This window comes from Zosterops lateralis (assembly GCF_965231275.1).
Source record: "Zosterops lateralis genome assembly, chromosome: 17".
Taxonomy (NCBI): domain Eukaryota; kingdom Metazoa; phylum Chordata; class Aves; order Passeriformes; family Zosteropidae; genus Zosterops; species Zosterops lateralis.
Window position 1 is genome coordinate 34,690 of NC_139777.1, and position 144,179 is coordinate 178,868.

The following is a 144,179-nucleotide window of genomic DNA, read 5'->3' on the forward strand; positions in this document are numbered from 1 at the left end:
ACACTGGCTTACCTTCTGCTGCTGCTGGGTATAAAGGTTTGTCCCTCGTGGCCTCCAGAAGTGACGCTCCAAACCCACGTGCTCCTGCCTTCACTCCAAGAGCCACAGCCATGACTTGAGCACTCACTGCTCTCAGCTCGATACCGAACTGAGCTGAGGCTCCCCCTCTTAAACCGCCCCCGGCTGGAACCGCCCCCTCGTTATCCATTACAACTCCCACCTGTGCCTGGTGTGTCCCCTCGTTATCCATTACAACTCCCACCTGTGCCTGGTGTGTCCCCTCGTTATCCATTACAGCTTCACCTGTGGGTGCCGGGGGATCGGGGCCGGGAGGAATCGGGGTCGATGCTGAGCGCGGGGCGGAGCCAGGGGCGGTTCCCGGGACCCGCTGTCCAATCAGCGCTGCCGATTCCTCAACGAGCCCGCCAATTGGGAGCCGGGCGGGGATTCAAATCGGTGCCGGAAAAAGCCGATGCTCCATGAGCTCGGTGTGGAACTCTCCGGTGGGGTCCGGGGTCCTGGCACCTGGGACCCGCCCCGCGCCCGTGGAGCCCCGCCCCCGGCCGCCTCTGGGCCCCGCCCCCGGCCGCCTCTGGGCCCCGCCCCCGGCACTGCCCGGCCCCGCCCCTGGCCGCCTCTGGGCCCCGCCCCCGGCACTGCCCGGCCCCGCCCCCGGCCGCCTCCTGGCCCCGCCCCACAGCGCCCCGGCTCCGCCCCGAGTCCGCCCAGCGCCCCGCCTTCTTCAAGTCCCATTTAACCAGAATGAATTTTTAGGGATAGGAGCACCCAAAGCCAGCAGAACTGACCTTAATCACTTTTGGGGGATCTCTCTTTTCTTCCTCACCAAACTCCCACTGTCAAACCCAGCCTGAGGCTCAGCTCCCCATCCCCTCAGCCCCTCCAAGGACCTCGGCTTGGATTTCCCAATCCAACAAGGCAGAAATGCTGCTCTCCTTAGTGTATATCCTAATTGCAGTAATTGCTTAAGAAATAACTAAAAGACATTAAAGGAATGAAGGGAATTTGAACAAGAGCTGCCAGCTCCAGGGGCCATCCCAAGGGTTGCAAAAACCCCTTACCATTTATTTTAATTAACCAACTCAGAGCAATTAACACCACACTGAGAGAGTATGATTCTTTTCAATTGAGTTATAGATTAATATTGCAGAATGTAAAAACCTTTCTAAACCCAGAAACTCTTTTAAGAGATAGACAGGGCACAGCTGCAGACAGAGTCTGGTGATTCAGGGGAAAAACCCCAAAGTTTTCAGTCTTTAGCATCTTCCACAATGTCACCGTTGACAGCAGACAAGGCTTCAGCCTCAGCAAGACAGACTCAGAGATTTTGCACATCCTGGTCTCGCCTCAGCCTTTCAGCAGGTCCAGCCTGCAAGGAGAGAGAAGAAAATGGGTCAGAATGGACAGCCTACCTCCAGAAAATCAGCATCATCCACAAAGCATTAACTAGAGCTGTAAGAACTTCCCAAAGGTCCATTTCCCTGCGGACTGAGGGCTCCAGGTTGAAGCACAGGCTGCACCTGCCAAGGGCAGACTTTGGGAACCCCAGAAGTAAAAGCTGCTCGATATTTCAATACAAAGTGACAGCAACAACATTAAGTCCATTTGCACAAAAGGCAGAGGAGACGTGACTCAGAGTTAAGTCAAGATCTGGAGAAGTGAATCAGAACTAACTAGAAACAACCTGTCAAATTTTTGAGACACAAATAGGAACCTGATGCTGAGCTGGATAAACACAAAATGCTAATTACCCTGAAAATTGAAGGAAAAGTTGCTGAAGATCTTCCATAACACAAGATAGCAATGACATGAAGCAGTGCAGTACGTGTTACAATGCACTGAAATGCTCGGGGTGAAATCATCTGTTCCATAGAAACTGCTGAAGGTTATTAAGGTTTCACAGAGATGATTAAACAAAATGATATCAGGTTAAATCTCACCCTTTGCAGCACCTCTTGCAAGACAGCTCGACTTTCAAGAGTTAATGGTTCCTCATGAATAAGAACTTGCTTTTCCAGGGTTCCTAGAATAGAGCCCAGATGCCACCGTTGAGATCCTGAAGCCAAAAATCCAAATACAGCGCTCCTTCAGGACCCTGAGGGACAGCCACGGATTCTGGGGCTACAGGAAACAGTGAAAAATGGCACCAAGAACAGTGCAGTGCTGGCTGGGAGAAGCAGCATTACTCTGTCTGAGAAAATGCCATTCTGCAGCCGGTTTAGTGCTCTAGAGTATTTTATTGCCATGGGAAAAAAAAAAAAAAAACCAAAAAAAAAAAACAAAAAAAAAAAAAAACAAAAAAAAAAAACCCACCCTATTATAGCTGGGGAATGAAGGAAAAAATCCCCAAACTGCTGTCCATAGTACGAGGGTGAACATCCACAACAACACAGCAAAATAAATGGCAGCTTCAGAAAATAACAGAGACATTAAATCCAGTTCAGATGAACAACCACCCTCCATGAGAACAATGCACTCACCAAAGAACTCTGGCATGGAGCCTTAATTCAGGATACAGTTACTCAGGAATATTTGAAGACCACTTTTAAGTGCTGTACACCAAACTAAACCCAACTCCACTTCCATTTTCTAGACAGATCCTCAGACTGCTGAGTGAGAGTCTCAAGCACACACTCAGTTGTCAGATTTGCCTTTGCCCACCTCAGCAAGGACAGAGCAGACGTGGCCAGTGCAGGTCAGACCCACCCCAAGCCCTGCCTGAGCCCCTCTGGCCACCCTTCCCCCTGCTAAGGCTGACCCCAACAGGCTCCAGCCAGGCCCTTTATGAGTTTGCTTTGTGCACTCTCCTGATCCAATGGGAGGGAATCCTCCTGTGCCCGGGGCCTGATGAGATTTTCCTGGACAAAATGCAATTTCTCATACAAAAGGCAGTTTTGTTTGGGTTTTTTTGTAGGATTTGCCTTACACAGGTGATGTTCCTCACAACTCAGCACTACGATGCCAACAGCAGCAATACAGAAAACCCCTCTGGGACAGAGCAGCAGAAAAACCCACCTCCAGACTCACCAGAGAGATGACAGGAGCGCCCTCCGTGCGATGCCTGCTGAGCCAAGTGGAGCTGGCAGGGTGACCCATGGACATTCTGTGTTCACCTTTCAACAGAGTCAATGCGGAAACAGAACAAATCTCTCTCGGTGTCGAGATGCCTTCAGGTGCACCTGGAGATGCTCTGGGGTGTCCTGCAGCAGCCAGAGCAGAACAGGGTTTCTACCGTGCTGTAAGTGAGAAATACAATTTAATCAGAAGAAAATAAAAGGAAGCACCTCTCCTTGTATTTTTATATTAAAAAAAAATCATGCATCAGATTTTTTTTAAGTGTTCATTCTTGCTTTTATGCAAGTGTAAGTTATGAGGACTCAACTTCCAGCCTGAAATTGCAACAGCTCCTCAGGCTGACTGACCTCGGCCAGAACACCAGAATCACTGAATTGTGGAAGGGAAAGCTCATCCCATTCCAGCCCCAGCCAGGGCACGGACACCTTCCACCAGATCCAGGGGCAGCCACAGCTTCTCTGGGGAACCTGTGCCAGGGCCCCGCCGCCCTCACAGGGAACAATTCCTTCCTGATATTTGATCTAAACCGGCCTCTGAGGCATAAACTGAAAAATCACAACTAATCCTTTATAGTAAATTAAAGACCATATACATTAGGTATATTAGTATAGTATAGTATATAGTATATTATACAGTATATAATATAGTATATGATATAGTATATTAGAATACATTCCAAGTAGTATTTTAAAATATATGATATATTTATTATTATATATTACATATATATAAGATTATATATATATTATTATATATATTAATACATTTAGTAACACTGTGCTTATTACTTTTTTGCATATATTTAAACATTACAAATAAGAAACCTTCAAATAATCAGACAATGAACTAGAAGAACTAACCTAAACAACAGAATAACAGCATTAAGAGCACAAATAAAGAAAAGAACACAGACTCTAAAATAATATGTTCTCTTAAAATTGTGCCAAAAAAGCCAAAGCACACAGGAGAAAGATAAAGGTGAAAAAATGAATAAAACAAGATCCCCCCCCACGGCCTGGAGACCACCACCACTAAAAACTGAGCTTGCCCAGAAAAGCATAAAGTAATTACTATTCCAAACAAAAATAACCAAGATCAAAAAATAAATATGTACGAAGAAAGTCTGTAAGACATTTTGCATATGTAAAACCTCAGAAAATAAGAAAAGGGGACAAATCCGGCCCGGAACTGCCCTGGGCTCGTTCGGTTCGGCTGAGGGGGCGACGTTCGGGGAGACTCGGCTGGGTTCGGCTGTTCGGCGATTTCCGTCAGCCGTCGGCTACTCTCGGCTGTTCGGGGAAACTCGGCGATTTCCGTCAGCCGTCGGCTCTTCTCGGCTGTTCGGCAACACTCGGTCATTTTCGTCACTCTCCGGCTCTTTACGGTGACGTCGCGCCTTACATCACTTTCGCCCCTCCCCGCCGCCATCTTTGGAAGGTCGAGCACTGCGAGCCGCGCCGCCATCTTGGTTGTGGCAAACTTAAGGACTTCATCGGTGTCTACAACAGGCGCCTGACTAAATTGCTTAAGCCGAACCCGGCTGCGGCGTGGCGGAGCCCACAGCCCATGTCCGTAAACCTGGACACGCAACAGAAAATTGTCCCCGAGCGGCGCCGTGGTCGGGATTTTTATGCAGGCAGTCAGATAAACACACATGGGGGTCCTCATTTTTCCCGCCCTGTTGGCCGCCATCTTTAGAAGGTCAAGCGCCCCGAGCCGCGCCGCCATCTTGGTTGTGGCATCCCCCCAAATGTCCCCCTCGGCTGCTCGCACAGGCGCCTGACCACATCGCCTGCCCGAACACTGCCGTGGCGCCGCTCAGCCACCATCCCTTGTCCGCGCACCTGCGTACGCCACGGAAAAATCGTTCCCGGGCGGCTCCGTGGTCCAGGTCGCGCGCAGGGAGCCGGCTGCCACGTGTCCGGGGTCTTTGCACTTTTTTCTCGCCTTTTTGGCCGTGATCTTTCGGTCCTCGGGCGGCAAAACTGCCCGTGAGCTCACAGCCTGGGGCTGCTACGGCGGAGAGCTGCAGTACCGCTTTTTATCCACGAGATGGCAGCATTGCCTTACAGATCACAGTCAGGGGGAGAACTGCAGTACCGCTCTATATCCACAGGATGGCAGCATTGCCTCACAGGTCACAGCCCGATGCCAGGCAGGGGGAGCTGCAGTACCGCTCTGTGTCCACACGGTGGCAGCACTGCCGCAGGGAAAGGAGGCAGAAAAGAACGTGGCCAAAATTCCCCTTCCAAACATCCCCGGAAATAAAGGCCCCAAAAGACCCCCAACCACAAATACTACGAAAATCCCACCATCAACCAAGCCAAAACCAAAAAAGCCTTCATTTTAGGCTATATTTAAATATTTCTTCTATTTCTTATTATGATATTTCTATTATATCATGTATTTATCTATGATAATTTATCTATTTATATTATCTGCCTATTTCTATTATTATAATTTACCTATTATATCATGTACATTATAGCAGGTATATTTTACAGATTATAATACATGCAACACATAATAAGAATATAGTGTATCTACTGATATTATTTTTCATATTTTACAGTTCCCTTTTTGTTACTTACATATTTTTGTACTTGTATTTTTTTTTTAATTTACTTCTTGATATTTTAAACAATATTTTAAACTATATGAATTCATTAACCTAAGAATTCAGAACCACACTTAATTAAAATTGAATGACCCTGGTTTCCTAAAGGGTAACTATTTAATCTTTATTAAAATAATAATTAATAATAAAAATATTCTAAAAATAATTTAATAATTAAAATTATTTTCTTGTGCTCCATCCTTTTGGGGAGGGGGTTGTTTGTTCAGGGTTTGTTTTGGGGTTTCTTTTTTTTTTGCTTAATTTTAGATTTCTTGGCTAATAAACAAGGAGGTGCAAAGAGTTACAAAATAAAATGTCTGAATTGTTTTATTGCTGCCTCTGAAATACACCTCGACATCAAGTTCCTGCTGGCTATACTGTGCATGGGGAGAATGAGACCTGAAAGGAAAAAAAGGCACCACAGTGTTCACAGCTTTCTCCGTTCAGGTTTTTTAATTCAGCAGAAAATACAGCGGTTTTTCCCTAACTGCACTCTCAATTATATCCAGACACCCAATGGACATGGAGGTCATTTTTCAACTTCTTTCTTGCCAACAGCCAAACTTCCACCTATTCAGGGTAAGAAAGAGAACGGAGAAAAAAAAAAAAAAAAAAAAAAAAAAAAAAAAAAAAAAAAAAAAAAAAAAAGAACAAAGAAAACATAAAAAATATGTGGAGGGAAAAATAGGATTAACAAGTTAAAGGTTTCTGTGTCCAAGTCCACCAGAAGGGTGGTCAGTGCTCAGAGAATGGGAGTCGCCTGGAAAACAGAGAATGCTTGGTCTTTTTTCATGTTATCCTTTATTCTTTTTATATTAAAGTGTGGCACAAATGAATTTAGTGTTCTTTGATGTCAGTCTTTTCCTGGTTTTTCTCTCCTTCAGGGTCAAACTTCCACGTACTCTGGGTAAGAAATAGTATTTAAAAAAGGAACAAAGAAAACATGAAAATATAAAAAATTAAAAAATTGAATAAAAATTAATAAAAAGTTTTTAAAAAATTAAAAACACAAAAAATAAAAACATGGAAATAAAAAATAAAAATAAAATAAAAATATAAAAGTAATATAAAATAAAAAACTAAAATAAAAATAATAAAGTAATATAAAATAAAAAGTAAAAAAAAACTAAAAGTAATATAAAATAAAGTTAAAACTAAATATAAAATCTTTTAAAGAACACACAACAACAGCTGGACTGGGATGAGGCCTTCCAGTGGCTTCGCTTCCTACCGGCTCCATCCTTTTTTGCCAACTACCTGCAAGAGGAAAAACAACAGGGATAAAGTTTCAAACAGGATCTCCTTGGTTGAGGCACTTCAAAATAAGATTTTTAACAAAAAAAAAGTTGGCCAAAAAAGAGAGTCTCAAAATCAGGATATAAGTCTCACAGATATTAAAAAAAAAAAAATAAAAAGCTGTCTCTGGTGTGTATAACCTGCCAGCCCCTCATGTTTTCAGTCCTTAAATTGATTTTTAGCAAGGAGAACTTGACAATTCCAGACACTTTGTGCCAATCCAGGAATACCCTCTACAGCCCAACTACACCCCACAGGACAAATTTCAACTCCCCAGGACTTGTCCCATTCCCCCCACACCCAGACTGAGCAACAAGGCAGAGCAGCTCTGAGCCAAACACACCAACACCCATGACACAGGACAGGACAAAAGGGGGGACACAACAGGGACAGAAATATCTCGGCAAGAAGAATGACCCTGAGGACAGAGAGAACTCGCAATGAGATGACCGAGGTAAGACCCATGGGGAGCTGACCAGGCTCAGAGAACCCTGCAGGAAGAAGATGCCAACGGGATCACTGATCCCAAGAAACGCAGGGATGGATGCCTGAGAATCCCAAGGTCAGAATCCTCCACTCGGCTGTGCACTTTTAGAAGACCTAATCTGCCAGAATGGATCACAGCAGTGCACAGCTGTGGATACAGCTCAGAACAAGACTTGGAAAGGCACCAGCCTGGATGGTTGTGAAGAGAGGTGGCTTCTGATGTGTGTCTGAGCACCTGAGTCAAAGTCACCTGGCTGAGAAATGCAGAGATCAGAAATGCTAAGATTGATGCCAGGGTTTTTGAAGGGCCCCTTGAAGGGCAAAGGGAAAAGACATGAAAGAGACGAGTTGCCAAAAGACACAGAGTGCACAACAGACAAGTGACATGACTTGCCCTGGGACTGCTCTGCCCTGCACACCTCAGCACTGGGATCAAAAATGAGACTTTTCCCTTTACACAGCCTAAGGGGTCACAGCTTGGACATCCCCATCTCCAAACCTGACCAAAAAATCCCTCCCGGTGACTCCCAACCCACACCCCACTTTCATCCCCTCTGTGGCTCCCAGCCCTCCACTTATCTCTTAGACATCTGGAGAAGCAAATCCATGTCAGGTACAAAAAAAGGCCGCCTCTCCCTCGGGGAAATTCCTGCTGTCACTGGGCTGGTGTCTCTCAGTCAGCTACAATAAAGGAAAACAAACGTGACCGTGTGATCTCAGCAGCACATTGGCCAAAAACCAGCAATTCTGCTACTCACCACCTCCTGAACACACCCAGGTCCTCGGGCCCTGTGCTCCAGCTCTGCTCAGACACCAACATTGGGGTGTGCCTGGGTTAAGAGCAGACAAGGTGATGTGGCACTGCTGAAACTTGAGCAGAGCCTCCCTCCTCCTCCCTGACACACCTCAACTCCTCGGCTGTTACCAAAGCCCACCTGGATGGCCCCTTCAAATGGAGAAGGTCAAGGCTTCACCACACAGTCCTGTAATGTTCCCAGGGTCCAGCTGGTGAGGGGAGCTCGGCATCGTGTGAATGGAACACCTAAAACACACAGCACTGGATGCTCAGAGTTCCACCAGCAAGTGAGGCTGGAGCAATAGTAACTGCTTCTGTCCACCCATCACTGCTCACCTCGTCCACTTCACCTTGACTGCAGAGACCCAGCTTTGCCTCCTAACATGGCCACCATTTACACTCCCCTGCAAACACAAACAGTGACTGACCTTCTCAGGGGAGCCCCCACACCCGGGATGGGGCACTCTGCCATGGATTTAATCCATCTGCATCTGAAACAAAGTCAGGACAAGAGTCAAAGTGCTGCAGTAGAACTCGACAGCTCCAGACACTTTGTGTCACTCTCACTGTTTTTACTCCAGAGGGGTCCATCCCACTGGGGCCCTCTCCTCTCTAAGGTAACTTTAAATTCCCTCCTGGAAATGAAAAAGTTTTTCTCCTTCACCCCAGCACCAACCCCAACAACTTAACTTTGGGATATGAGTGGAAAAAATCCATCCTGGGCAGAAATGAACGTGCTGGCTCCGTGGATTTGGAGACGTTCTCTCAGTGCTGCCCAATCCAAACTCCAGCTGTGCACCTCCTCACACTACCTGGGACCACAGAACAGAAAATGTGACTATTCCCCTCCAGAAGAGTCACCCCCAGGGCTCCTCTGCACCGCTGTCCCGACTCCCCCTCAGATCTTCCCCCACTCCAGAGGCTGCCCAGAGTGAACCCAGCAAAAGGAAAAGGGACACACTGAGCACAGCACTCACCTCTGGGCCACCTGCCCAAGTGCCAACTCACCCCCTCCCTCTATTCCTTGGCACACCTGGGGCAGCAGCAGCAGCACCTGCAAAGAAACAAAAAAGGAAAAATCATGGTGAGTTCCTGTGAAACAGCAACGTCCCCGCTCTGACTGAAGCACAGCACAAGTGAACCTTAATGTTGCACCCATCTACCCTCCTCTGGCATCCTGGGCCAGCACATCTGCAAAGGGGACCACTTAAAATAAATTAAAAAAAAAAAAAACCAGTGAATGCTTAGAGTTCCACCAGCAAGTGAGACTGGAGCAATAGTAACTGCTTCTGTCCACCCATCACTGCTCACCTCGTCCACTTCACCTTGACTGCAGAGACCCAGCTTGGCCTCCTAAAAATAAAGACAAAGAGCAGTGCTGTAACATGGCCACCATTTACATTCCCCTGCAAACACAAACAGTGACTGAGCTTCTCAGGAGAGCCCCCTCACCCGGGATGGGGCACCCTGCCATGGATTTAATCCATCTGCACCTGTAAGAAAGTCAGGACAAAAGTCAAAGTTTTTCCCATTTTTCTCCAAAGAAGTTCTTTCCCAAACCAATTTAAGAGAGACAATTTTAGTTACTCTCTAAAAAAAAAACCCATTCAAAAGTTTCCTCTCAGGTTTATCCTAAACCACAACAACAAACAATTCAATCCATAGAAATAAAAGTAGCACAAATATACTTAAATTAACAGCACCAAAAACAATTATTCCTAACTCAATGAACTCTTAATTCCTCAAAACCATCAAAACAAACAAACCACCTATAAATACACACAAAACCAAAAGATCCATTAGACTACAAACAATATCTCCTAAATTACGCAAAACTATAAAATGTATACTGTAGTCAAGCATGCTAAATAAACAAACCCCTATAACACAATAAAAAAATCATTTAATTGTAAATATTAAGAAACCCTAAAAAATGAACTACATCACACTGTCCCAAACCCACTAAAACAAACACTAGATGCTCCCTATGATAAAAACCACCACTAAATAAATAAAAGCCTCCCCTATACCTCACACCACAGCCAATTACACCACTGTAAACCTTAGACAATAAACCCTGGAAAAACACAATATCCCCCAAAAATAATTCACCAACAAAAATCAGTTCAAAAATACTCTGACCAATGGGAACTATGAAACCAAACATGAATTAAATACACCACATATCCCTCGTCACACCACCTACAAACAGAATAAAGCCACACAATAAATCACTAAAAACCACCAAACAGAAAAACCAGCTCTACCCAACCTGGATCCCTCCATACAACACACAAAACCCCAATAACACATTTCAGAAGTCTCTCAAAAAAGCTACTTAAATTAGTTCTACCTCAAATACAAACAAACCCACACATAAAGTTATCTTTGCTCAAAAACCAAATTATATATAACAAATAACACCAAAAAAAGTCACACAAAACACTACGCACCACCTCAGAACATCATATTGAATAAAAGCCACATAGAAGTGCCACTATTCCTTTAAATTCCAGGTGAAAAGAAAATCCCTCCACTTCAAACACAGACAGCAACAGAAAAAAAAGAAGTTTCTTCAATCAATTTAAACTCCTTTTGTCTCCATAACTCCTTTTTCGTCTGGGAGCACCGGGGAGGGTTTATTAAGATGAAGCTGAAAAGGAAAAAAAAGTCCCCTCTATAAACCCACACTGGTTTACCTTGTGCTGTTGCTCAGTGTAAAGGTTTGATCCCCATCGCCTCCCAAGTAACGCTCCAAACCCACGTGCTCCCTATGAACCACAGCCGGAACCTCAGCGTGAGCTCCTCACTCCCCACGGCTGGAGACCAAAATGAGCTGGGGCTTCCCTCTTAACCTGGAACCGCCCCATCATTATCCATCACAGCTCCACCCGTGCCTGCTCTGTCCCCCCTCACTGTTCCCAGCTCACACCCGGGGCTGCTCTCTCCCCTCCCCATCCTGTGCCATCTCTCACCTGCAGCTGCGGCCAATCCGAGGGTGAGGCAGAGGGGACTTGCTGTTCATTCCCGGGACGGTTCATGGTCTGCAGCTGACACGATGGGGCACCGGGCTTCCCTTGCTGTGGATAAGGACCCCTCTTTCTCCTGCAGGTGCCCGAGGCTGGAACGGGGATTCCACCCCCGAAAATCCATATGCCTGAGGTTCATAATTCCTAAGGAAATTCCCCAGAAATCGTTACCCTTCATTTACAAATATTCCTTTGGAATCACTCCTGACTTGTCCTTCTGTGGAAGCGTTTTAAACATTCATTGGAGAGCTCAGGAGCCCAGTTGGCTTGTTTATGACTTGGCTGACAAGCCCAGACAAAACCCAAACACCGAGAACGCCGGCTCCGCCCCTGGCTCCGCCCCTGGCTCCGCCCCTGGCTCCGCCCCTGGCTCCGCCCCTGGCTCCGCCCCTGGCTCCGCCCCTGGCTCCGCCCCTGGCTCCGCCCCTGGCTCCGCCCCTGGCTCCGCCCCTGGCTCCGCCCCTGGCTCCGCCCCTGGCTCCGCCCCTGGCTCCGCCCCTGGCTCCGCCCCTGGCTCCGCCCCTGGCTCCGCCCCTGGCTCCGCCCCTGGCTCCGCCCCTGGCTCCGCCCCTGGCTCCGCCCCTGGCTCCGCCCCTGGCTCCGCCCCTGGCTCCGCCCCTGGCTCCGCCCCTGGCTCCGCCCCTGGCTCCGCCCCTGGCTCCGCCCCTGGCTCCGCCCCTGGCTCCGCCCCTGGCTCCGCCCCTGGCTCCGCCCCTGGCTCCGCCCCTGGCTCCGCCCCTGGCTCCGCCCCTGGCTCCGCCCCTGGCTCCGCCCCTGGCTCCGCCCCTGGCTCCGCCCCTGGCTCCGCCCCTGGCTCCGCCCCTGGCTCCGCCCCTGGCTCCGCCCCTGGCTCCGCCCCTGGCTCCGCCCCTGGCTCCGCCCCTGGCTCCGCCCCTGGCTCCGCCCCTGGCTCCGCCCCTGGCTCCGCCCCTGGCTCCGCCCCTGGGCGCCGTGCCCGGCCTGGGATGGGGGCGGGACCAAACTTCCACATACTCGGGGAAAAAAAAAAGAATAAAAAAAAAAAAAAAGGAACAATGAAAAAAATATTATAAAATAAAATAAAACAAAATAAAAATTTTAAAAAAACCTCAAAAGTTATTAAAAATTAAAAAAAAAATAAAATCTAAAATAAATTTAAAATATAATTTAAAAATTTAAAATACAAAATAAATAACATGAATGTAAAAACTGAAATATTATCCATAAATTTTTAAAAAAATAAAAGTCATTAAGATTTTAAATAGTAATAAAGAAAAATTTGAAAATTTTAAAAATAAATAATAGACTAAAATATAAAAATTAAAGAAATAAACCAAAAGCATTTTAAAAAGACAAAACAAAAAATATATTAAAACATTAACCACAATACAATATTGAACATAAAATACAAAAATCAAAAATTAAAAAAAAAATAAACAATAAGTAAAATAAAATACGAAATTAAATAAACACACCCCTCCCCTCATGCCACTGCCTAACACAGGCCCCTGGAGTTTTCTTGATTAGGCAGGGATAGGCAAAACAAATCCAGTGCCTCCCAGAAAATAAGGTTTTCTAGACAATTCTTGGAAACAAATTCTGTTTTAGCACGAAGCTCACTTGGGATCAACACCCACATGTGCCAAGGCAGGAAAGAACAACCTCATTGTGTCCAAGGAACAGCAACTAGGCCAAGATTTAAGTTTTAATGGGACTTATGTAATTAAAAACACACTCAGTTGAACTTGAAAACGAGATGAATCAAGGCAATTAAACACTTTACAAGTTTTCCTGGGAATTCCCAGAATTCTGTGGATATGATGCTGACACATTCCTGATTTACCAACCTTAATTGGGGAAATTTCCTTGGAAATGTCCCCTAAGAAGTACCAAAATTCCAATTAGGATAGAAAATAGGAAAAAAAAATATATAGCCTTACAAAAATCAGAGAGAGGAAAAACATCAAATAAAAGGAAGGAATAATATCCAACTCCCAGCTTGCCTGGAAAACAAGCTCAGGAATTTCTAACATGGAAAACTTTTGGAAGAGCCAGGAAGTCGGTGGAAGTCCATGGAATGATGATTTCAAATCTGCTTCCTCTGCTCTGATTGTCAAGGGAAGAGGGAGTTAAACATGCCAATTTACTCCTATTCCAGAAGGATCTATAGTTTGTGGGAGTAACAATCCAAAGAAACTCCAATCTTACTTGGATTTGACAGATGAAACTCCCAGCAGAGATGGGAAGTTTCAGTGGAACCAAAGAGCCACAATTCCTGGAATAACAAAATTCCACTCAGCAAAAGTCAGGAATTCTATTGACAAATCCATGGAGGAGGAGGAGGAGGAGGATGACACCAGGGACACAAACCAGCTGAAAGCAACGATTTACTGGAAAGGGCAGGAAATCAAACTGACAGTCTCTGGTTATGCTCAGGCATTTCTCCAGGAGTCAGAGAGAAAAGTGGGAACCCTGCACTGGGATAAGGCCTTCCAGTGGCTCCACTTCCTACAGGCTCTCTCCCTTTTTGCCAAATACCTGCAAGACGAAAAACAGCAGGAATAAAGTTTCAAACAGGAGGTCCTTGGTTCAGGCAGACTGAAGTGCAGCTCCCAGGGAGCGAGTCCAGGCTGTGCCCAGGGGAGCTCTGGGAATCTGGGACTGCCCGTGGGATTAAAGGGCTGGAAAAGCAGGACCCACCTGCCGGGTTTAGTGCTGGGACACAGCAAGGCCTCGGCTCAGGGGCAGCAGTTAGAGCTGGGACTGCAGGAGAACACCCCAAAGCCGGGTCAAACATCCAGCATGACACGCAGCACGCTCCAGGAGAAACTCAGGTGGGAGAAGCCCTCGGATGCTCCGTGTTCCTTCTCCTCGGCATCTTTGCCAGGGCCTCCCTCAGAATACTGACCTCACCCTGCAGCTCCTACAAAATAGGAGAACTTATGGAAATCACCCAGCAATCCATGGATTTCCAGGTATTAAGAACCAAAGCAGCCACCTCTCAGTGGTGTCCCCAAGGCCCAGCAGTGCCCAGCACCTCTGACTGGAATTTGAGGGCTCCGAGCACAGCCCCAGAGCAGCAGAAAAACCCACCTCCAGACTCACCAGAGAGATGACAGGAGCGCCCTCCCTGCGATGCCTGCTGAGCCAAGTGGAGCTGGCAGGGTGACCCATGGACATTCTGCGTTCACCTTTCAACAGAGTCAATGCAGAAACAGAACAAATCTCTCTTGGTGTCGAGATCCCTTCAGGTGCACCTGGAGATGCTGCAGTGTCCTTCAGCAGCCAGAGCAGAACAGGGTTTCTACTGTGCTGTAAGTGAGAAATGCAATTGAATCAGAAGAAAATAAAAGGAAGCACCTCTCCCTCCATGCTTTTTATATTAAAAAAATCATGCATCAGAATTTTTTTAACCGTTCATTCTTGCTTTACACTGTGTAAATTACAAGCACTCAACTTCCAGCCTGAATTTGCAACAGCTCCTCAGGCTGACTGAGCTCAGCCAGACCACCAGAATCACTGAATTGTGGAAGGGAAAGCTCATCCCATTCCAGCCCCACCCAGAGCACGGACACCTTCCACCAGATCCAGGGGCAGTCACAGCTTCTCTGGGGAACCTGTGCCAGGGCCCCGCCGCCCTCCCAGGGAACAATTCCTTCCTGATATTTAATCCAAACCGGCCTCCCTTCATCCTGATGAAGCCGTTCCCCTTGTCCATCACTGCGTGTCCTTGTGAGAAATCCCTCTCCATTAGGGCATAAGCGGCTGGCACAGACCCCCCCAAATCAATGTTCCGGGGGCTCTCGGGGCCACACGAGCACTCCGGGCGTTTTACCGGCTTCTCCTGCCGCCTTCCCCGGGAGCCACGGCTCGGCTCCAGCTCCGGGCACAGCGCCAGCGTGTCCCGCCCGCCCGCCCGCCGGGGGATCGGCAGCGGCCCCGACACCGCCTTGAATGGCCCGCCGAGGAAGCGGCAGTGAGGGCGGACACCGGCCGGGAGCGCCCCGGAACTGCCCCCGGCTCCTTCGGTTCGCCTGAGGGGGGGCGACGTTCGGGGAAACTCGGCTGGGCGGGCGCGGCTCGTTCGGAGAAACTCGGCTGGGCTCGGCTGTTCGGGGAAACCTGGCGATTTCCGTCAGTAGTCGGCAATTCTCGGCTGTTCGGAGAAACTCGGCGATTTCCGTCAGCAGTCGGCTCTTTTCGGCTGTTCGGCAACTCTCGGTCATTTTCGTCACACCTCGCCTTTTTTGGTGGCAGAGAGCATTACGTCACTTTCGCCCCTCCCTGACGCCATCTTTAGAAGGTCAACAGCAGCGAGCCGAGCCGCCATCTTGGTTGTGGCGCCTCTTAAGGCCCCCCATAGGTGTCTAACACAGAAGCCTGACTAAAATGAGTAACCCGAACTCGCCTGCGGCGTGGCGGAACCCACAGCCCGTGTCCCTACACCTGGAAACGCCACAGAAAATTGTTCTCGGGCGGCGCCGTGGTCGGGATTTTTGCTCAGGCAGTCTGATAAACACACATGGGGGTCCTCATTTTTTCCCGCCCTTTTCGCCGCCATCTTTAGAAGGTCAAGCGCCCCGACTCGTGCCGCCATCTTGGTTGTGGCACTCCCCCCAAATGTCCCCCTCGGCTGCTCGCACAAGCGCCTGACAACATCGCCTGCCCAAACACTGCCGTGGCGCCACTCAGCCCCCATCCCGTGTCCACGAACCTGCGTATGCCGCGGAAAAACTGCTCCCGGGCCGCTCCCTGGTCCAAGTCGCGCGCAGGCAGCCGGCTGCCACGTGCCCTGGGTCCCCTCTTTTTTTTTCCCGTCTTCTTGGCCGTGATCTGTCGGTGCTCGGGCGGCAGCACTGCCCGTGAGCTCAGAGACCGGGGCTGCTGCTCACCTCGGGTACCGGCACGGGGGAGAACTGCAGTACCGCTGTATGTCCACACGATGGCAGCACTGCCGCACAGCTCTCGGGACGGGCGCGTGGGAGAGTTGCAGTACCGATCTTTATCCACAGGATGGCAGCATTGCCTTACAGATCGGCTCGGGGGGAGCTGCAGTACCGATCTTTATCCACAGGATGGCAGCATTGCCTTACAGATCGCCTGCCATCAACCAAACGGAATCCAAAAAAGCCTTCAGTTTAGGCTGCATTTCAAAATAACTTCTATTTCTTACTTTGATATATCTAATAACCATTACAAATTTATCTATTATATCATGTACATTATATTAAGTATATTTTACATATTATAATAAATGGAACAAGTAATAATATAGTGTATCAATAGTGTATCTATTCCTATTATCTTTCATATTTTATAGTTCTCATTCTGTTACTTATATTTTTATTTTCTTTGCCTTTGTAATTTTTTTCAATTTGTATTCACTTCTTTCCATTTTTACCGATATTTTAAACTATAGGAATTAATTGACCTAACGCATCAGAACCACAGTTAATTAGAATTGAATGAGCCTGGTTTTCTAAGAGATAAATATTTAATCTTAATTAAAATAATATGGGCATATTTTCTCTTTCTGTGTGCTTTTGGAGAGAGGGGGTTTGTTTTGGATTTCTTGGCTAATAAACAAGGAGGTTCAAAGAGCTACAAAATAAAATGTCCATATTATTTTATCTCTGCCTCTGAAATACACGTTGACATCAAGTTATTGCTGGTATTACTGTGCATGGGTAGAATGAGACCTGAAAGGAAAAAACAGACACCACGGTGTCCACAGCTTTCTCGGTTCAGGTTTATTAATTTAGTAGAAAATACAGAGGATTTTTAGTAACTGCACTCTCAATTATATCCAGACGTCCAGCAGACAGGGAGGTCATTTCTCAACTTCTTCCTTGCTGAGAGCCAACCTCCCACATACTCGGGGGAAAAAAAGAGGGTGGATTTTATCCATCTGCATCTGAAAGAAAGTCAGGACAAAAGTCAAAGTGCTGCAGGAGAACTTGACAGCTCCAGACACTTTGTGTCAATCCAGGAATACCCTCTACAGCCCAACTACACCCCACATGACAAATTTCAACACCCAAGACTTGTCCCATTCCCCCCACACCCAGACTGAGCAACAAGGCAGAGCAGCTCAGGCCAAACACACCAACACCCATGACACAGGACAGGACAAAAGGGGGGACACAACAGGGACAGAAATATCTGGGCAAGAAGAATGACCCTGAGGACCGAGAGAACTCGCAATGAGATGACCGAGGTAAGACCCATGGGGAGCTGACCAGGCTCAGAGAACCCTGCAGGAAGAAGATGCCAACGGGATCACTGATCCCAAGAAATGCAGAGACGGATGCCTGAGAATCCTACGGTCAGAATCCTGTACCTGTCTCTGCATTCTGACAAGACCTAATCCACCTGAATGGATCACAGCAGTGCACAGCTGTGGATACAGCTCAGAACAAGACCTGGAAAGGCATCAGCCTGGACACTTGTGAAGAGAGATGGATTCTGAGGAGCCTCTGAGCTCCCGAGTCAAGGGTTTGATGCCCGGCCTGGTATCAGCACCAGGAATAGGAAGATGTTAAGAACGATGCCTGGGGTCTCCAAAAGACCCCTTGAAGGATTAAGGCAAAAGACACACAAAACAAAACACACAACAGACACGGAGTGAACAACAGACAAGTGACAGGACATGCCCTGGGACTGCTCTGCCCTGCACACCTCAGCACTGGGATCAAAAATGAGACTTTCCCTTTACACATCCTAAGGGGTCACATCTTGAGCATCCCCATCTCCAAATCTGACTCAAAAACCCTCCCTGGTGACCCCTGACTCCACACCCCACTTTCATCCCCTCTGTGGCTCCCAGCCCTCCACTTATCTCTGGGACATCTGGGGATGCCAATCCATGTCAAAAGCCAAAGAAGGTGCCTCCCCCTCGGGGAAATTCCTGCTGTCACTGGGCTGGTGTCTCTCCGTCAGCTACAATAAAGAAAAGCAAACATGACCGTGTGATCTCAGCAGCACATTGGCCAAAAACCAGCAATTCTGCTACTCACCACCTCCTGAGCACACTCAGGTCCTCGGGCCCTGTGCTCCAGCTGTGCTCAGACACCAACATTGGGGTGTGCCTGGGTTAAGAGCAGACAAGGTGATGTGGCACTGCTGAAACTTGAGCAGAGCCTCGTTCCTCCTCCCTGACACACCTCAACTCCTCGGCTGTCACCAAAGCCCACCTGGACGGCCCCTTCAAATGGAGAAGGTCAAGGCTTCACCACACAGTCCTGTAATGTTCCCCAAGGGCTCATGAATGAGGCAGACTGGGACAGCAGTCCAGTTGGTGAGAGGGGAGTTCAGTGCAGTGCAAGTGGATTGCCTAAAACACACAATAAAGGAGGCTTAGGGTTGCACCAGCAAGTGAAACTCCAGCAGAAGCAACTGCTTCTGTCCACCCATCACTGCTCACCTCGTCCACTTCACCTTGACTGCAGAGATCCAGCTTTGCCTCCTAAAAACAAAGACAAAGAACAGTGCTGTAACATGGCCACCATTTACACTCCCCTGCAAACACAAACAGTGACTGACCTTCTCAGGGGAGCCCCCTCACACAGGATGGGGCACTCTGCCATGGATTTAATCCATCTGCATCTGAAACAAAGTCAGGACAAGAGTCAAAGTGGAGAACTCAACAGCTCCAGACACTTTGTGTCACCCTCTCTCTTTTTACTCCTGAGGGGTCCATCCCACTGGGGCCCTCTCCTCTAAGGTAACTTTAAATTGCCTCCTGGGACTGAAAAGGTTTTTCCCCTTCTCCCAACCACCAGCCCCAACATTCAGCTTTTGGAATACGAGCAGACAAAATCCCTCCTCGACAGAAATGAACGTGTTGGCTCCATGGATTTGGAGACGTTCTCTCAGTGCTGCCCAATCCAAACTCCAGCTGTGCACCTCCTCACACTACCTGGGACCACAGAACAGAAAATGTGACTATTCCCCTCCAGAAGAGTCACCCCCAGAGCTCCTCTGCACCCCTGTCCCGGCTCCCCCTCAGATCTCCCCCCACTCCAGTGACTGCCCAGAGTGAACCCAGCAAAAGGAAAAGGGACACACTGAGCACAGCACTCACCTCTGGGCCACCTGCCCAAGTGCCAACTCACCCCCTCCCTCTATTCCTTGGCACACCTGGGGCAGCAGCAGCACCTGCAAAGAAACAAAAAAGGAAAAATTATGCTGAGTTACTATGAAACAGCAACCTCCCTGCTCTGACTGAAGCACAGCACAAGTGAACCTTAATGTTGCACCCATCTACCCTCCTCTGGCATCCTGGGCCAGCACATCTGCCAAAGGGACCACCTAAAATAAAATAAAACAGACCAGTGAATGCTTAGAGTTGCACCAGCAAGTGAAACTCCAGCAGAAGCAACTGCTTCTATCCACCCATCACTACTCACCTCGTCCACTTCACCTTGACTGCAGAGATCCAGCCTTCCTTTCTAAAAACAAAGACAAAGAGCAGTGCTGTAACACGGCCACCATTTACACTCCCCTGCAAACACAAACAGTGACTGACCTTCTCAGGGGAGCCCCCTCACCCGGGATGGGGCACTCTGCCATGGATTTAATCCATCTGCACCTGAAACAAAGTCAGGACAAGAGTCAAAGTGCTGCAGGAGAACTCGACAGCTCCAGACACTTTGTGCCAATCCAGGGATACCCTCTACAGTCCAACTACACCCCACATGACAAATTTCAAGTCCTCAGGACTTGTCCCATTCCCCCTACACCCAGACTGAGCAACAAGGCAGAGCAGCTCCAGGCCAAACACAGCAACACCCGTGACACAGGACAGGACAAAAGGGGGGACACAACAGGGACAGAAATATCTCAGCAAGAAGAATGACCCTGAGGACCGAGAGAACTCGCAATGAGATGACCAAGGTAAGACCCATGGGGAGCTGACCAGGCTCAGAGAACCCTGCAGGAAGAAGATGCCAACGGGATGACTTGTTCCAAGAAACACAGGGATGGATGCCTGAGAATCCTATGGTCAGAATCCTGTACCTGTCTCTGCATTCTGACAAGACCTAATCCACCTGAATGGATCACAGCAGTGCACAGCTGTGGATACAGCTCAGAACAAGACCTGGAAAGGCATCAGCCTGGACACTTGTGAAGAGAGACGGATTCTGAGGAGCCTCTGAGCTCCCGAGTCAAGGGTTTGATGCCCGGCCTGGTATCAGCACCAGGAATAGGAAGATGTTAAGAACGATGCCTGGGGTCTCCAAAAGACCCCTTGAAGGGTTAAGGCAAAAGACACACAAAACAAAACACACAAAAGGCACGGAGTGAACAACAGACAAGTGACACGACGTGCCCTGAGGCTGCTCTGCCCTGCACACCTCAGCACTGTGACACCTTCCCTCTATGTGCCCTAAAGGGGTCACATCTTGGACATCCCCATCTCCAAACCTGACCCAAAAATCCCTCCTGGTGACTCCCAACCCATACCCCACTTTCACTTCCTCTGTGGCTTTTAGCCCTTCACTTATCTCTGGGATGTTCAGGGATGAGAATCCACATCAGGTGCCAAGGAAGGCTGTCTCTGCCTCTGGGAAATTCCTGCTGTCACCGGGCTGTTGTCTCCTAGTCAGGTACCATAAAGAAAACCAAACATCCACGGATGATCTCAGCAGGGCTGTTGGCTGGTCAGTGAGGACATCTCAGTGTGAGACAACTGGACCACCTGAAACACACAAACAATAATGGAGGCTTAGAGTTGCACCAGAAACACCACGACCCTGACCACACAAATATCAATTTTAGGAATTGCAAACAAAAGTCCAGCAAAAAAAAAAGCCAACTCTTATTACTCGTAGTCCATTTTCCAAATATAATAAAGATAACCCCATGTCCATTCCCCTCAAAAAACCTCCAAAATACACACCCAGAACCCCCCCAATTTAAAGACCTGCCTCTAACCAAGTAAGAACCATAAACCCCACGTCTTTTAAACTATAAATTCATTAAGCTAACACATCAAAACCACAGAATTTTAAATCCTTAGTCCACACTAATACACCAATCCCATCACTATATACAAAATCAAAACCTATTTTCTATTTCTACTAACAAAACAAGAAAGTCACAACTTTTAACTGCAATAAAACCTAAAAACACCTAATTAGAAGTAAAATTATCCCGTTATAACTAACTCAAAACCCCAAACACTCCAAAACAAGTACTTGAAGTGCCAAAAACCATCAAATAGTTAAAATAACTCCTTCAAAAATGCCTTCTGTACCTTTCAGATTGATTTGGAGAGCAAAGCAAGGAAAGAAAAAGCACACAGCTTGTTTTAAGAGAACAGTGGTCACTCCTCTGCATTCCCTCTCTCCAGTGTATTCAGCTGAGGCACAGACAGACTGCAGCACACAGATCTGATGGCTCTTTGTTAGTTGTTAGTTTTAGGGCAGAGAAGTTCCCTGCACTGATTTTTTTTCCCTTTTTCTCCAGGCTCATTAAACCTGCTGCAGACTGAAAAACCCAGAGAAGCACCGAGAGCTGCACCTGCAGCCCAGGGGGCCTGGACCTCAGCATTTTATCAATGCTGGAAGAGCTGACAAGAGACCAAAGGAGCTACAACCCACAGCAAGGACATTCTGAATTTACCATCTCGCCACAGAATAACAGAAAGTTTTATTATTTTATGTCATTCACTCTTTATGCTTGTGAGCACTTTGTTAAATAAATAGTTTTTCCGATTTTTCTCCAAAGAAGTTCTTTCCCAAACCAATTTAAAAGAAAGACCACTTTGGTTTACTCTCTAAAAAAAAAACCCATTCAAAAGTTTCCTCTCAGGTTTACCCGAAACCACAACAACAAACAATTCAATCCATAGAAATAAAAGTAGCACAAATATACTTAAATTAACAGCACCAAAAACAATTATTCCTAACTCAATGAACTCTTAATTCCTCAAAACCATCAAAACAAACAAACCACCTATAAATACACACAAAACCAAAAGATCCATTAGACTACAAACAATATCTCCTAAATTATCCAAAACTATAAAATGTATACTGTAGTCAAGCATGCTAAATAAACAAACCCCTATAACACAATAAAAAATCATTTAGTTGTAAATATTAAGAAACCCTAAAAAATTAACTACATCACACCGTCTCAAACCCACTAAAAGAAACACTAGATGCTCACCACGATAAAAGCCACCAGTAAATAAATAAAAACCTCCCCTATACCTCACACCACAGCCAATTACACCACTGTAAACCTTAGACAATAAACCCTGGAAAAACACAATATCTCCCCAAAAACAATTCACCAACAAAACACAGTTCAAAAATACTCTGACCAACGTGAACTATGAAACCAAACATGAAATAAATACACCACACATCGCTCATCACACCACCTACAAACAGAATAAAGCTACACAATAAATCACTAAAAACCACCAAACAGAAAAAACCAGCTCTACCCAACCTGAATCCCTCCATACAACACACAAAACCCCAATAACATTTCAGAAGTCTCTCAAAAAGAGCTACTTAAACTAGTTCTACCTCAAATACAAACAAACCCACCCATAAAGTTACCTTCACTCAAAAACCAAATTACTCACAATAAATAATACCAAAAAAGTCAGACAAAACACTACACACCACCTAAGAACCTCATATTGAAAAGAAGCCACATAGAAGGGCCACTATTAATTAAAATGTCAGCTGAAAAGAAAATCTCGCCACTTTAAACACGGATAACAACAGAAAAAAGGAGTTTCTTCCATCAATTTGAACTCCTTTTGTCTCCATAACTCCTTTTTCTTCTGGGAGCACCGGGGAGGGATTGGTGAGACGAAGTTGAAAAGGAAAAAAGTCCCCCCAATAAACCCGCACTGGGTTATTTACCTGTTTGGCACAAAGGTTTGTCCCTCGGTGCTTCCCAAGGAAATGCTCCAAATCCAAATGCTCTTGTAGTCTCTCCATGAATCACACCCAGAACCTCAGGATAAATTCCTCACTCCTCACAGCTCGATACTCAACTGAGCTGAGGCTCCCCTTTTAAACAGCCCCCGGCTGGAACCGCCCCATCGTTATCCATCACAGGTCCACCTGAGGCTGCTCTGTCCCCCCTCACTGTTCACAGCTCACACCCGGGGCTGCTCTCTCCCCTCCCCATCCTGTGGCATCTCTCACCTGCAGCTGCTGCCACTCCGAGGCTGAGGGCAGAGGGGACTTGCTGTTCATTCCCGGGACGGTTCATTGTCTGCACCTGACACGATGGGGCACCGGGCTTCCCTTGCTGTGGATAAGGACCCCTCTTCTCCTGCAGGTGCCCGAGGCTGGAACGGGAATTCCTCCTCCTAAATTCTGTACGTGTGAAGTACATAATTCCCAAGGAAATTCCCCAGAAATCGTTACCCTTCATTTACATATATTCCTTTGGAATCATTATTAACTTGTCCTTCTGTGGAAGTGTTTCAAACGTTCATTGGAGAGTTCAGGAGCCGAGTTGGCTTGTTTATGCCTTGGCTGACAAGCCCAGACAAAACCCAAACACCGAGAACCCCGGCCCTGCCCGGCCCGGCCCCGCCCCGAGCCCGCCCAGCGCCCGCCCTGCCCGAGATGGAGGCGGGACCATCGCCCGCGGCCCCGCCCTTCTCCCTGGGCCGGCCCCGCCCCTCACAGCTCAGCCGAGCCGGGTCCGAGGGGAGAGGAGAGATCCTGGTATCATTTCAAAACGCATTGGGAAAAATAAAGATACCGATTACATGAAGCAGTCCAGTATGTGTTACAATGCTCTGCAATGCTCTGGGTGAAATCATCTGTTCCGCAGAAACTGTTTAAGCATATTAAGGTTTCACAGAGATGATTACAAAAAAAAGATATCTCACCCTTTGCAGCACCTCTTGCAAGACAGCTCGACTGTCAAGAGTTAATGGGTCCTCACGAATAAGAACTTGCTTTTCCGGGGTTCCTAGAATAGAGCCCAGATGCCACAGTTCAGATCCTGAAGCCAAAAATCCAAATACAGCACTCCTTCAGAACCCTGAGGGACAGCCACGGATTCTGGGGCTACAGGAAACAGTGAAAAATTGCACCAAGAACAGTGCAGTGCTGGCTGGGAGAAGCAGCATTACTTTGTCTGAGAAAATGCCATTCTGCAGCCAGTTTAATGCTTTAGAGAATTTTACTGCCATGGGTAAAAAAACAGGGAAAAAAAAATTTGAACCAAAAATAGTGCATTGAAACAAGGAAAATAATGAAAAGATGCAATAAATATGAAAAACATAGTTACTTCTAATAAAAGCAAAATAAAATAACAAAAAATGCAAAAAACGCGGTTTTATTTCTGATCCTTTAAACGCTGCTTTAAATCCAGAAACTACAGAAGCGCTTCTCCCCTGCCCCTGGTAGCCACAGCCGGTCCTCCTGCACCGCACCAGGCCCCGCACCAGGCCTCCGGCCGCCCTGGGTACGGCTGGCGCCACTGCCCCAGGACAGCGCCGGCCCCCAGACACTGGCGCAGGCGGACGCGGGAGTCGCGTCCGTGCTCACCCTCGCTCCCCGGGCCGGCCGCTGCGGACATCCCGTCCCGGTGCAGCGGCGCTCCTCCCGGCCAACCGACCGCGCAGCTCCAAACGTAGCTCCCTGTCCCGCCGCCGGACTGACGCCCCCGGCCCCTCAGGGCGCTATTTATGCCCCAGGGCCGGCCAGCTCAGCGAATCACAAGCGGAGGCAGCGCCGGTCCCGCCAATCCCTGTTGAGGAAGCGCCGGCCAGGTGAGCCCAACCAATCACAAGCGGAGGCAGCGCCGGCCCCGCCAATCCCAGCTCGGCTCCGCGAGCACCCCACCCCCCCCGCTGTCCCCTCACGGCCCCGCTCCCGCCAGGGCCGGCGGATCGGGGCCGGGGGGTTCGGGGCCCGGGCTGAGGGCGGGGCGGCGTTGTGGTCGCGATCGGGACCGGGAGCGCTGCGGGCGGCAGGATCCGCTCCTGCTCCGCCCGCAGCCGGCGCTGAGGCGGCGTCCTGCCGGGGCTCCGGGCACGAGAGGACGGCGGCGGCGATTTCCTGGTGCCGGCAGGGCTGTTGGGTGAGAGGATCTCAGTGTGAGAGAAGTGACCACCTGAAACACACAAACAATAAGGGATGCTCAGAGTTGCACCAGAAACACCACTGCCCTGGCCACACAAATATCAATTGTAGAAAACACAAACAAATGTGCAGCAAAAAAGAGCCAACTCTTATTACTCCTAGTCCATTTTCCAAATATAATAAAAATAACCCCTTCTCCATTCCCCTCAAAAAACTTCCAAAATATACACCCAAAACCCCCCCAACTTAAAGACCTGCCTCTAACCAAACAAGCATAAACCCCACATCTTTTAAACTATATAAATTCACCAACCTAATGCATCAAAACCACAGAATTTTTAATCCTTAGTCAACACCATATACACCGATCCATCACTATATACAAAAACAAATCCTATTTTCTATTAATAAAATAACAAAAAAGTCTCAACTTTTAACTACAAAAAAAACCATAAAAACACCTAATTAAAAATAAAATAATGTCATTATAAGTAAGCAAAAACTTCAAACAAACTTCCTCCAAAATACATATTTTAAGCGCCAAAAAACCTCACATACTTAAAGTAACTCCTTCAGAAACGCCTTCAGTACCTTTCAGACTGATTTTGAGAGCAAAGCAAGGCAAGAAAAAGCACGCAGCCTGTTTTAAGAAAACAGTGTTTACTCCTGTGCATTCCCTGTCCAGTGTGTTCAGCCCAAGCACAGACAGACTGCAGCACACAGATCTCCTTTGCTCTTTGTTAGTTTTAGCCAGCTAAAGCAAAGACTTCTTTTTCCCTTTTTCTTCTGACTGTTTAAACCCGCTGCAGACTGGAAAACCCAGAGAAGCACAACAAACAAACAAATCAATCCACAAAAATAAAAACAGCACAAATATACTCAAATTAACAGCACCAAAACCAGTTATTCCTGACTCAATAAACCCATAATTCCTCAAAACCATCAAAACAAACAGACCACCTATAAATACACACAAAACCAAAAGATCCATTAGACTACAAACAATATCCCCTAAATTATCCAAAACTATAAAACATATACTGTAATCAAGCAGGCTAAAAAAACAAACCCCTACAACACCCCAAACAATAATGTCATTATAAATATTAAGAAACCCTAAAAAATGAACTACATCACACCGTCTCAAACCCACTAAAACAAACACTAGATGCTCACCATGATAAAAGCCACCAGTAAATAAATAAAAACCTCCCCTATACCTCACACCACAGCCAATTACACCACTGTAAACCTTAGAAAACAAACCCTGGAAAAACACAATATCCCCCAAAAACAATTCAACAACAAAACTCAGTTCAAAAATACTCTGACCATGTGAACTATGAAACCAAACACGAAATAAATACACCACATGTCTCATCACACCACCTACAAACAGAATAAAGCTACACAATAAATCATTAAAAACCACCACACAGAAAAAACCCAGCTCTACCCAACCTGAATCCCTCCACACAACACACAAAACCCCAATAACACATTTCAGAAGTCTCTCAAAAAGAGCTACTTAAATTAATTCTACCTCAAATACAAACAAACCCACCCATAAAGTTATCTTCACTCAAAAACCAAATTATATATAATAAATAATACCAAAAAAGTCAAACAAAACACTACACACCACCTAAGAACATAATATTGAATAAAAAGGTATGTGGAAGTACCACTATTCATTAAAACTCCAGGTGAAAAGAAAATTCCTCCAGTTTAAACACAGACAGCAACAGAAGAAGAGTTTCTTCAATCAATTTGAACTCCTTTTGTCTCCATAACTTCTTTTTCTTCTGCGAGCACCGGGGAGGGATTGGTGAGACGAAGCTGAAAAGAAAAAAAACATTCCCCCAATAAACCCAAAGTGGCTTATCTGTTTAGCATAGAAGTTTGTCCCTTGTCGTCCCCCGAGGAAATGCTCCAAATCCAAATGCTCCTGCAGTCTCTTCATGAACCACGGCCAGAACTCAGGATAAATTCCTCATTCTTCACAGCTCGATATCGAATTGAGCTGATGCTCCCCTTTTAAACCGCCCCCGGCTGGAACCGGCCCCTCGTTATCCATCCCAGCTGCACCTGTGCCTGCTCTGTCCCCTCTACATTAATTCTAATTTACCGGTTTCTCCTCGCTGCCTTCCCCGGGAGCGCCCGGCACGGCTCCAGCGGCGACAGCGAGTGCTGCAGCTCCGGGCACAGCGCCAGCGTGTCCCGCCCGCCCGCCGGCCGGGGGATCGGCAGCGGCCCCGACACCGCCTTGAATGGCCCGCCGAGGAAGCGGCAGTGACGGCGGACACCGGCCGGGAGCGCCCCGGAACTGGCCCCGGCTCGTTCGGTTCGGCTGAGGGGGGCGACGTTCGGGGAAAGCCGGCTGGGTTCAGCTGTTCGGGGAAACTCGGCTGGGTTCGGCTGTTCGGCGATTTCCGTCAGCCGTCGGCTCTTCTCGGCTGTTCGGGGAAAGTCGTCAATTTCCGTCAGCCGTCGGCTCTTCTCGGCTGTTCGGCAACACTCGGTCATTTTCGTCCCTCCCTGGCTCTGTTCGGTGACGCCGCGACTTACGTCACTTTCACCCCTCCCCGCCGCCATCTTTAGAAGGTCAGCCGCAGCGAACCGGGCCGCCATCTTGGTTGTGGCACACTTAAGGACCCCATCAGTGTCTACAACAGGCGCCTGACTAAAATGTCTACCCTGAACCCGCCCGCGGCGCGGCTGAACCCACAGCGCGTGTCCCTACACCTGGAAACGCCGCAGAAAATTGTCCCCGGGCGGCGCCGTGGTCGGCATTTTTATGCAGGCACTAAGATAGACACACCACAGGTCCTCTCTGTTTCCCGCCCTTTTGGCCGCCATCTTTAGAAGGTCAAGCGCCGCGAGTTGCGCCGCCATCTTGGTTGTGGCATCCCCCCAAAATGTCCCCCTCGGCTGCTCGCAAAGGCGCCTGACCACATCGCCTGCCCGAACACTGCCCTGGCGCCGCTCAGCCACCATCCCGTGCCCACGCACCTGCGTACGCCGCGGAAAAATCACTGTCGGGCGGCTCCGTGGTCCAGGTCGCGCGCAGGGAGCCGGCTGCCACGTGTCCGGGGGTCCTCGCATTTTTTCTCGCCTTTTTGGCCGTGATCTTTTGGTCCTCGGGCGGCAAAAGTGCCCGTGAGCTCACAGCCCAGGCTGTGAGCTACGGCGGAGAACTGCAGTACCGCTTTTTATCCACGAGATGGCAGCATTGCCTTACAGTTCACAGCCCGGGGCTGCTACGGGCACGGGGGAGAGCTGCAGTACCAAAATTTATCCACAGGATGGCAGCATTGCCTCACAGTTCAGAGCCCGGTGCCAGGGAGGGGGGGCTGCAGTACCGCTCTGTGTCCACACGGTGGCAGCGCTGCCGCAGGGAGAGGAGGCAGAAAAGAACGTGGCCAAAATTCCCCTTCCAAACATCCCCGAAAATAAAGGCCCCAAAAGACCCCCAACCACAACAACTACGAGAACCCTGCCATCAACCAAGCCAAAACAAAAATAGCCTTAATTTTATGCTATATTTCCATATTTCGTCTATTTCTTATTAAGATATTTCTATTATCTCATATATTTATCTAGTATAATTTATCTATTTATATAATCTACCTATTTATATTATTAAAATTTATTTATTATATCATGTTCATTTTTATTAGGTATATTTTACATACTATAATATATGGAACATGTAATAATAGTGTAACTAAAGATATTATTCTTAGATGTTATAGTTGTCTTTTTGTTATGTATATATTTATTTTTTTGTATTTTTATTTTTTTTGGTAGCATTTATTTCTTGATATTTTAAACTATATGACTTCATTAACCTAACAGATCAAAACCAGAGTTAATTAGAATTGAAAGACTGGTTTTCTAAGGGGTAAACACTTAATCTTTATTAAAATAAAAATACATTCTAATAAATAATATAAAAAAAATTTAAAAATAATAATATAAAATGAAATAATTTTCTCTTTCTGCGTGCTTTTGGGGGGATTGTTTGTGGGGGCTTTGTTTTGGGGGTTTTTTTGTTTGCTTAGTTTTAGATTTCTTGGGTAATAAACAAGGAGGTTCAGAGAGTTATAAAATAAAATGGCTACTTAGTTTTATTGCTATCCCCTAACCCCTAACCCTAACACCTAACCCGCTACCCTGACTCTTGACCCCCTGACCCCCTGACCCTTGACCCCCTGACCCCCTGACTCCTGACCCCTGGCCCCTGACCTTTGACCCCTGAACCTTGACCCCTGACCTATGGCCTCTTGACCTTTGACCTCTGACCTATGTACCTTGACCTTTGACCCTTGACATATGACCTTTGACCTATGACCTTTGACCTATGACCCCTGACCTTTGACCCTTGACCTATGACCTTTGACCCCTGACCTTTGACCTATGACCCCTGACCTTTGACCTTCGACCCTTGACCTATGAACTTTGACCCATGACCCTTGACCTTTGACCCTTGACCTATGACCTTTGACCTTTGACCCCTGACCTATGACCTTTGACCTATAACCCCTGACCTATGACCTTTGACCCCTGACCTTTGACCTATGACCTATGACCTTTGACCTTTGACCTTTGACCTATGACCTATGACCCCTGACCTATGACCTTTGACCTATGACCCTTGACCTATGACCTTTGACCTTTGACCTCTGACCTTTGACCTCTGACCTATGACCTTTGACCTTTGACCTCTGACCTATGACCTATGACCTTTGACCTATGACCTTTGACCTATGACCCTTAACCTTTGACCTATGACCCCTGACCTTTGACCTATGACCTTTGACCCTTGACCTATGACCTTTGACCCCTGACCTATGACCTTTGACCTATGACCTATGACCCTTGACCTTTGACCTATGACCCTTGACCTATGACCTTTGACCTATGACCCCTGACCTTTGACCCTTGACCCCTGACATATGACCTTTGAACTATAACCCCTGACTTACAACCTTTAACCTATGACCCCCTGACCCCCGGCCTTTGACCCTGACCCCCTGACCTTTGACCGTAATGCATTCTGAACCCTAAAATCAACCCCACATGTAACCCTATATGTAAATGTAACCCTGCATAATTAATTGGGTGGTTTGAATATTGAATTAGATCACCAGCATAATTAATTGAGTGATTTGCATATGTGTAGGTAATTAATTAGGTTATTTGCATAGGGTGATTAATTATTCAACTGGCTAATTGGGTCATTAGTGGTCCAGGTGGGAGTGGGGGGTGTGGTGATTAAGCAGTCATCTATAATCAGCTGCTCCCAGCTGGAGGACTAATTAGGGGGGCATACAGTATGTATAGCCTGTGTATAGGGGGGCTATACGGTGTATATATAAATTAAAAAGAATAAAAATAGTAAGTCTGGTGCAGTGGTAGGAATTTTCATGCGGCCAGGGACCAAATATTTTTATTTATTTAAAGTTTTTTTTAATATTTGTTCCCTGGCCGCATGAAAATTCCTACCACTGCACCAGAGTTAGAAATAAAGTTAAACTTTATTTCTAACTTTAAATTACAAAGGAAGAGAAAGAGAGAAACAGAGAAAAACAGAGAAAAACAGAGAGAGCGAAACAGACAGAGAAACAAAGCAAAAAAGAGTCAGAGCAACAGAGAAACACAGTGAGTTAGAGCGAAAGAGAGACTTGGAGAGAAACAGAGTTGTTAGAGTGGAAGTAAAAGAGAAACAGCATTAGAGTGAAACTGAGACAGAGTGAGCGTGAGAGAAACAGAGAAACAGACAGAGACTGAAAGAGAAACAGAGTTACACTGAAATAGAGTTCCAGCGAAACACAGGGAAAGAGAAACAGAGCTAGAGAGAAACACAGAATGAAAGCAAAAGACAAACAGCTAGAAATAGAACAACAGAGGAAAATAAAGAGTTAAGAGAGAAAGAAGCAGAGTGAGAGAGAAAAGGAAATAGCATGAAGATATAGAGAGGAAAATAAATAGACTTACCTGGAAGTAGGGAAATAGAGTGAAGGAAAGCAAGAAATAGAGTGAGAGAAAATGACTCAATGACACCAAATAAAGACAGGAGCCAAAGGGGGGCAGAGGGGGCGGGAGGGAATCTTAATTAAGGTGGATTCAACTACTATTGAATGAACATTTTTATTTACACTTCAGCAAAACACATGGAAACAACATATACAAATGCAAGTACAGATACAACCCGTAGACACGCTGATAAAAGTACAGCTTCGTACAGAGCGATACATGGAAACACGGCAGCAAATGCAAATACGGAACAATACAGGGAACCGCAAGCCAAATACACATTGAGACAATAGAACAGTTTTTCTGCTTCTGAAATATCCATTAGATCTCATTTTATTGGTACAGGAAATGCAAAACAAAAGCAGCACATGTAACATAGAACAGTCATCCACCACACGCACCTCCTTCAGCTTGCACACAAACCCACCCTCGCTCTCACCTCAAAGCACCTCCCAACAACCCCCAATCATCAACACACACTCGCAGCACTCCTCGGGAACGTGGTTCCCGGGAGCCTCGACACAAACCGGCCTGCCTGACGAAAACCCCGGTCCACAGGCCGTCGGCACCCAAACTTTGGCGATGAACATCGCCTCGCAGACCGGCCGGGACCGAGGAAAAAAAACCCAGCTGGGGGGGAAAATTAAAAAAAAAACCCCGAGCTGGGGATTTTTTATTCTAAATTTAAAATGTGTTGAAAAACCTGAAAGGCAAAAGTCACGCACACAAGGTTAGAACCAGTCAAACCAGTCAGCGCACACACACACACAGGCAAACACAAGCAAACACAGAGGACTCTCATACACACACAATCACTCTTCAGCATACATGGTAGATTCCAGGAAACTTGTAGCATCAGCAAGCACAGAGATGCTAATCCTCCTCAGGGACCTGGAAGACAACAAGAGGTGGTCAACAAGGGCTTATCTGACAGCAAGTTATCCCCACTCCAGGCCCATATCTCTTATGCCGAAAACTCCACAGAAAAGAGGTGAACGGTGAAGTTTTACAACTGTTCTACCTCACTAACACTATGTGCCAGGGCAGGGCAGCTCACACATAAGCGGCATAAGATAGCCTGATACAACATAGTCACATACAATAGGATACAGCATAAGCCAGCATAGTATGATACAGCATAGTCACATACAGTACAATACAACATAAGCCAGCATAGTCACATACAACATATTCAGATACAATGTAGGCACATACAATATGAACCAACATAGTGAGATGCAATAGACTCAGATACAATGTAGGCACACACAATATAAGCCGACACTGAGAGACGCAATATTGGCGCATTCAACGTTGGCACATACAACGTGAGCAGAGACAGGTAGAATACAAGTGCTGACTTCAGATAACTCTGAAAGATACTGCAGGCACGTGAGGGGAATCTAATACCCTCCCTATAAAAGTCCAAGAGAATGGCATCTGAAAAGGCGGCGCTACCCAAGCTGAGAATGAAAATAGATGAGAACGCTCGAGTGTCCGTGTGCCGGCCTCAAAAAGTCAAAACGTAACGAGGCCGGAATAAGGATGATCCGGGAAAGTACACGAGGAGAGTACGGCCAAAGGGGGCCGGAATGGTGCGGATAAAGTGTCTGGATGTAACAAAGGCCTATCACACAGAAGACAAGGGACACAAACAACACAATGCAGACGCAGACAACACAGCAGACACAACTTGAAACTGCCAGGCAGCTTCACCTTATGGACCCAAGACTCCTAGCACAAGATGAGCCACAGGCTGATGATGCCAAAGGAAAGAAAGCTTTAAGGCAATAGCACGTGATGACGAAACAGAACTCCTTACAAGAACTAGTGCCTAAGTTGTTAATAGGATGCTCGAGAAGCTGGGTAGGCCGAGAGAAAGAAGCGATGACTGCCGGGTGACCGTGGCGATAGCTCTGGACCTGAAGGCGACCTCCTCGGGTGAAAACGTCCACGAGGATGTTGAGACTCGAAGACGGACGACGGCGCAAAACACGCGAGGACGCGGAACTGCCCTGCCCGGCAAAGCCTCCGGTGAGGCCGAGGTGAAACCCTCTCCCGTTAGTTGCGAGGGGCCCGTCCCACTAGGGCTCTCTCCTCTAAGCTGACTTTGAATTGCCTCCTTTTGCAAAGCTTTTTCCCCTTCACCCAAACACCAGCCCAAACACTTATCTTTCAGAAGATGAGCGGACAAAAATCCATCTTCAATGGAAAAGAACACATCCACTTCAGTGCTGCCATATCCAGTCTTGGGCTCCGCACCTCACGGTACCTAGGACAACAAAACAGAAAATGTGACAATTGCCTGACAGAAAAAGTAATCCCCAGGCCTCCCCTGCACCGCTACCCCGGCTCACCTCAGATCATCATTTGACTCCTGAGGCTGCCCGGAGGGTACCTGCAAAAGGAAAAGGTACACATTTAGCGTGCTGTTACACACCGCTCACCTGAGTCATCCTGCCAAAATGTCAACTCACCTGCTTGCCTCTCTTCCCTGGTATGTGTAGGGCCGCAGCAGCTCCTACAAAGAAACAAAGCAAAAAGCAGGCTGAGTTACTGTGAAAACACAATTGCTCCAGTCTGACAGAACTCTGAAACATGTATATCTTAAACTTGTACCCACCAAGCTGCCGGGATCCAGGACTGGAACGCCTTGCAAGTAGACCACCTAAAAAAAACCCCAAAAAAACTCAACAGTGTATGCTTAGAGTTGCACCAGAAATTGAGGCCTGAGCAACAACTGCTTCCATCCACCAGTCAACACTCACCCTGTCTGCTTCACCTGGAGTGCCAATATCCCATGTTACCTCCTAAAAATAAAGACAAAGAACAATGAAGTACACCTCAACATCAAGTTACTGCTGGTAATACTGTGCATGGGGAGAATGAGACCTGTTAAGGGGTTGAAAGGAAAAAAAAAAGGCACCACAGTGTTCACAGCTTTCTCCATTCAGGTTTTTTAATGTTGCAGAAAATACAGAGGTTTTTCACTAACTGCACTCTCAATTATATCCAGACATCCAATGGACATGGAGGTCATTTTTCAACTTCTTTCTTGCCAACAGCCAAACTTCCACCTACTCAGGTTAAGAAAGAGAACGGAGGAAAAAAAAAAAAACAAACAACAAACACAAAAACAAACAAACAAACAAACAAAAAACCCAAAGAAAACATAAGTTAATGGTTTCTGTGTAGAAGTCCACCGGAAGGGTGGTCAGTGTGCAGAGAATGGGAGGCTCCTGGAAAACAGAGAATGCTTGGTCTTTTTTCATGCTATCCTTTATCTTTTTCATATTAAAGCATGGCACAAATGAATTTAGTGTTCTTTGATGTCAGTCTTTTCCTGGTTTTTCTTTCCTTTAGGGTCAAACTTCCACATACTCTGGGTAAGAAACAGTATTTAAAAAAGGAACAAAGAAAACATGAAAAAATAAAAATTTTTAAAAAAATTGAATAAAGTTAATAAAAAGTTTTTTAAAAATTAAAAATACAAAAAATAAAAACATGGAAATAAAATAAAAATCTAAAAAATCTAAAAGTAATATTAAAAAAAGTTAAAAATTAAAAATAAATATAAAATCTTTTAAAGAACACAAAACAACAGCTGGACTGGGATGAGGCCTTCCAGGGGCTTTGCTTCCTACTGGCTCCATCCTTTTTTACCAACTACCTGCAAGACGAAAAACAACTGGGATAAAGTTTCAAACAGGATGTCCTTGGTTGAGGCACTTCAAAATAAGATTTTTAACAAAAAGTCGGCCAAAAAAAGAGAGTCTGAAAATCAAGATATAAGCCTCGCAGCTATTTAAAAACAAAACAAAAAAGCTGTCTCTGGTGTGCATAACTTGCCAGCCCCTCATGGTTTGAAGTCCTTAGCATTTATTTTTACCAAGTTGACAACTAAAACCTTGTAGAAAGGTTAAAAAAAAAAATCCTGGACAAAGCCAGGCATTTTCCCAAGCCCCCTCAGTGTGGAGCTGTGTCAGCCCCAAGTGTTTGGTCCCCTAGCCCAGCCCAGAGCAGGCTCCAGCTGCTCCCCGGGGGGGGTTACCAAGGGACTCACTTGTTTGGAGCTGTAAATGCAGATGCCCTGCACTGGAGTGCCAATAAATGTGAAATATGTGACTCTCATCATCAACAGTGACTGACCTTCCCTGGGGAGCCCCCTCACTCGGGATGGGGCACTCTGCTATGGATTTAATCCATCTGCATCTGAAAGGAAGTCAGGACAAAAGTCAAAGTGCTGCAAGATAACTTGACAGCTCCAGACAATTTGTGTCAATCTAGGGATACCCTCTACAGGCCAACTACACCCTACATGACAAATTTCAAGTCCCCAGGACTTGTCCCATTCCCCCCACACCCAGACTAAGCAACAAGGCAGAGCAGCTCCAAGCCAAACACACCAACACCCATGACACAGGACAGGACAAAAGGGGGGACACAACAGGGACAGAAATATCTGGGCAAGAAGAATGACCCTGAGGACCGAGAGAACTCGCAATGAGATGACCGAGGTAAGACCGATGGGGAGCTGACCAGGCTCAGAGAACCCTGCAGGAAGAAGATGCCAACGGGATCACTGATCCCAAGAAACGCAGAGACGGATGCCTGAGAATCCTAAGGTCAGACTCATCTACCTATCCCTGCATTCTGACAAGACCTAATCCACCTGAATGGATGGTGGCAGTGCACAGCTGTGGATACAGCTCAGAACAAGACCTGGAAAGGCATCAGCCTGTACACTTGTGAAGAGAGATGGATTCTGATGTGTGTCTGAGCACCCGAGTCAAAGTCACCTGGCTGAGGAATGCAGAGATCAGAAATGCTAAGATTGATGCCAGGGGTTTTAAAAGGCCCCTTGAAGGGCAAAGGGAAAAGACATGAAAGATATGAGATGCTCCAAAACCACAGAGTGCACAACAGACAAGTGACACGACGTGCCCTGGGACTGCTCTGCCCTGCACATCTCAGCACTGATCAAAAATGAGACTTTCCCTTTACACAGCCTAAGGGGTCACATCTTGGACATCCCCATCTCCAAACCTGATTCACAAAACCCCTCCTGGTGACCCCTGACCCCACATCCCGCTTTCATCCCCTCGGTGACTCCAAGCCCTCCACTTATCTCTCAGATGTCTGGGGATGGGAATTCACACCAGGTGCCAAAGAAGGTCGCCTCTCCCTCTGGGAGACTCCTGCTGTCACTGGGCTGTTGTCTCTCAGTCAGCTACAATAAAGAAAACCAAATATCAAAGCATAATCTCACCAGCACATCCCCCAAAACCTGGCAATTCTGCTACTCCCCCTCTCCTAAGCATGCCTGGGTCCTTGGGCAGCACACTTCAGCTGTGCTCAGAGGCTGACTCTTGCAGTGCCAAGGTCTTAGAGACATTATTGGTACTGAGCCCACCCACCACAGCCTCCATTAGGGGTGTGAGCAACCCCAGTTAGAGCAGGAAAGGAATGCAGGCTGGACATCCCCAGTGAACCCAAACCCTGTGGACTCTGCCCCCCACTATCACTTCCTGCCTGGCCCTAGCCTTGGGCTTACTGCCTGCACCTCTCAGGGCTTCTGGCATTGTCCTGCATTAGGATTGCTGCCTGCACCTGCTCTCAGGGAAACACAGTGTTGGTAGCAGTGCTGTGAGGGCTGGTACACCTGTACTCTGACTTGTATCCCAGCCTGCACCCCTGATTTTCACTGTGTGCTCTCTAGCCTGTGAGTCCTTTACCTCTCAAGCCCTCCCTCAGCCTTCAGCCTCTGTAGGTCACTGCTGAACTGCTCTGCGCCCTCCTGCTGAACCCTACTACCCTACAGCCTGCAACCCGGGATGCTCCTGGGACACGGATCCCAGGATGCCCAGGCGGGCAAGGCCAAGAATCTCCCCCCACTGCACCCTAACCCTGTGGACTCTCAAAGACTAAGACGACCAACGGTGCAAATCTTGCTAGAATGCAGAGATGGGTTGGGACTGCCCTGCCTGGCCAAGGCTCAGGTGATGCTAAGGAGAAACCCTCTCCCTTTACTCCTGAGGGGTCCATCCTGAGGGCCCTCTCCTCCTCTAAGGTAACTTTAAATTGCCTCCTGGGACTGAAAAGGTTTTTCCCCTTCTCCCAACCACCAGCCCCAACACTTAGCTTTTGGAATACGAGGGGACAAAATCCATCCTGGACAGAAATGAATGTGTTGGCACCGTGGATTTGAAGACGTTCTCTGCATCCACCTTGGTGCTGCCATATCCAAACTCCAGCTGTGCACCTCCTCACACTACCTGGGACCACAGAACAGAAAATGTGACTATTCCCCTCCAGAAAAGTCACCCCCGGGGCTCCTCTGCACTGCTGTCCCGGCTCCCCCTCAGATCTTCACCCCACTCCAGAGGCTGCCCAGAGTGAACCCAGCAAAAGGAAAAGGGACACACTGAGCACAGCACTCACCTGGGGGCCACCTGCCCATGTGCCAACTCACCCCCTCCCTCTGTTCCTTGGCACACCTGGGGCAGCAGCAGCACCTGCAAAGAAACAAAAAAGGAAAAATCATACCGAGTTACTGTGAAACAGCAACCTCCCTGCTCTGACTGAAGCGGGACACAAGTGAGCCTTAATGTTGCACCCATCTGCCCTCCTCTGGCATCCTGGGCCAGCACATCTGCCAAGGGGACCGCCTAAAATAAAACAAAAAAAGACCAGTGAATGCTTAGAGTAGAACCAGAAGAGAGACTTCAGCAATAGTAACTGCTTCTGTCCACCCATCACTGCTCACCTCGTCCACTTCACCTTGACTGCAGAGATCCAGCCTTGCCTCCTAAAAATAAAGACAAAGAGCAGTGCTGTGACGAGGCCACCATTTACACTTCCCTGCAAACACAAATAGTGACTGACCTTCTCAGGGGAGCCCCCTCACTCGGGATGGGGCACTCTGCCATGGATTTAATCCATCTGCATCTGAAAGAAAGGACAAAAATCAAAGTGCTGAAGGAGCATTTGACAATTCCAGACACTTTGTGTCAATCCGGGAATACCCTCTACAGTCCAACTACACCCTACATGACAAATTTCAAGTCCCCAGGACTTGTCCCATTCCCCCCACACCCAGACTAAGCAACAAGGCAGAGCAGCTCCAGGCCAAACACACCGACCCCCGTGACACAGGACAGGACAAAAGGGGGGACACAACAGGGACAGAAATATCTGGGCAAGAAGAATGACCCTGAGGACCGAGAGAACTCGCAATGAGATGACCAAGGTAAGACCCATGGGGAGCTGACCAGGCTCAGAGAACCCTGCAGGAAGAAGATGCCAACGGGATCACTGATCCCAAGAAACGCAGAGACGGATGCCTGAGAATCCTAAGGTCAGACTCATCTACCTATCCCTGCATTCTGACAAGACCTAATCCACCTGAATGGATGGTGGCAGTGCACAGCTGTGGATACAGCTCAGAACAAGACCTGGAAAGGCACCAGCCTGGATGCTTGTGAAGAGAGATGGATTCTGATGTGTGTCTGAGCACCTAAATCAAAGTTCAATGATATCAGTGCCTGTTCAAGGAACAGGGAGATGTTAAGAACGATGCCTGGGGTCTCCAAAAGACCCCTTGAAGGGTTAAGGCAAAAGACACACCACACAGGACACACAAAAGACACAGAGTGCACAACAGACAAGTGACATGACGTGGCCTGGGACTGCTCTGCCCTGCACACCTCAGCACTGTGAGACCTTCCCTCTCTGTGCCCTAAAGGGGTCACAGCTTGGACATCCCCATCTCCAAACCTGACCCAAAAATCCCTCCCAGTGACTCCCAACCCACAGCCCACTTTCACTCCCTCTGTGGCTTTTAGGCCTTCACTTATCTCTGGGATGTCCAGGGATGAGAATCCACATCAGGGGCCAAGGAAGGCTGTCTCTGCCTCTGGGAAATTCCTGCTGTCTCAGTCAGGTGCCATAAAGAAAACCAAACATCCACGGATGATCTCAGCAGGGCTGTTGGGTGAGAGGATCTCAGTGTGAGACAAGTGACCACCTGAAACACACAAACAATAAGGGATGCTCAGAGTTGCACCAGAAACACCACTGCCCTGACCACACAAATATATCAATTTTAGAAAACAAAACACAAACAAAAGTCCATTAAAAAAAAGGCCAACTCTTATTACTCCTAGTCCATTTTCCAAATATAATAAAAATAACCCCATCTCCATTCTCCTCAAAAAACCTCTGAAATATACACCCAGAACACCCCCAACTGAAATACCTGCCTCTAACCACATAAAAAGTAGAAAACTTATATTCCTTGACCTATAGGAATTTATTAACCTAGCACGTCAAAACCACAGAATTTTAAATCCTTAGTCCACATATGTACACCATATACACCAATCCCATCACTACATACCAAATCAAAGCCTATTATCTATTACTAACTTAACAAAAAAAGCCTCAACCTTTAACTGCAATAAAACTTTAATTAAAAATAAAATAATTTCATAATAACTAAGCAAAAACTTCAAACAAACTTCCTCCAAAATAAATAATTTAAACACCAAAAACCCTCAAAAATTTCAAATAACTACTTCAAAAATGCCTTCAGTACTTTCAGACTGATTTTGAGAGCAAAGCAAGGAAATAAAAAGCACGCAGCCTGTTTTAAGAAAACAGTGTTCACTCCTGTGCATTCCCTGTCCAGTGTATTCAGCTCAAGCACAGACAGACTGCAGCACACAGATCTCCTTTGCGCTTAGTTAGTTTTAGGGCAGAGAAGTTCCCTGCACTGATTATTTCCCCTTTTTCTTTGGGCTCATTAAACCTGCTGCAGACTGAAAAACCCAGAGAAGCACCGAGAGGTGCACCTGCTGCCACGGGGCCTGGACCTCAGCATTTTATCAACACCAGAACAGCGGATAAGAGACCAAAGGAGATGAGCTACAGCCACAGCAAGGGCTTTCTGAATTTACCATCTCCCTTCAGAAAAACAAAGTGTTTTATTATTTTATGTTATTTATTCTTTATGCTTGTGACCACTTTGTTTGTTAAAAAAATAGTTTTGTCCATTTCTTCCTAAAGAAATTCTTTCACAAACCAATTTAAAAGAGAGACCATTTTGCTTTACTCTCTAAAAAAAAAAAAAAAACCCTATTCAAAAGTTTCCTCTCAGGTTTACCCTAAACCACAACAACAAACAAATCAATCCACAAAAATAAAAACAGCACAAATATACTTCAATTAACAGCACCAAAACCAATTATTCCTGACTCAATGAACCCATAATACCTCAGAACCATCAAAACAAACAGACCACCTATAAATACACACAAAACCAAAAGATCCATTTGGCTACAAACAATATCCCCTAAATTATCCAAAACTATAAATCATACACTGTAGTCAAGCATGCTAAATAAACAAATCCCATAAAACAATAATCTAATTATAAAAATTAAGAAACCCTAAAAAATGAACTACATCACACTGTCTCAAACCCACTAAAACAAACACAACACCCTTGCCATGATAAAAGCCACGACTAAATAAATAAAAACCTCCCCTATACCTCACACCACAGCCAACTACACCACTGTGAACTTTAGAAAACAAACTCTTGAAAAACACAATATCCCCCAAAAACAACTCAGTAACAAAACTCAGTTCAAAAATACTCTGACCATGTGAGCTATGAAACCAAACATGAAATAAACACACCACATATCCCTCATCACACCACCTACAAAGAGAATAAAGCTACACAATAAATCATTAAAAACCACCAAACAGAAAAAAAACCAGCTCTACCCAACCTGAATCCCTCCATACAACACACAAAACCCCAATAACACATTTCAGAAGTCTCTTTAAAAAAGCTACTTAAATTAGTTCTACCTCAAATACAAACAAACTCACCCATGAGGTTACCTTCACTCAAAAACCAAATTACTCACAATAAATAATACCAAAAAAGTCAGACAAAACACTACACACCACCTAAGAACCTCATATTGAAAAGAAGCCACATAGAAGGGCCACTATTAATTAAAATTCCAGGAGAAAAGAAAATCTCGCCACTTTAAACACAGATAACAACAGAAAAAAAGGAGTTTCTTCAATCAATTTGAACTCCTTTTGTCTCCATAACTCCTTTTTCTTCTGGGAGCACCGGGGAGGGATTGGTGAGACGAAGCTGAAAAGGAAAAATGCCCCCCCAATAAACCCGCACTGGGTTATTTACCTGTTTGGTACAAAGGTTTGTCCCTCGGCGCTTCCCGAGGAAATGCTCCAAATCCAAATGCTCTTGTAGTCTCTCCATGAATCACACCCAGAACCTCAGGATAAATTCCTCACTCCTCACAGCTCGATACTCAACTGAGCTGAGGCTCCCCTTTTAAACAGCCCCCGGCTGGAACCGCCCCCTCGTTATCCATCACAGCTGCACCTGTGCCTGCTCTGTCCCCCCTCACTGTTCCCAGCTCACACCCGGGGCTGCTCTCTCCCCTCCCCATCCTGTGGCATCTCTCACCTGCAGCTGCTGCCCGTCCGAGGGTGAGGGCAGAGGGGACTTGCTGTTCATTCCCGAGACGGTTCATTGTCTGCAGCTGACACGATGGGGCACCGGGCTTCCCTTGCTGTGGATAAGGACCCCTCTTCTCCTGCAGGTGCCCGAGGCTGAAACGGGGACTCCACCCCCGAAAATCCATATGCCTGAGGATCATAATTCCCAAGGAAATTCCCCAGAAATCGTTACCCTTCATTTGAAATATTTCCTTTGGAATCACTCCTGACTTGTCCTTCTGTGGAAGCGTTTCAAACATTCATTGGAGAGTTGAGGAGCCGAGTTGGCTTGTCTATAACTTGGCTGACAAGCCCAGACAAAACCCAAACATCGAGAACTCCAGCACTGCTGGCCCCGCCCCCTGGAACGCCCGGCCCCGCCCCCGGCCGCCTCTGGGCCCCGCCCCCTGCTTCTTCAAGTCCCATTTAACCAGAATGATTTTCTGGGGGCAGGAGCACCCAAAGCCAGCAGAACTGACCTTAATCACTTTTGGGGGATCTCTCTTTTCTTCCTCACCAAACTCCCACTGTCAAAACCCAGCCTGAGGCTCAGCTCCCCATCCCTTCAATCCCTCCAAGGACCTCGGCTTGGATTTCCCAATCCAACGAGGCAGAAATCCTGCTGTCCTTATTGTATATCCTAATTGCAGTAATTGCTTAAGAAATAATTGAAAGATATTAAAAGAAGGAAGAGAAATTAAACAAGAGCTGCCTGCACCAAGGGCCATCCAAGGGTTGCTAAAATCCCTTACCAATCCCTTGGCCCTTGGGGAGGGGGAGCGGATTCCTCACCAAAGCTGGTGGGAAGGAAAGGGGAGTTGCCAGGCCCACCCCCAGGTGTTTAGAGCAGAGTTGGGGCTCCCCAGCCGTGTCCTAGCTTGGGACTAGGCGGAACAGCTTGTCCCTTCCTCCCCGGGAGCCCCATCCCCAGAATGAGGTAAGTGATGCAGGGGCAGCCTGAGCTGGAGATGACAGGAGTAGGAGGGGGGCGACCCAAAGCATCCTTTCCCCCTGTGTAGGGGTTGAGAGGACAGAAACCATCCTTCCTGGTCAGGTCTGAAATCCAAAAGCCGTTACCTGCATTAGTGCTGATGCATCTGACAGGAACAGGGATAGGACAGTGTAATATTAGTGTGGAGGGGGCGTCAGGAAAACCCAGCTTGAATATCTTTTTTCCTAGTGCTGCTGCCTGGAATTTTTTTCCCGTCTTCGCCTTCTGACTGGGCTTTTCCCAGCTGCAGCCTGTCATCGTACTTCATGCTCAAGACCTTATTTCAGCTTTTGTCCCTCCCACACATCTCCAGCCTTCAGCTTTTGGACCTATGGGCCCATCCCTGACACACTGATTGTCCTCTGCCATTAACAATCTCTATCCCACCTCTCTGCTGATTTCATGTGTTCAGAGTTCAGGTGTTCAGCGGTTCTAGAAAGCCCTTCCCAGCCCCAGAGTTTTCAGCTCTTGACCCATAAGCTTTATTTCACGGCCAGCCCGGTTCTTCCACCTCCACATTCATTTTTCCTGCCTGTCTGCGCCAGGTGTAGCTGCTCCAGGTTGAGACAACAGGGTCCTTTTTTTGTCTCTAGTTGTGCGGTTTCAGCTTCAGCTCTAGAAATGCTATTCCACCTCCATCCCATTAATCTTTATTCCATTACCAACCCCCGGGCACGTGTCCCATTTCACAGTCGCTTCCCAGGTCTACACTCATTATCCCCTTTGAACTGTGATTGCAATTGCAGCACTGCAGTCCCCAGTGATTTCAGCTTCAGGCCCACAAGCTTTATTTCACTGCCAGCTCTTCTGTTTCACTTCTGTCTCCACATCTTCCCAGCAGTGGCACAAAATGCTGCTTCTGGTTCTCAGAGTACGATTTTTGCTTTTGCTCTAGCTTTGTGTTGTTTCAGCTCAGCTCCTGTTCCCATAGTCCAGCCTCAACCTGCCAATCCTTACTGCAGCAACAGCTCTCCAGTCCCTTCCCCAGCCCTTACAGCGATTTCAGCTCCAGCCCGCAGTTCCCGTCCCGGCTCCATATTCCCTAGACCAGCCCCCCAGGGGTTTTACCCCAAAGCCTACCATCTTTGTGTCTCCTCCAGCTCTGCTGTCTCAGCTCCAGCTCCTCAGCTTCCCACTGCCTGCAGCTAAAACTGCTACTGCTTCTCACTGCAGCCCGGGGCTGTTGAGAAGGCCACAAGTCAGTCATTGTCATCACTTCAATGTCTTTAGGAGTTGTATCACCCACCCTCCTGGGTTCTCAACCTTGGGGACACTTGAAGCCCGAAGGCCAACATGTATCTCCCCCCTTCCCCTGGGTCTCAGCCCAGCACTTGTCCAAAAGCCCCCTCAGCTCCCCCAGGCAGCACCAGGGGCTGGAAAGAGCCACTGGGCCCCTGCTCCCTCATCCCAAAAGGTGTCCACGGGTTGATTCTCAGGCCCTGGAGCCCTCCGAGCCCCCACAGCCTCAGCCTCTGCTGGGTACCACGGGGCAAGGGCTAGTAACCCCCCAGGCATCTCCTGCAGGCCCTGAGCTGCAGCTCCATCCCCTTCTCCCGTGGGGAGAACCCTCCAGCCCCAGCATTTCCACCGTTCCACACTGTTTTGGGCCTGCCTCTAGTGCCAAGGGCTTTATTCCACATCCTGGGGCTTTCTGTCTCTACTGGGCTCACAACTGCTGTTTCAGCCCTAGCCCTACAACCTTTACTGAATTAACATCAGATAGTTAGAAAAAATAAAAAAACAAAAAACAAAAGAAAACAAAAACAAAAACAAACACAAAAAAAAAAAAAAAAAAAAACACACAAAAAAAATCCACCAAAACCAAAAAAACAAACCACGAGCCAAAAATAGTGCATTGAAACAAGCAAAATAATGAAAAGATGCACCAAATATGAAAAACATAGTTACTTCTAATAAAAACAAAATAAAATAAGAAAAAGTGCAAAAACTGCTGCTTTATTTCTGATCCTGTAAACACTGCTTTAAATCCAGAAACTACAGAAGCGCTTCTCGCCGGCCCCTGGTAGCCGCAGCCGGTCCTCCTGCGCCGCACCAGGCCTCCGGGCTCCCTTGGTACGGCTGGCGCCACTGCCCCAGGACACCGGCGGCCCCCAGACACTGGCGCAGGCGGACGCGGGAGTCGCGTCCGTGCTCACCCTCGCTCCCCGGGCCGGCAGCTGCGGACATCCTGTCCCGGCGCAGCGGCGCTCCTCCCGGCCGACCGACCGCACAGCTCCAAACACCGCTCCCCGTCCCGCCGCCGGACTGACCCCCCCCCCGGCCCCTCAGGCCGCTATTTATGCCCCAAAGCCGGCCAGCTCAGCCAATCACAAGCGGATGCAGCGCCGGCCTCGCCAATCCCTGTTGAGGAAGCGCCGGCCAGGTGAGCCCAACCAATCACAAGCGGAGGCAGCGCCGGCCCCGCCAATCCCAGCTCGGCTCCGCGAGCCCCGCCCCGCTGTCCCCCCACGGCCCTGCTCCCGCCAGGGCCGGCGGATCGGGGCCGGGGGGTTCGGGGCCCGGGCTGAGGGCGCGGCGGCGTTGCGGTCGCGATCGGGACCGGGAGCGCTGCGGGCGGCAGGAGCCGCTCCTGCTCCGCCCGCAGCCGGCGCTGCGCCGGCGTCCTGCCGGGGCTCCGGGCACGAGAGGACGGCGGCGGCGATTTCCTGGTCCCGGCAGGGCCGGGCCGGGCCGCGGGGAACCCCCGTGCCGGCCCCGGGACCCCCCAAATCCCGCCGCTCCCCGCCATCAGCATCAGCATTGTGATGCTGCTTCTTGTGGCCACAGCCTCTGCTTGGGTATTTTGGTGGCGGAAGCACAGGTGAGCTCTCCCTCCCATCACCTGCGGTAAGATTTATGGGCACGTAGGTCGGTGCAGGGGTTGCAGCAGCAGCAGCAGCAGCAGCAGCAGCTCTGTAGGGGTGAACTCCCTGAGTGCCATCACAGCTCACACATAGCCTTTGCAGGAAGGGGAATGAGGCTGCATGGGAGAGCCAAGAGTTCATCATTTGAGGCCTGGTTGCCCACAGAGCAGTAAGTCTTTGCTCTCTTGTGGAGTCCCTGGAACCCCTTGGGGCAATTGCCAGGCTCCTGCCTTGGAAGGACGCAGCATAGAGTCTTGCCTGCCTAGGCTGAAAGAATGGCGCTTCCTGGGTGCTTTGCCCCAGTTTCTTGTGTGCCCATTCCCCCGGTCCTGGTAGTTTCTCTTTTCCCTGCTTCCCTATTGGTGGTGGTATCCCAGTGTCCGCTCCTGTCCCCTCTCTAGATCACTGAGCCCTGCCCTGCTCTTAGTAGCACCCCCGTGCCCTTAGACCATTGGTTCCTGATCCCTATTTAGGCCTGTGCACAGCACATGGCCAGGTCTTTTTGTCCCTGATCCCTTTAGGGTGCTGGAAAAAACCTTGCTGGAATTCATCGTACAAAAAGGCCCTTCTTGCCTCTCTTTGCTGAGCCTAGCCACGGCGTGTGTGATGTGAGTCTGACTGCTTAGCCCGAATCCTCCGCCAGTGGCTTTTCCACAGGAGATGCTTATGGGGCTCTAGGTAGCAGCTCCACCATGCAAAAAGCACACTGCTAGAGATCTTTGTCTTGACTCCAGCTCTGCAAAAATTCAGCTCCCCGCCTACGATCACTGAGTCCAGCCCAGAGTCAATATCCCAGCCACACAGTCCTTTTCAGCTGCAGCCCTAGAGTCCCCATCCCTGCTCCATAGTGACTATTCCAGCCCTTCCATCATTTCAGCAGGCATCTCTCAGTCCCTTTCTCAGCTCTGCAGATTCCATTTTCACTCACAATCCCACCCTGCAGTCAATAGCCCAGCCCCAACAGTGATTTCAGCCCTGGCCATACAGCATTTCCACCCCAAGACGCAGGCAATATCCCAGCAGCGCCGGCACTTCAGCCCTCTTCCAGCCCCTCCCACTTTCAGCTGTCCACACGCCCTCTCCCATGTTCAGCCTCGAGACCCAGCCCCAACAGCAGTATCACAGGCCTATTTATTTCAGCACACCCATCCTACAGGCTCTATGTCAGCCCTAGAGTTTCTATGGCCTTGGCAGTCTCTATGCCACCGCTGCAGGGCTTTGAGCCGGAGCCCTGCAGAGTCCCCTTGCCCAGCCCCAGTGATTTCAGCTGTTGACCCACACGCTTTATTTGACAGCCAGCTGGTTTCTTCTAGCAGCATGCACGGGTTTCTCCGACTCCGGCAGCAGCAATTTCTCCACCGTCACGGGGCAGGATGGTTGTCTTGGCCCCAGCTCTGCCACGGTTTAGCTCCGACCCGAGAGTGTCTGTGCCCACCGTGCAGTCAATAGCCCAGGCCCAACAGTGATTTCAGCCCTGGCCATACAGCACCTCCCCCCCAAGGACGCAGGCGATAACCCAGCAGCGCCGGCACTTCAGCCCCTCCCACTTTCAGCTGTCCACACGCCCTCTCCCATGTTCAGCCTCCAGACCCAGCCCCAACAGCAGTATCACAGGCCTATTTATTTCAGCACACCCATCCTACAGGCTCTATGTCAGCCCTAGAGTTTCTATGGCCTTGGCAGTCTCTATGGCACCGCTGCAGGGCTTTGAGCCAGAGCCCTGCAGAGTCCCCTTGCCCAGCCCCAGTGATTTCAGCTCTTGACCCACAAGCTTTATTTCACTGCCAGCTCTTCTGTTTCAGTTGTGTCTTCACGTCTTCCCATCAGTGACACATCGTGCCGCTTTTGGTCTCAGAGTATGATTTTTGGATTTTTTGTAGCTCTGTGTTGTTTTAGCTCCCCTCTTGTACCCATAGTCCAGCCCCAACCTGCTAATCCTTACTGCAGCAACAGCTCTCCAGTCCCTACCCCAGCCCTTACAGCGATTTCAGCTCCAGCCCGCAGTTCCCGTCCCGGCTCCATATTCCCTAGACCAGCCCCCCAGGGGTTTTACCCCAAAGCCTACCATCTTTGTGTCTCCTCCAGCTCTGCTGTCTCAGCTCCAGCTCCTCAGCTTCCCACTGCCTGCAGCTAAAACTGCTACTGCTTCTCACTGCAGCCCGGGGCTGTTGAGAAGGCCACAAGTCAGTCATTGTCATCACTTCAATGTCTTTAGGAGTTGTATCACCCACCCTCCTGGGTTCTCAACCTTGGGGACACTTGAAGCCCGAAGGCCAACATGTATCTCCCCCCTTCCCCTGGGTCTCAGCCCAGCATTTGTCCAAAAGCCCCCTCAGCTCCCCCAGGCAGCACCAGGGGCTGGAAAGAGCCACTGGGCCCCTGCTCCCTCATCCCAAAAGGTGTCCACGGGTTGATTCTCAGGCCCTGGAGCCCTCCGAGCCCCCACAGCCTCAGCCTCTGCTGGGTACCACGGGGCAAGGGCTGGTAACCCCCCAGGCATCTCCTGCAGGCCCTGAGCTGCAGCTCCATCCCCTTCTCCCGTGGGGAGAACCCTCCAGCCCCAGCATTTCCACCGTTCCACACTGTTTTGGGCCTGCCTCTAGTGCCAAGGGCTTTATTCCACATCCTGGGGCTTTCTGTCTCTACTGGGCTCACAACTGCTGTTTCAGCCCTAGCCCTACAACCTTTACTGAATTAACATCAGATATTTAGAAAAAAAAAAAAAAAAAAAAAAAAACAAGAAAAACAAACAAACAAACAAACAAAAACAAACAAACAAAAAACCACAAGCCAAAAATAGTGCATTGAAACAAGCAAAATAATGAAAGATGCAATAAATATGAAAAACATAGTTACTTCTAATAAAAGCAAAATAAAATAAGAAAAAAGTGCATAAACTGCTGCTTTATTTCTGATCCTGTAAACACTGCTTTAAATCCAGAAACTACAGAAGCGCTTCTCGCCGGCCCCTGGTAGCCACAGCCGGTCCTCCTGCGCCGCACCAGGCCCCGCACCAGGCCTCCGGCCGCCCTGGGTACGGCTGGCGCCACTGCCCCAGGACACCGGCGGCCCCCAGACACTGGCGCAGGCGGACGCGGGAGTCGCGTCTGTGCTCACCCTTGCTCCCCGAGCCGGCAGCTGCGGGCATCCTGTCCCGGCGCAGCGGCGCTCCTCCCGACCGACCGACCGCTCAGCTCCAAACACCGCTCCCCGTCCCGCCGCCGGACTGACGGCCCCGGCCCCTCAGGGCGCTCTTTATGCCCCAGGGCCGGCCAGCTCAGCCAATCACAAGCGAATGCAGCGCCGGCTCCGCCAATCCCTGTTGAGGAAGCGCCGGCCAGGTGAGCCCAACCAATCACAAGCGGAGGCAGCGCCGGCCCCGCCAATCCCAGCTCGGCTCCGCCAGCCCCGCCCCCCCGCTGACCCCTCATGGCCCCGCTCCCGCCAGGGCCGCCGGATCGGGGCCGGGGGGTTCGGGGCCCGGGCTGAGGGCGCGGCGGCGTTGCGGTCGCGATCGGGACCGGGAGCGCTCCGGGCGGCACGAGCCGCTCCTGCTCCGCCGGCAGCCGGCGCTGCGCCGGCATCCTGCCGGGGCTCCGGGCACGAGAGGACGGCGGTGGCGATTTCCTGGTGCCGGCAGGGCTGTTGGGTGAGAGGATCTCAGTGTGAGAGAAGTGACCACCTGAAACACACAAACAATAAGGGATGCTCAGAGTTGCACCAGAAACACCACTGCCCTGACCACACAAATATATCCATTTTAGAAAACACAAACAAAAGCGCAGCAAAAAAAAGCCAACTCTTATTACTCCTAGTCCATTTTCCAAATATAATAAAAATAACCCCATCTCCATTCCCCTCAAAAAACTTCCAAAATATACACCCAAACCCCCCCAACCTAAAGATCTGCCTCTAACTAAATAAGCATAAAACCCACATCTTTCTAACTATATAAATTCATTAACCTAACGCATCAAAACCACAGAATTTTTAATCCTTAGTCAACACTTTATACACCGATCCCATCACTATATACAAAAACAAGTCCTATTGTCTATTAATAAAATACCAAAAAAGTCTCAACTTTTAACTACAAAAAAACCATAAAAACACCTAATTAAAAATAAAATAATCTCATTATAAGTAAGCAAAAACTTCAAACAAACTTCCTCCAAAATAAGTATTTTAAATGCCAAAACCCCTCAAATATTTAAAATAACTACTTCAGAAATGCCTTCTGTACATTCCAGACTGATTTTGAGAGCAAAGCAAGGAAAGAAAAAGCACGCAGCCCGTTTTAAGAAAACAGTGTTTACTCCTGTGCATTCCCTGTCCAGTGTGTTCAGCCCAAGCACAGACAGACTGCAGCACACAGATCTCCTTCGCTCTTAGTTAGTTTTAGCCAGCTAAAGCAAAGACTTTTTTTTTTCCCTTTTTCTTCTGACTGTTTAAACCTGCTGCAGACTGGAAAACCCAGGGAGCACAACAATAAACAAATCCATCTACAAAAATAAAAACAGCACAAATGTAAATTAACAGCACCAAAACCAATTATTCCTGACACGATAAACCCATAATTCCTCAAAACCATCAAAACAACCAGACCACCTATAAATACACAGAAAAACCAAAATATCCATTTGACTACAAACAGTATCCTCTAAATTATCCAAAACTATAAAACATATACTCTAATCAAGCAGGCTAAATAAACAAACTCCTACAACACCACAAACAATAATGTCATTATAAATATTAAGAAACCCTAAAAAATTAACTACATCACACTGTCTCAAACCCACTAAAACAAACACTAGATGCTCACCACGATAAAAGCCACCAGTAAATAAATAAAAACCTCCTCTATACCTCACACCACAGCCAATTACACCACTGTAAACCCTAGAAAACAAACCCTGGAAAAACACAATATCCCCCAAAAACAATTCAACAACAAAACTCAGTTCAGAAATACTCTGACCATGTGAACTATGAAACCAAACACGAAATAAATACACCACATGTCTCATCACACCGTCTACAAACAGAATAAAGCCACACAATAAATCATTAAAAACCACCAAACAGAAAAAACCCAGCTCTACCCAACCTGAATCCCTCCACACAACACACAAAACCCCAATAACACATTTCAGAAGTCTCTCAAGAAGAGCTACTTAGATTAATTCTACCTCAAATACAAACAAACCCATCCATAAAGTTATCCTCACTCAAAAACCTGATTATGTATAATAAATAATACTCCAAGAAGTCACACAAAATACTACATATCCCCTAAGTACATAATATTGAATAAAAGCCACATAGAAACATCATTATTTATTAAAATTCCAGCTGAAAAGAAAATTCCTCCACTTCAGACACTGACAACAACAGAAGAGGAGTTTCTTCAATCAATTTGAACTCCTTTTGTCTCCATAACTTCTTTTTCTTCTGGGAGCACCGGGGAGGGATTGGTGAGACGAAGCTGAAAAGAAAAAAAACATTCCCCCAATAAACCCAAAGTGGCTTATCTGTTTAAGCATAGAAGTTTGTCCCTTGTCGTCCCCCGAGGAAATGCTCCAAACCCAAATGCTCCTGCAGTCTCGTCATGAACCACGGCCAGAACTCAGGATAAATTCCTCATTCTTCACAGCTCGATATCGAATTGAGCTGATGCTCCCCTTTTAAACTGCCCCCGGCTGGAACCGGCCCCTCGTTATCCATCACAGATGCACCTGTGCCTGCTCTGTCCCCTCTACATTAATTCTAATTTACCGGTTTCTCCTCGCTGCCTTCCCCGGGAGCGCCCGGCACGGCTCCAGCGGCGACAGCGAGTGCTGCAGCTCCGGGCACAGCGCCAGCGTGTCCCGCCCGCCCGCCGGCCGGGGGATCGGCAGCGGCCCCGACACCGCCTTGAATGGCCCGCCGAGGAAGCGGCAGTGACGGCGGACACTGGCCCGGAACTGCCCCGGAACTGCCCCCGGCTCGTTCGGTTCGGCTGAGGGGGGCGACGTTCGGGGAAACCCGGCTGGGTTCGGCTGTTCGGGGAAACTCGGCTGGGTTCGGCTGTTCGGCGATTTCCGTCAGCCGTCGGCTCTTCTCGGCTGTTCGGCAACACTTGGTCATTTTCGTCCCTCCCTGGCTCTGTTCGGTGACGCCGCGACTTACGTCACTTTCACCCCTCCCCGCCGCCGTCTTTAGAAGGTCAGCCGCAGCGAACCGGGCCGCCATCTTGGTTGTGGCACACTTAAGGACCCCATCAGTGTCTACAACAGGCGCCTGACTAAAATGTCTACCCTGAACCCGCCCGCGGCGCGGCTGAACCCACAGCGCGTGTCCCTACACCTGGAAACGCCGCAGAAAATTGTCCCCGGGCGGCGCCGTGGTCGGCATTTTTATGCAGGCACTAAGATAGACACACCACAGGTCCTCTCTGTTTCCCGCCCTTTTGGCCGCCATCTTTAGAAGGTCAAGCGCCGCGAGTTGCGCCGCCATCTTGGTTGTGGCATCCCCCCCAAATGTCCCCCTCGGCTGCTCGCACAGGCCCCTGACCACATCGCCTGCCCGAACACTGCCGCTGCGCCGCTCAGCCCTCATCCCGTGCCCGCGCACCTGCGTACGCCGCGGAAAAATCGCTCCCGGGCGGCTCCCTGGTCCAGGTCGCGCGCAGGGAGCCGGCTGCCACGTGTCCGGGGGTCCTCTCATTTTTTCTCGCCTTTTTGGCCATGATCTTTCGGTCCTCGGGCGGCAAAAGTGCCCGTGAGCTCACAGCCCAGGGCTGCTACGGCGGAGAACTGCAGTACCGCTTTTTATCCACGAGATGGCAGCATTGCCTTACAGTTCACAGCCCGGGGCTGCTACGGGCACGGGGGAGAGCTGCAGTACCAAAATTTATCCACAGGATGGCAGCATTGCCTCACAGTTCAGAGCCCGGTGCCAGGGAGGGGGGGCTGCAGTACCGCTCTGTGTCCACACGGTGGCAGCGCCGCCGCACGGAGCGGACGCAAAAAAGAACGTGGCCAAAATTCCCCTTCCAAACATCCCCGAAAATAAAGGCCCCAAAAGACCCCCAACCACAACAACTACGAGAACGCTGCCATCAACCAAGCCAAAACAAAAATAGCCTTAATTTTATGCTATATTTCCATATTTCTTCTATTTCTTATTAGGATATTTCTATTATCTCATGTATTTATCTAGTATAATTTATCTATTTATATAATCTACCTATTTATATTATTAAAATTTATTTATTATATCATGTTCATTTTATTAGGTATATTTTACATACTATAATATATGGAACATGTAATAATAGGGTAACTAAAGATATTATTCTTAGATGTTATAGTTGTCTTTTTGTTATGTATATATTTAATTTTTTGTATTTTTATTTTTTTTGGTAGCATTTATTTCTTGATATTTTAAACTATATGACTTCATTAACCTAACAGATCAAAACCAGAGTTAATTAGAATTGAAAGACTGGTTTTCTAAGGGGTAAACACTTAATCTTTATTAAAATAAAAATACATTCTAATAAATAATATAAAAATAATTTAAAAATAATAATATAAAATGAAATAATTTTCTCTTTCTGCGTGCTTTTGGGGGGATTGTTTGTGGGGGCTTTGTTTTGGGGGTTTTTTTGTTTGCTTAGTTTTAGATTTCTTGGGTAATAAACAAGGAGGTTCAGAGAGTTATAAAATAAAATGGCTACTTAGTTTTATTGCTATCCCCTAACCCCTAACCCTAACACCTAACCCGCTACCCTGACCTTTGACCCCTGAACCTTGACCCCTGACCTATGGCCTCTTGACCTATGACCTATGACCTTTGACCCCTGACCTATGACCTTTGACCTATGACCTTTGACCTTTGACCTTTGACCTATGACCTTTGACCTATGACCTTTGACCTATGACCCCGACCTTTGACCTTTGACCCATGACCTTTGACCTATGACCCCTGACCTATGACCTTTGACCTATGACCCTTGACCCTTGACCTTTGACCTATGACCCTTGACCTTTGACCTATGACCTTTGACCTATGACCTTTGACCTATGACCCTTGACCTTTGACCTATGACCTTTGACCTATGACCCCTGACCTATGACCTTTGACCCATGACCCTTGACCTTTGACCTATGACCCTTGACCTTTGACCTATGACCCTTGACCTTTGACCTATGACCCCTGACCTATGACCCCTGACCTATGACCTTTGACCTATGACCTATGACCTTTGACCTATGACCCTTGACCTTTGACCTATGACCCCTGACCCTTGAACTATGACCTTTGACCTATGACCCCTGACCTTTGACCTATGACCCCTGACCTATGACCCTTGACCTATGACCCTTGACCCTTGACCTTTGACCTATGACCCTTGACCTTTGACCTATGACCTTTGACCTATGACCCCTGACCTATGACCTTTGACCTATGACCCCTGACCTATGACCTTTGACCTATGACCCCTGACCTTTGACCCTTGACCCCTGACATATGACCTTTGAACTATAACCCCTGACTTACAACCTTTAACCTATGACCCCCTGACCCCCGGCCTTTGACCCTGACCCCCTGACCTTTGACCGTAATGCATTCTGAACCCTAAAATCAACCCCACATGTAACCCTATATGTAAATGTAACCCTGCATAATTAATTGGGTGGTTTGAATATTGAATTAGATCACCAGCATAATTAATTGAGTGATTTGCATATGTGTAGGTAATTAATTAGGTTATTTGCATAGGGTGATTAATTATTCAACTGGCTAATTGGGTCATTAGTGGTCCAGGTGGGAGTGGGGGGTGTGGTGATTAAGCAGTCATCTATAATCAGCTGCTCCCAGCTGGAGGACTAATTAGGGGGGCATACAGTATGTATAGCCTGTGTATAGGGGGGCTATACGGTGTATATATAAATTAAAAAGAATAAAAATAATAAGTCTGGTGCAGTGGTAGGAATTTTCATGCGGCCAGGGACCAAATATTTTTATTTATTTAAAGTTTTTTTTAATATTTGTTCCCTGGCCGCATGAAAATTCCTACCACTGCACCAGAGTTAGAAATAAAGTTAAACTTTATTTCTAACTTTAAATTACAAAGGAAGAGAAAGAGAGAAACAGAGAAAAACAGAGAAAAACAGAGAGAGCGAAACAGACAGAGAAACAAAGCAAAAAAGAGTCAGAGCAACAGGGAAACACAGTGAGTTAGAGCAAAAGAGAGACTTGGAGAGAAACAGAGTTGTTAGAGTGGAAGTAAAAGAGAAACAGCATTAGAGTGAAACTGAGACAGAGTGAGCGTGAGAGAAACAGAGAAACAGACTGAGAGACTGAGAAAGAAAGAGAAACAGTTACACTGAAATAGAGTTCCAGCGAAACACAGGGAAAGAGAAACAGAGCTAGAGAGAAACACAGAATGAAAGCAAAAGACAAACAGCTAGAAATAGAACAACAGAGGAAAATAAAGAGTTAAGAGAGAAAGAAGCAGAGTGAGAGAGAAAAGGAAATAGCATGAAGATATAGAGAGGAAAATAAATAGACTTACCTGGAAGTAGGGAAATAGAGTGAAGGAAAGCAAGAAATAGAGTGAGAGAAAATGACTCAATGACACCAAATAAAGACAGGAGCCAAAGGGGGGCAGAGGGGGCGGGAGGGAATCTTAATTAAGGTGGATTCAACTACTATTGAATGAACATTTTTATTTACACTTCAGCAAAACACATGGAAACAACATATACAAATGCAAGTACAGATACAACCCGTAGACACGCTGATAAAAGTACAGCTTCGTACAGAGCGATACATGGAAACACGGCAGCAAATGCAAATACGGAACAATACAGGGAACCGCAAGCCAAATACACATTGAGACAATAGAACAGTTTTTCTGCTTCTGAAACATCCATTAGATCTCATTTTATTGGTACAGGAAATGCAAAACAAAAGCAGCACATGTAACATAGAACAGTCATCCACCACACGCACCTCCTTCAGCTTGCACACAAACCCACCCTCGCTCTCACCTCAAAGCACCTCCCAACAACCCCCAATCATCAACACACACTCGCAGCACTCCTCGGGAACGTGGTTCCCGGGAGCCTCGACACAAACCGGCCTGCCTGACGAAAACCCCGGTCCACAGGCCGTCGGCACCCAAACTTTGGCGATGAACATCGCCTCGCAGACCGGCCGGGACCGAGGAAAAAAAACCCAGCCGGGGGGGAAAATTAAAAAAAAACCCCCGAGCTGGGGATTTTTTATTCTAAATTTAAAATGTGTTGAAAAACCTGAAAGGCAAAAGTCACGCACACAAGGTTAGAACCAGTCAAACCAGTCAGCGCACACACACACACACAGGCAAACACAAGCAAACACAGAGGACTCTCATACACACACAATCACTCTTCAGCGTATGTGGTAGATTCCAGGAAACTTGTAGCATCAGCAAGCACAGAGATGCTAATCCTCCTCAGGGACCTGGAAGACAACAAGAGGTGGTCAACAAGCGCTTATCTGACAGCAAGTTATCCCCACTCCAGGCCCATATCTCCTATGCCCAAAACTCCACAGAAAAGAGGTGAACTGTGAAGTTTTACAACTGTTCTACCTCACTAACACTATGTGCCAGGGCAGGGCAGCTCACACATAAGCGGCATAAGATAGCCTGATACAACATAGTCACATACAATAGGATACAGCATAAGCCAGCATAGTATGATACAGCATAGTCACATACAGTACAATACAGCATAAGCCAGCATAGCCACATACAACATATTCAGATACAATGTAGGCACATACAATATAAACCAACATAGTGAGATGCAATAGACTCAGATACAATGTAGGCACACACAATATAAGCCGACACTGAGAGACGCAATATTGGCGCATTCAACGTTGGCACATACAACGTGAGCAGAGACAGGTAGAATACAAGTGCTGACTTCAGATAACTCTGAAAGATACTGCAGGCACGTGAGGGGAATCTAATACCCTCCCTATAAAAGTCCAAGAGAATGGCATCTGAAAAGGCGGCGCTACCGAACCTGAGAATGAAAACGGATGAAAACGCTCGAGTGTCCGTGTGCCGGCCTCAAAAAGTTAAAATGTAACGAGGCTGGAATAAGGATGATCCGGGAAAGTACACGAGGAGAGTACGGCCAACGTGGGCCGGAATGATGCGGATAAAGTGTCTGGATGTAACAAAGGCCTATCACACAGAAGACAAGGGACACAAACAACATAATGCAGACGCAGACAACACAGCAGATACAACTTGAAACTGCCAGGCAGTTTCACCTTATGGACCCAAGACTCCTAGCACAAGATGAGCCACAGGCTGATGACATCAAAGGAAAGAAAGCTTTAAGGCAATAGCACGTGATGATGAAACAGAACTCCTTACAAGAACTAGCGCCTAAGTTGTTAATAGGATGCTCGAGAAGCTGGGTAGGCCGAGAGAAAGAAGCGATGACTGCCGGGTGACTGTGGCGATAGCTCTGGACCCGAAGGCGACATCCTTGGGTGAAAACGTCCACGAGGATGTTGAGACTCAAAGATAGATGACGGCGCAAAACACGCAAGGACGCGGAACTGCCCTGCCCGGCAAAGCCTCCGGTGAGGCCGAGGTGAAACCCTCTCCCGTTAGTTGCGAGGGGCCCGTCCCACTAGGGCCCTCTCCTCTAAGCTAACTTTGAATTGCCTCCTTTTGCAAAGCTTTTTCCCCTTCACCCAAACACCAGCCCAAACACTTATCTTTCAGAAGATGAGCGGACAAAAATCCATCTTCAATGGAAAAGAACACATCCGCTTCAGTGCTGCCATATCCAATCTTGGGTTCCGCACCTCACGGTACCTAAGACAACAAAACAGAAAATGTGACAATTGCCTGACAGAAAACATAATCCCCAGGTCTCCCCTGCACCGCTACCCCGGCTCACCTCAGATCGCCATTTGACTCCTGAGGCTGCCCGGAGGGTACCTGCAAAAGGAAAAGGTACACATTTAGCGTGCTGTTACACACCGCTCACCTGAGTCATCCTGTCAAAATGTCAACTCACCTGCTTGCCTCTCTTCCCTGGTATGCGTAGGGCCGCAGCAGCTCCCACAAAGAAACAAGGCAAAAAGCAGGCTAAGTTACTGTAAAAACACAATTGCTCCAGTCTGACAGAACTCTGAAACATGTATATCTTAAACTTGTACCCACCAAGCTGCTGGGATCCAGGACTGGAACACCTTGCAAGTAGACCACCTAAAAAAAAAAAAAACCCAAAAAAACTCAACAGTGTATGCTTAGAGTTGCACCAGAAATTGAGGCCTGAGCAACAACTGCTTCCATCCACCAGTCAACACTCACCCTGTCTGCTTCACCTGGAGTGCCAATATCACATGTTATCTCCTAAAAATAAAGACAAAGAACAAGGAAATACACCTCAACGTCAAGTTACTGCTGGTAATATTGTGCTGGTAATACTGTGCATGGGGAGAATGAGACCTGTTAAGGGGTTGAAAGGAAAAAAAAAAAAGGCACCACAGTGTTCACAGCTTTCTCCATTCAGGTTTTTTAATTTTGCAGAAAATACAGAGGTTTTTTACTAACTGCACTCTCAATTATATCCAGACATCCAATGGACATGGAGGTCATTTTTCTACTCAGGGTAAGAAAGAGAATGGAGAAAAAAAAAAAAAAAACAAAAAAAAAAAAAACCCAAAGAAAACATAAGTTAATGGTTTCTGTGTAGAAGTCCACCGGAAGGGTGGTCAGTGTGCAGAGAATGGGAGGCTCCTGGAAAACAGAGAATGCTTGGTCTTTTTTCATGCTATCCTTTATCTTTTTCATATTAAAGCATGGCACAAATGAATTTAGTGTTATTTGATGTCAGTCTTTTCCTGGTTTTTCTCTCCTTTAGGGTCAAACTTCCACATACTCTGGGTAAGAAACAGTATTTAAAAAAGGAACAAAGAAAACATGAAAAAATAAAAATTAAAAAAAAACCGAATAAAAATAAAAAGTTTTTAAAAATTAAAAATACAAAAAATAAAAACATGGAAATAAAATAAAAAACTAAAAAATCTAAAAGTAATATTAAAAAAAGTTAAAAATTAAAAATAAATATAAAATCTTTTAAAGAACACAAAACAACAGCTGGACTGGGATGAGGCCTTCCAGGGGCTTTGCTTCCTACTGGCTCCATCCTTTTTTACCAACTACCTGCAAGAAGAAAAACAACAGGGATAAAGTTTCAAACAGGATGTCCTTGGTTGAGGCACTTCAAAATAAGATTTTTAACAAAAAGTCAGCCAAAAAAAGAGTCTGAAAATCAAGATATAAGCCTCGCAGCTATTTAAAAACAAAACAAAAAAGCTGTCTCTGGTGTGCATAACTTGCCAGCCCCTCATGGTTTGAAGTCCTTAGCATTTATTTTTACCAAGTTGACAACTAAAGCCTTGTAGAAAGGTTAAAAACAAAATCCTGGACAAAACCAGGCATTTTCCCAAGCCCCCTCAGTGTGGAGCTGTGTCAGCCCCAAGTGTTTGGTCCCCCAGCCCAGCCCAGAGCAGGCTCCAGCTGCTCCCCAGGGGGGGTTACTAAGGGACTCACTTGTTTGGAGCTGTAAATGCAGGTGCCCTGCACTGGAGTGCCAATAAATGTGAAATATGGGACTCTCATCATCAACAGTGACTGACCTTCCCTGGGGAGCCCCCTCACCCAGGATAGGGCACTCTGCCATGGATTTAATCCATCTGCATCTGAAAGGAAGTCAGGACAAAAGTCAAAGTGCTGCAAGATAACTTGACAGCTCCAGACAATTTGTGTCAATCTAGGAATACCCTCTACAGACCAACTACACCCTACATGACAAATTTCAAGTCCCCAGGACTTGTCCCATTCCCCCTACACCCAGACTAAGCAACAAGGCAGAGCAGCTCCGGGCCAAACACACCAACACCCGTGACACAGGACAGGACAAAAGGGGGGACACAACAGGGACAGAAATATCTGGGCAAGAAGAATGACCCTGAGGACCGAGAGAACTCGCAATGAGATGACCGAGGTGAGACCCATGGGGAGCTGACCAGGCTCAGAGAACCCTGCAGGAAGAAGATGCCAACGGGATCACTGATCCCAAGAAACGCAGAGATGGATGCCCGAGAATCCTAAGGTCAGATTCATCTACCTATCCCTGCATTCTGACAAGACCTAATCCACCTGAATGGATCACAGCAGTGCACAGCTGTGGATACAGCTCAGAACAAGACCTGGAAAGGCATCAGCCTGGACACTTGTGAAGAGAGATGGATTCTGATGTGTGTCTGAGCACCCGAGTCAAAGTTCAATGATATCAGTGCCTGTCCAAGGAACAGGGAGATGTTAAGAACGATGCCTGGGGTCTCCAAAAGACCCCTTGAAGGGCAAAGGCAAAAGACACACCACACAGGACACACAACAGACACAGAGTGCACAACAGACAAGTGACACGACGTGCCCTGGGACTGCTCTGCCCTGCACACCTCAGCACTGGGATCAAAAATGAGACTTTTCCCTTTACACAGCCTAAGGGGTCACATCTTGGACATCCCCATCTCCAAACCTGATTTAAAAACCCCTCCTGGTGACCCCTGACCCCACACCCCACTATCATCCCCTCTGTGGCTCCAAGCCCTCCACTTATCTCTGGGACATCTGGGGATGCAAATCCATATCAGGTACAAAAAAAGGCCACCTCTCCCTCAGGGAAATTCCTGCTGTCACTGGGCTGGTGTCTTGCACTCAGCTACAATAAAGAAAAGCAAATGTGACCGTGTGATCTCAGCAGCACATGGGCCAAAAACCAGCAATTCTGCTACTCACCACCTCCTGAGCACACCCAGGTCCTCGGGCCCTGTGCTCCAGCTGTGCTCAGACACCAACATTGCGGGGTGTGCCTGGGTTAAGAGCAGACAAGGTGATGTGGCACTGCTGAAACTTGAGCAGAGCCTCGTTCCTCCTCCCTGACACACCTCAACTCCTCGGCTGTCACCAAAGCCCACCTGGACGGCCCCTTCAAATGGAGAAGGTCAAGGCTTCACCACAGAGTCCTGTAATGCTCCCACTGTCTGGCTGGTGAGGGGAGCTCGGCATCGTGTGAGTGGAACACCTAAAACACACAGCACTGGATGCTCAGAGTTCCACCAGCATGTGAGGCTGGAGCAATAGTAACAGCTTCTGTCCACTGATCACTGCTCACCTCGTCCACTTCACCTTGACTGCAGAGACCCAGCTTTGCCTCCTAAAAATAAAGACAAAGAGCAGTGCTGTAACATGGCCACCATTTACACTCCCTTGCAAACACAAACAGTGACTGACCTTCTCAGGGGAGCCACCTCACCCGGGATGGGGCACTCTGCCATGCATTTAATCCATCTGCATCTGAAACAAAGTCAGGACAAAAGTCAAAGTGCTGCAGGAGAACTCGACAGCTCCAGACACTTTGTGTCACCCTCACTCTTTTTACTCCTGGGGGGTCCATCCCACTGGGGCCCTCTCCTCTCTAAGGTAACTTTAAATTGCCTCCTGGGACTGAAAAGGTTTTTTTCCCTTTTTTTTTTTCTCTTTTTGTCAACCACCAACCCCAACAACTTAACTTTTGGAATAGTAGAGGACAAAATCCATCCTGGACAGAAATGAACATGTTGGCTCCGTGGATTTGGAGATGTTCTCTCAGTGCTGCCATATCCAAACTCCAGCTGTGCACCTCCTCACACTACCTGGGACCACAAAACAGAAAATGTGACTATTCCCCTCCAGAAGAGTCACCCTCAGGGCTCCTCTGCACCCCTGTCCCGGCTCCCTCTCAGACCTCCACCCCACTCCAGAGGCTGCCCAGAGTGAACCCAGCAAAAGGAAAAGGGACACACTGAGCACAGCGCTCACCTGTGGGCCACCTGCCCATGTGCCAACTCACCCCCTCCCTCTATTCCCTGGCAGACCTGGGGCAGCAGCAGCACCTGCAAAGAAACAAAAAAGGAAAAATCATGGTGAGTTACTGTGAAACACCAACCTCCCTGCTCTGACTGAAGCACAGCACAAGTGAACCTTAATGTTGTATCCATCTGCCCTCCTCTGGCATCCTGGGCCAGCACATCTGCCAAAGGGACCACCTAAAATAAAACAAAAAATAACAGTGAAGGCTTAGAGTAGAACCAGAAGTGAGACTTCAGCAAAAATAACTGCTTCTATCCACCCATCACTGCTCACCTCGTCCACTTCACCTTGACTGCAGAGACCCAGCCTTGCCTCCTAAAAATAAAGACAAAGAGCAGTGCTGTAACATGGCCACCATTTACATTCCCCTGCAAACACAAATAGGGACTGACCTTCTCAGGGGAGCCCCCTCACCCGGGATGGGGCACTTGCCATGGATTTAATCCATCTGCACCTGAAACAAAGTCAGGACAAAAGTCAAAGTGCTGCAGGAGAACTCGACAGCTCCAGACACTTTGTGTCAATCCAGGAATACCCTCTACAGTCCAACTACACCCTACATGACAAATTTCAAGTCCCCAGGACTTGTCCCATTCCCCCCACACCCAGACTGAGCAACAAGGCAGAGCAGCTCCGGGCCAAACACACCAACACCCGTGACACAGGACAGGACAGAAGGGGGGACACAACAGGGACAGAAATATCTGGGCAAGAAGAATGACCCTGAGGACCGAGAGAACTCGCAATGAGATGACCGAGGTAAGACCGATGGGGAGCTGACCAGGCTCAGAGAACTCTGCAGGAAGAAGATGCAAATGGGATCACTGATCCCAAGAAATGCAGAGATGGATGCCTGAGAATCCCAAAGTCAGAATCCTCCACTCAGCTGTGCACTTTTAGAAGACCTGATCTGCCAGAATGGATCACAGCAGTGCACAGCTGTGGATACAGCTCAGAACAAGACCTGGAAAGGCACCAGCCTGGATGGTTGTGGAGAGAGATGGATTCTGATGTGTGTCTGAGCACCTGAGTCAAATTTCAATGATATCAGCGCCTGTCCAAGGAACAAGGAGATGTTAAGAACGATGCCTGGCATTTCTAACGGGCCCCTCAAAGGGCTGAGGAAAGAGACACATCACAAAAGACACAGAGTGCACAACAGACAAGTGACACGACGTGGCCTGGGACTGCTCTGCCCTGCACACCTCAGCACTGTGAGGCCTTCCCTTCACGTGCCCTAAAGGGGTCACAGCTTGGACATCCCCATCTCCAAACCTGACCCAAAAATCCCTCCCGGTGACTCCCAACCCACACCCCACTTTCACCCCCTCTGTGGCTTTAAGCCCTTCACTTATCTCTGGGGTGTCCAGGGATGAGAATCCACATCAGGGGCCAAGGAAGGCTGTCTCTGCCTCAGGGAAATTCCTGCTGTCCCAGTCAGGTGCCATAAAGAAAACCAAACATCCACGGATGATCTCAGCAGGTCTGTTGGGTGAGAGGATCTCAGTGTGAGACAAGTGACCACCTGAAACACACAAACAATAAGGGATGCTCAGAGCTGCACCAGAAACACCACTGCCCTGACCACACAAATATATCAATTGTAGGAAACACAAACAAGAGTCCAGAAAAAAAAAAAGCCAACTCTTATTACTGATAGTCAAACTACCCAATACAATATAATACAATAATACAATATAATGATGTATACTATAATATATAAAATAATAAATAAAATAATATATAGTATTATATAAAATATAATATTATAATGTATCGTATAATACAATATATAATAAAAATAACCCCATGTCCATTCCCCTCAAAAAACCTCCAAGATGCATATCTTATATATCTGGGTATACCCCTAACTTAAAGACCTGCCTCTAACCAAAGAAGCATAAAATCCACATCTTTTAAACTATATAAATTCATTAACCTAATGCATCAAAACTACATAATTTTTAATCCTTAGTCAATACCATATACACCAATCCCATCACTATATACAAAAACAAATCCTATTTTCTATTAATAAAATACCAAAAAAGTCTCAACTTTTAACTACAAAAAAACCATAAAAACACCGAATTAAAAATAAAATAATCTCATTATAACTAAGCAAAAACTTCAAACAAACTTCCTCCAAAACAAGTATTTTCAGTGCCAAAAAACCCCAAATATTTAAAATAACTACTTCAAAAACGCCTTCTGTACCTTCCAGACTGATTTTGCTAGCAAAGCAAGGAAAGAAAAAGCACACAGCCTGTTTTAAGAAAACAGCGTTCACTCCTGTGCATTCCCTGTCCAGTGTATTCAGCCCAAGCACAGACAGACTGCAGCACACAGATCTCCTTTGCGCTTAGTTAGTTTTAGCCAGCTAAAGAAAAGACTTTTTTTTTCCCTTTTTCTTCTGACTGTTTAAACCTGCTGCAGACTGAAAAACCCAGAGAAGCACAACAATAAACAAATCAATCCACAAAAATAAAAATAGCACAAATATACTCAAATTAACAGCACCAAAACCAATTATTCCTGACTCAATAAACCCATAATTCCTCAAAACCATCAAAACAAACAGACACCTATAAATACACACAAAACCAAAAGACCCATTAGACTACAAACAATATCTCCTAAATTATTCAAAACTATAAAACATACACTCTAATCAAGCATGGTAAATAAACAAACCCCTACAAAACAACAAACAATAATTTAATTATTAATCTAAGAAACCCTAAAAAATGAACTACATCACACTGTCTCAAACCCACTAAAACAAACACAACACACTCACCATGATAAAAGCCACCACTAAATAAATAAAAACCTCCTCTATACCTCACACCACAGCCAATTATACCACTGTAAAACTCAGAAAACAAACCCTTGTAAAACACAATATCCCCTCAAAAGCAATTGAAAACCAAACTCAGTTCAGAAATACTCTGACCAATGTGAACTATGAATTCTAACATGAAATAAATACACCACATATCCCTCGTCATACACCACCCACAAACACAATAAAGCCTCACAATAAATCATTAAAAACCACCAAACAGAAAAAACCAGCTCTACCCAACCTGAATCCCTCCATACAACACACAAAACCCCAATAACACATTTCAGAAGTCCCTCAAAAAGAGCTAGTTAAATTAATTCTACCTCAAATACAAACAAACCCACCCATAAAGTTACCTTCACTCAAAAACCAAATTATATATAATAAATAACACCAAAAAAGTCACACAAAACACTACACACCACCTAAGAACACAATATTGAATAAAAGCCACATAGAAGGGCCACTATTAATTAAAATTCCAGGAGAAAAGAAAATCTCTCCAGTTTAAACACAGAAAACAACAGAAAAAGGAGTTTCTTCAATCAATTTGAACTCCTTTTGTCTCCGTAACTCCTTTTTCGTCTGGGAGCACCGGGGAGGGATTGGTGAGACGAAGCTGAAAAAGAAAAAAAAGTCCCCCCTATAAACCCACACAGGTTTACCTTCTGCTGCTGCTGGGTATAAAGGTTTGTCCCTCGTGGCCTCCAGAAGTGACGCTCCAAACCCACGTGCTCCTGCCTTCACTCCAAGAGCCACAGCCAGGACCCGAGCACTCACTGCTCTCAGCTAGATACCGAACTGAGCTGAGGCTCCCCCTCTTAAACCGCCCCCGGCTGGAACCGCCCCCTCGTTATCCATCACCGCTCCCAACTGTGCCTGGTCTGTCCCCTCGTTATCCATTACACCTCCACAGTGCCGGGGGAGCGGGGCCGGGAGGAATCGGGGTCGGTGCTGAGCGCGGGGCGGAGCCGGGGGCGGTTCCCGGGGCCCGCTGTCCAATCAGCGCTGCCGATTCCTCAACGAGCCCGCCAATTGGGAGCCGGGCGGGGATTCAAATCGGTGCCGGAAAAAGCCGATGCTGCATGAGCTCGGTGTGGAACTCTCCGGTGGGGTCCGGGGTCCTGGCACCTGGGACCCGCCCCGCGCCCGTGGAGCCCCGCCCCCGGCACTGCCCGGCCCCGCCCCCGGCACTGCCCGGCCCCGCCCCCGGCCGCCTCTTGGCCCCGCCCCACAGCGCCCCGGCTCCGCCCCGAGTCCGCCCAGCGCCCCGCCTTCTTCAAGTCCCATTTAACCAGAATGAATTTTTGGGGTAGGAGCACCCAAAGCCAGCAGAACTGGCCTTAATCACTTTTGGGGGATCTCTCTTTTCTTCCTCACCAAACTCCCACTGTCAACACCCACCCTGAGGCTCAGCTTCCCATCCCCTCAGTCTCTCCAACGCATTCCCAATCCAACAATGCTGCTCTCCTTAGTGTATATCCTAACTGCAGTAATTGCTTAAGAAATAACTAAAAGACATTAAAGGAATGAAGAGAAATTGAACAAGAGCTGCCAGCTCCAGGGGCCATCCCAAGGGTTGCTAAAACCCTTTACCAATAATTTTAATTAACCAACTCAGAGCAATTAACACCACATTGATAGAGTATGATTCTTTTCAATTGAGTTATAGATAAATATGGCAGAATGTAAAAACCTTTCTAAACCCAAAAACTCCTTTAAGAGATACACAGGCCACAGCTGCAGACAGAGTCTGGTGACTCAGGGGAAAAACCCCAAAGTTTTCAGTCTTTAGCATCTTCCACAATGTCACCGTTGACAGCAAACATGGCTTCAGCCTCAGCAAGACAGACTCAGAGATTTTGCACATCCTGGTCTCGCCTCAGGCTTTCAGCAGGTCCAGTCTGCAAGGAGAGAGAAGAAAATGGGTCAGAATGGACAGCCTCCCTCCAGAAAACCAGCATCATCCATAAAGCATTAACTAGAGCTGGAAGAATTTCCCCAAAGGTCCATTTCCCTGCAGACTGAGGGCTCCAGGTTGAAGCACAGGCTGCACCTGCCAAGGGCAGACTATGGAAACCCCAGAAGTAAAAGCTGCTCGATATTTCAATACAAATTGACAGCAAAAACATTAAGTCCATTTGCACAAAAGGCAGAAGAGACGTGACTCAAAGTTAAGTCAAGATCTGGAGAAGTGAATCGGAACGAACTAAAAACAACCTATTAAATTATTGAGACACAAATAGGAACCTACTGCTGTGCTGGATAAACACAAAATGCTAATCACCATGAAAACTGAAGGAAAAGTTGCTGAAGATCTTCCATAACACAAGATAGCAATGACATGAAGCAGTGCAGTATGTGTTACAATGCACTGAAATGCTCTGGGTGAAATCATCTGTTCTGCAGAAACTGCTGAAGGTTATTAAGGTTTCACAGAGATGATTAAACAAAGAATGATATAAGGTTAAATCTCACCCTTTGCAGCACCTCTTGCAAGACAGCTCAACTTTCAAGAGTTAATGGTTCCTCATGAATAAGAACTTGCTTTTCCAGGGTTCCTAGAATACAGCCCAGATGCCACAGTTTAGATCCTGAAGCCAAAAATCCAAATACAGCACTCCTTCAGAACCCTGAGGGACAGCCACGGAAACTGGGGCTACAGGAAACAGTGAAAAATTGCATCAAGAACAGTGCAGTGCTGGCTGGGAGAAGCAGCATTACTCTGTCTGAGAAAATGCCATTCTGCAGCCGGTTTAGTGCTCTAGAGAATTTTACTGCCATGGGGAAAAAAAATAAAAAGGAATTAAAAAAAATCCCCAAACTGCTGTGCAGAGTATGAGGGTGAACATCCACAATAACACAGCAAAATAAATGGGAACTCCAGAAAATAACAGAGACATTAAATCCAGTTCAGAGGAACAACCACCCTCCATTAGAACAATGCTCTCACCAAAGAACTCTGGCATGGAGCCTTAATTCAGGATACAGTTAGTGAAGAATATCTGAAGACCACTTTTAAGTGCTGTACACCAAACTAAACCCAAGCCTGCTTCCATTCTCTAGACAGATCCTCAGACAGCTGAGTGAGAGTCTCAAGCACACACTCAGTTGTCAGATTTGCCTTTGCCGTCCTCAGCAAGGACAGAGCAGACATGGCCAGTGCAGGTCAGACCCACCCCAAGCCCTGCCTGAGCCCCTCTGGCCACCCTTCCCCTGCTAAGGCTGACCCCAACAGGCTCCAGCCAGGCCCTTTATGAGTTTGCTTTGTGCACCCTCCTGATCAAATGGGAATGAATCCTCCTGTGCCCGGGGCCCGGTGAGATTTTCCTGGACAAAATGCAATTTCTCATACAAAAGGCAGACACGGTTGTTTTGTTTGGGTTTTTTTCTAGTATTTACCTTACACAGGTGATGTTCCTCACAACTCAGCACTACGATGCCAACAGCAGCAATACAGAAAACCCCTCTGGGACAGAGCAGCAGAAAAACCCACCTCCAGACTCACCAGAGAGATGACAGGAGCACCCTCCGTGCAATGCCTGCTGAGCCAAGTGGAGCTGGCAGGGTGACCCATGGACATTCTGCGTTCACCTTTCAACAGAGTCAATGCAGAAACAGAACAAATCTCTCTCGGTGTTGAGATCCCTTCAGGTGCACCTGGAGATGCTCTGGAGTGTCCTTCAGCAGCCAGAGCAGAACAGGGTTTCTACTGTGCTGTAAGTGAGAAATGCAATTGAATCAGAAGAAAATAAAAGGAAGCATCTCTCCCCGTGCTTTTTTTATTTAAAAAATTCATGCATTAGAATTTTTTTTTTAAGTGTTCATTCTTGCTTTACACTGTGTAAATTATGAGGACTCAACTTCCAGCCGGAAATTGCAACAGCTCCTCAGGCTGACTGACCTCAGCCAGACCACCAGAATCACTGAATTGTGGAAGGGAAAGCTCATCCCATTCCAGCCCCGACCCAGGGCACGGACACCTTCCACCAGCTCAGGCTGCTCCGACCCCAAAGTCCCAGCCGGCCTTGGACGCTGCCAGGGATCCAGGGGCAGCCACAGCTTCTCTGGGGAACCTGTGCCAGGGCCCCGCCGCCCTCATAGGGAACAATTCCTTCCTGATATTTAATCTAAACGGGCCTCCCTTCATCCTGAGGAAGCCCTTCTCCTTGTCCATCTCACTGCGTGTCCTTGTGAGAAATCCCGCTCCATGAGTCCATAAGCGGCTCGCACAGACCCCCCCAAATCAATGTTCCGGGGGCTCCTGGGGCCACACGAGCACTCCGGGCCCTTTACTGGCTTCTCCTCACTGCCTCCCCCGGGGCTGTGTCCAGCCGGGACCGGCCCTCCCACCCGCTCTCTCCCGGCACCTCGGAGACCTTCGGCTCCGGGCCCACGGCGACGCGGGCGGCCGCACCTGCAGCGGGAGAAAGGGAGGGAGAAAGGGAGGGTCCGCGGGGGGTGGCAGGGTACTCACCCGCAGCAGGATGCAGCCGCTCTCCTCGCCATGGAACGCCCAGCTCCAGGTGCCGCCCCCGGGCCGCCTGCAGCGGGGGGCACACGAACTCCACGGGCACGGGGGCCGCGTCCGCCCGCCGCTCTCGCTGCTGGAGTCGGCCGGCGGCCTCCGCTGTCAAGCAGTGCGGGGCGGGGCCAGCTGCCAGTCAGGTCGCAGGTCTCCAATCAGCGCGAGGTGGGGGCGGAGCCAGGGGAAATAGGCGGGGACTAGCGATCCATTCATAAAGTTGTGGCGGCGCCGGGAAACCGGGAAAGGTCAGGAACCTCCCGGAGCACCCGGAATCCCCACTGAGACCCCCTAGAGCGCCCCCAGAAAACGGGGCAGGGCAGGGATTCCCCCTCCCCGCAGCCCCGGGAATCCACTGAGACCCCCAAGAGCGTCCCCAGATCCACCGGGACCTCCCTGTAGTTCCACCTCAAGGATACCGGGACCTCCTTACCCTCACTAGGAGCCTCTCAGGGACCCAGAGAATCCCCAAGAGCACCCCTTGAACTCCTTGAAGACACCGCGAGACCCCCGAGGACATCGAGACCCGCAGGGAAACACCCCCGGGAACCAGATAAACCCCCCGAGGACATCGGGACCCCTCCCAATGGATGCAAGGACAGCGCGATCTCCTGGGGACCCCTCGGGGACCCGGAGACCCTCGGGAACACCTGACCCATCCCCAGAGACACGGACGGCCCTCCCCAGAACCGTCCCGGGAGTACCGGGATACCGTCAGGGGCGCCCCGATCTCGGGGCTTCACCAATGTCCGCGCTCCAGGAGCTCCCCGAGCCCTCCGCGGCCACGTCCCCGCAAATCAGACACCAGCCTTGTGGGTGTTGGGCGGGGACGTGGCCCGCAAATCCCTTTTATTAAAAAACGGTGAGGGCCTAAAAACAGCCCGAACTCCCCCAGACCCCCGCGGAGGTCACCGGAGGGACGTTCAGGGGACGCTCCCCGGGGAGGCTCAGCTGCGGCCCTTCTTGGCTTTGTCTTTGGCGGAGGCGGGCGCCGTGACCAGGGCCAGCTTTTTGGGGAGTCCGCTCTGCGCGCGCTGCACCGTCTCCTGCTCGATCCGCATCCGGATCCCGACCTCCAGGCGCTGGGGAGAGCGCGGGGGTTCAGGGGGGCACAGGCGGGGCTCCCCCAGACCCCTCGGGACCCCGCAAAACCCCGCCACGCTCCCGCCTCACCTTCTTCAGCTTCTGCTGCTGGATCACGCGGAGCTTCTTCGGGGCGATGGTGCGGCCTGAGGAAAACGCGGCTGGGCTGAGACCCGAGAGAGCCCCGGGACCCCTCGAGACCAGGCCGAGCTCCCCGAAGCCGCGTGTCCCCCCCAAGAGGCCCCAGGGAAGGCACCGGAGCCCCGCCAGGGGTTTTAGTGAACACCCCCGCCAAATCAGAGCCTCTCGCCCACCGCAAAGTCCTGAGGCGTCCCCTCGCCCCCCACCGCCCTCCCCTGAGCGACCCGGGACCCCGAGTCCGCCTCTGCCCCGACACCGTTCCCCGGGACCCCTGGCCTTGGGACCCTCACCTCCCTTCCGCGGGCCCCGAGAGCCCCGGGCCGCCGGCGCCGCCGCCACCTTAGGACGTTTGGCCGCCGCTTTTGGCCGGCCCTGCGCCATCGCCGCCGCCGGCGCGTCAGGCCCGGAGCTTACCGGGAAACGGCGCGCAGAGCATGCCGGGATACACCGGGGCAGTCATCCCGCAAAGGCTGCGGGGATATACCGAGGCACACGAACACCACGGGCGCCGCTTTCGCTCGCCGCTCTCGCTGCTGGAGTCAGCCGGCGGCCGGGCCGAGCAGCAGCTCCAGCGCTGGGCACAGCGGTAGCGTGTCCCGCCCGCCCGGAGATCGGCAACAGCCCCCGACATCGCCCTCGAATGGCCCGCCGAGGAAGCGGCAGTGGCGGCGGACACCGCCCCGGGGCCGCTCCGGAAGTGCCCTCGGCTTGGTCAAGCGCGGCTCGTTCGGTTCGGCTAAACGCGGCTACGTTCGGGGAAAGTCGGCCGTGTTCGGCTGTTCGGGAAAACTCGGCGACTTCCGTCAGCCGTCGGCTATTCTCGGCTGTTCGGAGACACTCGGCGATTTCCGTCAGCCGTCGGCCCTTTTCGGCTGTTCGGCAACACTCGGTCATTTTCGTCACACCTCGTCTTTTTTCGTTAGCGAGCAGCGTTACGTCACTTTCACCCCTCTTCGGCGCCATCTTAGTTGTGGCTAAATCCCTTTCCGGTCGAGCCGCCATCTTTTTTGTGGCACTCTTAAGGCCCCCATCGGCGTCTAACACAGACGCCTGACTAAATTGACTTACCTGAACACAGCTGCGGCGCGGTTCAACACACAGCCCGTGTCCCTACACCTGGAAGTGCCACAGAAAATTGTCCCCGGGCGGCGCCGTGGTCGGGGTTTTTGCGCGGGCAGTCAGATAGACATACCCGAGGTCGTTACATTTTCCCGCCCTTTTGGCCGCCATCTTTGAAAGGTCAAGCCTCGCGAGCCGCGCCGCCATCTTGGTTGTGGCACGCTTAAGGCCCCCGTTGGTGTCTAACACAGGCGCCTGACTAAATCAACTAACCTGAACCCGGCTGCACCCGGTTCAACCCACAGCCCGTGTTCCTACACCTGGAAACGCCACAGAAAATTACCCCTGGGCGACGCCGTGGTCGGGATTATTATGCAGGCAGTCAGATAGACACACATAGGGTCCTCTCCTTTCCCGCCTTTTTCGCCGCCATCTTTAGAAGGTCAAGCGCCGCGAGCCGCGCCGCCATCTTGGTTGTGGCACACACCCCCCACCCCCCCACACCCCCCCCCCCCAAATGTCCCCCTCGGCTGCTCGCACAGGCGCCTGACTACATCGACTGCCCAAACACTTCCGTGGCTCCGCTCAGCCCCCATCCCGTGTCTGCGCACCTGCGTACGCCGCGGAAAAATCGCTCCCGGGCGGCTCCGTGGTCCAGGTCGCGTGCAGGGAGCCGGCTGCCACGTGCCCTGGGTCCCCTCATTTTTTTCCCGACTTTTTGGCCGTGATCTTTCGGTCCTCGGGCGGCAACACTGCCCGTGAGCTCACAGCCCGGGGCTGCTACGGCGGGGAACTGCAGTACCGCTTTTTATCCACGAGATGGCAGCATTGTCGCGCAGGTCACAGCCCGGGGCTGCTACGGGCACGGAGGAGAACTGCAGTACCGCGCTATATCCACAGGATGGCAGCATTGTCTTACAGATCACAGCCCGGGGCTGCTACGCGCCTCGGGGACGGGCACGGGGGAGAGCTGCACTACCGCATTGTGCCCACACGGTGGCAGAACTCAGCACCGGCACGGAGCGCAGACAGAAAAGAACGTGGCCGAAAATCCCCTTCCAAACATCTTCGAAAATAAATGCCCCAAAAGACCCCCAACCACAACAACTACGACAACCCTGGCATCAACCAAGCCAAAACCATAAAAACCGTCATTTTAGGCTACATTTCAAAATTTCTTCTATTTCTTAATTTGATATTTCTATTAATCATCACACTTTATCTGTTATATAATGTACATTATATTAGATATATTTTTCATATTATAATATATGGAACATGTAATAATATAGAGTGGATCTATTGATATTATTTTTCATATTTTAAAGTTCTCTTTTTGTTACTTATATTTTTCTTATTTTTTGTATTTAATTTTTTTTTCCAATTTATGTTTACTTCCTGCTATTTTAAACGATATTTTAAACTATATGAATTCATTAACCTAACCCATCAGAACCACAGGTAATTAGAATTGATGGACCCTTGCTTTCTAAGGGGTAAATATTTAATCTTTATTAAACTAATATGGGCATATTTAGTCTTTCTGCGTGCTTTTGGGGAGCAGGGTTTTTTTTGTGGGGAGTTTTGTTTTGGGTGGTGGTTTTTTGTGGTTTTTTTTTTTTGTTTTTTTTTTTTTATTCTTTATTTTGGATTTCTTGGCTAATAAACAAGGAGGTTCAGAGAATTACAAAATAAAATATCTACTTTGTTTTGCCTCTAAAATACACCTCGACATCGAGTCACTGCTGGCAATACTGTGCACGGGGAGAATAAGACCTGTTAAGGGGTTGAAAGGGAAAAAAAGGCACCATGGTGTTCACAGCTTTCTCCATTTAGGTTTTTTAATTTAGCAGAAAATAGAGAGGATTTTGGCTATCTGTGGTCTCAAATCTATCCAGACGTCCAGCAGACAGGGAGGTCATTTTTCAACTCCTTCCTTGCCGACAGCCAACCTTCCACATACTCAGAAGGAAAAAAAAGAGTAAGAGAAAAAGAAAGGAATAAAGAAAACATGAAAAAAAAAATACAAAACAAACAAAAGTTTAAAAAAAACCCTCAGAAGTTTAAAAAAAAATAAAAAAAGAAATGAAAGAAATAAAGTTTAAAATAAATTAAAAATATAAAAGTTTTTACAAATACATTACATGAAAGTAAAACCTAAAATATCCATAAATTTAAAAATTGAAAAATTAAGAGTACTTAAGATTTTAAATAGTAATAAAGAAAAATAAAAATTAAAAAAATTAATTGAATGAAAATATAAAAATAAAAGAAATAAACGGAAATCATTTTAAATATTCAAAACAAAAAAACTTCCATGAAAACACTAACCACAATACAATATTTAACATACAAAAATACAAAAATCCAAAAGTAAAAAATAAAAGGTAAAATAATACATAAAATATGAAACTAAATAAATGCAGCTCTCTCCTCAGACCATTGCCTAAGAGAGCTCCTGGAGCATCCTGGATTATGCAGGGATAGGGAAAACAAACCCAGTGCCTCCCAGAAAATAAGGTTTTCTAGACAAATCCCAGTTTTGCTTGGAAACAAATGCTAATTTAGCAGGAAGCTCACTTGGGATGAATGTCCACATGTGCCAGGGCCAGGAAAGAACCACTTCATTATGTCCAAGTTTTAATGGGATTTATGTACTTAAAAATTCAGTAAATTGAATTTTACAAAGAGACAAATTATGGCAATTAAACACTTGGCAAGTTTTCCCCGGAATTCCCCGAATTCTGTCGATATGGTGCTGAACAATTCCTGATTTACCAACATTAATTGGGTAAATTTCCTTGGAAATGTACCCTAAGAAGTACCAGAATTCCAACTAGGATGGAAAATTGGCATTTGCTATAAATATTCCCTTACTAAATTCAGAGAGAGGAAAAATAGCAAATAAAAGGAAGGAATAATATCTAAATCTCAGCTTGCCTGCAAAACAAGCTCAGAAATTTCTAACACTGAAAACTTTTGGAACAGTCAGGAAGTTTGTGGAAATTCTTAGAATAATGATGTAAAATCTGCTTCCTGTGCTTTGAGATTTTCAAGGGAAGGGGGAATTAAACATGCCTATTTACTCCTATCCCAGAATTACCTGTATTTGGTGAGAGTAACAATCCAAAGAAACTCCAATCTTACTTGTATTTGACATCTGAAACTCTCAGCAGAATTGGGAAGTTTCAATGGAACTAAAGAGCCACAATTCCTGGAATAACAAAATTCCAAAGACAGTAATGCTATTTACAAATCCATGGAGGAGGAGGAGGATGACACCAGGAACGCAAACCAGCTGAAAGCCACAATTTACTGGAAAGGGCAGGAAATCAAATGGACACTCTCTGGTTATGGTCACGCATTTCTCCAGGAGTCAGAGAGAAAAGTGGGAACCTTGGACTGGGAAAAGGCCTTCCTGTGGCTTCACTTCCTACTGGCTCTCTCCTTTTTTGCCAAATACCTGCAAGAAGAAAAACGACAGGAATAAAGTTTCAAAGAGGAGGTCCTTGGTTCAGGCAGACTGAAGTGCAGCTCCCAGGGAGCGAGTCCAGGCTGGGCCCAGGGGAGCTCCGGGAATCTGGGATTGCCCGTGGGATTAAAGGGCTGGAAAAGCAGGACCCACCTGCCGGGTTTAGTGCTGGGACACAGCAAGGCCTCGGCTCAGGGGCAGCAGTTAGAGCTGGGACTGCAGGAGAACACCCCAAAGCCAGGTTAAACATCCAGCATGACACGCAGCACGCTCCAGGAGAAACTCCGGTGGGAGAAGCCCCCGGATGCTCCGTGTTCCTTCTCCTCGGCAGCTTTGCCACGGCCTCCCTCAGAATACTGACCTCACCCTGCAGCTCCTACAAAATAGGAGAACTTAAGAAAATTACCCAGCAATCCATGGATTTCCAGGTATTAAGAAACCAAAGCTGCAGCAAAATGTGCCCAAACTCCTCTGCAAACCAGCAGCTCTGAGGAGACACAGGAATTTATTCCAGAGGGGACACAACTATTCCACAGCCAGCCAGGATTGCTCTCTCAGACTCTCCCCACTGCTCTCTGAGAACACAAACAGTTGTTCCCTGCTGTTACCCTTTCCACCAATGCAAAGACTTCTGTTCTCCTACAACTCCATGCTCAGGAAGGAAAATAGGAATATTATCATTGCACAGACTGCCCAGGAGAGTGTGACTGAGGCAGGATCACCAGCTCCCAATCCACTGCTGCTTCTGGATTTCTGAGCAGTTCCTTCCCCTCCTGCCCTCTCCAGCACCATTCCCTGGGTGCCGTGTCCACAGACACCTTCTCCATGCAGCTTAAAACCCACAGAAACCAAAAGAAGACCAAAACCCAATTCACATTTCTAGTCTGGAGAGAATGAGGGAGGTCTAAAATCTGTATTTATTTTAGAACAGTAGAGCAATTTTGAAGTGACCTTCACTATCAGTGAAGGGTAGCAAAAGCTGATAAACTCCTTTATCAACTGATTAGCAGCAGAGAAATGAAGTTTTAAGTTTAGTAAAGATCAAGGTTTGCTGCTAAAAATTAAGGAGGTGCCACGGTGGCCTTAGTAGGTTTTAACCTTCTGGCATTAGAGGGTATTTGAGGGTATACCTGTGAACGCTTGGGACCATTTAAAAATGCAAGTAGCAGAGAGAAACTCAGGGTGACCCCCCCCCCCCCCCCCCTCCTTTTCTCTCAGGATGCAACTGTGCACTTTTTCTGCTTTTCCTGCTGTACCACAGAGGGCTTTGTGTTATACCTGCCCACCGGAGCAGCCTTGGGTGCCGCAGTGACACTGTCTGCTGCTGTATGTCCCCGAGAAGCTGGCCCTGGCAGGGCAGCGAAGAGGAGTGTGTCCCAGTGGCCTCTGCCCATGTAACACTCTTTGACAACAGCAGACTCGAGGACCCTGGGTTCTTTGACATCTCATCCAAGTTCTCACGCACCATTTTCAAGGACTCTCAAACACCCAAATCACAGCACAGAAAATTGATAAACAGCAAGGAATAAACTCAAACAGGAACATCCTAATGCAGCGCTTGACCTTGGCTTCTGCCACTCCAAGCTCCTGTCAGAGGCATCAAAAGGAGTTTCAACTGACCGTGCAGCATCTTCCCTGCTCCAGCCCATCCTCTGCAGCACAGCCAGGTATGGCAGAGACAAACAAATGCAACACATCTTGATTCCTACCAAAACATAAGCCAACCCGACACAGAAATTCTAAGACCAGGTGTACGTGTGCACAAATTAGTCTGGGGCAGTGGTTGTAAATGCATCATATTTGGCTGCCATGCTCCTCACCCAGAGATGAGGCTGCTAAGAGCCTCAGCAGCCAGTTCCGAGGTGCAGGTCATAGGCTTGATCTGGCACATGACTGGGAGATCTCCGTGTAGGCGGCCAAGGTTTATTAGAGAAATTGTTAAATTACAATGACTCGTATACAAAGATAGCTGGAGTGCCTTCTGAAAGGCAAAGGTGTTTCTGACCCATAGAAACTGATACAGATTACCCAGACGCCAGTGAGTACAGCAGGCTTGACAGTAAAATAATGATCACTTTGCAGTTAATCTTAGTGGTGTCACCATTTCTTCTGCCTAGTACATCCAATGGGATGTGTACACTGTGTCAGCACATAACTACTACCTCCTGCCTATCTCAGCAGCATCTCTTCTGTCCCCACTCCATCGCCTGAGCTCTCCCCTCCCTTGTTCACTGTGTTTAAACATCCATAGCAATACATCTCTATGGAGCTTTTCTAAATTCAACATGAGGCTGCTCTCATCTTTAACCGGATGGGGGAATAAGAATTCAACTCTATTATTACACCTTTAAACTAAAATTAAAAAAAAAAGAAACCCCCCCACCCCAGCAAAATCACTGTTCATTTCTCATGGAGAATTCAAACCCTTCACTGGCACAGTCCTAGGAATGTTTCTTTTTCTGCTTGCAACAGTTAGCAATCATGGAGCTGTATCCCGAAGCACCGTGGCGCTGGCCTGGTGATGAGATGAGCTGTCATAGGGCTGCAAAGACCAGTGCTGCGGTCCACACAGCCCGCAGGAGGCTGGCTGTCAGTCTGGGTGTGGGGTGAGGGCGCAGAGATGGGGTGCCTGAGGTGCAGGAGCAGACCTCATAGCCATTCTTTGAACGGCTCTCGTCGTGCTGCCCCGGCCTGGAGCGCGCCCCAGTCCTGCTGCTCCCGGCTGCCTCGGGCGCATCGGCCTGCATGTCACTGCACACCAGCCAGTCCCTGGCAATGGACTGCGGGTACCCGGGCTGCACCTCCAGTTCACTGTCCAGCACCTTCCAGTACTCCTTGCCCTTGAAGAAGTAACTTGCACCTGCAAAGAGACCAAAACCCAAACAACACAAGGTGAGTGGCGGTGGGTGCTGTCCCAGAGGAAGGTCAAAGGAGCACTTGGAACAGCAGAGGAGTGTTCCCACCCCAGCTGAGCCCCGGGGCGTGGAAGCACATGAGATATCACTGCTTGTTGTCAACACCCCCTCTTGCTGCAGGAGGGATGCTTCAGAGGGTAAGGTAATGCTGTCACTGGCCAGGATCTCTCACATCAGCCAGGAGCCACCAGGAGCAGCTGGAGGTAGATGGTGAGGTGTTGCCTCTTCTATGCGGAGTCCTAGAGCAGATGTACCTCCCCGGTGCTGTACCCTTGTGTAGGGTCAAGGCCCTGTGAGCCCACAGCTGGCCACACCATCCACAACTCTCTTCTTGTACCAGGGCATGGTAAAGCTGGAGACTATCCATCAATGACCTGGTGTGTGTGCTGCTGACCCTGGGCTCAGAAAAATAACCTGAGCCTGACAGGGCCCTGGGAACCTTCTGCTCTCAGGTGCAGGTTTTCCACTCTGAACTGGGAGGCTGTGAATTGTCTAAGCAGGCCCCGTGGGAGGACTCTTACCTATGGAAATGTCATTCTTAATAGCTTTGGAAACTTAGCTTGAAAAGTCTCTGGCAGTGGCCTTACTCTCTGCCTGGTTTAATGACTGCTAGTACACTCTTAGCTCACCAGTAAATAAACCCTGGAAATGCCACTTTGTTGTGAGTGAATAGCTGACTGTAAATAGCTCCTGTGGTCTTTTCAGGGGAAAGAAACCACTGAGGAATCTCATTCTCAGAAAATAAGCTGCAACTCTGGGAAAACATCTTTTAAAAGTATTTTCTGTCCGCATCCTCATATATCCAGTTAGAAATCCAGTGACAACAAAACCAGCAAATCAGGAGCAAATCAGCCCACACTTGGATAAAAATCACTGCAAAACAGCACCAACTGTGTTCTTTTAATAGAGTGCATTAATTATCCCTCCACGACATTTTTGTTGCCTGTTTAAAATTACAAAATCTAGTGAGCAGTGTGGGGAACTCTGGCTGGAATCACACCTCTCTCTTCAGCTTCCAGTCACTGGGAATATCCCAGCAGGGGCTCAGTGTTTATGTTGGCAGGCAGGGTAGAAGAGGCTACAGCTCAATAGAGCACTGATTTTCTTTACTGTGCTTTTTTAAACTGCCATTTGGACTCACCATCTGACCACCTCATGGCATCATCCAAAGGGCTGGGTATTCCCTTCCACAGGATGGCCTCCGAAGGATACCCGGGATCCATCCTCCGCTCATGATCGTCGTATCGCCAGTAGAGATTGTCCTTAAAGAAATAAGTCTTGTCGTTGTGAGCCCAGGAGAAAGCAGCGTCGATTCCTCCCAGAGGCAGGCCAAAGTCCGAAATGGGCCGCGGGTACCCTTCCTCCACGTTGTTGTCTTTGAAGACCCAGTATCTGTCTCCTGTGGAAAGGAAACAAGCACGGAATAAATTCACATTTGTTTCACAGCCTAAACCAGTATTTCCCCACAGATGAGCTGAGCTAATGTTTTGTTATCTACTCTGGTGACAAAGCTTTGGGGCTGAGCTCTGAGCATTTCAGGATGGGACTAGGAAGGGGTCAGTCCATGGGGGAACCTCTGGCTTTGAATAGCTGCTTTTTGTGTCAGGCTGTCCATGGATATAGCCCCGCATGACTGTCCCAGGACATGAACACACTGACAGCATCAGTACAGCTGTCACTTTTATGTATTTGATGGAGGCATTTGGTTTTCCGTCCCTTGGATTTCTGCCTGATATCCAAAGAAACAGAGTTACAGGCAGCCTCTGTGTGCAAAGCAGGCACTTTCTGTGAGCTATTTGGCTCCCGAGAAGCCAAGCACAGTCCACTTTGGAAGAGAAATCACCACTTTCTAGAGCCAGATGGGCTGAGAGACCTGTCGATTATGAGGAGGTACAGGGACTGGATAAATCCCATACGAGCAGCTCACTGCTCTTCAAGGGTCTTACACAGCCAACCCCTTGCCCTGATCTTGGGCAGGAGGGAACTGTCAATATGGGTTATTTTCCCCAAGGAAAATGAAGCATGATGGGACTGGACCCTGGTCTGTGTGAGAACAAGCAAATAAACCCAGATATCTCAATTTCTTCAAAATTCTCTAACCACTGGGACAGTCTTTCTTCTTTTACAACGTCTATTTGGGAACCTGCAGTGTCCTTTTAGGTATTGCATAGCCTATTTTAAGGATCAGGCCTTTTCCTCCCTTGGTTTTCTAGAATATTTGAAGAGGCCCTTAAATGCATGTCTATGTATCAGCAGCAGGACCTTACAGGCCAAGGTAATTTGTTCCTTGGTTTCTGTCCAGAGATCAATGAAACAGTGCTGGAGGGACAGAATGAGTCATATTTTACAGCTGGAAAGAAAAATCCGAGTTTATGTTGGGAGCTAGGCACGACTAAAACACGCAGAGAACGCATGTCTTAGAACAAGATGTCAGCTGTGGCACCTCTGGAATTCCAGCCTCCTGAGCAACTGGGAGGAGACCCTGGACCTGAGTCCTGGTTGGCTGTCTGTTCATCCCCAGCAGAGAGGGAAGGGAGGGAGGAAGGGAGGGAGACAGACCTGACTGGGAGGGTCTAGAGCTAGGCATAAGGCAGGCTTTAGCTGGCCCCATTCCCTCTGGGAAAGCAGAGCAGGGCAGGCTGCCTGAGGCACACATGGCAGAGCCTTCCACATGCTGCTCCATGGGGAGATGCAGGGCTTAGGGTGGTTCTGCAAGGCTCAGCATGCCAGCAGTCCAGGAAGGCTTCGTCTGCACTTGAAATGGCCTTCTGCAAGTGTAGGGGCTTGTGTGGGACATGAGCCATCCCTCTGGCCTGACTGGGGGAACTGAAAGTAAATTACTGCTTCCAGAAGTGCTTGGTTCAACACTTCTGAAACCAGTAACTGCACCGTGTTTCAAGCAGAATGGTCGGAAAACAAAAAGCAATTTCCAAACAGGAAGAATGGAGGGCTGGGGTGTGTTTAGTACTTCAAGTGCACAACCTTGGTGGAACAAGAGTCAGTGTACCTGCCAGGATCTCGGGTGACATTGAGAGCATGGGCAGCATCTAACCGACATAGGTAGATGGTCTCTGGGACCTCGGACATTTGTCTAGAAACAAAGAGCTAAACTGTTCCTCCAGCTCTTCTCAAAAAAAAAAAAAAAAAAAAAAGCTAGCAAGTTTTTAAATAAAAAGAGAGAATTACACCACTGATTTTAAGAAAAAAATATGGCAACAGAAATATAATTATTAAAACTGAAGGTCTTCAGTTTCATTTTTATTTCCTCTCTGACTTTTTCTTTTCTCAGCAACAAATACTGGAAGAGAAAAGGTCAAAGGAGGAACACACCGCCTGTGAGTGTGCGTAGGGGTGGTTCCTGTGTTTCATTCTTGAAAAGCTCAGATTTTCGTTACATTTGGCTGAACTTTTTCTTTGATGACATTTCCCTCGTTTTCTGTGGAACATGACCATTACCTTTTGTTTGCCTGCCCTGCCAGTTCATTTGTCCTGGCCTTGCTCATGGACACGAGGTTTCAGAGCGGTCCTTGAGATCCTTAACACGTGGCACTGGTGCCTCCTGCCTAGCACCACATTCTATACCTCCAGGATCGTGTTTGCTCTCACCTTTGAAGAAGACAATCTTGTGGTCGCTAGTTCTCTCGTAGACTGCGTCCAGGCTGTCCAGGTTGAGCGGCAAGCCCCGCCAGAAACGATGAATCTGAGCCGGCTGGAGGGAGACCAAGTGCTTATTGCGAGTTAGTCTCCAGAAGTACTTGCCTGGAGGGACAGACTGGACATTACTGAACCACACTCAAGTCATCTTTACTAGGGGGTGACTGCCAGCTGTGCGGCAGCAGGAAGCAAAGCATATGAGATGGGAGCCATGATTTAGAGCCATCCTGCCATTGTATTGGAGTTGTTATACTCCTGGCCCACAGAGTGAGGCTGTGCTGCTGAGCCGGGGCAAGAGAGAGGAACCTTTTATCTCCTCCCTCCCTCTCTGCACGGGACCTCCTGAGAGCTAGGGGGACCCGGCACAAACAACCTTAAGCAAGAGCATCCAAAAAGCATCCCTGTTCCTCCTCTCCTGGAGCAGCCACAGCTTCCTACACACAGGATGTCTAGCTGCTTTCATGTTTGGAAATGTCTAGGATGTTACAATGAAACACAGAAATACCAAAGGGGTTGTTTTGTAATGAAGAAAGACAGTGAGAAAATAAAGGAGGTGGAAAACATCTGAGTAGATCTGGAAGGGTGGGGAAGGAGGCCCAGTTAAGGAATTTGGTACCATCTAGAGGTGCAGGATACTAGTCAGAGACTAGTCAGAGACTGCAGTCCTGTGGAGCTTCCAGGATGAATGTACTGGTGGTGCCAGCAAATGCACTTCAACACGTGCAGCAGCACTGCCCCAGCTAGGAAGGAGTATTTTTGGGGATTTCTGAAATATTTTGGATAATGTAAAAGGAAACAGATTTATCCTTTGTGGGCAGGATGGCAAACTTTTTCCTGCCAAAAGAGCCTTATAGGGGATTTCCTGTGGTGTCGTAATGGTTTCAGGGGCAGCTCCAAAGCCAACTGTGCGTTGGCTCTGGAATTCTCAGCCTTTAAGCACATTTCATGCTGTGTTTTCTCCAGAGAGCTCTAAAGTGTGACGTGAGCCAGAGCAAGACGTTTAGGAGGCAACTCTTAACTTTGTGTTGCATTTGTTATTGCCTGTTAGAAATTATTGCATATTATTTGCATCTGGTCTTGCATAAATTTCTGAGGGGAAATAAGCAACGGAAACCAAAGATGCATCTTCAGATTTGTATTCCCCACACACTCAGCTCTTTCTCCAGAGCTGGCAGATTGTGACACCAGCTTTTAAAATTTTATGGAAATTGGATCTTAGCCTAATAATGCGGGATGCGAAACTCTAATGCTTTAACATCTGCAGAGAGGGTATTTTATTCTAATTATAAGGATTTATATCATATTCTTGTCCTTCTGCTCCAGTTTGCATATTTGCTCTATCTTACTGAAACATAAATGAATAATACATTCCAATATGGTAGGAAATTGCCATAATTACAGATTCTTTTTAAGAATATAAAAAACCCAAGGATTCAAATTTGGTGGCCATTTTACATCGATGGAAACATATGTAATTAAATAAAGATGATCTCTGCATCTGTAATTAGAAAGGCACTAGACAAGGTCAGATTTTCACTATTTTAGCAAGAAATACAACTCAACTTAATTCCTTCTTTAGCAGATCAGTATCTGAACTTTGAAGTGCCCTGGGCTCATTGTAGACATGAAGGGAAGACTCAGTATTTTTGACATTTCATCCCTTTGCTAGTGATGGGCTCAGCAGGTGAGCAGCTGCAGCAGGGAAACCTTAAATCTGCTCCCAAAGTCAGGAATAGCCTGAACTGTTGGTTACGTTGGTTGGTTTTTTATAGGCTCTCAGGAAAAAGAAACAAAATAAAGCACTCAAGTAGCAAGGAATTCTGAATGTGACGGCTCCAGTCTGCCCCGGCTCATGATTTGCCACTGCCCAGGCCGCTCACCAAAGTGCTGCTGTTGCATGGTGGACCATCAGCCAAAGCCAGATCCATGGGGGAACTGCTGTCATTATCATGCAGAAATAATTTAAAAAATAAAATCCCAACCCCATATTTGTTTAAAAAGCTCAGTTTAAACCTTCCTCTGAGCTGGGAAACTGAACATAATGAAAGCCAAGTGTGAGGTCCTGTTGCACCGAGATGTGGATGATGGGTTGAGGCAACTGCTATCTTTAATTCCAGGTAATTTTGGTCCCAGCTGTGTTCCACACTGTCCAGACTTTGGCTGCCTTTGGCAAGACTGCTGCACACACCATGCAGACGCACACATGGGCCAAAGGCATTTAAAACCTTGGGAGTCTGTGGTGAGGTACCTACATCAAAACAAGCAGTGATTCCCAAGAGCAGAGAACCCACCATTGCCTTCAACAGAACAAGCCTGTGGGGTCTGGGGAGCTCCAGTCCTGGTGCCTTCTCAATGGCTTCTTTCCATCTAGGGAACCAGCAGGACCAGGTCAGAACAAAATGCCTATCGAGGGGCAAAGCTCAGCACTAGAGACCATTTATCTCCTGCCCCAGAGGTGACATCCCCGGTCCTTGGTGTGCAGAACAGTTCAGAGGGCAACCATGGGGGCTGCAAGGAAAGTGCTGGGGGCTGGAGGCAGACATGCAGCTGGCATCCACTGACCCTGTCCTCTGCCTGTTACATCTGCCTTTTGGCCTGTAATAAATATATCCAAAAATAGACACCAAGATAGATTTCTCCTTACTTCATCAATTTTTCCTCTCCAAGAGACAGACAGCCATTTATCCTAACACCAGTTCATGTCTCTGAGTTTCCGTTCTTTACTGGGGCTTTTTGGAGCTGGCATCTGAACAAACAATGCTGTGGAACAGTCTCCATATTGTGCTTCCCTCAGGGCACAGGCAACGCCAAATTCTCTGGAGCTCTTTCGCTGTTCTTGCCTGTGACCCAAGGCTGTGGTACTCAGATGCCGGGACGCTGCTGCTCATTCTTTGGGCAAACGCTTCTGCTTCCCTGGTGGACGGCTTTGGGGTGGCAAAATGGTGGCCAGGGATGCAAAGAAACGCCCATTTTTACATTTGGAAAGATGAGAAAGCAAGCCCAGAGAGTCCAGCTGACACAGGCTCTGCTCAGCTGATAAGGCACTCATGGGATCCTCATCAACAGCTGGGTGCCCCAGGAACACACTGCCAGCAAGTGTTTGCTGTCATAAAACCAGATGGTCTTTAATTGCGTACATGCTGTCTTTGAGAGATGCATGGCAAGCATCATTAGGGAAGGTGAAGCGTGGGAGGAAAGGAAGGCTGGAAATATCCAGGAAGAAAGCAGTGGAGTGTTGTTGCTACTCTGCTCATCCTTGGTTTGACCTTGATCTTGACTTTGGGAGCATAAATATCAAATTTTAGCTCTTCATCTGGGCAATCCAGTGTGATGGTTCAGAGTCAAAACTGCTGTGCTGGATTGTCACCAGTCCGGCCACACACTCAGGTATGTGAGATGCGTCCCTGGGTCTTTGGGAGCAGCCCATAAACCCCACAGCTCATCCTTACCACCCACCCCAGCCTATCCCACACTGCACTGCCTCTGGTGCTGCCGCACCAAAGCCACTGCTGAGTGACACAGGCACAGATCCCTGGCACTCACCTTTGAAGAAGAAAGCCTCTCCCCGGATCTGGGCCACTGCATCGAAATGTGTTTTACACCTGTTGGGCACATCCCGCCTGAGCCTGTGGAGAGACACCCAGGTGAGCAGGGCCAGGCAGGCAGGGAGGGGCTGTGTCCCCCTGATGCCTCCTATCCCACAGACTGAGTCACCCCTGCTCCTGGAGAAGACTACAGGCTGTGCCCAGCTGTCATTCAGGATGCTCAAGGCCAGCCACGTCCATGGGGATTTCAAAGGCAAACCTCAGCCTGAAGACAGCTTGGGCTGACAACTCTGAGCCACCAGACACCATTGCTGGGAGTCAAGCGAGGACACGCTCTACATCCACCAGCTCGTGTAGATGGTGAGGGCTGAGCTGGCTTCCCACTCCCAGTGGCACACTGTGTCTTGGCCAGCTGCCCCAGGGCAGCAGAACCTGGAAAACAGCCAAGCAGCCTCTTGCTCCAGCAACTCAGGATGCTGCTGCTCCAGGGCTGAGCTCTCTCAAAGTGCCAGCAAGAGGTGACAAAGCTGCAAAGCAGAAAGTAGCTGAGCCTAAATGGAGGGACCTGGAAAGCCATGTGATACCAGTGAAAGCCATCTGGCAAGTGGAGCTGAGATACTGAGCTGCTTTAACAAGGTGGGTGGGGAAGGCACAGATTATGAAGGACAGAGAGCCACAAAGCCCACATAAGAAATGATGACTGATGAAGGAACAAGGAGAAGATGCTGGGCACGTGCACAGAAAAGCTGCTGTAGGTGACAGGGAAGTATAAATCTAGTCTGGTGATAGAAAAACTTGTGCTGGGCTGCCAGCACTAGCTCCACTGACCTCTTTGGCCACAAAATGACAGATGTGGAGGCAAACCCCATCCACCTTTTCAGCACATAAGGCAGAAACGAGGGGATGGCAGGTCCAAGTTTCCTGCTGCTCCTGCTACTGGTGTGAGATGGTGGCCTTCCACACCAGCGGGGAGAAAGGCTCTCATATTTCTAGGTCCAAACATGGCCATAAGGAGCCCGGTGGACAAGTGCCTTTAGGAGCTACGCACGGAGAAACATAACTGATGGCATTCGGCGTGTTCAAACAAAAGGAGCATGAGGTGAAGGTGACCTGCTCCATCTCGGCCGCTCTCACTTGGGGCACCCTTGGTGTCTGGCAAAAATGTGTGTGACCATCAGCTCCAGCCTTTTTTGTTCAGTGTCCCTTCTTCTCTTAACTGCCCTGCTGTCCTGGTCAACATTTATTAATGATCTATATCCTGCACTTCCCTTAATGAGGCCATGCTGGTTGCTTGATGACACTCAGTGTAAGCAGCCCTTTGCCAGTGCTAACCTGCATTGGAGTCAGGCCATCAGTCCACTTGTTCCAATAGTCTCTCCCTCAGGTACATTAGGCAGTTGCTCACTGTGGAATGATTTAGGTAAGTTATCCTTGTGCAATTCAGGATACTGCTGAGGCAGTTGGATTAAAATTCCAGCAAGGATGAATTTACCTAAGGGTGATGGTGACAGCTTTCCACTAAAATGAGTACAAATTTTGAGTTTTTATGAAATAGCCAGAGATCCAGAGAGAAATACCAAAGCCAGAGTGAACAGGTAAAATACTGAATAAGCAGGCCTTTACTACTACACACTGTTTGCAGGAAAGGAAGAAATTTGACTTACGGGACAGTGGAGCGGTTCTCTGGCAGCTCTGGCAGGATTGGATGGTCATCTGTTTTGCTTACTTCAGGCTTGGCTGTGGGGGACACAGATTCCCTGACTCCTGTGTAGAAAAGAAGCAGTAATGGGGAACACCATCCTCCCAACCAGCTCCACTCAGCCAAAAAAAACAGTGTGTCCTGCCATGGCAGAAACAGGCTGTGGCCATGTGAGCCAGACACAAACTCACCGTAGAGTTGCCAGATCCGGACTTTGTCCTCGTAAGGCAGGTCATACTTCAGAGGATCGCCCACTGGACCTTGGTAGTAGGGTCTCATGATAGACTCTATGGCAGAGATGTGGGTCAGGCCAATGGCATGGCCAAACTCATGGACAGCTACAGCAAATAGGTCCATCCCATGTGTGTCTGGAGATAGGGAGAACATTGAAATAAAAGGCACTAAGTGGTGATAGTAATTGGGTGATTTGGGTGGGTGCAAGGGCTGTAATAGAAAGTGTAGGTTTATGTTGGATAAACTGGAAAGAAGAGCTTTGGAAAAGGTAAAGTTTGAAAATGACTTTTTTTCCCAGTTGGAGACTGGACTGTATCATATGACAATGGAAAGCAAGCCAGACTTCAGCCTACATCAGCTTGGATATCACCCCTCTTATTTCCAGATCATTGTTGGCACCTGAGAAAAAGCTGGACAAAGGGCTGAGACAGCGACCACATCACAGCTACCCTGCTGAGCGGCACTGCAGAAGCTGGGCCAGGGCAGTCGCTCCCTGCATCTCACGCCTGCTGCAGCTGCTGACACAGGCTTTGCATTGCCCAGAACACCAGATTTTTGCAGCCACCAGCCAGGAGCTCATCACATTGTGTGACAATGAGCCAAGTCATGTGCCAAGGAGCTGGGGAGGGCCAGCAGTTCCTGTCTGCCCACGGCACTCTGCAGGTCTTTCCCTGCCTGGCACGCTGCTGCCCTGGCCAAATCCATCCCTCAGCCATCCTGTATGCACAAAAACACCGTAATGCTCATCTGTTTATTGGCCACCTACCTACTCATCTCACTGCTGCCCTGACACAAGTACGTGACCATGTCCAGCTTGTTTTCAGAGGATTTACCATCTTCTCCTGTTACGTGCTTTGTGCTGAGAGGGCTGCAGCTCTTGCATCCGCTGCCTTTGGCAAACACTTTGATCCTCATACACCACAATGGGCATTAGGGAGACATTGTTGAACACCAGTGCCTCCTTTGATGACTTTTTTCCTTCAGCCTGGGCTATCTCTACTATATTGTCTTTCTCCAAATTTTCTTATTTGCAATCCAACCCCCAGTGCCTCACACCACACTCGTATACAGACCAATCCTATCCCTTCCAGAGCCTGAGACACTCAGGCAAGGGGTTAATGCTCATTTCCAAACATACGCCACTGTTACCAAAGCAAAGGAAGAGCTGCTCCCAGGAGCTGTACGGGACTGAGCCTGCTTGGGGCATTTCCACCACTCAGCTCCAGACAGGCTGGGCCACACGTCTATGCAATTTCTGCCCCTTTCTGCACAGCAATGTCCTGCAGAGCAGTACGAGAGAGCAGCAGTGATTTTAAGTGTGGTTCTTCTAAAGATTGTGATGTCAAGTATCACAAAAAAGAAGTGGGGAGGTTGGAAAGATCCCTGTGGAGATCAGGGGAGTGCCACATTTCCTTAGAACGATTGTAGACTAAGGAGTTGGCTTCTTTGCCATCTGAAATGGCTACTTTTTTGCACAAAAGAAGCCACGGCTGATCCTGCCCAGTCCTTAATGCGCCTCACCGGCGCAGGGCGTTGGAGCAGGGGGACATCCTTTGCGGAATTTTTCCTTCATGACTATTATTTACAGTGCCTGTAGTCAGGCGAGATTTTTAAACCCTGCGCAGTTTTCCCTGGCACTAAGAGAGAACAAGACATATGCTCTCTGACATTTTAATGCCAGACTGACAACCTTGGGGATATTTTTATATCACCTACCAAGTAGTTGTTTTTGAATCAGTAGGGAGAACAAAATAAATAAAAGATGAAGCACAGAAAGCTCCAAGATCTTCAAAATAAAGGATAGCTATTCGCTGGCAGGCTCATCCCCCCATTACTTGGTGGTGCTTGGAGGGGCACTCCCTGCGGAAATGTTGGCTCTGAGCTCGCTCCTTCACAGGAATTTGTTTCATAATGAGCACTCCCAACCACTAGCTACAAAACTGACTCCCTCACTAACACATTCTCCAGCTACTGACCACAGCACTTGCCTCTGCCCTGTATGTCTGCAGATCAAAACCGTTGCTTTTTTGTTCCTTCCTGATAAGAGTCATCAGTTGGAGTTGCACACCAGCATGAAACAAGGAGCTGGTGTAATTCTGAAGGATCAGTCTGTCCAGATCTTTCACCTTTACCTCAAGACCTCCTCCAGCACCCCTGGGGAACAGTCCTGCCCACGAACACTCAGGGGGATGGATGGATGGATGGATGGATGGATGGATGGATGGATGGATGGATGGATGGATGGATGGATGGATGTCAACTGGTGGGCAGGAAGAAGGTATTAGCTTGTGTCAGAGAAGACAGGTTTCAACAAAGTCATTAAGCTGAGGCAGCAGGATCCCACTAGGAGGCTGGTGGAGGAGGTGGCATGACAAGTAAATTAGCAGCTGGTGGCTGCAGAGAAGACATTCTGTCAAAAGACGCCGGACATGAAGGCTGGGGACCTGATCTCCACAGATGGCTTTGGAACTGAGGAACACTTGCTTCTGTTACTCCCTCTGCTTACTAAAACTCTGTTTTAGCCAGATGAGATGAAGATAAAAAAGAACAGAACTGCAACTTGAACCATCCTGATGTCAGGTAATAGACAGGAGATGGCAGGAAGTAACTAGGCTTTTTTCCCAGCACAATACAGAGCCCTTTATAGGTAGTATATTTTAAGACTAGGAAACTGGGACACGTGGCTGTGAAGGCACCCAAAAGATGTCAAAGTCAGAGAATGCAGTCTCCATCCAAGAGCTCCAGAATCCACATGCCCAACCCGCAACCTTCCATGTCTCAGAAGAGATGGGGACTGCGGTTGGGCAGTGGGGAGCTCCGCAATTGCTGGCAGGATAAGGAGGAACATGAGATGCCTCTGAGGCTTCCAGGAACATAAGTGTCCTCAATACTGCCCGGGTTGATTTTGCTAGCAAGGCTGAGAGGGGAATCAGAAAAAGACTTCAGGGATCCTGAAGCCTGAGGTAAAGGTGTGGCAGAGGCTAAACCACTCCAGCCAGCAGAGCAGAAGAGGGAAATCGTGAGCCTTTGCGCTTGGCTGCAGCTCTCCCACTGACCTACCTGACGATCGGAAGGTCCAGTATTCGTCATCGTCAAAATGAGTGTCCCCTGCTGTGTGATGCTCTCCAGGGAAGAAAGCATGTGCCACTGTCCCACCCGGACCGTCAAAGGGATAGCCATCATTGTGATCTGCCTTGGAGAAGTCTATCTGGATGTCAGCATTATTTCCTGCCACTTCGTGGAAATTCAGCGGGGTGATGTCACTCCAGACTTTCAGGGCATAGTACATCAGGGCTCGGACAGTGTCATGGCCCAGGTGGGACTCTTTTGGGAAGGTGCGAACTCTGAAATAAAGAGGGCAAGAAAGAGGATGCATCAGTAGCGTGAAAGGTCTCCAAGAATCACCAGAACTGGCTCTGCAGCTGCCTGGTGAGGCTGAAGGCTGAATGAGGCCTTCAGAGTTTTTTGCATTTTTAGGCTGAGCTGGAGTGGAAGAGAGGTCACTGTTTCCTGTATAATCCAACTTTGAAAAATAATTCCAAATGTTGTTGATTTAATGGAAGAAATGAAAAGACAAAGATGCAACAAGGCACCTTGGCTTCTAAAGGAGTATATTTGGATAATCTTTTGGTGACAATTTTGACAAAAATACAAATGCTTTCCAAGCAAATGTACTGTTGACTGAGTCATTATTGACAAAAGTCTGATCTGATGGATAACTTCTGGCCAGTTCTACCCCAGTAATAACAGATACTTTATTTTTTTGTGCACCAGCACACCAGCTGAAGCACTTCCATGGTCTGACAGACTTTTAAAGGCTGAAGCAACAATTACGATCACATCACTTACCCTCCTGCATAATACGGCCGTGACAACATTACCCGGTATCACACCACTTTCCATCACCAACGGGCAGTGACGACCTAACTAAACTGCAAGAGGTAATTGCAGGCATCAGAAGGGGATGTCACACCACTCAAGCTCCTCCTGAGTAGTGGTTTGAGCACTGGGAGACACCATGGGTGTGAAAAGCGGAGTAGGAACAACTTGCTTGCTGAGGATGGGAACACATCCCACACCCTCAAGAGACAGCCCAAAGTAGGCACTACCTTTGGGCCAGGGCAAAACTAGTCAGGGTTAAATCTTGGAGAGAGCAAAAAAGGACTCATGAGAATAAGCAGAAATCTCACTAGCAGTTCCTCTGAAGCATTTGGGAAACTCATCCTAGAGACTGGGAATGAGTGAGTGAATCAGGCAAAACACATCACAGCCAAACGAGCAAAAATTATTCATATCTTCACTTTGGCTATCCCCTGATTCTTTGGGCAAAGAAAAATCTTATTGACTAATCTAACTGATTTACATGCATGTGACACCAGATGATTGCAGGACTTCAAAGAAAATACATTTGTAATGGAGACAGCACAGAGGTACGAACAGTATGAGCATGGGATTAGAAAAGACAAATTTCAGGCAATCTTTCATTTATAGAAGAGACTGTATCTGGATGTAATCCTCTACAGTACAGAGAAAAAGGCCACCTGGATTCCAGATATTCATTAACTAGCTGTCCTCATCTTTCATAACACTTCTCGGGACTTAGGTAAACCCTCTGCTGCTTTAATTTCTACCGAATAAGTCATTATACTTGTAACACACACCATATTTAGCTCAGGAATTATGACCTTTATCCAGGATCATGGTGCCTAAGGCACAGAGTCACATTTGGGAACCCTATCTGCTCTTTCCTCCTCAAGCCCTGCTCACCATGAGAGCTGTTTTCCCTTTCCTTTTCTTTCCAGCTGTAGAATGAGGATAATAAATCAGATCACCCTCATACAAGGATGGTGGATAAAAAGCCCTGTCTAAAGAAACAAATATTATTAATATTCATCACCAGATCTGACTGCAGGAACATCAGATTAAGGCAGAAACTGTATCAATACCTATTTTACTTCTTATAAAAAGTCCTACACCTCTGAGCTGACCCATATTTTATGAATATGCTGCAGGTGTAAGTGAAATGTCCCTTATCCTTTATTCATTATCACTGTCATTTTTCAAGAGAATCCCATCAGGGTTTTTCAAGTCGACATCTGATTTGATTACTGGAGCTCTGCTAATTGCTTTCAGCGAGATTAGATAAAGACTATTATGCTGATAGGGTGTTTGTTGGCCTTGCATCACCCAATTCCACAGAAAAGGAGGCACATTTCTAACAGCATGCAGATAAATAAGCTTCTTCCTACCTTAATTTATTAGTAGTAGTAGTAAAAAATGGTGTTTAGATACACTCCTCCTTCTACTCCTTCTTAGATGTAAATCCCTTCTGAGACTCCTCTTACAGAATTTGGATCTTGGGCCAAAGTCTGATGCAAGTAATTGGAGAGAAATCTCTCTGCTCCAGATGGCCTCTGCCAGCCAGAGGGAGGATGACGAGTACTAGGCTGCCCAGTCCCTCCAGCCACCCCACCAACACTGCCCTAAGCTGTAGGGTCTGTCACATCTCTCTGCAAATCACACTCTGGGACATCCTGAGGAGTGTCCATCCCTGTGGCAGATGGGGCTGCAGGAGGGAGCATCAGCCACAACACTGGAACTTGCAGCTGCTGAGCAGGATGTGGTGTTGAGGGGCACAACTGGATGCCAAGGAGGAAGTCTCCCCTCTGCATTTAGAGCTCAGCCAGGCAGCAGCATTGCCATGTAGACAAATGAATGCTGACTCTCACACAGCACTGCCAGTCTTCACATGTCCCAAGCCACCTCCTCTGCTTGACCCATCCCAAACAGACTTTTATCTAGGATGGTTAATAAGTAGAGCCTAGAGAGGACTGATCTGCCTCTGTTTGTCATTGAGAGGCACACACACACCTATTTTGTTTTCTAGGTTCCTTATTGGTTTTTGTCCTCCCAAAGACAAAAGTGGGAGACTATCAGTGACGGATGAGAAATCAATAGCTTGTTAATGAAAGTACTCTTTCACTTTCCCAGCCCTGAAACCATAGACAGATAAAATAAATGCAGAGAACTACCAAACATGTCAGGCTAAGGACTGCTTGATAAACCCAACCTGATTTTTCTTGGAAGGGGAATGAAGAGGGGATAGTTGAAAGGGTAGATGCTTGTTGCCTTGGCCAAGGTGCTTTTCCAGCTGCCCAGAGCCATCCATGGCACAGAAGCCCTGATCCAGTGCTACCCTGGCAGTGCCATTGTCTGCAGGAGGAAAGCAGTGTGTGTTTGAACCCTCCATCACCTCTCTCCTAGCACTTAGACTATAGCTCAAAAATGTTCAGTTTTTTCATCGTCCTGCCTTTTATCACACACGGAACACTGGTCACCCCTGAGCCACTGTACCTCCACACAGCTGCCTGGTCTCTGCTTCAGCTGCTCAGGGATTTTCCTAGAAAGGTCTGTGACAGGGGGCATTACAATAACCTAAGGCGGCTTGACACTGAGAGGTGACTGTCTACCCCCCCTTGGGCACCTGTCACCCCCAGACATGGGGGACAAAGCAGTCTGGCCTTTGGATGGGAGGTCCCCATGACAGGATGCCACTGATTAAAGGAAGAAAGCAGGACGGCCAGGACTGTTGTGGGGATGGGAGCTCAGAACTGGGGCTTGCATACCCTTCCTCTTGACTGCCACCCCTCCACGCCTGAGTAAATCCACACCTGGCTCAGTGGCACTTCCCCTTGGGGAATGGCTCAGGACACTCACAGCAATGGTGGGCACTGACTGACTGGTGTCACTGCTACTCTGCCAGTACGGTCTGCTCCCACTCCAGCAGCCGATGGCCTGAGCATCAGTGTCAAAGACTGCAGCTCTGATGAGATGACACAAGGGAGTGGCCCTTAACTACAGACAGATGAAAGCCAGCTCAGATCAGCACTGAAAGACAAAATCTGGGAAATTTTAAAAGCTGAGCTTCCATGGCTCCCCCTGCCCCAGGGAGCTCAAAGTGTTCAGAGACAGGGCATGGCCCTGCTGCTGCACTTCCCAGGACTGCAGGGAGACAGCAAGTACTGGGCATAAATGGAGATGCCAGCTATGGACTCCCATTCTGTGGGATGTTACCACAAGCAATACATCTGGAAGTGAAGTGAATAAAGCAAAATCGGCAAGCAAAAAATAAGGCTGCAAACATGAGGTGGAAGTGGCTGGAGGCAGCTCTGGCACCGATACCGGCAGAGGGCACCCCACAGCCTGCCACTCTCTCAGCAGCTGCCTTGGCACCTGGGGAGAGCACAGAGAAAATCAAATAATAACAAAAACAATCCCGTGAAAAAAAATATATGCTGCAATATCCTGGAAACTGTACATAGAGATGAGGCACAGAAAACCATTTATTTCTGATGCTGCAATGGTCTGTAAGAAGGCTGTACCAGGATGGTATGAGGCTGTACTGTGAGCTGTGCACGATGCAGCCAGTATTGTTTTGCTCCCTGAGCTCTCCAGGCCCACAGGTTGGTTGCACTCAAAGATAAAAAGAATAAACCTGAATGACCTGTATACCTTTAACACTGTATTTGCCCAAAACTGCCTGAATCAGTGCATGAGCCTATTTCAAGGCCCTCCTTTCCTACAGCTCTGCTTGCCTGTTTATTTCAGCCTTGTAGTTGTTCAGGTTTTTCTTCAACTTTTACATGCACGTCAGAGTAGCATTTAGTTTTGTTTTCTTCTTTAAAAATCTTCACGCAATGTGCAAAAGGTAAGCCAATAAAACTTTTATATCTCTATTGGCCGAATTTCATGGCAGTTTCCAAAAAGTCACTTCCATCTCAAGTGCTGGATGTAAATACTACGCTGGAGTTTCTGTAATGCTACAGCGTTCTGATGGCTACAACCTACAGTTGTAAAACACAGCCCTTTCTTGGACAAAAGCCAAGATTTTGGAAAAGATCAAAGAACAAACAGCAGGAATTACTTTGTCAGGAGATGGATTTTTTTTTTTTTTTAATGCCTTACATATATTGTCTCAGACTAACCCCTTTTTATGGCAATCCTTGCCGCAGCATCACAGTTTCCAAGAAAATGGGAATGAAGCTTATTCCTCTTTCCCCATCAAGTGAGGGCTGGGCAACACGGAGACAGGCTGAGTTTTTATAACATGGGTCACTTCACAACATGAAGCCATCTATGAACCAAAATTGTTTCTTACCGAAGCTAAATTATGTTTATCTTTTCTCAAAATAAAGTCTCAAAGGAATCTGCTGGAACATAGACCAAATATCTTCTAAGGCCAAAGTTTCAGCATGTGTCAACAGCAACAGCCAAGCTGAGATTTGTTACTGCAGTGGGAAGAGGACTCTCTCTAGGGGCTATGCCAGGATCAAAGAGAAACTTATTATTAATAAGGAGAACTCTCCATCAGATCCACATGTATTTTCAGGACAGTGCACCTCATGCTGCACACTATCCTTAGAGGAAAAATCACTGCAGCCCACGGTATTTGAGGGAGGAAAAATGAGTCCCCAAAAGCACAGATCTTGGTGGAACAGATCACTTTGCTTGTCAACCCTGCTCTGCAGCATATTTCTGAAAGCTGGACCTGAACTTTGGTGTGTCACAGGTGCAAAGGGAGCCACACGCGTCACTTCCTGACACTGAGGGAAACATATGCACCTGTGGCAAGATTAGGAGAAAAAAAAGTGACTTTATTAGCCAGAAAATGCTCCTACCCTTGGACTCGGGTGGGGCAAGAGAAGAAGCTCCAGGCTTGCCAGCTGCCTGACAAAGCACAGAGTTCTAATGAAGTCAAGAAAAAAAATGCTCTAACAACCATTGCAACCCAGCAAAAATCTCCCACCTAATTCACCAGCCAAATCTGCACCATTCCCAGGAACTGCCAAGTGGGTCCAAGAAGTGACTGCTGAGACTGTCAGGAGAAGAGTTAAAATAAATAGTCAGTGGCGTCCTGGAAGCCCAGAGGAACATATTTTAACTCATCTCAAAGCCATACTTAACGAAGGTGACTGTGGAATTGGTCTTTTGCTGCAAGATTTCAGCCGAGATAGATGAATTCTTACCTCCAGGACAAGTTCCTTTTGCTCCACTTGGTGACAGCCTGGGCAAATCGCTTCCTCCGGGTCTCTTCAATGGCAAGGTCAGGCAGAGAGCAGCGAGGGGTCTTCATCAGCGCCAGGGTGGCTTCATCTAGGGTTAAAGAAAAAACAAGAAATCACAGGAATGGCAGAATGGTTAGGAAATCCCAGGGAGACAAACAGATGGGAAATGAAGTGCTAAGAATGAAGCAGAAGAGGAAAGGTCAATACTCAGGAGCCCACTGGGGCTAGGCACCAGCCCCAGTGCGTTGTGGTGACACCCACCAAACACTGAGCCTCCTACATCCCACTGCTGCTCCCACCACTGGACAGCAATTCCTGCTGGAAGCCCCCTGTGGCCAGGTGTGATTTTTTTTTAAATGTATTTTAAATATTCTGTTCTGTTCTCTCTTGATGAATTTCCCAGTATTCCTCTGTCAAGGAGAAACATTCACATGTAAATAAACCCATTGCTGTTCAGCTAGGAGCTCATTTAAACAATGCCCATATTCCTTATTAATTTTTTTTTTTTTAATGAATTGAAGCTTGAAGTGTCTCTTCTCACCAGCTGAATTGCAGAAAAGTTGTTTCATTCACTCATTTCCCTGCTGACTTTACCTTTTAAACTCTCTTTTCATGAACAAGTCCACAACCATGACCTGCCCAGGGCAGTCATTCCTCTCATCCAGCCCGTTTTGAACGCCCCCTCTGAAAATGCAATTTGAATGGCCACTCTAGTTTTGGGGTCTCCTGCAGCTTGTGATGCAGTGGAAGAGAAACTATTGCACGTGCTCAATCAAGACCAGAGATAGGGAGTCCCAGTGTTGGGATGCAGCCGTGGCTTCAGGGGATCAACGGAGAGATGCTGGGGTGTTGGGATGGATAGAGACCTGCCTGCTAAATAGCTTCCTCTCCTTAATTGTGTCCCGAGCAGCAGAAGCATGCTGGACCCATGGTGGGAGCGTCATGGAGGGAAGGAGAGCAGAGAGGCACCCTTCTGCAGGCTGGGATAATGCTGGCTTTCTCTTTCCCTCAATGAAGGCATTGAGAGGAATGACTCTGACCATGCTGGTGAACTCTGCTGCTTCAGCCTGCCCTTGGACTGGTCCCTCCCAGGCAGATGTGCCTGCCACACGGATGCCACTGCCTGCCCCTGCTGGCCAACAAAGCTGCTGGAGCAGATGATGGGCTCCCAGCTGGCTGGCCATGACTGGGGAGTCAGTGGGATCCTATGATGCCAAGAAGCATCCTGGCTTTTATGCACTGTGGCAGGAGCAAACAGAGTGTAGGTGATGCAACACCATCCTTCTCCCTTCCCTGCCTGTGCCCCAGCAGCAAAGAAATCAAAATATCTACATAGACAAATTGGGAGGCTTAATCAGGATTTTTGTTCAATTCAGTTTGATGCTGTGAGTAAGGCTTTGAACAGGACAACTTTCTCCCTTTTTCCCCTCTTGTCTTTTTAAATTCTTTTTGTTGGTTTACCTTTTTTTTTGGAACACACCAAGAGCTATTTTAAGCACACTGAGAACCCCAAGGGTCTGTGGGTCTGTTGAAATAATTGCTTGCCTCAGGTTCTTGAAAACACAAAGCAACAGAGCACCTGAGCCATGTAATTACTCTTAGAGCTGCAAACTGGGCCGTATGCTCCATCCACATGATCTTTTTGGGGAGCTTTTCCTGACGCTACTCCAGGACACAACACCACGTCCCTTCTCCCCCACGGACCCACAACAAGCCATCCCTGCCTTGCTCTTCACCAAGGAGAGGAGGGGTCATGAGCCACTGACCTAGGACTCCTGTGGCCTCAAGCCCCCCGAACCTCTGCATGGCAGTGATGGCCTTGGTGAGCTCCTCCTGCGTCTGCAGCTGCCCCGTGACAGGGTCCGGAGGAGGCAGATACCCAAATTTTGTCAGCCAGTCCTGTGAAACAAGGTGAAGGGGAAATGAGAAAAGGAAAAGAAGGAAATATAGACAGAGGGAAAGACGCTCTGAAGGTCCTCTCCCTTCAATGCACCCTGATGGTTTGAGGGCGTTAGCTAAATGGTTGGACTTGATGGTATCAAGGGTCTTTTCCATCTAAAATGATTCTGTGGAGGTGGCTTGTTTCACCTTGACCTTCACAACACCAGGATTTTGTCTGGAAACAAAATGAAGTCTCTGAGCCCACTCTGCCACACAGTCATCCAAGACCTGAGGCAGATGACCTCAGCAGTGACACAAAACTGAGACCTCTTCTCCAGCATTTCCACACTCCCTGGTTTAATCATATTCCTGCCAGTTGCCTAAAGTATTTACAGCCAGGTGTGAGTCTCTCTACCACCAGAGAGCAGCAAGGACCTGCGGAACCCCCGGACATCCCTCTTTCCCAAAGCCTAGGCAAGCACAGCCACGTGCCATTGATCCCCTTGCCACAGGCATGTCATTAAACTCAAACCCACTGTTCAATCGGAATTTGTCTCTCAAAGGACAACATATCTTTATGAAGATTTTTCTTTCTCTCTTCAGGCTAAAATTGATGGGAAGAATGCTATAAATCTCCTTCTTACAATTGCTTTTTAAATGTCTCATGAATTACCTTTCTAAATCCTTTCTTACCTTCCTTCTCTCTCCCTCCCTTCCCTCAGCAGAAGGATGAGCAAAGAATAATAATACCTCACACAGGGGATGCCATAAACACCTGCCCTCTATTTTCTTTATCTGTATCAAACATTGATCTGTTGAGCCTCTTGAAGACTGATACTGATCCAGACTTCCACTGCAGTCAATACATCACAAATTTATGATAGCCAAATTAGTGCCAGTAACCAGTAGCTACGTATCACTACATTCTGAATGTCTCATAGTTTGGTGTCACCTGCAGCTGCCACACTGAATGCCACAGAACACCCAGCCCCTCTCTGCAAAGTCCAATTAAACAGATTCACACTTACAGAGCTTTATGACCAATCTCCCCAGGCTCTCCACTGGGGAGCATGGCCTGCGGTGCTGGGTTTCTCACCAGCAATTGACTTCCCCCCCCACCCTCCCTCACAGCTGCCTTATTTCAGTGGGATGGTGTGCTCAGGAACCAGCTTATCCGGCCACTTCTTGTTGCTTAATGCAACTCCTTAGCCACCACCTTGCTGGGAATGCGTGAACATCGTCACACACCATCCTTGCCATTGGGCTGATGGCCAGAGCCAGTGCCATCCCCTCTTCTCCCCGGCTACCATTTGTCTCTTTTCATAGCCAAGCCATTTGTGACAGAAATTAGAGATACAATTTATCTTTGATGCTTCGTGGGAAATTGGCTGTGATGTGGAGGTCAGCAGCTGGCTCATCAATTGCTGAGGGTGGTGGAGTTTAATGTGGTTTCTTCCCTGGCCATGAAGACAGTGTCATTTATCCTCTAATGACAATGGAGACACTGCCACACCGGAGACAGACACAACTCGGCTGTCCTTGGGGGCTCCTGGGGATGGAGGCGGCAGCAAAACTCTGCAGAAAGCAACAGCAGAGGGATATCCAGCAGAAGTTGTGCAGGTCTTCTGTCCTTCCTAACCCCAAGGGACAGAGAAAGCACAAACACAAATGGAGACCCCAAAGCAAATCAGGGGCTCTCTACATAAAAGATGGAATGAGTGGTCAGAGATCACAAATCCTTCACCTGATCTACCTTGCAAGCACCGATTTCCCTTCATGTGATTATTCTTTTAGACCATCAAGTTTATCATCCTTTATTCAGATCCTCCTTAGTTTTATAGACCTCTGCGATAGCACTCTCATTTCCATGTAAGGGTTCTGGCTGCTTTCCTCTCTCCTTGTAAGCAAAGCTGATTCATAACATTGAACTTTAACATTCCACCTTCACTGTGGCAGAAAATTTCACGAGAGACTGCAGCTAGCTTCGAGATCAGAAAGAACAGCAGAAGTTGTCTGGCTAATTATCTGTGTGCCCCATGAAAGCCTCTCAGATATTTCCTTAATAATGACAAAGGCTAAACTTACATACTTCCACAAATAAGATTATGAAAACCTTTTCCATTGAGATTACTTCAACACATCTCCTTCGTATTTCCACCTTAATAAAAAAGCATCTTTTTTTCTTTTTTGCTTGCTAACTCTTATTAGCTTAAAATGTTTAAATGTAATAGTGATTTCAGCAGAATGTTAAAATTCTATGCATACTCCTTGCCTGAGCTGGCACGATTAAAACTTTTCCTTAAAAGTGTCCTGTGCTAAATGAATTGCCCTAATCCCATGAGAAGATTCAGCATCAACAACTATTTCAAAAGTTTAAGGATTGCTTTGTCATAAAAATCAGATTAAGCCAATGCCTAACCATCTTCTGGCTCCCAGAAGAGCTGGGAACAAGTGGGCCTGCAGTACATGACTCATGCCATGCCTCACGGTAGGTACCTTGGTCTGGGGCTCACATGATCCCAGCTCAATATTTGTGAGAATCACCACCAGCAAAGATGGGTCTGAGAACCAAGTCCAAAATGAATCTTCTGATCCAGCCCCACTCCTGAGCAATACAGAATGAAAGGCTCTGCGCTGGTTCAGGTCCAGGAAAAAAAAACTAACAAAAAAAAAAACCAAACAAAAAAGCCAAAAGAAGAACTGCATGCCTGGCAGAAAAGTCCAAAACCACCCACCCATCTGCCCCTTCTCTCTACCAGCTAAACACAGCTGCCAGAAGGAGAGCTGGTGCTGCTCAGCACAGAGCAGCAGCACACACACTGCCTACAAACCACAGCTGGGATGTTTATGGACAAAGCATAAAGAATCCCTTCTGGTGGCTGGAGGGGCCCCTTGACTCATTCCAGATAATGGGACTTGCACCATGTCTTCAGCAGTGGGAAAAAGCCATCACAACTGTCTCAGGACAGTGGCACTAAGAAAAGTTAAAAAAAAAAAAAAATTCCATTTTTCCCTGCCTCTACAATATTTAAATGGTTTTATTTTACCATCCTATCACGGGCAGTACCCAATAAAAGATTTACAAGGTCTTAAACCAGCTGCTCCAAAGCAGAGTTTGCCTTTGCAAAGGGACCCTGTTAGCAACGCCAGTGTTGTTCCTTCACGAAGCAGCTCCACACTTGTTTGTGGAGACAGATTACTCACTTGGCCGGCTAAAAATAAACTGGTTGGGTTTTTTTGGTTTTTTTCCCTCATCTGGGTTCCCATCCATAATGGGGAAAAGCATTTCTTTCCTTAAAGCAATGTTTAACAAAATCCAAAACTACAGATTTTGTTAACTTTTTTTCCCCTCATTTGGAGAAGCACAAAATTAAGAAAAATGGTAATGCAGTCCCCCTCCTCTGCAAGCAAGCTCGGCTTCAATTTTGGACTTTTTTTGCTACTGAAGCCACTTGAACAGAATACCAGGGAACAGCCAGGGACTGGAGCTGTCCAGGGCCAAGTGATCGCCCAGAGCAAAGTGTTGGCTCTCGCAGTAGTGAGGCCTCTGGTATTACTTATGCAGCAACAATCTTTGGATTAAAATGGCAATTTCATTTCTCTCATCTCTCCATTTCCTTTGTATCGATATCCTTTTGTCCAGAACCTACTTACCTGCTTCACTTTAAAATAGACTTAGATACTGCTCCTCTTTTATGGAAGATTTCTGAGCTCTGTAGGTCTGCTTTTACAAATATTAATATTATGTAAGATGATGGGCTTATTCAACTGCCACAGGCAAAGGAAAGACTCAGTCAGCAAGTTTTCTTCCTGATGATTTAGTTTTAAGAGTGTAGGTTGGTGTTTACAAGAAGACAAACTAGTTCAGGATAATAAGGAGAGGATAAACAGGATAAACAGCCAAACAGAAATCAGGATAAGCAGGAAAATTATATTCAAGCTGGCTCCACTATTCTGACTGCTCTTGTAGTATTAAAATGACCATCTATCTAAAGCTTAGGCCCAAACAATCAGGATTTTTTTCTCTTGGAGCAAAGCAGCCTTAATCCTGTAGAGGTTGTAACATCCCCTTTGCTCAGGGATGGAGATTGTTATCCTCCACGTACCCAGCCTGTTGCCAAGCCGAGAGAAGAGCAGAGCTTTACCACAGTCCCTGGCTCCTTGGCAGATTCATGGACCAGACCCTGAGCTTTGCACCACTACCCCAGACTGTCTCCATACCCATCCCATCAAAGGTGAATGAAGGAACTGGGGTTAAATTGAGGACTCTGCTGGTAGGGGTACAAGCAGTGCCCCCAGTGCTCTGCCTGAAGGTGTTGGTGGCGATGCACATGGGCTCTTTTCCCTGACCCATGTCACCAACATTTCTCCAGGCACCTCCTTGCAGCCAGTGACTAACACACCTCCAGAGACAATCTGGATGTGCGACATGCACTGTGAGGATCCTAGGACGTCCCAGTTTCCAAATCGTTGGGGCAGTCCAAGGCTTGAACAAAAGCAAGTTGTTTTCCATTGAAAAGATCCCTTTTATTAATAATCTTTGAAAAGTTTTACCAGACTGCACCTTTTCTTGTTAATCAAGTGACAAATTGCTTTCATTCATTTTAAAAGGGTGCTGTCATGGCTGGGAGGTTAAACCCTTACCCTGACCTGAAACTTGCCCTTGGCTTTCTGGCAGGGGCACCTCGGTCCCTACCCACATGCCCCATGCCCTGGACTGCAGCAGGAGCACAAACCACCCCACCACTCTTTTTCAGGACTCATCTCCTGCCTTCCATGCTGGATAACCACATGGAAACAAAGGGAAACAGGCTTTGTTTTGGTGGAGTTGCCCAGGGGCAAGAGGATTTTGAAAGCTCCCTTTCCTGATGGAAGTCCCATTATACCCTGCAGCCATGCTTCACACACACAAGGGAAGAAAATCCAAACATACTATTCAACAAAATTAATGACCCAGATTAGTAAAATAAAGCTACAACTCAAACATCTGGAACTAATTTCCAAATTACACTTCGTTTTATCTCTGCAGCTACCATTAAATAGGGTGGAAGCTTTTAAAATAATAATAATAAAAAAATCCCCAACACCACAAGCTAGATTAAAAGAAATTGCTTTGAGCTGTTTGAGGTTTTATTCCAACTTATCGAAGGTTTACAGTATTACAGTTTTTACAGTCATTTTCCTGAGATCAAAAGACCCCAGGAACAACACCCGTTAATTAGAGCAACGCATATGGCGCTGTAATACTCAGAGGAGCATACTCCTGCAATGGAATGGCCTCCGGGCCCCACAGAGCCAGCACTTCCCTTCCAAAGGTTGCCACGCACCTCTCTAATGAGCTATTGCACGCACGCAATCAGCTGATTAATTCATTAGGAGAAGAAAACTGCAGTTTGGATTAGAATCAGGATTTTGGTAGATGCCACTGCTGAACTGTGGGACCCGTTTCATTAGCTGCTGTCAGAGGAGTTGCTGGAATCCAAACAGCTCTTTAATTTGAGCAAATGTTGTGCACAGAATCCAGGGTGGAAGTTAATGCAGCTGCTAGCGCCTTCCTCTCCCTAACCCTTGCTTTAAATGTTCCATTGGTGGAACAGCCAGCAATTGGATGCTAACTTAGCTGCCTGTGGGTACTGCAGACATAGTCAAGTCTAGAATATAACTTAAGGCTCATCTGAACATCTCTGCTCATGTTTCCAGTCTCCGGGGTGTTGGGGGGAGGATGTCCTTTGCCCGGCAAGGTGGGCACAGATGAGGGCTGTGGTGGTTTGGAGAGAAGCTTCATCCACCACGCAAGAGATGTTACACAAGGTGTAAGCATCTCTTTGGTTGGATGGATAGCCAGACCCTTTCCCAGAAACACAGACTCAATCAAGAGATGTTGTAGAAGCAAAAGGAAATTCTCTGCAGACCACAGAAACAGCCTTATCAACCTCTTTGAACTGAAGATCAAAGAACCAATTCCCACCCATAGAAGGCAGCAGAGCAGTGCAGCACAGTACAGTGTTTACTACAGATGGCTTAGATTTCTTTTCAGAGTGCCAAAGAGTGACAAAACATATAAGGAAGATACAGTTTATTCTGCATTTTCAACATAAATGTGTACTTTTCTTGGTGAGATTTAATACACCAGGCCTTTAGGGAGTCCTTCAATCACTGGATGTTTTCCAGCACATCCTAAAAATTTCCACTTGAAGTCAATGAACAATGCAAAAAAAACCCCACTGTGTGTAACTGAAATTCCACACAAACATCAAAAAGTGATTTCAACAGTAAGAGTTTTCTGTTTCTACATCAGTCCTAGTTTTGCACTATGCTGCCTGTCATGGTAAAACATCCTTTTTCAACACTGAGTTATTGAGAAAGGAAAACAAGAAATGTCTGGCATATAATGGTCTCTCTATCTCTGATTGTAAGTTAGGTAAATGATCGAATTAGCATCCTTTTATCTTGTTACAGAAACAGCTCTAAACCACGTAACTTATGGCTGGGTTTACGAAAATAGTCCTGCTATGCTGGGCAGGGACAGTTGGAGGCTGCATGTGGCAGGCACAGGAGGCTCTCACCGGGCAGTGCTGTGTCTCAGTGACAGATGCCTGTGGTCAGATCCTGTGCTGAACAGCAACCTTGGGACTTTGGCTCTCTCCGAGTACCCTCAGCACCACTTAGCACAAAGGAAAATGCCAGAACTTGCATGGAATATAAAAACACAATAAGTTCTAGTCCTCTGGTGGGCATAGAGGCCAGTAACATCACTGGAGAGGAGCTCTATTCCATTAGAATAGAGCCCTGTTCTCTATTCCATTGAGAAGCACAATAAGTAACTACCATTGCAACATACAGCTCATAAATACTGCCATCAGTTTGGATGTGCTTTCAAACCCACTTTAGAGCATGTGTGCTGCTGGTACCCAGGCTGTGCCTGGCTTTGCATCCTTCAGTGTGGTAGCTGTTGGATTAATTCAAAGGCTTGCTCCACCTCCATTTACACAGGATGAACCATGAGTATGGTATTAATTGATGAATCCAGGTAGGATGGACACTGGCTAAGCAGAGCAGAGGAAAATTCAACTGCAGTGTTAAGAGATAGAGCAACAGGAATCTACAAGAACTGTAAATCACCACTCTTGAAGCGGCCGCAGATGATGATCCGTGATGTTCACAGTTCACACGAAACCCCAGGCCAGGCAGTTCTGGACGCTGGCTCCTGTGCTGGAGACAGGCAGCCAGCATGTGCTCAGACCCGGGAAATCCTTTCCCCTGGCATCCCCCCTTCTCTACCAGCATCACCCACTGTTGCGCACTGACCAGGTACGACAGGATCAAATCTTATCTGCTGTGACAGGGCTGAATTAAATGTTACCAAATCCAGTTCTGACAGCATTTGTAAACCCAGAACGTCTTTCCCCACGTGCCCAGCTGCAATCCACATGCAGCCAGGGAAGAGGCTTCCCTGCCTGACACGGCACAATAAATCACAGTGAGCGATTGCCTCATCCATGAAATCACATCCTCTATGTATGACAAAAAACAAAAGCCAAGACTTTGGAAATTTGTGGTTTTCTGGGCACAGGACGGGACTACCCGTGTGTTCCTGGAGAATTTTGTACAAGGGTCATCAGAGTCCAAAGCTGCCTGGGGGCTGCTGTGCGCAGAGCCAGCTGGACAGTGCTCCTCAGGAAACATCTGCTGGAGATGAACTGAGGGAACAGAACGTGCCTTGACCTTCCTCTCCCCATGCTCCTCCACCCTGTCCCATCCATACAGCAGGGAGGGCAGCTGCTCTGGCCCATGTCCAAGGGAATTCCAGCATCAGGAGGCTCCCTGAGCCCTTCTCAATCACTGGAGTGAGGACCCCTGCCCTGCACACAGTGGGGAGGCTCTGTCAGCACACAGATGTTTGGACTTTTACTTAAAATCCCCAAGCCTCCCAAGTATCTGACATAGGGCTATTGACATCACCCAAAAAGACTGTGCAGAGGACTTCCAAACACTCCTATGTTCCTGCTGGATTGAGATCAAGATGCACAAGAGAATGATGAATTATTTTAAAAGAAGTACAAATTGCGCTTTACCAAAACGAGAATACACCTGGAGGTTCTCCTAAGGGGTGACACGAGAGGTTCTGCTTTTGCTTAATGAGTTTAATGAGCCTGCCCATCTCACCAGACCTGAACAGCACATGGCTCACTGTACATAGGGAAAGTGTCACACAGAGAGCACAATGTAGTTAATCTATGCTGTCTTCCAGTCTCACAGAGATGAGCTCCTACTCCTTTGGTTTCAGTCAGTAAAGAAAGCACACCTGGCAGCAAACTGACCAGACTGCTATACATCAAAACAAATTCTTGCTAACTCCATTTACCAGATCTTTTGTTAAGACAGTGTCTTCTCCAGGATAGACTCCAGACTTGTCTCCCTGCAGTATGACCAGGAACACCAGAGTTTGCCTTGGCCTGTTCAGGCCCTTGTTCAGAGCTCTCAGTCTCCATCCAAGCCTTTAGAGCTGAACCATCAGTACGGCTTAACTGAATCCCCATTTACTGCAGCCAACAACATTTTACCTCAATGAATCCGCTCAGCTGCACCTCTTTCTTCCCCTCATTAGTTCACAGATCAGTGCCTTCCTGCCTTCCTTTCTTCTCCTCATGGCATCACACTTCTCTTTAGCCAGCTAAGACAACCTCAGGATACAGGCTGCCTGTTTAAATTTGCTTGCAGCATGGTTCAATATCCCTTTCAAAAGATTGTAGAAATTCTCCAGTCCTCTGCAAACTGGGAATCCAAATGCTGTTATCACCAAGCTCGGTGCTAGGGCTGGTCCGAGAACTGGTAACAGCAGGTACTGTCCCTGTATTTACCTCAGGATTTTAGATCAGGACTCAGCTGCATTTTCCCATTTCGTTTTTATCAATGAAAATATTGTGATGTTAAGAAATATAAATCAGAAGCTATGCTGGAGTGTGAAATAGAACATCCATTTGGGAGAGAATTAAGCTCTACTTACGTCTCCTGTCCCCAGATCTACGTGACTACAGGAACAACACGCTTTCTCCGTTGGCTTTGTTGTTTTCCCCAGTCTCTTTAAAGCAGTGGTATTACAATGAGCTTTTCTTGTTGACAGGGTCTTTCTATTAGCTGTACAAGTGTCTGAAATTATTGATGCTGGGCAAACAGTTATTGGGCAACTGGTGAACAGAACAAAAAGGAGCCTTCTGGCTTCACAAGCCAGGCTATTAAACCAGAGGAAGCAATAATATCACAATTCTCAGGTGACCAGCCCTCAGGTGAAAGTATCAGGAACTCTGCAGAAGTACATCAGGTGCCCCCCACAGCCTGCATGAGCTGGAAGAAATTACTCATGGATAGAAATAAGAGCCCTGCATCACCATAGTGTGTTGGACAATTTTCAAAATGTGACAAAAAAAACCCAAAACAACCCACCAAAACCACAATAAACAACGAAAACCCCCACAAACAAACACACAAACACCCCCCCAAACCAAACAATAACTCCTTTAATTATTAAAACAAACTAACTGGAAATAATAATTTAACCCGTTATGACCACTCCAGAGCATTTTCCTGTGGCTACCAGATGATTCAATGAGAACCTGTGTGGATCATAACCTGGGACCAAGGCAGCTTTGCAGAAAACAATCATAACAGAGCAGAGACCAAACAAATCCTCAGATTACACTCCTCCCCAGAGGGATTCAAATTATACAGTGCCCAACTTTGGCAAATGAGCTGAAACATGCAATTTAGAAGTTGCTTTTACTAGCACTTTCCGTGCCCCAAATGGTAATTTAAGGAATAATAAATCTGCCCATCTGTAAACAGTGTTTTTTCATTAGGTATTACAAGTCATGCCAAACTATGCAGCACCAGTCATGTACGTACCAGACCACCATAGCTAGGCAAACAGCAACAGCCACTCCTACACGAGAATTAGAGCCAAGGACACAGGTCCCAGCCCCTCTCTCCTCACCAAGGACCTGGGAATCCCTCCAGTCGTGTAAGTCTCTGTTCTGGCAGCTAGGTAAAAGGATGCCATCTGACTGCCCCAGCAGTGCTGGTCTCCCAAACCCATCCCTGGCTTGGTTTGAGTTTTGTATCATAACCCCGACAGCCCAAACAGTATAGGAAGATGAATGTTTTTATTTTGCTGAATCTTTGCTATGAGTACATTTCCCCTCTGTAAAGGCTGTGTGTGTTGGTGGTGGTGGCAGGAGGAGGCAGATGGCTGTAGTTATGGCCACTCACTACCCTGTGCTTGCGAGATGTATGCAAAAATTCAAACCCTGGTCCCTTCCCAAGATCCATTCCAGCAGGAACAATTCTAGACTATCTTTTGATACCAATCAAAGCCATTAAATGGAGAGAACTCACATTCCTACATAAGCTGAATACAAAATGCCGAGAAACTCCTGGAAGAGAGCATCTCACACAGCAGAGCAGAAATCCATCTGGTAAATTGGATACACTTAATCACGCCAGGTTTGTTTCGCCCTTTTTCTTTTTCTTTTTTTTTTTTTTTTTTTTAAGGACCATATATTTTTACTTCTACAGCTTCATGACACAAGGTCTGTCAGCACATTTGATTGAAAATGTCAAAGTGACCATCTGTATCACGTCACAAGCAGACTACTTCTCCTTGCACATCAGGAACAGCTCTTCATCAGGAGCAGAGACATGCCCTGGCACGGTGATCGGCCCACTGCTCTCTTTGGCTATACCTATCAAGTACCAGTTGTTAACTATATGGGAGCCAGCTGCCTAGACCTGCTGTCTCTTGCCCTAAATGCCACAAGAACAATCTCATCCTCTACTAAACCTTGTTCAGAAACGCAACCAGCATCACCTTGCCACTGCAGAGTCTACAAGTACTTCCATTTTGACTATACAAACTGCCCACTATTTGCTGACATACCTATTTCCAAAGCAGGGAAAGACACAGGGGTGAGGACCCATGTGTGGCCATGGATGCAGCACCCTGAGGCTCAAGGACTTGGAATGGCGATCCTACAACAGAAAGACCAGCAAAATATGCCGGAAAGGTTGAGGACAACATAGTGCACATGTCTTTGGAGGCACCAAGGCAATGCACCAGGTTCTGTTGACTGCATGGCGTAGGGCTTTGCCTTGACCACCAACAACCTTGTTCAGAAATGCAGGTAATTAGTTTCTTCCCCCTAAAGAGCAGGGTGAATTCTGCCCTTCTTCCTGCTTTGCTTGCAAAAGGAAGGATGCTGCTGTGCTCAAATGGTGGCTGGCAGAGGAGAGCCATAAAAATATCAGTAACTGTTACTCCCCTCTGCTGCAAGAATCAGACAATTTGATATTTCCAGGCACCTGACACTTTCTACAGCTCCAGCCCTGCCTTTTAGAAGATGTTTTGGGGCACATCCAGCAAGGGTACCACAGAGAGCTTTCAAACAGCTTTAAGCAGGTTAGATAATGAGACCTCTCTAGCTGTGATAATTGATTAACTTTGTTTTGTTCAGTGTTTGTTATTTTGGGGTTTTTTCCTATATGTGGCATTTTCTTCATAGCAAAGGCACAGGCATCCTGGTGTGAGCAGGTCTGCTAATGCTGTGATGCAATTAACCCATTCTGGCAGACAGCTGTCCCCAGGAAGGGCCACAGCAGCAGCAGCCAAGGTAGGACACAACCCCCTCCTCAAAGGGATGCCACTTTCAAAGCTTAACTAGGACAAGTTCAGTGATCAAGCCATTAAACCAAGTTAACCTCGTTCTTGGTAAAATAACCAATGAAATCAAAACACGCATCCCTAAGTTAAAGCAAATTTAGGTTTTCACATTGATTGCCCATTGCATATTTGTCATTGCTAATCTAGCAGCACCAAAATAAACATTTTTCTAGCAACAGGATAAATAATAATGCTCAATGAGCAGTAGTATCACTGGCTCTGAGACTGCTGCCCCACAGGGTACACAGATCCTTCCTTCCTCCAGGGAGATCTCACCACATCATTGACAGAAATGGCAAAAAGTGAGGAGAAGGGGATGGGCTGGAGTCTCACTGTGGGGACCATCTTTCCCTTATCTTCTGGTCAGATGTCCCAGCCACCAAACCTCAATGCCTCTCAGCACTCATTCACAGCAGCACTTCAAGTTACACATTATTATCTGTCATTTTTCCTGGTTAAAACTGCAAGTTTAAACAAAACAGATGTTTAAGGTTCTTTTTAAAATCTGGCTTAAAAAAAACCAAATTAGCATTATTTTTCCCCTCTTTGGCAGCATCTGCAACTGACAGGCCATTGCTGGGGAAGTGGCAAAGCACTGATGCTGTCAGCTGGCTCCTCACCACCACTTATGAGATCATAATGGTTAACAAAACCTATTTGCTTCCTTTTCTGTATTTAATGCCACCATTTATGGGCCAAGCTTGTACTGATTGGGAAAAGCACTGGGCTTGTCTGTTGTCCGTGAATTTTCCACAAGAAACCAGCCTTCTGTGAATAGAAACGCAGGCAAGTGCCTGTGTTTAAAGGGGTTATGTCAGCTGGCTGTATAAGAGTAAGGAGACTGCAAGAGCCTTTTTCCTTTCTCTCCTTTATCTCCTAAAGTGAAAGCCTTCGGCCATCATTCCCCTCTCCTTTCTGCTTTGTAAACAAACCTCCAGTATGGCTTGTTGGCCATGGCCTGACACAGCGGATGGCTTGAGGCAGAGAAACTGAGACACCTCAAGGATCCCCAAATAAAAGCATTTGTGCTCCTAATGAAATAAAACTCAGGAGTGGGAAAGTCAATTACATTTTTCTATTGAGGGCTGTGTTTGACCAATTCATGGGGGGACAAAGACTAGACTAGTTCAACTTGTTCAAGAAGAGGACCAAATCCAGCAGAAACATTCCCTGCCCAGCTCCTGGAGGTGCCTGAGCTCTGCATGATGCCCGAGCAGAGGCATGGCTGCCTGTTCACTCCCAGCCACCGCCTGATTTCCTCACTGCTCCAGACTCTATCAGCAGTGGAAACCCTGGGTGCTGGGCTGGGATCAGGTCTCAGAGAGCTGCACCCTCCCCCAGCAGCCAGCATGAGCGAGCTACAGGCTCAGGCTGGAAATATGTGACACGTGTGACCACCCAGGTCTGAGGAGTCGCTTTCCTTCTCCATTATCCCAGTCAGACCGAGCTTCAACCACAGTCACCGCTTGCACCATATGGGAGTACAAACACGTTCACTAAAGGCATCCTTTGATGGATGGCTGGATGAAGAGGGAGGAACAGAAAAAAAATCTATTCAGATTGCTCTGACACAATTTAATCTGACTAAAAGCCACAACCATAAAGGCAGCAGCAGGCAATGCCCAGAGTAACCCCAACAGGGGCCATTTTAATGGACTTTTTGTTTGCTGTAAGTGAGCACGTTGTATGCCATCATCTTGTACTACAAGAAGCATTAAAGCAGCTTCCCAGCTCTCAGGGCATGAACATATGACAGCTTGGGGGGCCATGCAGTGGGGAGCTGGGGTGGGCAGGCACCACCAGGTCACCCCCAAAGCCTGGCATGTGGAAAAGCAGCCTGCAAGGTGGATTGGGACGTGCAAGAGGAAAGCATAAAGAAAGCATGGCTCACCCTTATAAAGGCATCACAGACTACTTGGTAAAAGAAGGCAAGTGTCAGCCAAGAACAAAGAGATCCCAATGAAGATCTGGCTGAATAGAAAACTGCCAGTGACCTGCATTCCAGAGATTACTAAAGCCAAGGCTGGTCCAAGAAGGAACTGGTGCTGGGATAAGCCTCATCTCCAAGGATGCTGCCAAGGCTGTGTAAGCCCACCGACTCCTGCTGTCCCCCAACACCCCAGGCCTTCAGCAGGCAGGGGCAGGCACACTGCAAGAGCCTGAGGTGGTTCCATGGTGTGCTGTGCCAGCCAGGATCATCACTGGTGCAGTTATTCCCCCACCAGCAACAGCCCGTGTGCAGCATCTGCATCCCACTTGGCCTGCTCCAGGGTGATACTGCCCACAAAGCCACAACATTCCCCCTGGGGAACAGACACAATTACATAGGCATGTGGCTCCTGCTCTCTTGCCTTTGCACCCACCACCCCCCATTCTCTCACCTGTGCCCAGAACATTAGAGATGATCCCTGCCAACTTGAGCATCCCAGGCAAGGCATTTCCAACAATAAATCCGCCACTATAGCAAACTGAAACTATTTGGGGAAAGCAAGCAAGGTCTTCAGACAAGAAAGTTCAAACAACTTAAGACAGTAAATTCAAGATTCATTTGATCTGAGCAACAAGAAAAATAATTTAAGTATGTGGCTTCAGCCTCCTTTTCCTGCTGGAGGCTCCACTCACTCCCTGCACACAGCCCCAGTGAACAGGACTGAGCACTATCCTGGCCAACGCAGCCAGGATCTGGGCATGCAGCAGCCATCACAACACCAGGGACCTCAAGACAGCAGAGGTAAACCCAAAATTCCTTAATGCTTGGGCAGGGGAAGCTGTGGGGAATGAGGTGGGTAGACGGGGAGCATCCAGGGACAGGAGCCTCCCCCAGAGCCCCAGTGAGTAAGTGCATTTTAATGTTACATAAGGGTGGACTTTACAGCAAGACAAGGACTCATATCTTGTAAGGAAAGGTTAAACCTTAAATTATTCTCTGTGAACACAGAGGTTCACAAGTCTTTTATGTAGCTTGAAGTACTGGAAGCCAGAAGTGCAGCCCCATGTGGGGTCTGTCACTGGCAGGACTTTAGGCTTCGAGGGAAAATAGAAAGTTTGCAGGAAATGGTATTTCTTTGTATTTGCACACTTACCACAGTGCCGGCTCCAGCTGGGACCAGCTAGAGAAGCAGTGAAACCACATTTTTTTAATTATAGAGCTGGCTGACTATCCTGTTATTCAAGCTCATTTTGTGGCTTTTCTGGCCATGAGTTTCCAAGGCGCCCCAGGGCAAATCAAAGCAGCATTCTCAGGCACTGCCCTTCCCTGTCCCCTTGTTTTGTTAAGAAGGACTGAGCAGGTCCAGTGTGGCCAGACACTCCCCGAGGCTCTGTACCCATGGAAGGCACCTGTGGGGCCATAACCCCTCCACATAATCCCTCATCACTCGCAGAAAACCTGCCCCACAGGAGCAGGACATTGTATTTTCCATTACAGGCACAGGATGCTCCAGAGTACTGTTTAAGGAGGTTTTTGGTCCAGCTTCTTTTAACAGCCACTGCCCATCAACTACATGCCTGCAGGGAGAGCTGCCTATCCTAAGAAAATTACTCACAATCTAGCCTCCTGCAGTTCAGTGTCTGAGCTCTGCATCATGCCAAGAAATAGACAAGGAGAAAAGATTTGGTGCTTCTCATAAGGGGAGGTCTGAAATGCTTAGTGCACCCTCAGAATGCTCTGAGCACCTTGGCACCTGAAACAGGAGCCCACTAATGAAGGGATACGATAAAAATAGCTTATTGGGCAAATTGGAGACTTTGTCTTTCTGCCTTGTCAGATGAGGTCCCACTCTCCAAGCTCAGAAAGTGGGGAAAATGGGGAAGACAGCACCACTGTCCCCAGGGCACCAGCCAGGGCCCTACTCAGGGCAGACTTGCAGCATCTTTAGAAACATCAGGAGCCAAACTCGGGCAGGGGGAGGATTCAGGGGCTGCTACTCAGCCTAATAAGTTAGCTGAGATGCTGAAGCAGCTACATAAAGAAGACACAGTTATGTATCATTTTAATTATGCATATAATGGCTTTATCTTTTTGTTACCTTATTTCATTATTGAAAACCTTTTCTCACATATACATTTTAATTCTCAAATCCAGTCACCAACAGAACAATTTATAAATAATGTATTGCACAACAAGGCACCAATTCTTCTAAAAGCAGTAGTCTTGGAATGAGGCCACTGAAAACTCTCTCAGCATCTGATACTTTAATGTCATACCACCAGTATTGCACCCAGAGGGTAGCAATATACAGCTCCTTCAAGCTGTACAGGCTCATTTAGAAGCTGCAGCTGAGGAGCTTGTGCAAGAAAAGCATCTCTTGGTGACCATCAAAATACAAGAGAAGCCTTTGGCATGCACCAAGGCAAGGAGAGCCTGCCACTGAGTTTGTAACATCAGCTTGTGAGCTGCACAGAGAGAAAAGAAACCTCCAGCTGCAGAGTCCTCTCTGCCCTGGAGACCCATAGCCAGCTACACAGATTGGGCTGGGCAGGAACATTCCCCTATCAAAGCTCTCTGGCACCACAACACTGTACTTAGGATAGAGAAGTTGTTACAGCACATTAACCGACACCAACCAAAGAAGTTCTTGAGCACTGAGAGCAGCTGCCGAGTACCAGCATCCCTGCAAAATAAACCCAGGAGGGCTGAAGCAGGACTCTCACCTCCCAGCTGTTCCTGGAGGAAGCACTGCTAGTTATCCTCACCCACAATCAGTGTTTGCTTAACAGACAAATTTCTCTAATTATGTTTGTCAGCTTTGCTAATTACACAAGATATGAAGCACAACACCTTAATTTTTCATGTATTCGCCTCCATTTTTTTTTTCCTCCCAATAGAATGAAATTAAAAACAAATTCATCCATACAGCCTCTACCCCAGTGGAAGTCAGACTTTCACCAAAGGTATCCACACAGCTGGGCTTTTACATTTCACTTTTTCATCGCATTTATTCCCCCCAGCGAAAACTGTAACGGTTAAAACAACAGATCCCTGGAGATGGAAGACTGTGCTGTGTTTTGTTGGGTTATTTTCCTCTCTCTTGGTCCTGCTGCAGTGAGCATTTATGTCTAAAGCCCAGTGAGGTCAATGGGAATAAGCAGGTGCTTAAGTTTTATGCATGTGAATAAATTAGCTGTTATCAAAGAGAGTGCATATTTTACTGGTTGCTGAATCAGTGCTTTCAAGCTACCAAATTGGATCAGCCCAATTGCCATCACAAAGAACCTTTTTGTTTCTCCATCACTGAGGCAAGACCTCCTTAAACTGATAATTTTTGCATTACTTAGTGGAAAGAAAGTGATGTGGAGAGCTTCTCTGAGCCCTTGCTTCCACCAACCCTTCCCCTAGGTCCCTGTGCTCTGCCTTGGGCTCAGGTAAGGGGCAGATGTAAAAGGAGCTGCTGAGACAGCTCTGTAGCATGCAAAGGGGAGGTGAGCGCATCCACCTGCTGTGGGATTGCTCTGGATTTGCTGCTTTTCCATGTATGTGGTGCAAGGAGCATGGGCAAGCCTTCTGCTCTACATAAGATGGGAAATTAGGACAGATTCCAAAGTACCATTAAGTTTTGCCACTAATGCTAATGAAACCACAGTTGGCATTAAACAGAATGCACAAAACAGCCTACACTGGTACTGCAACATGGCAACAAAACATTTGCAGCTACTGGTGTCAAATGCAAAGCTTCACCTGAATGACCTGATGATGAGTTTCCTCCAAATCCCTCCCACAGACAAACCCAGAGCATTTGCCAATATTGGTATGGATCACCCTGGCACTGCCTGTGCCAGCCTGCGCCACGATGGCCCAATTCAGCATCCTGCAGGCAGGATTCTGCTCTAGGTGCTGTGGGCAGGCTCTGCCCCCACCTGCTGAGAACTTCCTGGCCCCAACAAACAAAGGCTGGTTTTGCCAAGGATATCCCAAATCACAGCCCCCATCTTTCCAGCCCCATTTCTAAACAACTAGCAGGTATTGCTGCAGGCTGGGCTAACTCCTGGTTTTGGAATCCTCAGGACTTTCAGACAAAGGTCCCATGGCTGTGGCAGGCATCACTCTCTGCTCCTCTCCCTGCTTTTATCTAGTGTGGGAGCAAACAGCCTCTGCAAAAAGGGCTTTATCTCTGTTGGCAGGAAACCGTGAAGGTTAGGAGGCAGCGAGGGAAATTTGTGCTGTCAAAATCAAAGCTGCAATAATTAAACAGGCGTTTCTTATGTCCCAGGGAGGTGGTTGGCAGAGCAGTAGTTGTGAGCAGGGACACTAGGGACTGCACATGTATAAACAGGAAATCTCATCCCACTCCACAGCACACGGTCCCAGCCCCAGAGCTGGGGGTGGTGCCGGGAGCAGGCTGCTGAGCCCCGTCCCACTCCTGTCCCACTCCTACGTACCAGTGCAGCCTGAGAACCCTCACCCTGCTGTTAGAAGTTCATCTTCACCCTGCAACTCAAAACTCACCCTTTGTTTCTTCAAACTTAAACTCCCAGAAAGAAGAAGTGGGGGAAGAAAAGGAGCAGCTTGTAGAGCACTTCTCAGTCTGATGTGCAAAAGCCAATTACCCAAAACAGAGGTGAATCAATGGAAAAGGCCCTTGGGTGTGGGGGAAGGCAGCAGCTGGCCTTTCCCACAGCCTGGATCGATGCTGCTCTGTACTGGCATCTGCTCGCCAGATATCTATTTGTTCCAGTGAAGGGTTGCCAAGGTGTTAAAGTACAATCATTCAAACTGCTCACAAAGTGAAAAATACCCAAGATTCAAAATTACACCTTGACCCAGTTGGGTCATTTTGCAGCAATTATCACCAATTTCTGCAGTGGAAGATTGTAAGAGTTCAGAGGGGGGAAAGAAAAAGTCATGTCCTTTCTTCACCTTGCATACAAATGAAAAACAAAAGTGATCTCCTCGCTCTTGACAGAACCATGCTTTAAAGAGCTTCACAAACATCCATTTCCTCATTTGAGCTCACACAGAAGACATTATCTCTTTTAAATATGACTTCTCCTTGGCACTGCACAACCTGTTCTCTATCTGTAGCACTTTAAGAAGCCAACAAGTGGTTATTTGCAAAACTGATGGTAGGAGATGGATATAATCTATTTTAAACCTCAGCAAAATTGGCTAATTTCATGAGGTTTGAACATACGGACAAATTAATCAAGTCACACAGATTATGAAATGTGAAATATAGCCCCCCAAGCTCTCACACTTGCATGGGAATGATTTGGAAAATGCCCAACCACATCAAGGAACAGCAAGGAGAGAGGAAAAAAAAAATAGTGAATAATTTCCAACACACAGTGGTTTCCCAAGCAGTGATGCTTTCCCTATCAGAGCCTCTCTGTCTCCTGAGTTCCACCTCAGCTAGGCTTTCTGCCATTGTCATGCTCTGCTCTTCCAGTAATGAAGCCCAAGGAAATTGGGAGTGATATCTTTAGGCTCTGGACCCACTCGCTTCTGCCTCTTTTGCAGTGAAGCTGGGTCACCCCCTTCTTCCCAGATTCTTGGGCTACATTCTGCCTTTCCCTGCTGCCTTCTGCACAGGGACTTGCACCACAGGTTCCACTCTCCAGGAAAGTAGGCCCTATGCTGTTTGGAAAGAACTTCACCTTTTACAGGAGAAATAAATCCAGGAAAAGGCATTTACTTCAACATCAAAATAACAGATGCCTCTGACTTACTTGATCCTGTTTGTGAGGTCTTGCTATTCAGTAATTTGGAAACTTTATTGCCTCATTTTTCCCTTTTTTTTTTTTTTTTTTTTAATGGTTGAAATCTGTTTTAACAGAGAATGAGGAAAAATTATCCATTCCCAGCCAAAACTGACTGAAGCTGGCTGTGGCATCCATCTTCTGCTACAGATATGGCAGCACACACCAAATGCACCTTCTGGTGTTGATCACTGGGTTGGGGCAGGGACACCAGCAGAGCAAGGCCACGTTGTGCTGGTTTATTGAGGGAGCTGCTCACTGGATCTGGATGCATTGTTTTTGAGGGTGCAGACAGCAACCTCTCTACTATGGACACCTCTCAGGTGTCTGCACTCAGAGGGGATTTTCAACAGTGATAAAGACAACACACATGGAGCTGGAGTGAGCACTTCCTGGGACAGGCGGCATCTGCCAGGTGCCAGTGGCTGTGCAAATCCAGGGAAAGCTGGATGTGGCAGGAATGCAAACAGGCTGGGGGTAAGAAGACAAATGGTTCTGGGGGAAGTATGACAACCTCCCCAGCAGTGTCAGGAAACATTTCTCAAATGGAAGAAATCATTAGCTGTTTCTCTACTCACCTATCACAAATGTCACCTGCCTGGTGACAGCTGCTTCATACAGACCTGACAGGGCTGCTTCTCCTAGGGTCAAGGTCAGCTCCCTGCTCTGGGGGGCAGCAACCAGCTTTTCCTGACACAGGCTTAGCCATTGGTCCAGGCATCCCTGACTCTGCCCCTGCCTTGCTGATGGACACAGCAAATCAAGCCACGCCAGGAAAAATTACCTGGGTCCTGAAGCAACCCCCAGTGCTCATTCCTCTATAAAACTGTAAGATTTTGCTAAAGGTGGAAGCTACTGCAAGCCTGTTGCAATGGGTAGGAAGCCAAAGACCTGAGCAGCTAAAGGACTTTCTTGAACGCCGTGAACAGTCAATGCACGTGCATGGGTTAACACAGATACTTAAATGTGCGTTCACTCAATGCAATGTAATACATTTGCAAAAAACATTTCACCACATCTGACCCAGGGCACAAATTATTTTCCAGTGCTGCCAAAGCTCCCCAAGGTCCTGAATTAGCAGCTCCAGCATAGGAGGTATGGCCCAGCAGGGTGTTAGAACCCACCCATGCTGTGGCCAAGCGCTCTTGTGAGAGGCTTTTGCCCTGCAATTGCCTTAGAAAAAAGGGGAAGGAATTCAAATAAGTGCACTCATCACCTGTCAGTGGAATGTTACCATCAAGGTGTTCTTGGGGCAGTCAGACAGACATCCACTCCTCACTTAGGAAAAATTGCAGACATTTTGGAGTTGAGATAGCCACGACACTCAGAATGCTTCAGTAAAACTTCAGAGGGCTTCAAGCATCAGCACCTTGTTAACTAGACATCCTTCATACCTTTTCTATGTAGCAATCCTATGGGCAGCTCCCCACAGCTCTGGCTCTTCCTCTCCTTCTCTCTTCCTTCTGCAGTTCCAGCTCGCTGCTTCCTGTCCCAAGCACTGCCACCTCACTCTGTCCCTTGTACACCAGCTCACCTTATCTATCCCTCACTCAGCCCACTGTCCCTTCCTTCTCCAAACACGGCCGGCAGACTCCAACTGACTCCCTAACAACTAACTCACTTTTATCACACCCATAGCTGTGAGGGCAAGGCTGTTCCTACTCTTTGGTAATTAACACAGCTGCAATACATCAGAGGCAGGATTGCCTTTAGCACTCTATCTGTTTTCCCACACAGATATCTGAAACAAAAGGGCGGAGTGAGAAATGAAGGAGGCTAATTCAAATCTGGTGTTACCAAGGAATGTTTAGACAAAAAAAAATGAACAAAATGAACACTGGGCCACCCAACCAAGATGAGCTTGATATTTAGCATGGCTGAATCAAAATGTGTTCAAGATAAGAGAAGTTTCTGCATTCCTTCTTAATCGTGAAGAGGAGGTGGTACCCCAAGGAAGGGCAGCCACGCCCAGTGGAGGTGAACTAGAGGTGTGCAGGTGTGAACCCAGGACACCCTGTGCGAGTGGAAAGTGTTCTACAGCCATCACTCCACAAACTGTGGCTGTTTTTGGTCCTCTCGTCCGCTCAGAGCTGTCCCTGCAGACAAGGACAGTGCCGGGGAAGCCCTGCAAGAGCCTCTCAGCCAGGGCATGTCTGTGGGTGCCACGCTGGGCACCTTCCTTCCCCCTCTCCCTCCCCAGCGCAGGGCTGGCGTATTGCCAGGGAAATAAAGCAGGCAATTTCTAAAGCCGAGAGAAAAGCAGCCATCTGGGCCCTAACAGCCAGGTCGCTTAATGATCAAAAGGAATTTTCTAGTGAAGCCAGAGAAATGCAATAGTGAATAAAAGAAACAGTAACTGCTCCGATAGGTCCGGAGGTCGCTGTAAGAGAGAAACTTTCAGGGACCTCTGAATACTGGGTAATGCCCAGTCCTGTCTAATTAAAAGATGAAGCAGGAGATAGGTGGAGCGGTGGGAAGCAGGAAGGAGCAGGGTAGGCTGGGGCTGAATTTCAAAGTTTTCTGTGCCACAAAGAGCCAGGACAGCTGACCATGACGGCAGGAGCAGCCCCCTGCAGCCCCTCTGCCCAGGCACCTACTGCTGCACCTCCAGAGAGAGCATTTACATCACTAAGTCTCCCAGGAGACTTCATATCTTAAATTCATGGCACACTCCCCTACAAAATGATCACTGCTCATATCAAAGTGAAAGCACAGGTAGCTTCCCCAGGTCACAGCTCCAAAGTTCAGAATGCAACCCTGGCATCCTTGCCCTCACCTCTTCACATCCACCATCAGCAACAGACACTACCTCTCCTTTCTGCTCTTTCTCACAGGAAAACCATCATCACTCAAAATTCAATTTGTGAGTACTTTCACAGCGTATGGTTTCATGCCCTATCACATCTCGTAACCCCCTCTGCATGCTTGCAGGCAGCACTGCCCCTTCTCCCGGGGCTGGCAAGCAGATTTCTTCTGAAGCTCTTCCAGGTTATTGAACTACTTTGTTAATGCAGCTTGTTTCCAATCAGTTGAGGGCAGAGTGCCGGGGACATTATTTCTTTTCCATGTTTATTTATGTCAGGAGAGTCCTTAAAGAATTTGTTTGCAGCTGCCTCAGTTGCTGCTATTGCTGAGGCTACTGCCTGCCCTGCTGCATTGCCAGCAAGTGAGGCTTCAGGAGGCTGGAGTCCACCAGCTTCGCCCTGCTGTTTTGATGTTATGGAAACAACTAATTTCCCTTATGCTTCTTAATTAGGAGCAGAATCACCCTTTTAACTGGCCAATAGGCCCTTATGCCCCATGAACATAAGGTAAGTTGAGAACCAGCAGTGGTTCTTCAGCTGAGAAGCTCTGTTTCTGCACTTTCACCCAAGATAGGCCAGTTCTGGTCACCACCTTTTAGGACGGTTTGAGCATGTCCTGTCTGGACTATAATAATACTATGACAGCAGGAAGTGCTGTTGCTCCCACAACAGAGTGCCCCAGGAATGAGTTCCTTCTCTAGAACAATGTGGACAGAGACCTAAAGCCCTTGAAAAATTGAGGTATTTGGATTTTCTCAACAGAGCAATTTCCCCTGCCCTCATCCTCATAGGGGAAACCAGCTGGGTCATATTTTACTCCAACTGCCACTGACTTTATTACTACAGTTTCTCCAGGCTCAGTCATGGCTGCAGCAGTCAGGTGTTTTTTTGGGGGCTATAAACTATCTATGGCAAATTTGCAAACTGAGATGTCCTCCTCTGCACCAGCCCGTACTCAGGGCTCCCCATCAGATGGCAGTGACACCCTGAACCCTTCCCCAGGTTGTCCAAGCCAATATCTCACCCCACTCCCAGCTGCTACCCAGCAACTTCCAGTTCTTTGGAGCTTCCCAAGGTGGTGTGCTGGGGACCTGGCTGCCAATTAATTTGCTTTTTAGGGTTCAAGGCTACCCTGGGGAGGGGGAGCATGCCCTATGGATTTTCTCTGGTTTCTGTTCTTGCAACCATCCAGGTAAAGAAACATTTATTATTCTCTAACAGATCCCTGTGGAGGCTGTTCAAGCATCCTACCTGCTGCACAGCAGAGCTGGCAATTTTGCCAGAAACTCTGCTTTGAAGGGGTTTGCAATGTTAATTAATTTTCTGCAGTTGTATCTCTTGGCTCTGAATAAGATCCAAGCCTCTCTGGGCATGTGAGCTCCTTGTCCCTGTTCAAGTCTGGCTCTGAACAACTCTGGCTCCCAACACTGAATTCCCCCAACACAGCATCAGAATTATATTATTGTTCCTCCACAAAAGGAAATGAATTCAGGACTGTCAGGGTTCAGACACAGAATTAGTCTACATAACCTACAGGCTGAGAGACGATCACAGAGCAACAACAACAACAACAGAAAAAGCAGATGTCCTTGCCCAAAGAACTGATTCCTCTAAACACACAAGCAAAAATGAGTATCTGTGATCACACAGACAGGCATGATGCAGGAGGGACAGCAAGTCACCGCAAGGACTCTGGATGAATTCCACTCAATTCCACACTCTGGCTCCCTTTCACCTCTGATGATGCACAGCCCCCTTCCTGGGCTGGCACTTGTGACCTACCCAACACAGATGGGCTTTTGTAGACGCTGCTTTCCAGGAAAGCATGGAAGGGAGAGGAGCTGCCAAGTCTGGAAAATGCAGGAGACAAGATGGTTTTAACAGTTAAAATTCTTTAGACATTTAAAATAGGCAGCTTTTAAAGGATATTAATAAATTAAACAGAAGAGAAATGTGGAGAAGATAAGGAGAACTTGAACTCAGGCGGGAATAGGGCTCCTGGGCAGCAGAGCCAGATCTACTGCCAGGGCTGTTCTGCACGGGCAATGGGAGATGGGCACGTGGCTCACCACAGGGCTTGGAAACCAGAACAGAGGATGGAAAACAGACTGACGGTGCTGGGCTGGTGTTTCCTATGCAGCACAGCACCATTTCTGCCAGCTCTTACAAAGAGGCTTGGGAACGAGGTGGGTGGCAGAGTCAGAAGCCACTTGGCACCTGCAGGTCTGCTCTAGAGCCGCCGTTCATCACCACTCTTTGCAGTCTGAGCTGCTGCATATGACTCAGGGCTGGGGTCTGTGAAGGTGAAAGCCAGCACCCTGTGGTCCCCTGGGCACATTCACTCACTGACATTTTCAGAAAACGACCAAAGCAGCGTAATGTCTTCTGAAGAAAAGCAGCAGAGCTGCTGCAGTTGGGGTCTGTGCCTGCCCTGCAGCAACAGGGGACCCCTGGCAGGCTCAGTGCTTGTTCAAGAAGGAAGTTTGTGCTGCTGTTGATAAAGGTTTTTGCTATGAGGGAAATGAGAATTACTGCAGAACAACAGCAAGGAGGTGCAGAGGCACTTGGGAAACTTTATCCATTTAAAGTACAGACAGGTGTCACCACACAGGGATTCAGCCAGCAAAGGTGTGCACAAGGTGCAGGATTTGAGACCTGGGATCCCCTGCCCCTAGGACCCCAGTTAACAGCATCTCCCACAGTGTCAATGCCATTGACAGCACGGCAAAGGCTCTCGGGCTGCAGCTGCAGGGGCACAGTGCAGCCTCAGGGGAGCACCCAGCACCTCTCCCGGCTCCCATGGGTGGGCTTCTTACCAACCAGCGCCGGCGTGTTTTCTCGGCTATTTCCCCACATTCCACAAGAGGGCACCCGCACGACACCGAAGAGACGCTCCAGTCCCCGAGCGGCGCCTCCCGGTCCCGGCCCCGCGGCGGCAGGAGCTGCAGGAGCTGCAGGAGCTGCAGGAGCTGCAGGAGCTGCAGGAGCTCCGGGAGTTGCAGGAGCTGCAGGAGCTGCGGGAGCTGCGGGAACTGCGGGAGCTGCAGGAGCTCCGGGAGCTGCGGGAGCTGCGGGAGCTGCGGGAGCTGCGGGAGCTGCGGGAGCTGCAGGAGCTGCAGGAGCCGGGGCCGGGGTCTCGCCCAGGGTTTTGTCTGCACAAGGATTGATGCACATCTCCCAGGAGATCTCGACTCTGGAACCGTGAGTCACCAACGACGTCCGCCAGTGCAGAAATAAACTCCTTTTGCTCAAAAAAGCGATTTTCTGGAATAGCTCTGCCAATACCAAGGGGCTGCAGGGAGGGAACAGGCGTTCCTCGGGGGTTGCAGAGGGGGTCCCGCTGGCACCTGTTTTCTCCAACCTCCACAGCCCCGTGCACAGAGCAGGCAGGGAGCACGACCCTCCGGGAGCTATTTCTCTGGGGAAAGAGCTTCGTCTGGAGGGTGTGCTGGGCTCCTCGCAAACCCTGATGCATGGAAAGACTTTGCTGGGAAGAGATAAATCAGTGAAAGCAATGCCCTGTTCACTCCCCAAGTAATAAAAATGTGAATGAGAAACACACAAAAGCCACCCAACTCCAGTTTGGACTGGATACCCTTCACAAAGGAAGCTTTTGACTCGACCTGGAGCTCAGAGCTCAGGTCGCCTTCCAGGGAGTGATGAAGCTGCTTGGTCAGGAACTACACCTCACGCCAGAGAATCTGGCAGATCAGGAACCTGATGCTGTGGACTTTAGGCAGAGAAAGAAAATTTCACTATCTTCTTGGGTGAGTTTTTAATCCAGGTGAGCATGTAGAAGGCTGCTCAAATCAGTGTTGGCCTCTTTACTGCCCACACAGGACCCTGGAGCACGACAGTTGATTTCCTCTAGATCATCTTGATCTTTTTGGACACTGAGTGTGTACCAAAGCACGAGGTGTATCAGAAAAGCCAGAACAGCAACAGATTGTCTGACAGGCCTGTCATTCTGTCATGAAATGTGACATGCATCCTGCCCGGAAGGAAGGACTGGATTGCTGTACACTTTAATGCTGGCTGAGGCTGGGCAAGATTCCTCACTTTGGGATCTCACTGATCAGACCTGGAGGATACATTGCTGCAGCTTAAAAAAAAATGTGGCAAAAGTCCCAGACCACCTACCTCTCTTTAGCTGTGCCTTCATATAAAACATGTTGCCATTTCACAGGAGGAATGTGTCTGTGAGGAACTTCCCTTTTGTGAATCCAATTTCCTCTAACTTTTAAACAAAAATGCATCTGTGATGTGAAAGATGCAGAGGTAGAGACAGCATGGCTCGGTACAGAGCAATAGGGAATTTGCCAAGCAGCATCGAAATGGAGAACAAATAAGAAAACTAAAAGCCAGCTTAATGCAGAGAGTCTATCAAAGGAGAAAAATGCTTTTTGAGCATCATCACTGATTGTCCTACTGTGGCACATGTGCCAGAGGGACAGTGTGAGCACAACACAGGGACAGAAATGACAACGTAAACACAAGTAACAAGGTGGGAACAAGGCTAAGGGCTGGTGGAAGCTCCCATGCTCCCACCACAAGCCTTGTCAAAGACAGGCTTGACCAAGCACCAGCTAGGACATGACTAATGTAGTATTTCCAGAGGAGATAGCATGTGGTGGACTCAGGGAAAACACAAGAGACTGCCGTTTTTTCTTGCTCAGTGACAAGTGAGACCTGACACCCTTTCCCAAAGACCAAATACATCAACTCCAGTGCTGCAGGTAATTAGATCTGGAGTCATGGTGGGATTGTCACTAGCAGCCATGGTATCATTTTGCTCCTTGTGCCTTTTGTTGGGATCCTGTAATTAAACTTCCCAGTTTACCCCAATGTATCCTCTAGCTACAAAAAGACCAAAGGAGCATTTTCTTGTGTTACACCTTTAATCCCACCACTCATCCAAATTTTTGGTAATTATAGCTGTGGAGGAGCCCAGCAGAATCACCCAGCAGCTCAGAGAAGTCAGGGCTTCGATTCTGGGGAAAACAGGAGAATCTGTCTCCTGAGATGTAACCACACTATCAGCAGTAGATGCAGGACAGCATCCAACTGAGAAAAGCAAGTCTTCATGAAGGATTGACTGATACACAGACAGTCAAGAACAAGCACTATCGCCTAGAACTTGCAGTATTTTGGAAAGTCTATCTTTGGAAAGCTGCCAATCAAGTGGATGCTTCCTCAGAAGAGTGTTTCCAGGTTTTCCTCTCAAAAGAGATCCTGTGGGAACCCCTTCCTCACACACTGGTCTTTTTCATCTTTTTATCCCATTTGGGTCCCCTCCAGGGTTCAGGTGCTCCCTTGATCCTAACACCATCCTCAAATCTGCTTCCTCAGCCCCTGGACAATGAAATCCCTCAAGTCTGCAAACAGCCCCTGAGGTTTTCTGCTGATCTCTCGGTAGTCTGCCATCTCGAGCCAAAGGCATTTGGTGGAAAATCAAAAAAAAAACAGAGCCAGGTGGTTTTGGATATGACCACTGAGGAAGATGCACGATGGTGCATGAGAGGCAACCTCCACAAATGAAGACAAACCCTTGGGTAAAGCAGTTCACTTATCTCCCACTTCTGTTCTGGATGAGGAAGACTTGTGTCCTGTATCCTTAGAGAAGGATTTGTGTAGCAGGCTGCGTAGAACACACCTGGATTCCAGAGCAAACCCAGGTTGTAGCAGCAGCTGCGGCGCTGTTGGACGATCTTTGGGAGCTGAACCACAGAGCTGCCAGCTGGGGTTTGTTAAATGACAAGACAATACAATCTAAACATGTACATCACCTTTGAGCAAGGGCCCTGTGACACAAGTAAAATTGCTTTTGTTCACTTGAAAGATCAATATTGTCAGAATGAAATAGTATGTGAGCGAGTGTGAAGAACTCTGACTGACCGCTGACCATCAGAAACAAGCAGAAACTCCCTCTTGTAAAAACAATATGAAAAAAAATCCTGAATATACTGCCACTTCCTAAGCCACTGTATTTGGACTGTTTGTCACCAGAAGCTATAGGTCATCTCTAGATTTCTTGGAAGAAGAATTTTCTGTGTACATGGTATATTCTGAGGCAGGAAGTTCCTCAGATTTAATTGTTTTCTTTTTTATTAAATCATCATGAGTAATTAAAAATCCCATTTGAAGACCACACTCCTTGGTGAATGTTGGCATTTACTCCATGTCAGGTCTTCCCTCAGAACAAACCCATTGTCAAAGGCAGTTTCTCATTCTGATCTAAAACTCTCTGGTCCTTTGGCACCTCCTTCCCCTTGCCCCTGCACGTCTGCTTTGTTTTGCACTGGATTTAACTTTGCATATGTGGTTTGGTGTGGGTTTTTTTTAATATAACATCAAATCTCTTAATTCTCTGACCCAGAAAACAGAGACAATCCTCATAAAAATCTGGGACAAAGAAGATGCAGCTGGCATGTGTGCAGCAGCAAGAGATTCCAAAACTCCCAAATCTACCTATTTTAAGTTATTTTGATTAAAGAAAGAATTTTGAGAACTGCTGCTGTCAGATCTCAGGTTATTTTGAAAGCAAATCTTAAGCTTTCAAGTGGTGCCCTAGTCTGAGGAAGACCCTTTAAAAAGTGACAATGTGGTGGCCTGTGCTCATCATCAGCTGAGATGTGACAGCTTTTCCCTTTCACGTTGTCACCTCCGCAGGGCCAGCCAGGACACGAGACCCACACAGGGTACACAGCTGTCCCCAGAGCGTCCAGAAATAAAGGTTCCCTCAGCCACAGCATGACCTTTCCCAGAGCCACAGAGCCCCATTCCTGCAGCACTTTTGCCAATGAGTAAATAATGAGAAATTAGTGCATGGCCCTGATGATGAGTCACATTGAGTGGCCGCTGGCAGTTACAAACCTGCCAGGACAAACAGGGTGTCACAGACAGCCAAGTCCTCCAGTCTCGTGACTACCTCACCCATGTCACCCCCATGTCACCCCTTGTGCTCACAGAGCCAGCACTCATGGTGTCCCACTAGTGAGTCACACCCAGCACCAAACCAGGAGAGCCCTGGACGATGCAGGGCAGGGATGGGAATGCATTGCATTTGGTGTTGCCCCTTTGCACATTTAATTTAATGAGGAAAAATAATGAAATATCCAGGCTGAGTCACACAGGCAGCAATCTTCCTTTGCTCCAGGAGGTTTTAGGGGCAAAAGGAGAGGATGGAGGTACAGCCCCACTACATGCTGCCCCCAGGGAAGGGGGAGCCTGCTAGCCAGGATCTTCTACCCCCAACACAGCAACAGGGATGGAGAGTGGGGCCAGTGCAGGAGCTCACTGCTCCATCCTCAGCACCAACTGTGGGGAAGTCCCTGGTGACAGCAGGGTTTCACCCACTGGCTCTGAACACTTCCCAAAGACAGAATTTCATTAAAGCGGGTAATTTGGCCTGACTACCCTGGCTAGTTCCCATGGCTGGGAGCACAATAGCAGCCAAGCCCAGGAAGAAATTGCATTACTGTACATGAAGGTCTCAAATCTGAAAGGGAAGGAGCGGTTCACACCAACCAGGGCTTTAATACCAGATTAAATGCTTTCACAGCAGCCTGGCTGTTTGAAAGCTCCTAGACAGCCTTTTGTCAATTTAGTTTGCATTGTACTTTGGCTTCAAGAGGTACTTTAAAATGTAAGCAACTTTATTTTATTATTTTTTTATTACGATAGCTTAGCTTTCTTGAAGGGAATTCATGCACCCGGGATGGGGACTGCTCCATATGGGAAGGCATGAAGTGCTTTAATGGCAGAAGGGCCAAGCAAACCTCCTCACTCCAAGGCTGTTTAAGGACTCCATTAAGCATTCTGCCCTTAAAGACTCGCCATTTTAGAAGGCTGAATGAAGCTCCAACTGGTATTATCAATTTTTAATTTCCCCATTAGCAGAAACAAAAGAAGTAGGGTACTTTCTCCTGAAATAGGGAACAGCCTACATTTGTACAGGGGTTTTACTTTAAGAGGCTGATTACCCCAAGCCTTGAACCAGGAGCGAAGCCACATCTCAGGGACATGCCCCACTGGGTACTTAATGCAGGTGTTTTAGGGAGTTCTTGGCTGACTCTGAGCAGGTGGGAGCAGGAGGGCAGCTGGCCCAGGATGTGGCACGTGGGCAGCCGGCAGCAGCAAGGTCCTACCCTACTCAGGGCTGGGAAAGCACCTCAGAAACAGTAAGGATGAGTCTTGGCCTGGCTTCTACTCTGAAATGTGGCACTTGGGGGATGCAGGGAACACATTCATAGGAAACTGCTGTTCCTCCTGTCCCTCTGCTCCCTGATGTGGGGACACAGAGGAACCTCTGTCTCTCCCCTGGCCCACCACAGCGAGCCGGGAGGAAGGAGGGGATGGGGGGGAGACACAGCGTGAAGGGCTCTGTGCCACCTCGCTCTGCCCACAAATGCATCCTTGTCATTCAAATGAGAGGCGCCCACAATGGCGGGGCCCTGCCCTAAACAAAGAGCCACTTGGGATAAGGCAGAGGGGGACGAGGGTCCCTGGTCTCCACCGATGAATGCAAATGCCTCCAAGCCTTGGGAAGAACCTCTCTGGGAACAGCACAGACAGGGCTTTGTGAGCGGGAGGCTGTGCATACGAAAGCTCCCAGGAATGCCCAGCAATCCCCAGCTGGAGAAACGCCCTGGGGGCATACACAGACCTTCCCCCTCACCCCTGGCCACAAAGTCAAGAAAAAAGCCGCTCATAGTCTTCTTTTTTTCACTCATGCTCTTGTAACCAAACTAAAACTTTCCTGGCACTCCTGCATCCCTCTGGCTGATGCCAGAGCCCATGTCCAGAGAGGATGACCTCAGTGATGCCACCACCACCACCACGCCACTGGCAACTCCTGTCTGGCAACCTCTGTGCCACGCAAAGCATCCCCCCTGGGGCCCAGCTTGCCCAGCCTCAGGCATCCCCCTTGGGGCCCAGCTTGCCCAGCCTCAGGCATCCCCCTTGGGGCCCAGCTTGCCCAGCCTCAGGCATCCCCCTTGGGGCCCAGCTTGCCCAGCCTCAGGCATCCCCCTTGGGGCCCAGCTTGCCCAGCCTCAGGCATCACTCCATCCCCAAGCCACAGGTTTTGCCCTTCACAGCCATGTCCCCTCAACAGCAGCAATGCAAGCCCAATGGGAATAGCCGGCTCCCTTACAAACCAACCAGTCTCTAGGCCAACCCCTTCGGTGTTCAGACTCCACATGCCAGCTGTTCTGAAAAGCACAGCCTGAAGGCAGACCTCCCCCCACACCTGGTACAAAGCCCAGTGAAGTGAGAGGTCTCATTACCGAGTCACTACCAGCCTACTCTGATACAGGTAGGCTGGTACTCCTGATACTACTCCTGATCCGGCCAAGGCCAACAGCCATAAAAAGATGCAATTTGTGAATGCTGTGGTGAGGAGGGGTTGGGGGTTTACTGTAAAGGCAGCAGTGCAAAATGCAAAGTCATAAATCTCAAAAGCAGCATACTAAAATTCAGTGGAATCACTCAAGTCAAGCTCTGTTCCATCTGCTATTTTATGTTCTCTTTGTCAGGGCAGCTAATGGAGAACAATAAAAACATTAATAATCAAGTTAAATTTATAAACTGGGCAGGATATTCCACTAGTAATGAAATCTGGAGAACCATTCCATGTTATATTGCTTTGGGCAGCATGCTAACAAGCACTGCCTTTGAATTATAGCCCTCTTCCATTTTGCTGAACTTTAATTTGGCCCAGCACCACTGTTTCATTTAAAACGAACTTCAGACAGGAGTGGGGCAAAGGACAGAGCTCAGAGGCACAGTCCAGCTCAGCACTGGACATCTCTAGGTTGCAAGGGGTGAGCATTTGGGATATAAGAGCTCTGTTAACATTGTGCTCTGTTTACTGCACAGAATTGCTGGATATAATTTTCCAAGGTTAGCAGAGCTTTCTATTTGCCATGGTGTCATGCTTTCCAGATTTCAAATATTTGATTGAAATGCCTCACAGATCTTTGATTTTGTAGTTGCTTTGTAAGGTGGCTGTCAAGTAATTCTTGAGCTCTCACTTCCCAGAGAGTGGTAGTTTTCTAACAAAATCTCTCAAAATATCTGGCTTCTCTGCTCTCTGCTGCTCAGTAGAGGGCATAAGCATAAACCTGATTTACATTCAACCCCTTTGGAAACCCACCAATGCTGTCTCAAGCTGGAGAGATTCTTTGCCCCACCAAGCAAATCCACAGGAGGGAGACAGGACTCCGACAGCAATCATACATCCCTAATGTTGGATTCCCAGCCTAAATAAGTCTTGGTTTAATATAACTCCCTTTTCCTGCAGTTCACTTCTCTATTACCATCATCCCCAGCACCTTTGCCAGACAGTCCCAGCCCTTCAGTGGGGTTTGGAGAGAGTGCTCAAATCTACTCCAGGAATAAAAAGGTACCTTAATGCCTGGAAGTTGTCATCAGTAACTAATAAGCCCCTCGAGTATTAACATTTACCCTGTAAAAGCTGAGCGCAGCATATTCGGTAGCGAGGGTAAACGCAGGTCAAAGACAAAGCTTGAGTTAAATTGATTGGGGCAGAAGACATCAATTCATGGCCGTTTGCATGAAATATTAATTCCAGCTTTAACATCTGGTTACAGGGGAAAGTGAATGCACCGTAATGATGCAGGTGTACTTTATATTCACCACATTTTCTGTTCTCCTGCGAACAGATGGGGAACGACGGGCTTTGTCCTCCCCGGCAGGAGCCCGTGAGCCGGAGCAGCCGCTCGGGCCGGGGCGGCAGAGGCAGCGAGCCCTGCTCATGAGATAACTCTGCCGCGCTGCCAACCCTCCCTCCCTCCCTCCCGCCTTCACAGCACTGCCCTGGCAGCGTTTTGCAATTCTCTGAATTTCGGGGAATTTCCCCGGACTGGCGGGTCCAGCCCAGGACTGCCCGCGCACACCCAAACACCGCTGCCTTTCCCACAGCCGGGTCTGACACCGCCGCGGGGACTCTCTGAGCTACAACTGCTACAAGCTAAAAGAAACTTTTCCTCCTCCAGGAGAAAATCCTCAATTCCTTCCGTCTCAGAGGGGCGAAGCTGTACAGACCCGCTGGCACCGTGACCTGGCAGAGACAGACCAAAGCTCTCCGTGCCTGCTAAACCCGCTATATCCCTGCAGACTGAGCCGGCACCTGTGGGGGGAGAAGCGGCACTACAAGGCTGCCCGCGCCGTGCAGACCCCGCCAGGAAGACAACCCTCCCTCCACCTGCTGCGGGCACAGAGCGGCCCCAAACACATCCCGGGGCACGTCCCGGTCCTGAGGGGTCGCTCTGGGTCCAAACGCGCCGTTTTACCCCGTTTGCTGCGGGAGCTCGTGCGGCTGCAGGCACCAGGGAGCCCCCGAGACAGGCCAGCCCTTTCCCAGCGCCTCAGAAACCACCATCCATCCATGTGTGAAAAGCGATGAGGCCACTGCCCCGCGATGCTGGGCTGGGGGGAGTTGGGCCACCAGGCTGGGGCGCACACCCCGCGCTGGGCGCCAGGGAGGGGGGACTGTGCCGTCCGAGGGGTCGGTGCGGCGGGGATGGGGCGGGGGGATAAACAGACCCTTCCACCCGCGCGGGGGGCACCGGCTGCAGCGAGGGGCACCACGAGATAACGCTGGGGGAGGAAAAGGCCCGATCAGCGGGGCCGGGATGGAGGGCACTGGCGGCCGAGGGGCACCGGGCAGCGACAGGGAGCGTCTCCAGCCGCCGGAGCTCGGCCAGCGCTGGGCCCGCGATGCCCGAGGGTGGCGAGCACCCGGCCAGGCGGGCGGCGGGGAGGGGGAGCAGCGAGGGGCCGGGGCCGCGGGTAACTCACAACTCCCCGGGTGATGTCCTCCGCCGCGGGGGTCGGCGCCGCGGGCGCTTCTCGCCACGCCAGGCACAGGGCGAGCACCAGGAGCATCTCCCGGCGGCGGGCGCGGTGCCGGGCGGCGGGGCTCAGCATCCCCCCGCGCTGGGCTCCGCCGGGCTCCGCGCCGCATCCGCGCCCCCGCCCCGGGCTGCGGCCGCCGCCGGGGAGGGGAGGAGGAGGAGAGGCGAGGGCTCCGCTCCGTTCCGCGCTGCTCCGCCGAGGATGGAGGGGGGTGGGGGGCTCCGCTCCGCCCCACCGAGAGGGGAGGCTGGGGGGGCTCCGCCGTCACATGGCCGCGCTCCCGCCGCCTGCGGAGCCAAAGTTGCTGCGGGGGCCGGCCCGGGGCTGGCCCGGAGCGGAGCCCGGAGAGGAGCAGAGCCCAGCCCGGCTCGGCAGCTGCCACCGGGAACCGCTGCCGTGCACCCCTCTGCGGCCGCGGGGGCGGGGGAGGAGCAGGAGGAGGAGGAGGAGGAAGGGATGCTAATGAGGGAGGAGGTGTCAGGGCCGCCGGGGGGGCTCCAGGCGCGCTCTGCCCGCGGCGCTGGTGGCGATCCGGGCCGGCCCCGCCCCGGGCTCCGTCCCCTCCCCTTTGGTGTCTGTCTGGCTGAAATCCCTCAGCGCTCCGACACGTTTTGTTTTATTTGTTTTTTTCCTAAACAGCCGCATTTCTGTACGTACCAGCTCCATGTCCGGATGTTTCAGGGGTGTGGAAAAGGCCGCGCGGTGCAGCAGCCCCGGCTGACATCCCCCTCAGCGGCACAAATGTCGGGCTGGTCCCCACACACAGCGCGATGGGATCCTGTGGCCTCTGCAGCGTGTCCTCTCCTCTCCCGAGAGCCGGGAATCTCCACAGGCTCCAGATGGCCGGGGACACCCGACAGCTCCAGCTCCTGCTAGTGCAGGGTGAACGTGCACTTCCTACTCAGCATCTGCCTCCCAGTTCCTACTGGCGTGTTGATACTCTCGACAGCCTTGCAAATGATTTTTAAATCGTTTATTTTATTTTATTTTTTTAATAAAATTGGAGTTTCTGTTTTAAGATAAATAGTAAGTGGAGATAATGAAGAACGGACTGAGATGAAAAATTGCTTCTGGGTTCTGCTCAGGCAAAATTGTAATGGTCATTGATATGACATCTTCTGCACAAATAGATTAATCCAGCAATGAGCCGTAGCTGCTTCTGGAGATATTTAATATCAGACAAAAAAACCAGTGGATAAGAGAAGAAGAAATCTTTGTCCAAAATAAATTGGTTAAAGAGATTTGGCAGGGAAACTTCACTTCTGCGGGTGAGTTTGCACCACCCCGTGTCCCTGTGGGCTGGACTGAGGTTACTGCTCCAGTACCAGAGAAACCGGAGGGGAAACACCTGAATTACTCTCCAGAGCTGTTATCTCAAGAGCTTTGCTCCATACTAAAACAAAGTTCAGCTTCTTAACCAGACCAGCAAAGCCCAGCCTCTGGCTCCACCGGCACAGGGTGGGGCTGGCTGTTCCCACTCACCATGTCACCAAAACTGGGGAAAACAAAAACTCTCCAACAATATTTCTGGTATTAGACAATTAAGGTATTATTTTATTCTGACCAGGATGTGCAACAGAAATAATTTCATCCATACATTGCCCTGGGTGTGAAGAGAAAATCATCCCATCACACGTGATCTTTACCAGATATTTTCACATACTCAAACGGTCAAAACCCAGAGAAATTAATTGGTCCAGTGTTCATTTGCCCCAAGTTACACAGTTCGTAGTATTTGGTTTCCTACTGATTATTGACCCCTTTGCCTTCAATGTTAATGAGGTTCTCCTTTGTTTCTTATCTCCCTTTTCCCAGACCATGTGTCTTCGGCCGCTCGGGGATGATGTTTGGGGTTGATGCTCGTTAACGGTCGTTGTCGTTTGCAGATCTCCTGTGCTATTCGCAGCCTTGTTGACATGTTAAGGTCATCAGGCCTTGACTGGTGAACCAGTCCTTTGAAAAGAAATTCAGTTTTTTTCCCCCTGGGCAAAGGCGAACAAACCCCCCGAGTACAGCTACATAAGAAATGTTAAACTTGGTGTCGTTTCCAACAACCATTTCAATTCACCGTGGAGGGATGTTCACGGCCCTCGGCCACAAAGCCCCTGTCCCTGGGGAGTGGCTCTCCGCCTCTGTTCGTCCCCCCCGGTCTGCAGGACTCACTTTACCCTGCGCATCCCCGGCCGCCTCCTCCCCTCCATCCCGCAGCTGCTGCTGCTCCCGAGGGAAAGCTCTTTCTCACTTTCAATGACCGCCACATCAGCCCCGACAGGACCAGGGACTGTTATTGGCTCTACTCCTGACTCCTCCGCTCTGAACAGAAGCAGCAGCCACCCACCACCCCTCAACTTTTTCCAGGTTTTCCAACAGAGAAGCATTTCTCCAGGCAGTCCAGCCAGTCTGAGATTGCTTAGCAACGTGTAGTAATTTCCGGCTAAGCAGCTCTGGAATCTCTTCTCGTTAGGAGCCGTTTCTTTGGGCCGTTGACACGACCGTGGGCAGATCAGAGCCATCCTCGGGAGGAGGGCAGAGGGAGCACGGCCGGGCGGGGCCGGGAGGAGCGCACAGCGATGTGCCGGGATCTCTCAGTTTGGGACAAACCTGCAGCCCTCCCCTCTGGATGAGCAGTTTTGGTGGGATGACAACTGACAGCGAAAGTTCGCTGACATGTCATGGGCTGGAGGTTATCCCTGACAAAGGCTTCAGCAGCACCTTAAAACGCTTTCCAGGGGTTTTGGGTCCTGTGAGAAGGGCTCGGCACAGACTGAGCACACTCTGCCCCACCGCAGGGCACAGTTTGGGGGACAGGTCCGTGTGCTGGGCAGCCTGGAGCTCCCGGGCCTGGCCCTATCCCACACCCACAGTCTCCCTCTCCTGCGCTGGCCACATCAGGCTGTAGCAGCGAGATCACCTCAGCCTCCCTCCTTGCAGTTCTGAAAGATGCTGCATGATCCACACTGACCTTTCATCCCATTTTTCACAAGTGGGCAATGAAGAATAAATGTTCATCATGGACAGCTGCTGAACTGATGGACCAAAGATAAAGGCTTGAGCCCACTCCAGCTGGAAAAGTTTTGCTCTTAACTTCAAGAGGTCAAGATTTTAGGGCACATGCTACCATTTCATATTCCCCTCCTAGGTCATCCTCTCCCAGCAGCACATCAGGAACAAAAACCTTCACAGTTTCTGTCAGAGCAGGTATTTTAAGCAAATTGACAGCAGGCCAAGTGGAAGATGCTGATCCACATCAAATGTGCTTTAATCTCTTTAGATTCCTTCCCGTGGCATTAAATGCAAGATCATACCCATTTTCACCAAATGCAGAATGTGCTAAACTTGCATATTGCCAGACAATATTTTTTCCACAGTTGTTTCTCACCCCACAAAAACCTCAGAGTTTTTAGGGGGCCAAATGCCATTGAATTTCCCAACCTCTGACCTCTGTAGAGCTCAATGGGCTGTTTCCCTGTCTGCTCAGGTGTTAGTTATTGCACCTGTGCTGTGTCATCACCTCGATCTGACTTGCAGCACAAGCACCTGCAATGTAAATGTGATAAATGGGTATGATTCGTGCTGATGAAATTGAAACAGGAATCAATATTTTACAAACAGTCGTTAAAATGTACCTTTTTTTGGAAGAAGAGGGAGTGGGGGAAGTCTCCCCCCCTCCTCCAGCAGATGTTTAGTAGACAGGAAAAAGACTAGGTGCAAAGAGCCAGGAGAGAATCTTTAACACTTTAATTTTACTGTATGAGTCTTCCTCCTTTAATAAAACACCACTTGACCATCAAGGCCCAAAGAAATATCAGAGAGGCTCTAAACTCTGTATTTGAATATATATAGTATATATAGCCAAATTTAAGCATATGAATAATCACACTAACTTCACTTTACCATAATGAATGTAGTAGAAGAGCAGCTCTCCCTGGGAAAGTGGAAGCTGTGCCCAAAATAATGAGGCAGATTGTGTGGGTGCCATCAGCTCTTTACAGCTACAGACAGCAGAGCTGGGCAATAAAAAATAAAAAATAAACTGGTTATAACAAACTGAAGTTTGAATATTTTTCCTCTATTTCCTTTTCAGTAAACAAAAAGCCCCACTTCAATGGCACAGGTTTAACTCTGTGCTCATGTCATAAGAACTGTATGAGTGGAGATGGAGTTTTCATGACATTCATTAGTGAGTGAGTTGCTGAATAGAATTTATTTAAGGAAGGAACAGAGTAGTGATTTTAATTCTGTTAAGCATAGTTTTCAAAATGTATTCCTTATACTTCATTTATTGCAAATGAATGACTCAGTTAAAACAGCATTTCAACACGTTTTTGCCAAAATATTTTGCTTTGCATAACAATAAAATAGAGATAACTGCAAGAAGCTGTAAGTAAGAGCAAGCAAACAGACATCCAGAGCAGGGAGCTATTTGTGGTGATGCCTATGGTCTGTTTTAACACAAAACTTTTGTGCTAAACAAGAAGTGTTAGTAGAGCTGATTTGCAACTTCACATTTTCCTGATCTGCCCATTATTGTCAGTGTTTGGAAAAACCTGTAAACAAGTACACAATTTGTTTTCTTTCCACATACATTCCAGCCAAATGCACATACCTAAAATATTTTCACCTTTGTGCACCAAGATGACAAGTATGAATCTAAAATGTCATTATCTTTTAGCTGAAGACGAAGATTTTTCCTCAGTGTCTTCAGCATAATTAGCATGTACGACAACATCCAGACGATTTAATTGCCCAATTACACGGATATACAGAAAATATCCTTTGCATTAAATATGCAGGAGGTCCTATCAGTAGATACTATACAACTTTTTCTGCCCTGTTACCTCACTGCAGATGCTCGTATTTTGGCAGGTTGAGAAATGAGAATTTTTTGCCCTATCAGCCAGGGAGACAGAAACTGCAGGTGGGGGCCAGGCTGCTGCCATTGTCCCTCTCCGTGAGCTGCTGCTCCAACTGAACACATGGAATTCCCCAGGGGAAGCAAGGACTTCCTCCAAGTGGTGAATCTCAGAGCCTGCAAAGAATGAGGATGTTTGGGATATTATCCTGCTGTTCTCTAGAAGCTTTGGTAGCCATGGGATAAAACAGTTGCTGGAGTATTATTTGCAGGCTTCTAATTAATGTCATCAAAGAACTATTTATTTGTGTTCCTACTTTTAAGACTGATGGGTGACCAATAAAATTGGAAAAGCCAGCAATTATTTTTCCAAGACCAGTGGTAGACACCTAATTGCACATATGTTAAGTACTACTCATGTGAAGTATAGAAATTTTTCTTTTCCCTGAGTAAAGCCAAAGTGGATCAGGGCATTTACAGATGTTTTAAGAGTATAGATCTTTTTCGCTTCCTTGTCCTCTGACTGAAAAATCAATCTGACATTCTTTCATAGCTTATACTAAAGGAGGAAAACCAAAGTTGGAAGGGGCATGGAAACCAGTATTTTCCTGCAGGCCAGGGCTCTGGAGAGGAGAGATGCTGCAGAGATGCTCACAATGCTCTTAACCACAGGACTTTTGTTCTCTGTGTAATCACACAGTGGCACAAAGAACCTCCAGCACCTTGTGCATGTCCATCTGCCAGCTCCAGCTTCACAGGCTGAGACAGCACTGGCCATTATTCCACCAGCACCCACTGTCAGCACAGCTTAGTCCTCTCTAACTCACTCTGTCTATATCTTGCACATTTCGCTCACGTAACACCTGGAAAATGCAGCCTTCCTGGCTTCCCCTGAAGCTGCAGCTCTTCCCAGCCTGCTTCTCCTCTGCTGGAAAACCTTTTTATCTCCCTGCCAGCCACATTTCTGCAGGTACCCATAGCAAATCCTGTTTCAGCAATCTTTTCCCAAGTCTAACACTCTGTCAGCCCTACTCTCAAGCAGGTCTCTGTGGAATTCTTTATATCAGATAAAATAAACTGCTCCTCTTTATTTCAAAGATTTTCACAGTCAACCCTGCTTGGTCTTTTATTTGCTCATTTCGAACCAAGAAATCAGCTCCTTTGTCCACCTGGCCATGAAATCCACCTCTTCCTTCCTTTGCTCAAACACCCACGCTCACATTCTTCTGTGCTGCCTCTTCTGCATGGGAATATTTCCTTCTAAGCAGGCCCAAGGCAGGTACTCTCCCTTTGCCTCTCATAAATATACTGTAACACCAGGACACCACCACCCAATTCCAGTGTATTTGTTCTGGAACAGCCAGACTCCAAGAATTTGAACTATATTTATTTTGTAATTTCCTTTATCTCCCTTGCTTGCAGATATGTCTCATTTTCCATCTTCACTTTATTCCAGATTTATGATGCACCCAACAGGACGTAATCTCAGTCTGCTGCAGGGATCCCTTGACACTTCAGGAACATTGGTGGCAATCCAACAGCACCCACAGCTCAAGGCCATGTTGCTACTGAGCAGACACCAGCACAGCCCATCTGGAGCAACATTGGCCACTTCTGCCTCCCTGCTGCATCGTGCTCTGCTCACAGAACAGTGTTTAAGGCATTAACACCCATGAATTATAAAACAATACAAAAGAAGCTCATGTTCTGCAGGCTTAGCTTTGCTGCAGTGTCCCCAATACAGAAAAGCCTCCATCAAGGTCTCGTAATAATGAGCCAGGCAGAAGGATGGGTCAGAGCTGCCATGTTAATGCAAATCAAAGTGTAATTTTCTCTTCACTAGCAGCATTCCTCTCCTTGTTCCCGTCGCTTTCCAATAACAGTCCATGAAAGGATGTTGATGTCTTGTTTAAGCAATGATGAGAGTTCAGAGGTTAATTAATGAGAAGTAGAACACAGTCACTTTACTGAGAAAAAGTCCAAGAAGAAAAAACAAACAGCAATTTTTAAAGCTATAAGGTATCATTAGATTGCCATTTCCAGTGGAAAATAATACTAATTTTAACACTACTTAGACAGTACAGGCTGTCCTTTGGCCAGGGAGAACCACAAGTTCGTCTGACTTGTTTTTGATAATGCTTTAATACGTGTCTGTGCTTTCTGTCAGCCAGGAAGACACCAAATTATGTGGCCTAAATCAAAAGCCAGCAATCTGTTATATGGACACATACTCTGTGCCCTACGGAGGCAGATACCCACTTTAGCAATGTCAGAACAGCACGTCAGTTAAATCTGGCCATATATCATCTCTCAGCTTGTGACATGTTGATTGACAACCTATCTGGAGGCCTGGCTCAGACACCTGGGGGATTTTGCTGGCAAGGTCAGGAAAGCTTCTCCTGCAATGCAATTTCCATCATGGAGCCCTCAGGTATACACTAACAGGCCTCACCTGTGCTCTGTGCCACAACCCTGGCTGCCTGCTCTGCTGTTCCTGCTTTACCTCCAAAATCTTCCTCTGCCAAGCCCTTTGGCTCCCCTTGAGTTCTGAATTCCCTCTCAGGGTGCAGGTGCCGTCCAAGATGGATATCAGGCTCTTAAGTACATGTAAAGTAGACATTCCTCCTAGAAGCAGGGGCCATTCTCGGGCCAGACCATGCTGTTTCTGTTGCAAATGAGGTACTCTACAGATGCAAAACGGGTCCGGGAACTGTTGAGAGGTCCCTGTTCTGTGAAGTCCCTCTTAAATGGTTTTTGACCATACCTTGCTCCCCACTGAGTTCAGTTTTTTTGGAGGGCAACAACACTTTAGGGTGCTGAGGGCCCTGGCTTTGAACTCTGGATAAATTCCCATGTCCTTCACCTTCCAGTCTGTGAATCTCTCTGAGCCGAGGATTACTTGGCGTTAACAGGGAGCAACAGAAAGCATTCAGACATTTTATGGGAAAGGGCTTCAAACTGACCACACCCACCTTTCTTAGGGAAAATGTTGCCAGAAAAGGGGCGGAAATCATTCATGAAGACGGGAAGAAGGAGGTTAAAACAGAAGATGTGAAATAATTGTTATGGAAAGCTGTAAAAATAGTCAAGTATTTAACCAAGTTGCCTGGAAGAGCTGTGGGGAAGGGGCTGGGCTGCCCCAGTTCCCCTGCCTGCTGAGCATGGCTATGCATTTCTTTGCCTTGTGTAAAGCCAGTGGTGCCAATGCATCCAGCTGCTCTCTGGGCTTCCCACAGGATGCTGCGTGCTTGGCACGGTGTTCACAGCCAGAGGTGGCACAATAACCTGAGCAAGAGGTGTTCAGGGCTCTTGGAAATGTCAGCCTTGTACAGCTCAGGCATGCTGGGGCTGCATTTTCCTGTCTGCAGAGCAGGCAGGGAGTTAAATGTCAGTACTTGTAAGTCTCCCTTGGCAAGCATCCAGACCTGTCAGTGCATGGATACCCACCTGCTCTTCCCAAAGCTGGAGACTGCAGTCCCCGTGCTTAGGAAGGAGGAGGCGACCTGAAGATCCCAGGGTGCTGGAGGTACCTGGGCAGTCACTCTAGGCTTCTTGGCTCTATAACCAGCTCAAATCTAGCTGGGTGTGCCTGAGTGTTTAGTAAAGGTTTGTCCTGCAAGGGATGTGCCTTGGGCTTTGAGGAGCAGACCCCTGCCACGGGAAAGGCAGTTCCAAGGAAGTGCGGGATGGCAGGCACTTCATGCTGGTACTTGGCTCCACACCTCCCACACAGCATCGCGCCATGTTCCATTGAAACCAGTCCCCAGCTGCCCTGACCATCACTGTAAGTCTGCCGGAGGTTCATGAGGATGGGAATGACCCTTCCATGGAGTATGGGATGCCAGAGCCTGCAGGGCAGCACAGCAAATGTCCCAACCCAGTCGACAGCAGCACTGCCTCCCCAGGCAGGGGCTGTGCAGATCTCAGCACGTCCTAAGAAGCCTCAACTTGGTGTCAAATACCGGGCTAGAGGTCTGAGGATCACATCTTTCGACAGCTCATCCTCCTGCAGGCTGGAGAGCGAGGTGAGCACAAGGAAAGGCGCCTGATCTCCATTATAATGCTAATCTCCTCCAACTCCCAGTAGGAGCCGAGTAGCATCCTGTTAATGAAATTATAACCATGGCTCACACGGTGCATTTCTGTTGAACACATCTGAAATCTCTTTCCCTCAGAGGCTACATAACCAACGCCTGGGAGTTATCTTGCTGCTGTTATAGAAGCAACACGATTAGAGTGCTGAAGCTAATTTAAATCCTGTTGAATGCTATTGTAATGCAGTGAGTAAAGCTGGTATGTGACATATCGTTGAGACATCCTTAGAGTGGGCACATCAGGCTGATCCCCAAAAGTTTAAAGGCTACATTCAGAGACTTCAACATAAATTGCAAATCCTTCATGAGCAGGTTCTGTTTGATGAGACTTTCAGGTGCTTAAGGTGCAAGTCTCATTTAATTAATCCAGGACTCTTAGCTGGCCCCATACTGAAGTACCTTCTTCTATCTTCGATTATCCTGAGCATCTTCCAGGTACTGCAACATCCAAAATGAGCAATGGGTGTGGAGCTGTGGGAAACAATTGTGCTAACCTTGAGCACTGGCAGTGAGGCAAAAGTGGAGCTTGACTGTAGGTCAGTTGTTTTGGGTGTCCTAGTCTTGCTTTATGGGCTTAGTAGGGACTTGAGGTGACTGTGTGCAATTTTTAAGAGCTGGGGTTTGTACTTCTGAAAAAAATGTCTCAGCCTCTGCCCTGTCAAATAGCAATGCAGCCCCCACGCACAGCCAGGACACCACCCTAGGGGTCACACAGAGGCCCCCGTGCTGCAGGGCAGCCCTGGCAGCCCAGGTAGTGACAAGCGAACCAAACACAGGGCTGAGAGATTTTGTCTTGACCTTTACAAGCTGCCTCAATGTCCCAGAGCTCCAGCAATTGCAGAGCCTGAGCAAACAACTCTCCAGTGCAGCGGGGAGTGGAATCGGTCCCTATCCTGGCGTGACAGCAGACTGCAGCATCCACCTGCTCTCCTGAGCCTGACACTGGGACAAGTGTTCCTGACAGGCATTTTATCACTGTTACAGTGATATGGAGGAGGCTTGAATTGTGCCTTTTCTCCTGTCTTCTCCAGCACACCTGAGTGCAGATCACAGAGATGCAGTGGAGCAGAGGGGTCCTGATTTTACTGTCCCCCAGATAATCACAGAGCATTTTGTCCCAGTTCAAGTCAGCCCCATCTCTGGCTCTTGGCCATGCCTGACATGGATTTCACACCCCACTCCATTCTCTCTCCTCACCTGATGCTGTCAGGATGTTCTCATAAGGCCAGCAGGCAGCATTGCACTGGTTTCAGCTCCTTTGTGGGACCTTTGTCCTGATGTCACTGCCCCTGGTCCAGCCATGTCATGATTTTCTTCTCCATAATTTAGCATCCTACCTCACAAAAACATTAGTGTGGGGAGGGGAAGAGAAAAGAGAAATGTCTACAAGGAGTGGCAAGGAAGGGATCCCAAACTCTGTGAGAAGATCATCTGTCACCTGCGTTTGTGGCAGTAGAAGAACAAGCTACATCTTTACCAGGGTAAAGCAGCTCAGCTCTTTGTGCCACCACAGGTGTCCTGTAGCCTTTGCAGCCCCAGACTTGTCTTGGCTGCCCATACAGCAGGGTCACCTCTGGGAGTTTCTGTGTTCCCCTGAGCCAGATGTCCCCTGCCTGGGACCTGCCTGGGACCATTGCAGAACACAAGACTCCTCCAAACTGAGATGTCAGCCCAGGGTTTTGTGGCAGAGCTGCAAACTGAGTTCTCCTGAATTTTAGAGACTCTCCATTGCTCTTTGTCTTGGCCATCAACATCACCCTGCTCTCTGAGGCTTGCTGGGCCAAATGTACCTGCTGTGATTAGAAACAGATACTGAAGTATTTTTTGTAGGGGAGGTAACATTTCCAAAATGAACTCATCCTTTCAGTTCATGTGCTAGCAGCACAGGCTGTCACAGCTTTATTTTTAAATGGCCTTTCCCTTTATCACCAGAAAAATTTCTTCCTATTGACCTGAACAGCACTAGCAAAGTCAAGTGGAATATATATATATTCTTTCCTACCCACTGAACATGGTCATTGTTAATCTGAGCATGTTAAAACCAAAAGGGACAAGACGTGGAAGGTGTTTAACACTAACTTGGTGGGAGTAAAGGGGAAGGGGTGAAGACCAACCTTGGTGAAGCTAGAATTAGATGTTTAAAATGGCAGTGAAGTGAGTACCTCTCTTAGACATGTGGTACCTGCCTCCATCTCCCAGAACACAACTGTGGCACGGAGACTCTTGACTAAGAACACATGGACAGCTACTGGTCTGGTGGAGTTAGCAGCAGCCTGGGAAACATGGCAACGTGTTCACATGGGTAAAACTGTGAGATTCAGAGTAAAAAACCACCAAAAGCAGCTTGCACAGTATGTCAGGTCACTGGGAAAACTCTTTGTAGCCACTTTGAAAACCATGAGCCAAGACAACAGTCAGTCAGGGACTCTTAGCATCCTTTAAAGTCAGACTTCAAGGATAAATTCAAGGACAGGGGAAGGCAATGCAGTTTTAATAAGCAATGACTTATTTTGGTCAGGTTAGAATCAATAAACAGCCATTAGCTATGTAAAGGAGGATTTGCATAAGCAGCATTTGAGGGTCAGGTTATGACAGGACTGTCTCTAGTGAGGATGAAGGGAGAAGGACCAGCCCTGAATGCAGGAGTTCTCGGGCTGGTGCTGATGCCAAGGTGCTTGAGACAAACAAATTCACCTGAAGCCCCTGCTCTGAAGTGTGCTGGAAACGATCCTACAGTGTCCTATACCCGGGAAACAATCAAACAATCCTATAAACTTTAGTAGCTCTCCTTTTCCAAGGAGAGGGGGAAGAAAAGCCCAGAGGAAGAGTTGGAGCATGCAGCAAACAGAGGCAAGAGTGTTTGAATAGCTGAGAGAGGACAAGCACACTGTTCTTTCCATCCTGAGTGTTTTATAGGGATGAAGTGTAACTGTATAATGCGCCCAAGGCTGGACAGCACTTACATCAGTTTCTGGTAACTACCAGGGGGGAGAAGGAGGAGTAGGAATCTACAGAACAGAAGGGATTGAACCCTTCTGCAGCACCCAGAAAATTTTTATGTGGAAAAATTCAAAAGCAGGGGCTAAAGTTGTGCCTCAGAGTGATTTCTAATACCACAAATTCCAATTTTAATAGTGAACTTCATCTACAGGGAAGAAAAAAAGAAAAAACAAGTGCCAAATCACACCAGTCCATCAGTCAAAATTGTCTTTGCTAGTACAA

General features: G+C 48.0%; 2 protein-coding genes and 4 long non-coding RNA genes across 8 annotated transcripts; all 6 read right to left on the reverse strand.

Moving 5' to 3' along the window:
* Nucleotides 1-13,538: 13,538 nt before the first annotated feature.
* On the reverse strand, nt 13,539-75,228 carry LOC310916390. Its single transcript, XR_014591288.1, has 3 exons — nt 75,080-75,228; nt 74,750-74,917; nt 13,539-13,571 (listed from the first exon to the last, which is right to left on the reverse strand). It is a non-coding gene; the product is annotated as an uncharacterized lncRNA (long non-coding RNA).
* LOC310916389 lies at nt 33,281-34,218 on the reverse strand. The gene is made up of 4 exons (XR_014591287.1): nt 34,034-34,218; nt 33,888-33,931; nt 33,768-33,808; nt 33,281-33,682 (listed from the first exon to the last, which is right to left on the reverse strand). It is a non-coding gene; the product is annotated as an uncharacterized lncRNA (long non-coding RNA).
* On the reverse strand, nt 36,172-61,793 carry LOC310916388. 2 transcript variants are annotated; one of them, XR_014591286.1, is made up of 4 exons: nt 61,062-61,101; nt 60,865-60,971; nt 60,686-60,759; nt 36,172-36,640 (listed from the first exon to the last, which is right to left on the reverse strand). It is a non-coding gene; the product is annotated as an uncharacterized lncRNA (long non-coding RNA). The 2 variants fall into 2 exon arrangements; XR_014591285.1 differs by lacking the exons at nt 60,686-60,759; nt 60,865-60,971; nt 61,062-61,101 and adding exons at nt 61,459-61,581; nt 61,748-61,793.
* LOC310916513 lies at nt 66,334-68,358 on the reverse strand. Its single transcript, XR_014591307.1, has 3 exons — nt 68,155-68,358; nt 67,125-67,207; nt 66,334-66,550 (listed from the first exon to the last, which is right to left on the reverse strand). It is a non-coding gene; the product is annotated as an uncharacterized lncRNA (long non-coding RNA).
* LOC310916506 (leydig cell tumor 10 kDa protein homolog) lies at nt 69,952-71,336 on the reverse strand. 2 transcript variants are annotated; one of them, XM_083874092.1, is made up of 3 exons: nt 70,810-71,336; nt 70,345-70,400; nt 69,952-70,253 (listed from the first exon to the last, which is right to left on the reverse strand). In XM_083874092.1, exons 1-3 carry the CDS (start codon nt 71,024-71,026, stop codon nt 70,119-70,121), a joined length of 408 nt encoding a protein of 135 aa, XP_083730218.1. In that variant the 5' UTR covers nt 71,027-71,336; the 3' UTR covers nt 69,952-70,118. The 2 variants fall into 2 exon arrangements, with proteins under 2 accessions (XP_083730218.1, XP_083730219.1); XM_083874093.1 differs by having other exon boundaries at nt 69,963-70,253; nt 70,686-70,906.
* Nucleotides 75,229-76,884: 1,656 nt separating the features above from the next.
* Nucleotides 76,885-97,911, reverse strand: MMP17 (matrix metallopeptidase 17). The gene is made up of 9 exons (XM_083874051.1): nt 97,805-97,911; nt 96,000-96,126; nt 90,034-90,317; nt 86,931-87,107; nt 86,705-86,804; nt 85,039-85,121; nt 81,448-81,600; nt 78,983-79,240; nt 76,885-77,786 (listed from the first exon to the last, which is right to left on the reverse strand). The coding sequence occupies exons 1-9, from the start codon at nt 97,842-97,844 to the stop codon at nt 77,461-77,463; spliced, it is 1,548 nt and encodes a 515-aa protein (XP_083730177.1). The 5' UTR covers nt 97,845-97,911; the 3' UTR covers nt 76,885-77,460.
* Nucleotides 97,912-144,179: the final 46,268 nt, after the last annotated feature.

Bases quoted from the DNA above. Each gene is read 5' to 3' on its own strand.
- MMP17 (XM_083874051.1), bottom strand. From the start codon at position 97,844: ATGCAGAGGTTCGGGGGGCTTGAGGCCACAGGAGTCCTAG. The intron at 81,601-85,038 runs GTGAGTGCCAGG...CTGTCCCTCCAG, and splicing joins AGAGGCTTTCTTCTTCAAAG to GCAAGTACTTCTGGAGACTA. The intron at 79,241-81,447 runs GTGAGAGCAAAC...TCCTTTCCACAG, and splicing joins CAAGATTGTCTTCTTCAAAG to GAGACAGATACTGGGTCTTC.
- LOC310916506 (XM_083874092.1), bottom strand. From the start codon at position 71,026: ATGTCGGGGGCTGTTGCCGATCTCCGGGCGGGCGGGACACGCTACCGC. The intron at 70,401-70,809 runs GTAAGCTCCGGG...CGTTTTCCTCAG, and splicing joins GCTCTGCGCGCCGTTTCCCG to GCCGCACCATCGCCCCGAAG. The intron at 70,254-70,344 runs GTGAGGCGGGAG...CGCTCTCCCCAG, and splicing joins AGCAGCAGAAGCTGAAGAAG to CGCCTGGAGGTCGGGATCCG.